This window comes from Onychostruthus taczanowskii, unplaced genomic scaffold (assembly GCF_017590055.1).
Source record: "Onychostruthus taczanowskii isolate IOZ18803 unplaced genomic scaffold, ASM1759005v1 scaffold20, whole genome shotgun sequence".
In the NCBI taxonomy this organism is placed as follows: Eukaryota; Metazoa; Chordata; class Aves; order Passeriformes; family Passeridae; genus Onychostruthus; species Onychostruthus taczanowskii.
The window spans coordinates 7794155-7938333 of NW_024499240.1; the positions used below are offsets into that span (position 1 = coordinate 7794155).

The 144179-nt window shown below is 39.3% G+C and overlaps 1 protein-coding gene across 2 annotated transcripts; it reads left to right on the forward strand.

The window, feature by feature from the left end:
* Positions 1-25306: 25306 nt before the first annotated feature.
* On the forward strand, positions 25307-80337 carry UBE2E3 (ubiquitin conjugating enzyme E2 E3). Of its 2 annotated transcripts, XM_041403448.1 has the most exons (6): positions 25307-25467; positions 26737-26939; positions 29099-29149; positions 74853-74985; positions 76676-76823; positions 77813-80337. In XM_041403448.1, the coding sequence occupies exons 2-6, from the start codon at positions 26746-26748 to the stop codon at positions 77908-77910; spliced, it is 624 nt and encodes a 207-aa protein (XP_041259382.1). In that variant the 5' UTR covers positions 25307-25467; positions 26737-26745; the 3' UTR covers positions 77911-80337. The 2 variants fall into 2 exon arrangements, with proteins under 2 accessions (XP_041259382.1, XP_041259383.1); XM_041403449.1 differs by lacking the exons at positions 25307-25467; positions 26737-26939; positions 29099-29149 and adding an exon at positions 50161-50243.
* Positions 80338-144179: the final 63842 nt, after the last annotated feature.

Genomic DNA, 144179 nt, shown 5'->3' on the forward strand with positions numbered 1-144179 from the left:
CAAGACAGATGCAAATATTATGAACAAAGTAGCAGCTAACCTTCAGGTTTTGGATTAACATGTGCTGTGATTCAAGAAAGTCCATGAAAGCCCATCAGCCACAGTCTCTACTACTTTCCTTTCTCCAGGTCCACATAGCAAAGAACAATTTAATACTCAGGCTAAGAAGCTTAAGTATTGGCTTTTACACAATTTTACTGCTTTTCTGTCACCAGGGCTACAGCTATGACTATTGCTACTACTGGTAAAGAAATAAAAGTTCAGCTTTTGCTGAGTGCTTTGAAGTATTTAGGCAGACAATGTAAGTAAACATTAAAAAAAAATCAGTTTCTCCCAGGGAATATAACATAAAAATCTAACACAATTCAAGGTTACCATTTTATAAACAGATTACATATTTGTTCGATATGACAGAAGAATGGCGTGGTAAAGCAGAAAGTCGGAAGTGACTACTATAAGACATTTTTGTTCAGTTGAAGAGCAATTTGTGATTGGAATGTAATCAATACTGGAAGAGAATTATTTTTATTTACCCCAAAGAGAAGAAAAAAAAAGTAAGTTCTGGTAAGAAACCTGTAAAATTAATTTTCTTTACTGATGGTATTTAATGCTTTTTGTAACTAAATTCAAAGCACTCGAGAGTTCACCAGCACTATCATATTCATTTTATAGACACTGAAATTGAGACACATGATCATAACAAGTAGGCTACAAAAAATATGTATCCAAGAAATTGCCAACACCAAAGAACAGATTGTGGAACCAGCAGGCAAATGGATATAAAGAAGAGAGGACGTGCACATACAAGCCATACTAAGCACCCACACGGTTGCTATTTGTCTATTATCCTCCACACATAATGATCTCTCTTAAAGCAAAAAAGGTAGCCATACAATCTCTATCTGCTTCTATTTATTGCACATAATTGTTTTCCTTTATTTGATAAAAAATATTTAAATTATTGTCAGATTGTCTGCATTGTCAGATTATGTTTCTCTGGCCTATTTTATCAAACACATTGGCTGAATGTATTTCAGGTGACAATTTTGCCTGGTTGGATTTAATGTGACTGTCAAATATATAGGCCATTTCACCAGTGTCTCCATAAGTAACGAACCCTGTTCCAAAGTCCCAAATAGCTGACAAGTGCACAAAAGGTATATTTTCAGTTCAGCAAACTTGCTATCATCACTTCTGGGTTTTGTTTATTATGCAAAACCAATGGTATTCAGTATTTCTGTACAATTGATAATTGCTAATTATGGAAGGAAACATTATCTGATTGTCAACCATGGAGTCAAATGAATTGAAAATATTCCATCAAGCGTTTAACAAAAGTGTAGGAAAAAGGCAGACTAAAAATAACAATGAATGTGTTATTTGTGTTGAAAGATCATTGGCAGAAGTAAATCACACAAAATTCAGATCCTTATTGCTTAATCATCTCACATTTCATGAACCACAGCTGCCAATTGTCTTGTGCAATGTGAGTTGCTTTTCCTAATGAAAAAAAAATCGTAGGCTAAAAATCAGTTTCACTAAGATGCAGTGTTAGAATGCAAATATTAATTTCTGAATTAATTCATGACAGAGGGCTTGGCCAACCTGAGCTAATCACACCCCTGGGGTCCACTAATCCTCTAAAGCTGATTATCTCATGATTGTCACACCCACTGGGAGTTGCCTTTGTCATTAGCAAATTCAAACTGTAGTTAAAAAAAAAAAAAACAACTTGTTTTGATGCTAAGGTTGGATAGTGAATAGCAGCTCCAGCTCTAATCCTTTGGCTGGCTGACAAGAGGAAATGTACTCTAGTATGTGTCGTTGCTCCCTCAGAATTACTAGGATTGAGGAAGAAAAAACAGCTACCAAGTCAGGAGGCAAGATTATATACTGATAAAACAGGTTTGTTCCTCTGAACTTAAAGCGGATACCATTAATAAATACATGCTATTATCTCTTTTTTCCCATTCATTATTTTCTGAGTTTGTTTTGAAGGCAAATTAGCATGAAGATGAAGCTATTTGTGCAACAAAAATCATGAATATGGTTGTACAACACATGACCCATGATGTCCTCAACAAAACCCATATTCTATCAAGACTGTACAAGCTGCAGGTAGAACAGACAAATTCACAGGATACATTTGAAACAACCGGTAGTGAACAGGTGACATTTGTCTCCAGCAGGTACTTCTTAATTCTATTTACTAGATTACATCAGTAGAGAACTAAAGCCAAAGATTAAATCACACTGCTGGGGCATTTACCCATCCACAGCCCCATTGTGAAGAAGTTTCTCCATGTGTGATAATTTTAGTTGTGTCCTGTGAAACTCATGTCGTACAAACACTGTAAAATTTGAATCTGTGTCAAGCTGCAAAACTGTGCAGGGAATCTGGCACTGAGGGTATGATTTCAATTATTCATCACAGTTGTTCAATTTGCATTGTTTTTGTGCCTGCATTTCCAAGCTGCTGGAATTTGCTTGATACATTAGCTGTCTAACCACTGTATTTAAGTGCAGGATAGTGGCTTTCCACTCCCTAATCCAAACACTACTTGTGTCTCATTTGAACTGTTTACATTTCTCATAACGACTCCGTATTTGTGGGATTAATTTTTCCTCACTGTTTGTTTTGAATAAAAAGTGAATAATTGTATGTGGGCAGAGGTGTGCCTTCACTGGCAGGTATGGGATACGCTAGAATGTAAAATCTATTAATTTTTGCAGCTGGTATATGAGAACACTCCTGGTACTGTTTTGAAATTCTTAGAAATGCTAATATGACATATTTATTTTGAATCTATACATACATTTAAGGTTTCACTCAGCTGTAGTGTTCAAATTATACTGCAATATGGAGTGAGTCTTGCTTAGTGGGATTCACACTTATCTCCTGAAGTTTGCATAGGAGATTTGAGACTCCTTCTGCATGAAAGCTTGGAAGGTGCAATAAAATATGTATTTTGTGAAAACAGGTAACATGGTGTGGAAGGTGCATAGCATGGCTCATGATGTTCCAGCAATATAAAGAAGTGCAAGATCCGCTGTAGAAGTGTAATTGTGTGCACTTTGCAACTAATTTTGCATAAAACCTGAAACTTAGGCTACTAAATTTGTGTTCTTTCTTGAATGAGCTATTTTTCCCAGGCAAGATAAAATCCATTCTGCCTCACACACTGATGTTCTCTGTCTGTTGGTACTGCATGCACGCTGCTGCTCATGTGAACATTTGTACTTCCCTCAGGTGTGCTGCAGGGCCTGTACTCAACAGTCCACATTGGATATGCATGCTGAGAAATCCAAGCTGCACAACGAGAAATTTGCACTGAATTTCCTGTGAAGGCACCACTTATCTCTCCCACAAGGTACTCACAACATATACGTACTATGAAATTTTCATTGTAAATAGGACATCAAATTTTACCAAAACAAAGGTAGCACTATAGTAAAATTGTGCTAAATACACAAAGACACAGACAATAAGGTCTTGAAGGTACTAGAGAATTTTACCAAAACTCTACCTACAGTGGTGGTAAGATTTTTTTCCTCAAATCTTCCTGATTCTGCATGAAATAGGAAATGTTGTCTCACATAAAATATTTTAGGCATATTTTTGTTATGAGCTTTTAATGGACTTGACAATCATAATGAAAGTTTTATGATTGAGTTTATTCAGGAAAACTATAATTTCAAAACCAGTGCTGCCAATCTCCCCAAGTCTTTATATACCTGCTATTTTCATGCAGCCCAGCTCTTTCTTGCAAACACACACGGAGTTCTTTAAACTTGAAGTGAATTACTCATGTTAAAATTGAAAAGGAAGAACTGAAAATTCAAGGCTTTATGCACATGGTCCAAATAAAAAACCAGCCACCACTGGCCACAGAAAACTTATTTTTTTAAATTGTTTTACAGTGACAAAAAAGCTTCTATGCTGGAAATGATGGAGAAATACTAAATACTAAATTCTCTGAATTAAAAGTCTTATCTCTCAATCAAGTTACCCATCTATTCAAAATAGTTATTTCAAGAGGCTGCTTTGCCATGGATTTTACAGGGTGAGCTAAAAAGACCTGAAAAAAAATTGAAATCTCTAGGATCATGTAAGAAACGGGTATCAGAGTGTATGCATAAGAATTTAAAATTATGCATATTTTTCCTTACAAAGCATTTTGATGGGTTTGTTTTTTTTAAAAGCTACATAACTGAAGCAAACTATTTATTGTATCTTAATACACTGTGAAATTCTCACAGGAAATGAGGACATCTAAATTAGTGTCATATGACAGTGAAAACAATTGAGCTGTAAGAATTGAATTTACAATTGTATTGGTGAGCCCAAGTCTTTCCCTGTACTTGCCAGTGATTTAATTCTTCAGCTTTTATTGTAAAAATTTTTTTTTCTGTTTACTTTAGAATATAAATCTTCAAACTGTTTTGATAATTAAAACTTGTAAATCTCTTAGAAATTTTTCAAAATATTTTGATGCAAGCTTATTCTAGAGAGTGTAAAATGTGTGTGTGCAAGCACACGTGCTTGTGTGTGAACACACTTTCCTCAATGTGTCACCAACAAAATGAATGTCTTTTGAAGTATGACCAAGCTTTTTACAATGTAACTGTGGAGCAGGAAAGAGAAATGAGATTTTAAAAAAACTCTCTCACTTCTTTTGAAAGCTGTGTATAAACCAACAATTTAGCATGGAGGGAGGAAAGAATTTTGATAGATAGGACAGGTTTGGGCAAAACACTTTTTTCTAAAAGATTTTTTTTTAAACCTTTCTCAACATCATTGCAGCACTGAGTCACCTGTTTTGTATCCAAGACAGCATCTGATCTGAAACACATCTAACAGTTCATGGGTGAGCATGAGGAGATGGATACAATGTTCAGCCATGACCTGTCGCATTTCTTCAAAACATGCCTCATCTAGAAAAGTCTTGTGATGACATTGAAACGTCAACACTGTAGCAGACTGCATGAGTCAAATGGAAATCAGGTGGTAAAAACATATTTTAAAGCTGTGAATACACTATTTTTATTTACTTATATTTATTATGGCAAAACAGGCCTAGCCAGAAATCAGGCTCACTCTGTGTAAGAAACACATTTTCTTGGCTCCAAAGGAGAGGGAGAGCTTGATAGCTTACACTGCATATTCTATAGACAGTTATGTGGACCCTATTGGCTTCTATAATATTTTGAAAATGCATTCACAATAATATTCTATTTCCATGCTAGTAATGTCAGTGGGAGTCCTGGTAGTATGCTATTTAGGCACACTGAGAAAATAATAGGATTTACAATAGCTGGCAATTTGTTTTCTACTGCCACAATGTCTGCTTTTGTTACAGTCCTTGTAGCTCTTAGAAATTTCTTTCTGGCTATTCTCTTCATCTTTTCCACGGAAACATTTCTTCAATGTGAATCGTTTCAGTATGAATTGGAGTGGTTTTTCTGCCATGAGTTTTTATTACTAGAACTAATACAAATAGCACAAATGTTTTTTCTAGAAATAGTCATTCACTTTTTTAATGTCTGTGGGGCTGATGGATGGTATCACCAGCAGTACTAGCATGCTATTTCAGAAGGCAGAGAATATTGCCAAATCCTGGTAGCATACTTGTTGGTTGTCCTTTTGTCCTTCCAATTATTGGAGGGAGCTGAGCCTACAGGTCTTCCTTTGAGGATTTTTCTTTTTTTCATATGTGATAAATTAAGAAGGGAGGTGAAGGAAGAAATAGTATTTGTTTGCCACATCTTAAATAGAGAACTGTAGTCCTAAACTTCTTTTTCAAAGTCCAGTCCAATCCCATAGCAAACTGACTGTTGCTCTGGTCACCTGCCACACAAGGATAATAGAAATTAACTTTTAATTGCTTACCATTTTCTTCAGGTTCATCAGAGCTGTCTTTCTCCATAAACACCCAACAGAACTCAATCCAACACTAAGATCCACAGATCTAGCTAGTCTTAAACCCAGACATACCCAACCCCAGCTACTGACCAAAAGATACTTGGAGCCAATGCCTGAATCCTAAAGGAGTGTTTAATTCTGTGGCCTCATCACTGACTCAGCAGCCAATTTTTCTAAGGGCAGGGATGAGTCCAGAAGAACCTCAGGAACTGATTGTAAGGCTAGACTCAGGGCCAGCCTGGTCAGATGGCATTTGGGAGGCTCCTTGCCGAGCCAGCACCATGGGACACAGCCTTTGGTCCCAAGGCCAGGCTCCAGACAAGGGGCCCAGTGGCACAGTCTCACAAGTGCCCACTGTGCACTGGGGAAAATGCATTCAAATATTCAAGAAGATAGAAACACATTTAGTAAAAGATGATTATTAGAAGTTAATTTGCTGCATTTTTTTCTGCCAAATTACCAATTAATGTAGCTGGAAAGAAATATTTTACAGATGTATAATCAAGCCCTGAAAGGAGAGCTTCAATTCAAGCCTCTAACTATTAATGTATTAAATTATCATCATGTATCTTCAGCTGATTATATCAAGCACTCTTCTAGAATTTGAGGAAGTAGTAATAAATTAAATGATAAATTACTATTGATTATTTTTTAACTTATTATCCTCTAGAATTTGATATGAATATTGCCAGCCGATGCTGAGATATACTGAACATAGGCAATGGTTTCAAACAGATACTTCTGCATAATAATTGTGTATTAGGGCTGCATTTTTCTCTATGCTCCATTGCTAGGTCATGATGATTTATGACAATCCTTTTTAGGCATGAACTTATGCCTATGTACACAACAGCAAGTTCTCTTCAGATGGAGGAAGAGAGCTAACTACAAGGTTTTAGTTTAATTTTGTTTATCCAAAACTGCTACCAACACTAGGTTTTATTTAATGCAGAAAATTACTAAGATAGCTAATAGGTTCTATGATACCTAAAAAGTCATATTTGTATTACTACAGTAATTCTAATAAATATATAACTTCTTATTAATTTTTGGCATTAAAAATGCAATCATTTTACCGTACATAAGGGTGTTTTATTGGTCATTACAAAACTTAATTTCCTTTCAGATAGCTCCCTGAAGTTTTGTCTCTCAATTACAGAAATACTTCTTAATGCATTTTTAAAGAGTCACAGGTCAAACTATCTAAAAAGACCATTTGAAAACTGACTTTTGAAAGTGGCCAGTACATGATTCTGTTTTCCGTAGCAAATTCAGCCTGGAAATGTAATCACAAATTTAGGTTTCACAGCTTGGTGGAAAAATACCTTTGCATCCTTGTTGTCCTAGGCTGTCCATATAATCAGCTTTTAATAGGGAGACAGAAGCAAATGCAGAATGTTATTCTGTCTTGAGAATGTCCATATAAAACAGAGATGAAGTAGTAAAGAGAAATACACTTTTCATATGTATGCCTAGATGAATATTTGTATCTTAAATTTTAGTAAATATTCAGAAACTCCATATACAAAGACTAGACAAAAAGGTGGAATTTAATGCACTGCAGTGTTGCTTATGTCAGTAAGAAAGGCCTGGTTTTTAGCTATAACCCTAAGAATTTCACAGAGAAAAAGTCCCATGGAAATATTAAAATTTCACAAAAGTAAGGCAAAAATAGTATTGAATATAATTAGTAACCTTTGGGTTTTAAAAAAGAAACATCTGAAATTTACTTAATTTCACTAAGAAAGCAGCATAATAAAATCTTCATGAAAAAAATGAAAGTACCCAAGGCAGCAGAATACAACTCTGAAAAAATTTTATCTGAATTATTATAATTATCCAGGAATGCTTAATTTGTCAAAAGCTCTTAAGGTAAATCTGAAGAGTAAGCATGAAAAACCACCAGAAGTCCTTTCTTGGTCCCCCTGTCAGCCCTTGGTTACAAAGATACATCACCTTAATGATCTCAATCATCATTGATCAACCTTAATCAGCACCTATAATGATTATTTTGAATTTTAGGTTGGAAGCCATGAATTTAAAATCAAGTACATACCAGCACTGCTTTTTTCTTGCAATGTGTGATTATCACCTTCAGAAGCCACATGAAAATGCTCTGGCCAGAAAGAGAAAAAATAAAGCTAAATTACAATTTCTTTAAAAAGGCTTGAGAAAAGCAGAGGAGTGATTCTAGTAAAAAATTTAAAGTATGGCAATTTTTAAGAAGTCTGATGAGTCAGAAGAACATTCCTGAAAAGGTGTCCTATTCTACAGAAGAGATTTAAATATCTTCTGGTTAATGTGTAAAATCTTGCAAGGCAAAATTGAAAACATTCATCTTATTCAGTATTGATTAACTTTTAAAATAATAAGTGGATTCAATGACTATCATCAACACTATAATCTGATGCCCTGTTTTCAGTACAGAAAGAGAAAAATTTATTTCCCTATACCAAAGAGCTTTATGAATTTGGGTAAATCAGTGAGTCATGACATCAACAGTTTCACTAAGTATGAAACAGTGGAAGAAATTAAAATCTTGAAAAAGTACCTGGCTCACAAAATATTATAATCTAATGTCCACAACAATAAAAATCAAGATTGCAATAGTTCCTGTGAATAAAAGCCTTGTGGATTATGAAGTTAACTCTTTCTAAGGGCTTGGGACAGGCTGTTTTTCTGGTCCCAGTGGCCTTATTTCCTTCCTGAAGGAAATTACGTCAAAGCAGTCATAGACATTCAAAAGGTTTTTGCAAAGAGCATGAAAAATGTATTAACTGCTCAAGCATTGTGACATCTTATCTGCTGTTACTCATTATTATGTTGAGGAACAGGAATAGGAAGTGCTACAATTACAACCCCCAGCCCCCAAGAGATCCTTCACCCAAAGTTAGTGGAATATTGTTGTGTTCTATGGTTTGTTTCTGTTCAGTCCAAGGGGCTTGTATAGCAAGCACACTGGGAGGGATAAGAATCAGAAAGAGGATAAAAAGAGCACACAGCATAGAGGACCAATCTGCAGTTGACATTCTAACAAGGGGGTGACAGCCAGGCACCATTTGAAGCAACAAAACTGTTCAGGAGACATTGTGCACAGCAGAAGAGCTGTGTATGTAGTGGATCCATGCAAATAAGAACTGAAGGTTGAACCAGAGTTTTCCATTATCTATGAAACTTAGATAACCATTTCCTTTAAACAATTAGATAAAATCAGGATGCTCCATCCTGGCTTGAAACAACTCAAAACAACCGGGATAATGTCTTCAGATCTGTTAGCTTGTTTCCAACACTGGCACTAAAAAATATTTAACAAATTTTTAGAGAGTTTTAAAGGCTTATTTAGGTAGTTTTCTATTAATAAGACTGTATTACAACATTGCTATAGCAACCTAAAAGTTATAGTTGAAAGAAATTTTTTAAGCCTTTCTACCCAGGTACTTCTAATTTTCAAAGCTTTTTGAAAATCCTTTAAATTGTTCATTGGTTTCATTTAAATATTTCAAGTCTGTTGTTAATAGAAAACACTTCAGAAAAGTTTTTTTGAGATGATTGTCACGCTTGACAAATCAGTGTGTATGAATATCACACCTTGCTTTAAAAGGTGTGTTCAGAAGGTGAGGCAGTATTCAAAGAAATGGGTATAAAGGCAGATATTGAAATGATAAGAAGGGCTCTAAGTTTATACAAAAACTAAGTCAGTAAATTAAAAATTATTACATCCTTAAGCAGAGAGATTAACATAGTACAGAGGGCAGTATTAAATTACTAAAGTAGGCAGCATACACAGCAATACAAAACACTATGTAAGCACAGGGTTATTTTGGGAAACAATTTCTCCACAATTTCTACAAACACTTATGCTGACACAGGGGCTGATTTACTGGGGCAGAATGCAGCAGAGATGAGAAGAAAGCCCACAAGCCTGTCAGTGAGAAGTTTTCCCTTCAACAAGTAGTTTTCACTCAAAAGTAACAATAGTTTTCACCTACAGTCCTGTAAGCAGGGCCAAGAGATTATCTCTGTGGCATGCCTTGGCTACCAGGTGAAACAGCTGCGTCTTGTCTGAAGCCACACCTGTGTGGAGATTTTTTCTCCTCCTCCTTCATGAAAGGATCCATAGGCAAGGTGGAATAATCTAGAACGCTCATTATTTTTCTTATCTGCAAGTGTAGCCTTGAGGACAAATTGGACATTCTCACAGCTGACATTTTCCTTTCTGGCTAAAAGAGAAAAATCTAATTTTCTCATGGATGTCAAATGTTTTATTTTTTTCAATCTTTGAGCCAATGTTGAATTGTGCTCTTCTGGCCATAGGGAGATAATCATGACTGGAATCACAGGAGTATATCTCCCTACTTCAGAGCAGAATTAACCTATTTCTGATAGATGTTTTCATCTAGCACCTTCTCAGAATCCCTCAACGACTTCACAATCTCACAGACAACCTGCTTTATTATTGCATTGCACTTAGGAAGGTGTGGTAATCTTAGGGCTAGGAAGTTTTTCCTGATGTCAAACATAAATCTCTCTTCCTGCAATTATGCTGAATTTATGTCTTGAAGATAAACTACTGTGTTCAGCAGGAGATGATGTGTGGATGATGATGTGGTGACTTGTGAAAAGACATCATCGCTCCTCAATGTGCTACTCTTACAAGACAGGTGGTTTATATCTTCACTAGAGATCATTCAGTTGAAAAGACAAATTCATCTGAAGGGAATAGTTCAGATTCCAAAGAAATATAATTTGCTACTACTGATTTCTTTTTCAGTTATACACAGGATATATTATACAGTATTGTATACAGTACAATACAAATATACAATCTCATAGAGGATTTTGTAGGGAATGTTTTCTGTTTACGTAGAATAAAAATTAGGTCTTCAAGGAAAAAATGCAAATTTTTCTTTACACATTTAAAAACTTTTTTCCATATGTACTGAACAGCCTACAGAAAAATTCTCTTATAAGCAGATACATACTAAAGACCAGAGTGTTCTCAAACATCTGAAAAATTTTCAGGGCATAAGTTCCTTGATTTCTTCAGAATACACCTAGAAAAAATACTCCATTCATAGCATTTGTTGACAGAAAATGATGATTTCCTATTTTAGGTAAATTAAGAATTTTACATTTACTTTCCATTTTACATTTACAAGGTTAAAGGTTTCTAAACACAGCTGTTTCTGGCATAATCAGAGAAGAAATACATATGGAAGAGACACCAACTAACATATTCTGTTTCTTGCTGCTAAGTGTGTAGTTTATGAAAACATCTGACTTCTTTTCTTCAGGAAAAGATGACCACATTTAATTAGTTAAATGCTTTCCGCACAGCTTGTACTTGCTGGATTTTATACCTCTGGATATTGATTTATACCTCTGGCAAACAATGAATGAGAAATGTAGAGAAGAATATACAAGCTAGCAGTGCTCATCTGTGGACTGGAAAATACTTCAAACTTAGGGGACTGAAGAGGACTCAAACTTAAGTAAGCTTTTACATCCGAAACAGTGAGTTCAATTTGCACATCAGTTCTCAAAGAAAACAGTAACGTAGGTTTGGCTGGGATAGAGAGGATGTGATCAAAGACATCAATGTGTGATGAATGTAGACTGTAGCAATGACAATCTCATTTTTAATAAGGGTACTAAAGCTGCTGTTGTTGAAGGTCTAAATTCAGTCATTGTCTCAGCAGCCCAAAGGGATGCATTCACATGCAACACTGTGAATATAGTTAAGAAAAATAAAGGAGCCATTACATCCCAGAATCACAGCTACATTTCTGCATTGAGGCAATTTGGCAATTGAGTGACACCAAAAGCTGACAAAGCAGGAGTGGCAATTGACACATACTGACACAGAGAACCATTGGCAGTACAACTGCTCTTGGCAGGGAACGTGTATCCAGATCCAGACCTGCTGCAGTGTCATTGCAACTCCACGGAAATCAAACATTTAAACTGTGCAAATTGGGTCTGAGTTAAATCTTTCAGGTTTTATACCAATTTTAAATGAGCCTCCTCAATTTTTTTTTTTCCCCAGGACAACAATAATAGTCTAAGTGCTACCAACAGCATGGAAAGATCACAGTAACAGCAACTTTGGGATTCTCCATGGTGCTGCTCAAGGAAGTGCTGAATTCATAAAATCGTAAAATGGTTTGGGTTGGAAGGACCTTAAAGTTCATCTAGGTCCAACCCCACTTAGGGGTCCATTAGACCAGACAGCTCAGGGCCCCCTCCAACCTGGCCTTGAAGACTTTCTGGAATGGGGCATACACAGCTTCTTTGGGAAGGATGTTCCAGTGCCTCACCACCCTCATAGTGAAAAATTTCTTCCTCATATCTAATCTAAATCTCCCCTCTATCAGTCTGAAGCCATTTACCCCATCTCCTGTCCCTTTATGGCCCTGTACAAAGTGCCACCCCAGCTTTCTTGTAGGCTCCTTTAGGTACTAGAGGTGTCCTAGGGCCTCCTTGGAGCCTGCTCTTCTCCAGGGTGAACAACCCAAACTCTCTCAGCTTGTCTTTAAAGGAGCTCCAGCCACCAAATCACCAACTGGTGACTCAACTGGTATCATCTATACATGTTTTTCCTAGCTAAAATGACAATTCCTAGGGATTCAGCTTTCACAGTAATCTACAAGGAGCTCCCAAGAAGCAGGAATATATTATGGGTTAATTTTCCACATGTAATATTTTACACAGCTTTTTACCTAGAGAAAGAATCTTCAAAGGAAAAGCAAACTAATGACTGAAGATGTTGGCTGACAAGGGTAGGTCTGTAAAAACAAACTGGTTTTAATTGAAACCATTTTTATTAACCACTTAGGTAACACTGACTCAAAATACAATACACGGTTGTCCCCCTCTTATGATCTAGTCATGCCTATTTTCCTGCAAACCTGTCCATGAAATTCTATGGTGTTCAAGAATTTCAGTCAGAGGCCAGAGAGCAATTAAAATTAATAACTAGTCACTTTCTGTGAAGAAGGTTATATAGAAATATGCTTGCTGTCAAAAGTGATAATTTATCATTTACATGACACCTAGGGAACACAAGTATGCTGAAGCATGAAAACACTGCACTGGAGTTAAAACAGTTTTTTTTTTTTCTTCCTTTTCTTCACTCCTTCAACTAAGATATATGATGTTGCTACTGAAAACCTATTCATATTTGGAACCAGATGGGTCTGAGACACATTTAATGTATTCTATCTGAGGAAACAAATAACTAAATAAGAAAAGTCATTTATTTGCCAAACCCATGCAGCTATGGTATAACTTAAACCAAGGCAGAATGTTATGAAATAAGAATTGCGACATTCCACACAGGTGTAAATGAATAATTACACAGAGAACACTGAGTGTACAACAGACTGCACAGGATGCAAAAAAATGTTCCCATTTTTACTCAGATTAATATTCAACTGTCACTAAGTCCACCTAAGTAAAATGTCTATCTTTTCTATATCCTTGGTTTTAGTTTAGAGTGTGTGTGTGTGTATGAAAATTTCTCACATGTACTCACTGCTCCTGCATATATAAATAAAACAAAATAGGATGACTTACACAGGTGCAGCAAGAGTCCTCCAGGAATATTTCTGAAAAATTATCTTTATGAAAACCCAGCTTTTTTTTTTTAACATGTTTTCTGGTGTTTTCCAGTAGCTATTCCTGGCCAGGAGTGATTCCCTGCCATTTTTGTAGGACCTGGGCTTGTTCACTGCAAGACAAGTCCTTTCTACTGCAGACCACAGTGATTTCTCATCATTATGCATTGCACAGCTACTTTACTGTAATTCATGTATTTTCAAGTGATTTAGGTATTTTCTGCTTTGATTTTAATTGGTATATTACTTATTTTTTCTCACTATTTCTTACAACGTTTCATACTTGTAAGTTCTATATTCCTGGGAAACACCTGTATTTCATAGTACCAAGTTAAGACTGAAACATTCCTAGAATGTGTTAAGGAATCTTAAACTTACTACTGTCAAAAGGCACTGCAACTGAAAGCATGTGTTTTCTTTAATCTTCTGAAAACATATGTAACACACAGAAATGTTTAAAAACTCTGAGAACATTTTTATAACTATAACCATTACTTACTATTCCAATACAATATAGTCATCAAAAACCCCAAAGATGATAAAATGATGCCTTATCCAAAATATTTATTATCTAAACAATACAATAGATTAAGAAACTAGCCCCCAGCAATTCTGTAAATATGGCTGACTGGTTTTGATACTCAATAATATTAATGATATACCATAAGTTCACTTTTTATTGGACACCAAAGAATATCCACAGGAGAAAAAAAATTCAAGGCTGCATCTGTGGAAAAACCCAAAATCAAACTTTTTATGAAGAGTCCACGGAGGAGAGAAACATAGACTAACACTATAATCTCTGTAATACCTAATACATTGAGTCCTTCAGTTCTCTGCAGGGATTTTCTGCTGTCTAGGAAAAATAAGATCAAACTGCATTCTTGCTTTTCAGATGAATACAAAATAAATTCCTTTTTTCTGTGTGGCACTTAAAGATGCTTTAAATCCTTTACTCCACTTCCATATTTTGCCAAAGGCTTAAAATGCATTTGTACAGTATAATCACAGACATTTTGTTTCCTCAAGAAACCAGTCCTAAAACCAGATGACAGAGGAGCTAACAAGGAGCAGTAGGTTTATTATGGTGAGAGGTGACAAGGCTGGACAAGCAGGCACTTAAATGGAAAGAGTTGGAATGACAGGTCAAATGAGGCAGTGAGGTGGGTGGCCAACCTGACACATGAGAACTTAAGAATATGAAAGCAAACAAACACAAAGAGAAAGTAAGAAAGATGAAAAAAATCAGAGAAGAAAAAAAGAAATAAATATATAATGGATGAGAATATGAAGATTAAAAACTAGCTTTTTGGGGAGTTGATTGACACTACTTAACAACTAGACCCTCTGGAGGATACAATCTCAAATTATTTGCAAGAACATTCATTCATCTTCATGTAAATTATGTGAGGAAAAAGAGGAGGACATCTCAGAGGAGATTTTATCCACTCAGTCCTTCCACTTCTCTGAGGAAACAGCATCTGCTCAGCACTTCCAAGACAAGGAAGTGAAAACTAGCTTTATATAACAGCTGCAGATGTAGACTGCCAGGAAGTCAAAGTAGTTCATGCTTCTTCAAGATGAGAGTCTAAAAATCCACAGCTCCTGTGATCCACTGGAAGCTTGTTGGGGGCTGTAACAAACAGTTTGAAAAACTCTCCTGTGGAGAATAGCAATTGTGGGAGCACAGAGGAATGATGCAAGCAATGGAACATACAAAAAGAAAAGATCTTTATATTTCATGTGACGTAAGAGATGGCAGTTATCAGAGGCTCTGGATGTCATTGATGTTCTCCAAGATGGAGCAGAGAGGGCAAAAAGAAAGAATGTTGCATACTGAAACTGCAAGAATGAGAAGCTGTTCAGAATAGGTATTTGAACAATGTTGGAAAATAATCTCCAATTAAAGAAGCCTCATGCTCCAGGATTGCCTTGGGAAAGAGGTCATGGTGAGAGAAGTTATGGAGCTCTGTGACAGCTGATGAGTAACTAATAATCAGTAAATGTAAATAGTCACTGGCACTATAACTAGTTTGGAAATGTTATAAAAGTGTGAATAATTGTAAAGATCACAATTAACATGATCTGACGATGAAAAGGTCTTGGGTTTATTTAGTAATTTATTGTGAGTTTAATGTTAATTTAAAACCTAAAAATGCAACTGAATTATTTTAATCCGTTCTTGACATTGGTTTGATGAGGGCCAGAACATTTCATCAGCTCTTGCAGTCTCCTTGCTATTAAGAGCATTGTGGTGGGTAGTGCTGAACACGACGTAAAAGCAAAGCTCTCCAAAACTGCCCATGCCCACCATGCTCTTCACAACCACGTCACTGGTGCAAGTCCCACCCTACGTAACTGTGGAAAGGCAGACATCAAGAGAGGAGCACAAGGGCTGCAGCTGTATTTGCATCACCTCCCCTACAGAGTTGAGATCTCTCTGTTTCCCCATTGCACCTTTTCCAGAAAAAATTACCTCCCCTATAACAACAACTATTGAACAGTTCTCTCTTTTGGTGGTAGGAAAAATACATTATATGGAGGGAAGAGGTAAGGTTGGTGTCTCATTTTCAGCTCTTGAAAAGAAATGAACTCTTTCCTTCAAAAGAAAATGTAAATTCTATTTCCAGAAAATAGTCCCACAGGGAGCCTGGGCAGTCAAGTCTGAAGCTTGATTGTGCTTCATGGAAATGGGGAGGGAGGGTATTAGTAGTGTTCCCCTGCCTTAAAATTAGATGTGTTTCACAACAACCCTTTCTTCTCCTAATTTTAAAACTTATTATTTTCCAACAAACTTTAAAATTTTAAATTCTGTACCTGTTTTTAAAATTACTTTGTCTGGATTAGATAGCCATGCAAAAGACAGCCCAGAAGACACAGGTTATTCTGTATTTCCAACCGGTGGTCTCAATAAGCTTTAACAATATGCACTGATTAATGGTTCCAAGGACCCTGAAACATAAATAGGAACTATTCTCATTTTACAGATGAGGGAACTCAGACACAGAACAGCTCTGTGACTCTGAGGTCAGAGTGCAGCAATGCTATCTATCTCATCTATCAATCTCTGCTGCCCTTCCCACAGTATATGATCTTCTCTCACAAATTAATAACCAATATTACAACAGGCCACAATTCTAAATTTGCTCTTTCCTTCCCCCAGACAGGGTTTACCTGACTTATTTCCTCTTCTCACTCTCCATTCTGACCTTTTCTGCTTTCCTCTTTTCTTCATTGATGCTTTAAGGTGAGTACATTGTGGGGCTAGCAGAGCTAAAGGAACATGTTATACTTTACCCTAAAGGCTTTGAATGTTGTGATCATTCCTCTCTGTTTCTGCAAGGGCCTCAGAAGTCTTCTGTTGTGATGAGACTTACCCTTGAGTTTAGGAGAAATGCTGTTCACAGTGTAAAGTAGATGGCAGGAGAGAACATTGTCTGAAAATAAGCTGTTCCAGGTAGTGACTAGAAAACATAGCTTTTAAATTGAATAATGATATTCTGAAACTGACCCAAATTCTGTGGAGGGCCAGCCTACAGAGGGAAGTAAAACTCTTAGATTCCAGGCAGCAGGGTAACTATTAGTGAGCAGGTACACCCAAAGAGAGAATAGAAATCTCCCCTTTCTAATGCTTGGCAGAAAAGAGCTATTTATTTTTCAGTTGGAAGCTCTGTTGTATGAGGAAATGTTTCTAACTTGAGAACACTTCTGAACAAAATACAAGTTTGTTTCTTCAGGTATGATCCTGGCAATCTCTCAGCTCCTTTGCCAGGTGCTGAACAATTCTGTAGCAAAGACGGACAGGCATCACCTCAAATCAGAAGCAAGCAGTTTGTACATTTCTAGAGAGTGCCTTTTCCCAGAAATCTACCCACTTCTTTGAAATATATTAAGACCTGTGACTGCTGCATATTACTGCCCACCAAAGAAGGTCGACCTATTCTGCTCAGTATGCTCAGGTCTCCCTACAGTACACTCCTTCCCCTTTCACTGCAAGTTCTCCCACTCATTTCTCATTTTTGTTTTTTTACAGGGGGCAGAACCAGAGATTATCACTTGCCAGCCCCGAGCCTCAGGCACAAAAGCACTTCCTATTCTGCTGGATATTACTTGTATGAATTGTGCCTTTGAATAGTTCAGAAAGACCCCATCAATAGCATAGTAACTGCTAAGAAACAGTTCAAAGAAAAGAAGTTGTGTTGCACTTTTAAAACTCTTTATCCATTTACATGTTTACTTGTTGTGTCAAATTCTGTGAAAGATAAATTTGTGACTGTAAAACTGACTTCACTGCTTCTTTGGTACAAGAAACCAATGAAAAATAATATATAATTAAAAAGAGTTTTGTTTGTTTCAGGATTTCTTCATTGAAAGAGATATCAAACAAGTGTTTCAGCCAGGGCTATATTAGCACCATAATACTTCAATGTGAAGATTGAGAAAGATAAGCAAATAGAAAAACATCTATTTTTTCTGGAGACTTAAAATGCACAGTGAAAAATTATTAAATGTATATGCTGATACTTCTGATTAACTGAACCATTTTGGTTCTATATCTCCTTCATCCTTGATTTGATACTGAGACAATAAAATTCCAAAGCACCAGATAACTATATACTGGATATTAGGAGATATCATATGTAAGGCATTATGGGAGTTACTAGCTTTTCTCAAAACAACATGGCCATCTGTTTATATGTTGGCATTTAAACACTTAACTTTAACCTGTGTTCCAGTTCAACACTAAATTAGATTAATTTGATTGACCAAGATGTTCTCTCTTAAAATTGCCACCAGCAGGATTAATACAGTCTACTAGGAAGAACATTACTATTTAAAATCATGATCAGCCTGACAGCAAAGGCCAGAAGTTCATTCTCACACATGGCTGAAAGAGAGACAAAAATAAGCAGACCTCAGGAATAATGATCTCCATTTAGCTAATTAATTAAAACAACGTAAGGTAACTTAGGAATAAGAACACCCCTGAGAGATTTTTTTGGTGGCTTTCATGATCATGGATACAGTACAAAGTAAAGTCATCTTTTGATGTTAGATGAGTGGAAGCAGCTTCACTGGCATATTTTTTTCTGTTGTTTTGAAGTTAGCACCATGTTCTTATTTGTTCAGCCATAGCACAGTCCTCTCTATTTTTATTTAACCCAAAAGCACTCATAAAACCACAGTATGTTAATATTCACGTTAAATATTAGTGAAAACATACCAAATGGTAGTAAACGAAAACTGTTAGAAATTCCAGTATGAACAGGCAATACTACAGGTAGCCTGATTCAAGCAGACCTGGCATGAATTAAGTTTGCATTTCCTACACTTTCTCACCAGTGTTGCACAGAACACAGGAGCATCATTTCAGCTCTACTCCAGTTTGAAACATTAAAATACTTTAAATTTAGGCTTTAACTGACACTTTTATTGTGCTAATTATATTTTAAACTTCCACCTCAAGTTCCTGCCCCACTGTGCCATCTTCATGAATAGCATATTCTGTGATACACAAGTGCAGTCATACAAGTCTCCTACCTGAAGAGATGGAGTAGGTTAATTTACATATTTATTAAACATTGTAAGTAAAAGCACAAACTTTAGTGCCACACTGCATTGTGAAGGAGGACTCCAGAAGCAGTGGGGATTACTGCACTGGAAAATACACAGCAGTTAGTCTGCTGACATACATGTGAATAAAGGTAGGGAAATGCCACAATAGCTATTTAAGACAAAAAGAATTTGAGAAATACCTTCATTCAGCAGTGCAGCTGTGCTCCAGAGGGGCACAGAGAACATCCTTGGTCTCTCATTCTCTGCCAGGAGCACAGGAGAAACAGCACAGTGGCTGGCCAGGAAGGATGCTCATCTATCAGCTGCCACCCAGCCACATGAGCAGTAGTGAAGGACTCCAGAGAGTGCCTGGTTCAGTTCTCACTCGGAAAGAGGGTGCTGCTGCAAATTATAAAACAGAAATTCTCACTACAAAAAGGAATAAAAGCTCAAAGAAGAGTTTGTTGTTGAAACCATGGGACAAGGCTAAAATCAGACTGGTCTCACACCTGCTAATCACAACTTCTTTCCTGTGCAAAGTTTTCTGGCTGGTGATACTAAATGAGCTACTTGAAGACAGTCAGATCTTGACATCACACAGAGGGGGTGATAAAAATGACTGTAACATTAAAGCAGCTCAATATTCTAAGTTTGCACCACTTCACCACTCAAATATTTCAGAGAAACAGTTCAACATGCTGAATGACAAACAGAAGGCCTTCACTTGCTCTCAGGATCCAATCCTTTCTTGCTCTTGAGTTTTGCCAGTATATTTCCAGGGCCTGAGTTTCCATTTTAAATGGCTTTAGCTGCAATTATTTGAGACCTCACCACTTAGGCTCTCCACTTGTATGCAACTGCTCCAGCAGCAGATCAAACATGTGAGAACACTTTAGCTGAGGCTGCGCTTCCCTCTCAGCCCTCCCCACCACCATGGGTGGAGATCTGTTCTCCTGCTGCAACTGGAAACACTGGACACAAGTCCCCACTATAGGAACAAGTCCCACTGACCAGGACACAGAAGAAACTGCTGGGAGTTGCAGCACCCTCTGCTATTGCAGACACTGCCCAGCATGCTTGAGTAAGGGCTGGGGAAGACCAGCCCTGCCCAGTTATTTGCAGGGGTGATTTATCATGATAGGGCCCTGACTTGACTTTCCTGTTCCTTTGTGGGAGATCAGGACTCCTGTACATGAAGGGAGTGCACAAATGCAGATCATTTTTGTTCCTAGTCAAAAAGCAAGATGCCACAAAGCTACTTCACAGGAATCTTTGGTAATCCTGATCTTCATAAGCTAAAAAAGGTATTGCTTTTCTTTACTGCAAAACAGCATCAGTCAAGCCAGTATTTACACAGTGCAGACATGATAATGGGAAATATGTAGAGGCCTTACCCTATAATTAGGGTGCTTTCAGAAGTGCCCCTGGCTTTCCAGGCAGGCAAATGTAAAGCACTGTGACTCATCACTAGAAGGTGTGATGGCTCTCAGGAAATCTGTATGATTTTCTTTAAATACTGATAGGACCCTTCCTGGATGGGATGTCAGAATCTGAAGAGCCTGATGGGGACTAAGTGCCAAAATGCTGATAAGCCAGATAAAGCTATTTGTGCAATTGTCACCAGCCCTAAAGGCTATGAAGGAAAACTTTTACACACCTAACCCCAGGGAAATAAATAGGTTAGTCAGACTGAGGCAGTAAGGAGCTGTCCAGGATCCTTTTTCTTAATAACACACTCAGGATGGGCCAATTTAGTCAGGTACTTTTTAATTATTACTTTTCTATAAAAACATCCATCAGCTTATGAATAATGTCTGCCTCATGTGTACGTTTCTTTCTGACCTCAACTTGGTCAGGTGAATTTGACTTTATAATTATCTTGCCTTCCCTTGGCTGGCATGAATAAGGATATCAGCTCGATTACTACCAGCCTATTCACTTGCTGCTTTCACTCAAACTTTGGTCTTTTGGAGCCAGAGCTTTTATGAAGCCAAAGGTTTCCAATCTAAGCAGTCTGTAGACAGCGCTAAGACATATGCTTGTGTGTAGACTTACACATAATTCAGTCTGAGATAGTTTAGGGGTGGAGTGTCTCTATTTGTAACAGGGAAATGTAAATTTTACTAGGCCTAGTCGAATTACTTTGGTCCAGTAGCCAAGAACAATTCCACCTTAATTTTCTCTAATTTTTCTTGTTTTTCCTAAAGCTTTCCAAGTAAAATGAAAACTATAGCAATTAAAAGCTGGTGAATACAAGCTGCTTTCAACAAAAAATAAAGTATGGATTTTTTTAAAGCACTGATACTCATTTGACATGCACAGCACTGAATTCATATGAATGACTACAGGAACTCCAAAGGAGCCACTGTTTTTTTTCCTTGCATCAATAATCCACACACAAGGAAAGAATTTACAAAGCAGAACACAAGAACTGCATGTGAACACTGTAATACAAACATATCCACATAACTTTGTGCTTTGAAAACATGCATTTATCTGTTACGTTTTTAAGCACCTAATGCTAATCTGCCCATTAAAAACCAGTAGCCAACTGGCCATTTAGTCTTCCAGTGTGTAAAATACAACTGTCAAATACAACGTATGCTGAACAGTAGGGCTTATGGTCTACTTCTTAGGATTACGATGAAGATTAATTAATAGATGTAGTGCTTTAGTGCATGCTAAGTATTTTTCTGTGGATTTAGATACAGCAGCATTCAATGTTATAAAGAATCCTAGCTAAACAGCTAACTCCTGTGTTAAAAAAATGTCAGCAAAATTCTCCTCCTGATTCTATTCAAGCATGTAAGGCTTCAGAGAAGAAAAGATATTCTGAAAAGTCCTGTAAGAAGCCCAAGTTCCAGGCCTCATGACTGGCTGCATTACAGCAGTCTCGAGATTATTGCTGAGCTACAGCAGCCTCCAAAAAGTCATTCTTCAAACAAGAACAATTGAAGCACAGCAGTGTTCTGGCTCTTGCCTTCATCTCTTCCACCCAGCCCCCTTCCCATCCTTCCTCCCCCATATTCCCATGCCAAACTTTGTAAGGTGGCAACACAAAACCAACAGATGGACTAAATACCAGCTGACAAAGGCACCAGGACGTGGCTTTCTAATGGCTGGTTCCTGTCCACTGCCACGTTGACTTTATTTCTCAAAAAACTTACCTCTGCTGTTCTTGTAAATTCTTGAGAACACAGATGGAGGAGAGACATTGTTCTTTAGGGGCTTATTTTTCCTTTATAAACCCCAAAGAATCCACAGCATCACAATGTCAAATCAATAATCAAAAGTTATGGTGAAGGCACAACAGGATGAGCCGCAGCTACTGTGGGCTTCCTGTACTCCCTTCTGTAAGTCACTACATCCCTTCTTGGCCCAAGATTTTTGCATCATCTGCTTTCCTACAACTCTCTGTTAAAACTATTAATTATCTTGGGGCAAGACACACTGAATATTTGAAAAAGAGCTACATTACAAGGAGCACTAGTTGCTACTGTGACATTACCTACAAACAAAACCAAAATCTAAATTTTACCCCACCTGCTTTAAAAAAAAATAAAAATTGTTCATTTCCTGGTTCTGCAGCTTGTCCCTATCTATCTGTAGCACTGTAGTAGGAGTCCAACAGGAGCTTTAACACAACCTGGAATGGGAATACACTTAGGACAGAAAGATGCATTTCTAGGTGATGAATTTACTGTCAGGAAACTATGACTTTGTAATAAAAAAGATTAAGTGCACAACTGTAAACATTAAGTAGAATTTTCAGTTGAGTTCTTAATCATAAAAAATGTATGCTGGCCTTATTTTACCACCTGTATGCCCTTAAAATGATCAGGGCCAGGAGATCAAAATGTTTTTTATCTAGTTTTGGTCCCATTGTTTGCTATCTAAGAACTTCATGTCAGATGCAGGAGACTCAACTGTGAATTCCTATACCTAAAAAATATATTCAGACGTCTGTGCAGTCCAAGGCAGCTGTTCAACCTCTGTTGAACAGAAACTTCATATCCGTGCTCTGCCAGAACAGGGAGGAAGACAGACCCAAAAAGACACTGGGCTTCTGAAAAAAACATCTACTAATCTACCACCTTTGCAAACAGGGCTTCTAAAAAAATAACCCAAAGAACACGAAAGCAACAAAACACAAACAAGAAAGGCAACTGATTGGGAAAAAATGTAGGCCTGAACCTGAGTGCCCTGGATTTCCTTGGGAAGGCTCTGCAATGCCAGCTGCGCTTCCACAATTTGAGCTGACAGAGAAATAAACTGACAGAGAAAACACATTCATTATTCTGCACATCAGTTAAAATTACACTGAAGTCAGATTACGAGGCATATAAAAAGTCACAGAGATGTAGATTTGTAACAATGGCTACTAAAATTGTCATTTTTCCCTCTCCTTCAAACTGTACCTTTCAGTGCAGCCTTCTTTCTGTGGATGACAACACAGAAAGAAAGAACCTTTTCTTTCTGTGAATAACAAACACACCCAAGGAACATACAACCTCATAAGAACAAAGTGTCATCCTTTGAGACCTGATGTCAAATGAATAAATATTCAATGAAATAAATATCTGTTATGTCCACACATTGCTGTAGTAAATTCATTTCAATATAGTAAAAAATGCTGGGAAAAAATAAAATCTAGAATAGTTTTTCTGTTAGTTTTCATTAAATGGGCTTTCTTAATTTTCACTTTGTATCCTGAAAGCCACAAAAGCCACAGATGTAGTAGCTGATGTGGTGTACAACTCCTGTTCAATCTACTTACTTTCATTCTCTAGATGTACATTCTTCTGCTACTTTTTTGGGATGACTGAAAATTTTCACCTGAAATAATTTTCACCTGACTTTCAAAATTCCAGCAAGTTTTGTCTTGAGCATCATCAACAGAATGGGAGGAGGGGAGGGGGAAAGGCTCTCAGTGCTGACTGATGTATTTTTGATATTGCTGTGTTTTCCTTTTACTAATTATGCCCAGATTGCTCATCATGCCAGATACTGTTTATGCTAGGAATTTTCTACAGCATACCTCAGGGGCAAATTGCCTGTAGTGGTGAGCTGGGAATTCTCTATAGCCTACTTTAACAAACAAACCTCCAGTATTCCTCCACATCACATCATTCAACTTTCCTGCCAAATCTTCAGCATACTTTTCAACTGAGTTTACTTCAACTAACTCCAGTGAAGGATATTCCTTGACACACCAATTGTTCATTCCCTCTAGAGCACGGTATATGCTCTCTGAGCCCTTGATCTTGCACAAGCTAAGAAAACACAGTAGTTTTAAGTCATTAGGCTGTTGATGATGAAAGCTATCCAGGCAAAAACCCTTGTGCTGGACAGCAACTGTTAGTCTTGAGATTTCATGTAAATTTCACAAACATTTATAGTAATTGTTAATTTCTTCTCTGCAGAAGCCAGTTAATTCACCACCTCAACCTCATCTACTTTTCACAGATAGATAAGATCTTTTATAAAGAAACTGGATTTTAATGTCAGCATGATCAGGCTCTAAGATTGGAGTATCTACATTCTCTAAATTGGTGGATTGCTTTGGGCAGACAGCGTGAGAAGCTGTTCTAGTGCACACCACCACCGTGCATTTGGAACGGGCCAGAAAACAAACTACATCTCCATACCATACCACCTTTCTGTGACACCACATTGCGATCAATTGTCCCCTTTCCTCTCAAAACATTTGTTATTTGGCTACTCGCTGAACAACCAGCTCTGGTTTTGATGCTGAACACTTCTGTTTGGAGTGGTGAGGCTGCAAGGGTGGCCGGTGTTTTTCCAGTTCCCATGTGTGACAAAGTGCCAAGGGCAGGCGTTTGTGGTGGCGGGTAAGGAGCCACCAAGGGCCCCGCACCCGTGTGTCCCTGCCCTGACACGAGCCGCAAGCACGGGCCGAGGCGTGTGAGGTGTGAGGCTGGCGGGGCCGAGGGCTCTGCAGACCGCACGGCCCCCCGGCATCGCCGTTGCCGGGCACCGGCCCGGCGAGTCCCGCGGGGGCCCGGAGGCTGGAGCCCCTCGGGAGCCGGGCTCAGCTACGGCTGCGGGTGCCGCCCGGCCGGGCCGAACGGCCATCGAGGGCCGATCCCCCCCGCCATGCCCGGGCCGCCGCTTTGTCCTTGCCCGGCCCGGAGCACGCGCGCCCCCGGCCGCGGCGGGAGCGCGCCTGCGCGCACCCCGGCGGCCCGCAGGCCCGGCTCTCAATGTTCCACACTGCCCGGCCACAGAGCCGCCGCCGCCGCCGTAGAGCCCCCCGGCCGCCTCCGTCCCCTCCTCGGGCGCCGCGGGCCCGGCCCGGCCCCCCGCCATCCCGCCCCTCCGACCCAGCAGCGGGACAGGACGCCGGCGAAGGTAAGGGAGCGGCGGGCGAGGCGGCCGCCGCGGCGGCTGGGCGAGCGCGGTGGGGGGAGGCGGGGAGGAGGCGGGGGGGCTGGTAGAGGAGCTTTGTTCTTGTTTTCGGCGCTCGCTGCCTGGCGGCGGCCGGGGACGCGGGGCCGGCCCGAGTTCACGCCTCACTTGGTGCACACGCACGGTGCGGAGCGGGGCCGGGCGAGCCGCCGCCGCCGCCCGCCGAGCCGAGGCGAGCCGAGGCGGGCTGGCGCTCCCCACAAAGCGCGGCCGGGCGGCCGCCTGGATCCAGCCCTGCCGCAGCTCCCGCCGCTCCTCCTCGGGCCCCCCCGGCCGCCGGGGCAGCCCCCTCCTTCTTCCCCCCCGGCTTTTCCCGATCGGCGGAAAAATGTCGGTCTGCCTGGCGGAGCTGCGCGGGGAGCGGCGGCGGGGAGAGCTGTGCAGAAGGTGCAGTTTGAATTATGCTTCTTCCCCCTCCGGCAGCTCTGTGGTGGCCAAATGCAGTTCTCGCTGCTGGCCATGTAAATAACCGGGGCTGCTGCTACCCCAGTGGCTTTAAATGCGTCGCGGGGCTTTTCCCCTTACTAAAGAAAGCCCTACCACCAATAAAAAACCAAACCTCGTTCCCCCCCGTGCCAGCCCTTTAAATGCTTAGAGCAAGTGTACATTTCCATCTGAAATTAACCCAAGTGTTACTGGCAGTGTATTTTCTCGGAGAGAGGGGAAGTGGGGGGTCTGGCGTTTGGACCCAATAAAATGGTCTGCTCCAGTGTAAATATTTACAGGTTATTAGTGACTTTTTAAAAAACATTTTCAGTGTGGTCTGTTATTTACAGTGTATCATAAGTTATTAATGTTCATTGCCTAAGTACCCTGCTAAATCTGTCTCATGTCTTAGAACAAAGTCGACAATTGGCATATTGTTTAAAGTATGAAAAAAATGTGAGTGGGTTTAAAAATTGGAAATATATGTATTGTCAGAAGTGTAAATATTGCCTTGTAGCTGTCAAACTCCAGTCCTCGGGTATGAGACGAGGAAGTATATTTTGATTAATTTCTCACTGAAACTGACTTGTCACCTATTCAAAGTTTTCTGGAACTTGGGGAACGCCAAGAGAGAGTCCTGCCTGTGGTATGAACTCTCCCTCTTTTCTTCCCCAAAAAAGTTCCACATGATGTCCAGTGGTAGGCAGAGGTCAGTGGAACTTGGGGAATGACAAGAGAGAGTCCTTCCTTGTGTATTAACTCTGCCTCTTTTCTTTCCCCAAAAAGTTCCCCACGATGTCCAGTGATAGGCAGAGGTCAGACGATGAAAGTCCAAGTACCAGCAGTGGTAGTTCAGATGCCGATCAGAGGGATCCGCCTGCACCTGAACCTGAAGAGCAAGAAGAACGAAAACCCTCTGCCACCCAGCAGAAGAAGAACACCAAATTATCCAGCAAAACTACTGCTAAGCTATCTACTAGTGCAAAAAGGTAAAGGAGGGAGTGAAACATCCTGCAGTATTTTTGCGCAGTATTTGGAGTCACAGTACTCTCACTGCACTTGTTGGGGCAGAGGCATTCTTCTTGTAAAGCTGCGTGGAAGGGAGTGGACTATCAACTTTGGTAGTTGACAGGAGCCTGCTCAGCAGTGTTTTAATTAATCCAAGGCTTGTTGGGGTAACAGTTACACAGAATGGTCCTATGTCTCTTGAAGAGCTGGTACAGAACTTGGTAACTTACAGGCTGACTTGGAGGGGGACCCTAGGTACGTTTTGTATTTGCAAAAATGTGTAAGAGAGCTTTGGCGCTTTTTTCCTGAGTTAGGTTTCCATGCCTGATTGGTATAGGGTGGAGTCCTCCTGGAGTATTTTGTTATGGCCAGTAGACTGATGACAGGCAATGCTGCCTAATTAAAGAAGTCATAAAACCCCAGTGACTTCTCTGGGTCTTATGAGAGCTTTTCACGATGATGCACAGGAGAGCCTTACGCACCTTGAAGGAATGGGTTCATTCTGCCATTCTCCTGGGAGAAACTTAGGTGAATTTTCTCCCTTAGGATCTGTGGATTTAAACCGTGACGTTCTACAGGTAGCCTCTACCTTTAAATGTGAGCATCTTCAGAAACCTTCTTTAGTTATATTGATTCCATTGGTTTCATTTGCATATAAGTTTATTGGCAATCTGGCTCTCAAGATGTATGCTCTGGTAATTTTCTCAAAGATCAGCTGTGTGAAATACTGAAACTTTAAATTCTTTAATTCCAGCTGTCTTTAGAGATGAAACATAACTTTCCAGTCCTTTCCCTGGAGTTGCTTTGCTTTGAAAACATTTACAAGTATCCTGTAGCAAGAAAAGTTGTAAAATAGCTGTAGCAGCTTCAAATTTTGCTTATTCAGCGTGACTGTTGTAGTTCTGACTTTTATGAACACTTCAGTAATTTTGTATTGGATTTAAACTTAGTAAAATCTTTTTGAAATATGTTAAAATTGTTGCAGGGAGTGGCTGCATGGCTTTGATGACTTTTGAATGTGATAAAGAAACTATTTGAAATAGGACTGACTAAAGAGAAAAAAGTTTTGCAAATACTGTGTAGCACTTGTAATTTGCTGTTACTTGTCTTTATTTGAAAAGCTTAAGATACAGGTTTTTGACACAGAGTTTTCCCATATTGTCTTCATTTAATTGTTGCAAGTCTAATTTCGTGCATCTCAGATAGTTCAGTAGGCTGGCTGAGCTTGTTGGTATTAATGCAAGGACATCCAGAGCAGTTTCTGTTAGCTCACCTTTTAACACCTGCTATTTGCATGAAATTCACAGTATTGCTCTTATGGGTCCTTTTGTGAAGAGAGGTCTTGATCTTTTTAAGAGGAGTTAACCATGTGTATTTTGAAATTGCACCTCTTACGTACCTGAATAAACTTAAATTGACAGGAAGTTTTCAGTACTCATTGTTCAGGTCTTAACTCATTGTGAATGTTTGTAATAGAGTAAAGTTATGCACAGATTATTTCAAGTTATTGTATCAATTTTTATCACGTAAATACAGCTACTGTATAAGGTTGCAGGAGGAAAGGCAGCAGAAGGTGTGGAGAGAAGCAAAGTTGATCCAGAGGGATTATTCCAGTAACAGAGACAGTCTTGCAGATCTGCAAATCCACTTTTTAAACACACTGCAAAGTAATAGGTAAAATATTGTGAAAAGAGTGTGTCTGCTGCCAGCATGGTTCATTTGAGCCTCAGTCACAGGTCCTGTAGCTCTGGTTTAAAGTCATTGTCAAATCTGCCTGTGCAGGCTCCCCCCCCACCCCCGCCTCATTTGCATATTAGCTTGAAAAGAAAATCTCCCTGGTAAAAAGTGCTCGGATGTGAAAAAGAGTTACTTTTCTGAATAGTTGTGGGAAATTTCTACCCAGCTCAGCTGTAAGTGTTCTGTTTACATACAGCGTGGAGCAGGAAAAAAGCTGCAAAGTTTCTCAGCTGTGGGATTTGGGTTATGCCTCTGAGAACAAAGAGGAAGCAGCCATGTTAGCATTACTGAAGGCAAAGCCAATCTTGCATTTAACTGCATGGTGGTAGAGGGCAGTGTAATTCCCTGATTTATTCTATAGACTATCTCAAATGCTTTGTGTCTGTTCTCATTTCACCAACAGAATCCAGAAGGAGCTAGCTGAAATAACCCTTGATCCTCCTCCTAACTGCAGGTATGTAATGGCTTCTTAAATTGTGGTCGGTGGTAGGAAATTAATGTGCTCAGGTTAACAAAAGGCAAACTTAGTGTTTACGACGGGTGACTGTTAGACAGAAATTGCATACAGAGGATTGAACAAGCACAAAAAACGTCTGAAACTGAAGTTTGATATTTTGTTTGCATGTTGGAGGTGTAGTCATTAGTGATTGATGTACACAGTGAAATCTGTTCCGTTTGTTGTTCATAGCTGGTCACTGCCTTTGTGAAACATTAATTATATGAATGTCAAAATATGCTGAAGCTTTCAACTTAATGTCTGCATGTAGTTTGTACTGGGTTTTTGAGTGCTGCGTTTCTAGAGTGATCTTTTCATTCTGAAGTAATCTGTATGTGATTTTTATATGCTTTCTCGTAGTATGTTGTTTAACAGATAAACTGAAGTATTGCCTCTAAATTTATGTGTCTGTTGGTCAAAGTTGTAGTCTCTTGATAAAGAATATTTTTAAGGAAGTTCCCAACTTGGGACACACTTCTGTTTGGTTTTAGGAAATGAAATTTTAAGCATGGAAGGCTGAGTGATTTAGTTTTAAAGTGGTGGTTTGGAATTGAAGCACTTGACCTGTAGGAAACTTAGATAGTAGCACAGTTAGCTGATTTCTTTAAATCTTTTGCATGTTTTACTTTTGTTTAAAGGATGCATAAAAATCCTCATTAGCTGTGATCATCCAGTGTTCAGATTTGCAGTAAAGCTAGCTTTAAATAATGTTGCTTTCATTTGAAGCATCTCAGTAAGATTTCTGACTGGAAGGTATCTTAATAACTCGTGTAACAGTGAGCCATGTACATGTTTTTTAAAAAATGCTGGAAATGCTTTCTGATTCTGTGCTGGAATTGTTTGGCTTTTGAATAGTTGGTGGGTGTTTTGTGAATTGGATAAAATATGAGCTGTTCCTCTGTCTCACTAATCCATGAGCACAGAGGCTAAACCAGAGCACTGTTTTATTGAATTTGTGGTGAAGACGTTTTGTCCTGAGGACTGTGCTGTAGATTGCCTGTGGCAGTCTGATGTATTTGCATGTAGGGTCAGTGGCTCTGTTTGATTAGGGTTTGGGGTTTGTGATGTTTTTTTGGTTTTTTGTTGTTGTTGTTTTGTTGGGTTTTTTTGTGGGGAGAAGCATTTGGTTTGGTTTTAAATAACTGCTTTAGATAACTTTAAATAAATTACTGGGATCTAGTTCTGTGTTGGTCCTGCACTTGATATTTGGACCATCAAAGGGGCATGGCAGAAGAGAAAGTATTTAAATGAAAAAGAACCCTGACGCTTTGCTTACAGTTGCCAAAAAGATAATAGTAGCGGTTTCGGGTACAGCAAGTTACAGCTTTTAGAAAGAGAAGTTTTCACACTCTGCAGCACTGTCTGATACTTGGCTCCCTGGCAATGCCTGTTCCTCTCATATGAGCACAAGAGTATTGCAGAGCATTTTGCTTGTGCACTGGTACTGCCAGATGCCCAGGAATTATGTTGAGAATGATGAAAACCCCCCAATGTGTCTAAAATTGTTCAAGTTTCTTTCCTACAGAGAGTGGGATAAAAATGGGAATTTTTTTGCCATTGAGGAAGTCAATGCTTCTGTTCCCATAGGTATTTTTAAGAGGAATTTAGTGGATTTACTCAGTAAAAACTTTATGATGTGTGCATTTTTACCTTTTGCAAAACAAAACAAAAAAAAATCTACAAGAGAAACAAGCTTCTGTAACAGGTGATCTGGGTTTTCATGATAAACAGTTTGAACAGAGTTTCAGTGCCCAAAGTATTTACTGTTCCATTGAAACTGACTTGTTAGAAGGAGCCTTTCTGGTACCAAGAAGTAAATGCAGCTGTGAGTTATGTGCAAAAACAGCTGGCACTTTTACTTTCGTATAGGGTGTAGTAGCACAGATTAGGCTACAGCCAGATACAGCAGGCTGATGAGACCTCTGCACTGCTCATCATGCAACAAGCAGCAGGATGCTACTTATTGCATTTATTGTGAAAGAAAAAGAATTAATAAAAAAAAAAACCAAGCAAAACATTCAAAAGCCTGTATAATTTGGGCATATTCACATGTGCTTTAGAAATAAAAGCCTGGTGTCTAAGTTCTCCCAAAACCAGTTTTTCATGCACAGTTGTTTCTCTTCCAGTTCTAGAGCACAATCTTATTTGCAGTCCACATATTGCAAACTTCACAAGAATATAACTGGCAGCTAATGCTTTTGCATGCTGATAGTCCTTCTGCTTACTCAGTTACATAAGTAATGAAAAATTACAATTTTTAAAATGCAGTAATGGCACCTAGAAAATGTTAAATGTTACTTTAACAGGACACAGTACAAATACTAAAGTACAAATATGTTGAGCTCTCTCATATCATGTTAAACACTGATATCTGCTGCCACTTCTCACCTGCCAGTGCAACTGCCCAGAGTCACCCGGTGGGAGTGACCCGAGGCTGATTTAGCTACTTTAAAATGACACCGACTGGCTGCACTGTGATTCTCATGCAAAAGAGGTGTAGATTTCCCCAGCAGTTGTTTTTCCTGCAGTCACATCTATTGCTGTAACATCTGCTTTATAAAAATGCCAGAGCCCCAAGAAAGCCCCGTTCCTGGGTATGGTGAGCAGGCCTGGGCTGCACACTGACTTCTATTTTAGGCACTGGGATAGCAGAATGACAGGCACGGCAAAACTGACTAAACAGTAGTTTTTTGCTTGCCTGTCTCAACAGTAAGGATTGATTTCTGATTCTGTTAATTGGACAATGAACTGTTGAAAAAATCATGTTATCATGTATCATGCTGTCACATTTGTGAGCAGTTAATACGAGCTGCATCTCGGGGGTACCAACTATAAAACTTAATATCTACATGCTGATAGCTTTACTCCTTAACATGCAGTAGTACTAAATTCCTGTGATTTTCAAGAAAGATAAAGCATCAAAAGCAATAAAATTAAGTTCAGTCTTAGGCCACTAAAGATGTTGGAGAAAAATTAAATGCTGCTTTCCACTCATGTTTTCTCCTGTTCTACAGAAAAGCCTGAAACAAGTAATTTACTGTCCAACATACACCATAGCACTAGGACAGGTAAACTGAGGACAGGTATCTGATTCCATTTTTTCTTGCTTTTGCCATCTTAACTCAAAGCTGTGCTACTTGATGCAGTGTGCTGTATTTAATTTCTTTTGTGCTTTTAATAGCATAAAGCAAAGCTAAAAAGATCTTGGCCCTATTGCTCCTAGGCAGCTCAGTTTCAAACCATGGCCAAGCACTTAGATATACTTCAAGGTGTGGAAGAGTGCCAAACCCCACTGTTACAGACTCTCAGGTAAATGCTGCAAAGATTTTGCACGTAGTGCATGGTAAATCTGGGCTGCAGAGATGCTCTTAAATAAGTTTGACATATCTGGAATAACTATTTTCAGCTCATAGCATAAAACTGTTTAGATCAGAGGTCACTGCTCTGCAGTTAAGATTTTGTTTGAGGCTGCTGTTGAGCCCTGCAGCTCAGGTGGAGCAGGGCACTGCTGTCTCCAGCTCTCATTGTATTTCCTGGATTTTAGGGCTGGCACAAGTGGGGCTGTTCCCAGGGGTGCTGTGATTTATAGCAGCTTCCTTCAGCTGTTCCTGGCTGCCCTGCTGATCTACAATAACAAAAATGTGTATTCCCAGTTTTCTTTGTCACTCTTCCTCATTTCCATTCCTAAATTAAATATTGTTCTTCTTTGTGGAAAAGTTTTTGAAGTTCTATTTAATAACACTCATGTCAGCTTAGTTTATAGTTTACAGCCCATTTACAACAAATCCACTTTAGTGTAAACTTTGCAGGAAATGAATGCAAACACCAAATTCAGTGTATCCACTCAGAGCTTAATTCATGTGGTTTAAAAAGTGGTGAGTTGAAATAGTGCATCTTTCCCAGGCAAGCAGGAGAATGTAAGTCTTTTATATCCTGTCTGTAAATTGGCTTTAATCTCTTCTCTTTACTAAAGTAAAAATCAGATATTTGAAAGCAGATGGTTAAAAAGAAAAAAGTAAAGTGGAAAGGCCAGGCAAAACACATGCCTTGGAGCACTGGTCAGAGAAGCAACTTGCTTTCTTTGTAGCTGCTGGGAAATGGGACTTACTGCTAAGGGAGAGCAACTGCTTGGATCACCCCAAAGGCTCCCTGCTCTGTCTCATCCTCTAGCCAGTGAGTGCCTGACCTTATAGGTCTGTTGGAAATATTTTCCTTAATAGGGATTACAATATTGATTCTTATTTATTTTTCAGGCCTTGTATGCTAATGCATACTGATGTGATTTCTTGAGCAGTACTACAAAAGGTGGCAGTTGATGATTTTGCTGTTTGTAGCCTCTCCTAGACTTGCAAATACGTTGATGGTTTATGAGTAGTTAATTTTGAAATTATGTATTTTAAAATAACACTCCCAAAGTATGTGGACTAAGAACAAACGAAAGGAAGATGTGTAAGGGGTTTGTTTTAATACAGGATTTTTCTGCTTCCTAAAAACTGCATTTGTCCCTTTCATTACTGCCACATCTTGGGCTAATTCCACCCTGCAGAGTGTTGCCAACGCCAGGGTCTGGAGTCTGACACAAAGAAGAATGCCTGCAAAACCCTGGCAGGCAAACGCTATTACTGCTTTGGTTATGGACCCATGAATCCAGATGTGTGTAACTGTCGGACTGTGCTTGTTATTCCATCAGTGTGGGAGCACTGCAGTATGTGTTTAAAGCAATATTGTGAAGATATTCCTCAGACTAGCAATTTAAGCTCTTTCAGTTGAGCTGTCTGAAACAACGAGGAGCAATGAAAAATTGTGCTGGTGGTGCAGGCTCGTCCACGTGCGGAGGTAGCGCTGGATTTGAGCTAATGCAGCTTCGTGTTTGTGAGGAAGGTGCTGCAGCTAAGCTTGTAGAAGCATTCCTTTTGTTAACATACTCTGTCTGCAGTAAGGTTATAGGCAAATGTTTACTCTGCAAACAGTTGTGCCTGTTGAAGATGTTACTGCACAGCTGTGGTTTGCTCCAGTTCTGCCACCGAGGTGACTACTTCAGTCAGAAAGTGAAGCAGATTCATGTGATTACACTGTAATGCTCCCCAGGGAGGGGAAAAAAAAAAGAAAAAATCATCCAAGTTTGCTTAAATGGTTTAAATAGGTGATTCATATGAACTCTGCTGGGTTTTTCCTCTCTCCTCTCAGAGTAGGCATTGTTCACACAAAGCTTTTTGCCACACACACCAGGATATGAATAAGCCAATCCATTCCTTTGTCTCTCGAATATAGTAAGTTTCCATCTTCCCTTTGTCAAAATCAGGCATTCTGTTGCTTTTATGAAATCAGGAGGAGAAAGAATATATTGCATGCAGTCAAATAGCAGGCCTTTATACAGTAGCACAAGTGTGTGCCCCTCTTCACATGTACATTTTGTTCTTCCACTCAAGCTGTTGACTTTTCAGATCAGTGTAAGTCCCGCAGTTTTGTGTTTATTCTGTTAACGTCTTGTTGGGCAAATGTCTTCATAGTATTAAATACTAAATCCCAGTAAAAAAAAAAAAAAACCTGTCAATTTTTCTGGTTTCCACCTTTGCAGTGAAAACCCAGTTGTGAGCACTAAATGGCTCCCTATAGAAGAGCAGTTGATTAAGGTTTGTAAGAGATAGTTGTGTTTAAGAGTATGATCCCAAATGCTTGTACTAAAGCTGAACGAGCAAAATTTAAAAAAATTACCCGAACTCTACTTGATAATGTATCTTGTGACACATTATGCTTTTTATTGTCTCTCCCTGCCCAGCACTGTCACCACTGAGTGCAATAATTGCATTCTACATGAAAAGAAAGCTGAAGTTTGCAGAATGGTTTCGAGAATACAACCCACAAGATTATTTCTAACACTTCCTTCCCCATACAGAAGTTTACAGTTAAAAAATACAGTGAAGAGGGTTCATGGCTCTTCTAAAAACATATTTGAAGCAACTCTCAAATAAATATTGAAATTCTACTTTTTAGTATTGCCCATATCTGATTTATCTAGAATTATTTCTCCTGAGCATTTTCTTCCCTTCTCCTTCTTCCTTCCTTTTTTCTAGCCAGAAGACTATAGTCAGAGTAGGAAGGAATGGTGTAATTTAGCATAGCAATCAGAAGTCTGGTATTTTTGTATTCCTGTCCAGCTGGAGAAGCAGTCTTTATGTTACAGTGTGGCTTTTACCTTATTTGCTGGTAGTGAGTGAAACTGCTTAAGGAAGAGGGATGATGCAAATTTAGAAAGGCATTTCAGTAAAATATTTAAGTGTTAAGTAGAGCCAGACTGCACTGTTATTTAATATACTTTCATTTAAAAAATGCACTAGTGAAAGACTGTGTAACTCCTGAATGTTTTGAATTGTGAGAATATTTAAATTACTTTTTTTCAGTTGAGACTAGATGACAGATCCACTAACTCAAAATGCCTCAAGTTTTGGGGGTTTTTTCCCCCTTTTTAGTATTAACCTCCTGCAAGCTATAAACCAAGGTTTTTTATCAGACCCCACACAGTGAATTTTTCATGCAAGTATTCTCAGTGGCATAATTAAGAGAGGGTTATGCAACACAAATCAACATATCTACTCACGGGAGTAAGTTTTCATGCCTGCAGATTTGCAGGTTTGACACTTGTGTGAGCAGTGTCCATAGTACTGCCCTACCTGCTCTGAAATCTTTGTTAGTCCAAAGATTATATAGATACTTTGCTAGTTTTTAATAGCACTACTATCAAAATGAAAAGAAAAATAAAATGAATGTTTGTCTATCTACTATAAAGTTGCAGAAATACTTCAAACACTTTTTCATTCAGCTACTGGTGTTAAAGAACTGATACTCATTATGTCTTGAGTTTTATCTGGCAACAATAGAAAAGCCTGACCAGTTTTTTAAACAATTCTTTAGGTATTGTGCAAAAATTTGTGAAAAATGCCAAGTAATGGGTCTTAGAGTTAAGAACAAATCTGCTTTTTGGATTTGTATAGCTGTACAAAGGCCCTTCAGGCTCTGTGATAAAACTGACTAAAATATGCCGTGTATATGTATAGTTCTTTCTTTTTACACTCAAACTGCGCATTGCTCACCCCTGCCAGCCTGTCATACTTCGTTTGTGATCAATAGTATGTGTGGCAAGGTCCTAGCACTGAATGCTTCCCCCTCACACTGACTTGTCTCTGTGTATCAGTTTCTTTCCTATTATAGACTTGGGAGACCTACTTCAAATTCAATTTAACAAAGTGCAAGTACAAGAGAATCAACTAAACAGCATCAAACCCTTCATGTAAAATTACCTAATTCCTATAAAACTGATGTGTGGAGGTTTCCTGGAGCTGGTGTAACTTGGGTTTGCATAGATGGGGGAACATTTTGAGATAGGTAATACACCTAGGAGATAGATAACGAAAAATACCTTGAGCATATTTTCTGAATTCAGGGCTGAGTAGGCAGAGGCAGGAATATCCAGCTGCCATCTCAGACAGGGGCATGTGTACCATTGAGCTATCTAGGAGCTGTGCTGTTCCTTTACATTGATGCCTTACTTTGAGCCAGTAACCGCTGGTGATAAATGAGTCCTAGCCTGCTTGCATTAATTTGGATTAATTTTCCCTCTGCAGAGAGTGCACTATACTATTACCTACTTCAGAACTGTGGCTGGAGCAGCTGTTAATTTTATAGCATTTAGTGTAAAACAGACCGGCCAGACCTTTTAGAAACTCAGATACTCAGAAGTTTACTTGACAGTGATCAAACTACCATTGTAAGCATCACTTTCAGAAACAAAGGAGGTGTAAGATTTTTTGGTTAAACACCAAAGTGACCTGTAGTTAGCAGTGAGTCACTTTCTGTAGAAGAATCTGTAGAGGACCATCTCACAGTCCCTAGTAATTGATGTTTTCCTTACTGATGAGTATACTGGCCTAGGGCTTATAAATACTGCTTTTGGAGTTAACAGTGGGGATGAAAGGGTTGCAGCACATTGGAGAACAGGACTGGAATGCTAAGTGATGGGGGCAAATGTAGGAAGTGACCTTTAAAATATTGTGTAATTTAATAATGAGAATTGCAATGTACAGCGCTTTAGTAGGCATAATCAGCTGCGCAAATCTGTGGGGAAAAAAGGATCAGTTCTTCATAATAGGTGTAGCCTCTTTGAGGATCATGTGCTTTGAAGGAAGAAGGAGAGAAAGGAAGAGATCTTCAGATATAGAAGAAAGTTGCTGCAAAGGAAATAAGGCAACTGTTGCTAGTCCAGGGTTGGTAGTTATGCAAAGCAACTTCAATTGCCGTAATGAAGACCTAATAATATCAATGTAGGAGTACCTGGACATAAAGACAGCATGCAAAAGGTGGTGGGTCTGCATTGCCAGAAGTTTTTAACAACAAAGGACTGACAGGAGCAGCTTAGATACAGTTGTTTCTACTTCAAGCAGGAAACAGACTAAGACCTCTTAAAGACCAGTTTGACTAAACTAGCATTTATAATGGATTTAAATTATAATGCTAAAGGAAAGCTTGTGGGGAAGTGATTTTCGCTTCATTTAAAAACTGTAATTTAGTCAGGGTTTTGTGGTATAATCATCCTGGAAGATATACAGGTGCTATGATTCCAAGCAGCAGCAACAATTATTTAAAAAGTCAGTTCAAGTGCACAGATTTTGTGCTGTTGTCAGTCCAAAAAATCAAATGTTCTGTGATTTTTCTGCTGTTTTATTATTTCCCTCTGTCTCTCCGCCCCCCCCCCCCCCCCCCCCCACCAATTTTGGCTTTGTTTTCATTGTTACCTAATCCTACTTTAATTGCACAGAGTTGTCACCTTCTACTAGCTAGAAATAAACTAGGCGCATGTCCTCAGTTCTCCAGAAGTGTGTCACCTTTGTGAGAAGCAAATAGTGCAGTAGATCTGCAGTAGATCTTGATTGTTGATACTTCATAAGCCCTGTGCTGGGGTGCTCTGTGTTTGTTCCACAGGCACATGAGTACCTCTAACATGAGCTAAACTAAAGAAAAGGGCATTTTTGTCCTTACAGAGGCAGTTTGCAGTAGCTATGCAAGCACTAATGCATCTTGGCCAGCACGCCAAACGGATCAAGCACATCAGAAAGCAGTTGTGTAGTGCTGTCTGTGACCATGGATCCTGTCTCGAGGCACCCTCTGGAATCAGAGCTCAGGCGATTGTAGTGAAAATGTAAGCAGCCTGGCAGGTTTCCAGCTGATGAGTTAATGCTGCTATAAACTTGAGTAGTTCCTCTCTGAGGCATGCAGAAGGGTGCAGGAGCTGGGAAGGTAGCCAGCAAAGTCAGAGAACACAAGGCAAAGCTAAAGGCCAGCCTCAGGGATTCACAACGAATTGTCTTGGAGGTGAGTTCCTCCCTTGCCAGAAACCCTTCCTGTAGCTTCAGTGGCAGGGTTGGAAATCAGTAAGAAAATTAAGACTCTCATTCATTGCAAAGTCAGCCTGCCTTTTGGGAGCTTGTTTAACATAGCTTGAGCAAAGATAGCTGTGCCCAGCACTCAGGCCTGGGCACAGGTACTACTGACTGGCTTAGCAGTACAGGTGCTGCAGAAAGCCAAGGCTTCCCAATCAGTGCTGGCTCAGTTTGTTGAGCTTGAAGCTGCAGTGAGGTGGTTTAGGTTTGAACTCAGGTTATCACTTCATTCTGAAGCCTAGACATGGAAGTCACCAAAATGTGATAGAGTGAATCAGTAGAGTATCAACTGATCAGATCTCATTGGACAAATGAAACATGGGTGCTCTCCTTTCTGTAAGGGATGGTGTAAGGGCGGCACAAAGCTGTTTTTGTTTGCAGTTTCAGTAAAGCATTTATGCTGTAAATGCTTTGAGCAGAGTAGATTTTAGAGGGTGTGGAAAGTGTTTCAATAGATCAGTAGCTATGCAATAGGAAAGAAAGCTGATGTTGGTTCTTGCTGTGAAGGCTGCTCTTGTGGCAGATTGGGCAGGTTCCTCTCCAAATAAACCTTTTCTGGCTAAGGACCTGTCTTCTGTATCCCCACTGCCTGGGGTTTGCTAATACTTTAGCTGGTGTTCGTCCTTCTCCCTGGTATCCTCACATCAAAGGCTTCATCCAGGCTGGAGGATCTGAGGGACGAGTGAGTGGTGCAGGGATGGTTCACTGACACAGAGCTCTGTGTTGTTGTGCATCAGTGCCTGTCCTAACTTGTTCATAGATACCTAGGGCATATCTGTATTTACTTCATTAATATCAGTGGCAAATGCTCTAGTTGGACATTACAGATTTAGTAACATCTCCCTCTGCACCCTGAGGGCCCAAAGAACCAACATCCTTATGCAAATATCTGGTTTTCTGTTCAGAGCTTTGGACTTAGAAGGAAAATAATGAGTTTTGGTTTGATTTTTATAAAGCTAATGCAAAGAGAGGTCTTAAGAGACTAAAATCAACTTGCACTGAATACTTTAAATCTATACTCACATGGAAGCAAATCTAAGTGATCTAAGTTGCACAGCACAACCTACTGCACATTAAGCATTACTCAAGTGATATATATCCTTATGCAAAAGGTAGAAATACTATAGAACCTAAAATTCTACAAGCATGATTAAATATTAATCTGAGAGGGTGGTCTTCACATGATAAACTATTTGAAACACAGTCCGTGGCTAAAAAGTGTTTCTTGTCTGGAGTAGAAATTTTGTATGATACCCGTACCTAGCTCCACCTTCCCCTTCTTCCACAGAGTCTTGGATAGCTGGAGTAGTATGAAGAATTGCAGTAGCAACCTGGCTGCTGTGTATTTTGAGTGTGATTTGGTTCTTCCTTTTTTTTTTTTTTTTATAAGGCAGAATTCCAGGTGGTGTACTTAGTTATACCAGAGCAAACACACCACAACTTTTTTTTTTTTTTTTTTTAAAGAAACAAGCTTCTGAAGTGAAAGGGACATCATCAAAACAAAGCAGTGATTTGTTTGATAATACAGAGTAGCAGACCTTAAACAGATCCATATGTGGAGAAGTCAGTTACTTTCAAGGTTCTCTGAAAACAAATGCAGTGAAAGCATTTTACTTTCAAGTGTTTTGTTTGGTTTATTTTTCATGGTAATACTGCAGACTAGCTCTATTTAAAGTCTTGGTTTTCTGTTAAACCTGCTTGGGATTTTTTGTTTTAGGAATAGAAGAAGCAAAGTAATTTCTTATCAGTTACAAGGCAAGCTAACAGTAGCAGCTCTCGATACTAAAACAGCAGTTGTAGGCTGAGCACCGTGTGGTTCCCCCAGATGTAAAGGGCATCCTGGCAAAATTCCTGTTCAGTGACCAGTGTGCCTTCCTGGAAGTTAGAGAAGGTGGGGTCGGGGATGGAGAAAATGGAGACGGATGTGAGCTGTACTACTCTGAGAAATTACTTTTCATCCTTCTGGATGCTGTTTATGCTGTTTGCACTGCCTCTGAATTTCTCTGCAGGCTGTGCTTGATATTTTTGCTGTAGATGGCTACTGCCTACTTTTCATTCAGACAGGACTGTAAGGGAGATTTTGATAACTCTGGGGTTTTTTTCTGACAAATGCAAGTTGATGTGCTTAATTTTTCTTGACTCCCAGATTCTGACCTTGGAAAAATAAATATAAATAAAATCTCTTATCTGGATTGTCAGACTCAGCTGTGCTTGTACTCTCTTTTTGTTTTGAAACATGGGAGTAAGGAGACAGGAATGACTGTGAACACACCTCTCCCCACACCTGAGATAAGCTGGATACCTCCCTGCTAAAATCATCCATCCAGGCTGGGCAGCTTTCCAGTAAAGATGACATGTGCCCAGCAGTGTGATAGCAGCTGGTTTCAGGAGGTGGGAACATAAGAGTGCTGTTTGAAAAAAATGCACCAATAGAAATGTCATTTGGATTTTCTGCTGCTTGAAAGTGTGAAGAACAGGTAATTATGAGAGACTGTATTGTCCAAGGTCCTAGTCCAAATCCATTTATGCCCAGAAGAGTTCCACATTGGTTAACTTTGAAAGAGCCATTGGCTTTTGAAGCCTGAATGAAAAAAAAAAAGGCTACTTTAAATTGTGCAGTGAGCAGTCCATGCAGTGCGCTGAATGTTATTTCTGAAAGAATTCTGTTGATCTTTTTCTAAAGTTGGTTGCTGATCACAGACCAAGGGGTCAGTTCTGGTTAGCTTTGCAGTAGATGCCATAAGCAATGAGTGCTTGACGAGTGTCTGGGAGATGCTGTGCTGCATCTGCTTGTGCTTTCCATATGCAACTCTCTGGTCTCTTCAAAGTCATCTGGCAGAGTGCAAAGCGCCGTGAGTCATCCTGGCACTGCTGGAGTGTGTAACTACAGTCTCTTAGCTAGGTGCAAGCCAGAGCCTGGCTTTTATCCAGTTTGGATGCAGGGCAGGACACAGGAACACCCCATTGCGCTGTTCTGTCTTAGGTGGGTGGATAAACTGCAGTATGAAATTGCACCAGCTGTATGTGTTCCTAAGAAGCTGGAACCTCTATTAGGAGTGAGTATGTCCCTGGGGCACCCCAGCTCTGCTCCAGAGCCAGCAGTGCAGCACAGAGCCAGCTCTTTTCCTGCTGAGGAGCAGTGCTGGGCCCAGTGTGCTGGTGGTGCAGCCGTGTTGTGCTTGTAGTGTGGCTCCAGTTCCTGTGCTAACAGGCACTGCACCTCTCAGTCTGTCAGTAGTTTCTCTGAGTTTTTTTTTTGGCCTCTAAAGTTTTAATGGTGGAGTCTGGATCACCACTGGAATAGAAATATGGGGAAAAAGGTTTTCCTAAGGGAAGATTGAAAGACAGAAGCTTTACTATAAAACCTTTCTATTCTCATTTTTGGAAGCTGCAGTAAGTTGTTCCTGATATTATTAATTCTTCTGGCAGGTAGATTTAATTTCTGTGTTAGTCGTCATGCTGCTGTATGAATTATAGATTTAATTATGGTCCAGGTGCTCAGAGTTTTGTCATTCTTCTATATGTTAAATATAAAGAAAAATAAGTCTGAGTAATTTTTTGGCTTACTGAATAAATGTAAACACTTGGAAACTGTGCCAAAGTATAAATAAATAGAGGATTTACTTCACAGAGAATGTTATTATCTACTCCATGGTATTCTGCTTTATGGGGAGGATTAGTGCTTTGCAATATACTGGGACACACCTTTTTTACAGCTACTACTCTCTGCAGCGGAAGATTAAAAAGTCTTCCTGTAATTCCTTGTATTTCCAAATTTTCTTTTGCAATTATAGCTCATTACAAGGGGCCAAGGGCTGATGTGAGTTAACATAGCCGTAACGAGAAACACTCTCTGATTTCCTGGTAGGTGTAAATAAACTACCTACTTGTAGTATTCCTCTTCTTCTGAGTTACTCAGCCTTTTCTGCCTGACACAGTTTTGTCAGTCCTTGACTCACAGGCCTTGAAGGTTCTCACACCGCACAGCTACTTAAGTGTGTTTGTTTCTTGTCCTAAACCAGTTTTCCATCCTATTTTCTCCTAACCTATAAGAAAAATTAATTTTTTTGTTGCAATTTAATTTGATTAAACTCTTTCCATAACTGTCTGTTCACAATCAGGCTGGATACAAGATCTATGAAAACCCCCTTTTTTTACTGAGATTTCATAAGATATTTGGGCAAGGGGCAAGTATATGAAGTATGTTAAATAACTGGGACTTACTTCTCTTCATTCCTCTTTTGTGTCTAAATTTTAATTACTGCCTTTCTGCTTTGTGGCCCTGAGGCAGAGGAAGCCCATCTTTCTCACCTTTTCCAGGAAACCATGTGTGTGTTTAAATGCTTTTCCGAAGGGAATGTGAATTGGCCTTGTTTTGGCAGCTACAAAACATCACTTGACATAGCCTGTGGGATTATATGCCTGTGTGTCTGCTGCAGTACTGGGGACAAAAAAAATTTAAGCCTATATTTCTTTAATATATTTCTCTATTAGAATATGCCATTTATGAATGCAATAGTATGAAATTTTCAGATGAGGGTCAACTAATTTATTCTTGCAATTGTCCCCTTATACTTCTTATAATTTGTGGGTCAGAAAAATGCATGTCATGATTTCATTTTTCTTTCGTGCGCTGCAGCTACCCTCAAGAGTCTGCTTGTTCTTAGACACGAATAACATATTTGATGCATCTCCTGAGGAAGCAGCCAAAAGTGCATGTTCTGACCTCATCTTTAAGCCTTTCCATTTCCTTTACTCACACTTAATGAAGTTACTATCACAGCCATTAAAGATAATTGTGTAAAAGTAGATTATGTAATTATTGTAGTTGTACTGGTTTAGTATAAAGTCAAGTATTGATTCTGGTTCTTTATTTTGGCCCAGTATGGCAATGCCAGTTTGCTCTGATTGTTGGATTTGGAAGTCTGTGTTGGTTATTTGAGGTGGCTAGGGAGTTTTTTCTGAGGAAATCTCAATGGTTTAGAGCACTTTGATACTTTTGTTTGAGAAAAGAAAATAATTTACATTGAAGAGACCCTGTTTTAATGTCTCAAAAGTTTTTCCTCTGTTTCTTTGATGCTTAGTACAGGGGATCATTTACAAAAATTTTGCCAGTATCCCTCAGGTCAGTTGTGGTTCACTGGTATTGATGCCATGGAGAGCTGTGCAGTTGTCTTCTAGATATCACTGGTGTGAATGGATCTGCAAGTGGGTTCTTACTCTTTTTGTAAGCTCTCTTGATGCACTGCACCTTTTGACTGGGGAAGCTACACATGCAATTTCTTTATTTGAATACACCTGTAATGTGGTTTAGACTAAGATCTGGAAGTAAACTCCTCATAGGGATTTTCCTGTAACACAGCCTAAATTTAGCCTTCTTTTATATGAGCATAATTTTAGATCTTGAAGAACCTATATTTTGTGGGAGGTTAGTGACTGAATGGGCTGGGGGCTGACCGAGTATAGGCTTTCAAGACCTTTTTTCAAGAAGGAAATGCAATTGATGTCAGCATGTTAATTCAATGGAGTACATTTATAGCAAGCTTTGTATAGCTGTTGGGTGTTAACGTAAAACCATTTCTACCTTTCTTTTCTTCATTTGCTACCTTTGTTTGTTTGCTGTGTCCTTAAGTTATTTAATAAAACATGCAGTGAAACACTAGAAAAGCTCCTGGACTTTGTCTTCCAAACACCTATTGTTTCTGAAGGCCACTGTGGGCTTGACTGCTGTATTTCTGTGTCTGTGGTAAATCAGTGCATGAGACAAGGTTGGCTTGGCACCGCTGAATTGTCATCAGCCCACTCTTGTTATTACTCATAAACTGTGCTTGGCTGTAAGCACACTATAGATGCTCCCTGTTTAGTGCTCAGGAACTCTTTCCTTGGAAATTGTGTGCCTTTTTAATGTGTCATGGCTCAATTATCACATTCATTTTGGCTGCCAAAATAGCCATATATATTGTCTAGCAAGTGACAGCCTGGGCCTTTATCTCTTTCTGGCTGTTTGCCAGCTGTTTAATTGCAGCCCTGTGTTTGCTGTGTGTCACATCTTATGGTGGTCTATTATACCCAGCTAAAACAATATTTTGAAAATGTTTCAAATGTAAACTAATTCTGTGAGACTTTACATCCTGTTATTTACATGATCTGCTAGGAATGTAATGTAGGTCATTTTTCCCCCTACAAATATGAACATTTGTACCTCCGATCATCTTACGAATTTCCAGGGCAGAGAAAAGACAAGATGGGGATGCAGAAATGCTATCTCGTCCCCTTGAGAGATGTAATTAAAGCTGTACACTTGTCATGCAATTTTTCATTTGTAGTTTCCAAGACATTTTTAAAGCCAAATATTCTCTTTGTTCTGCCTTTAGAAAAGAGCAAACATACAGAAACTGAGCTGAGATCTCAAAAGGAATAGCAAAGCCTGTGAGCCATATTTCTGCCCATATGGATACTTTGGGTGAAGATGATGTTGGGGTTTGCATGAATTGTGTCTCACAGAGGCGGAGAATGGTGCAGATGCTGTTTGCACGCAGCACATTTGGTTTGGCAGCCCCCTGCTTTCCATCGGGAAACACCTAAGGCAGGACTGGCTCCGTGTCCTGCCATGCCACTCCACCTCACCCGGGGATGGAGCTACTCAGTGTGAAACCAGGATATTGGAGGGCTAAGCACTCCACAGCACTTAGGTGTGCAGGAAATCCTTGGGCTAAGTAGGAGTCCAGTTTTAGCTACCTCTCTTTGTACAGATATTAGTACCTTGCTCCTTTTTTGCCTGAAGAGCTGTTACCTTGAGAGTTTCAGCTTCTGGATGGATTCCTATGTGGTGCAACATGCTTTAGCCTTAAGAGCAATGAAGGTGCATTAGCTAACAATCTTGGCTATGTAGATTTTTTTGGCAGAAGCTTTGCGTTTCTGCTGCTTTAAGAGGAAATCAGGATTTGTTCTATTGCTTGTTTAATGGGAAGAATAACTGTTTAACAAGAAAGACGTGATAACAGTCTTGGTAAATAGTTTTGCAGTTCAGAGGAAGACAGAACAGAAGAGTACTTAAGAAAGATCCCATTTTTGTAGAAAACACTAGATTTATAATTAAGTGGTAAGTATTAACCTTAAAAAAAGGGAGAAAGAACAAGTTATCTGGTAGGCAGGATTAGATCTACAGGATTTTTTTTTCTTCTTAATTGGAGGGGAAAGGATCCCATCTAGCTAAAGCCATATAGCGTACTGGAAGAGGCTTTATTTTAAAATAGGCTGTTTTTAAAGGAAATCAAATTATTAAAAGTGCTTTTAAACCTTGTGAAAAATCAAATATTGTGTGAGGATAATGTACTCAAGCATGTGCATGTATGTTTTTTCTAGTTTATCTGCTAGAAAAATTGTGGTAAATAACCCCCTTTTAACAAATCTTTCTGAGAAGCTGACCTGTTACAAAGTGAGCATTCAAAGGCATTTAGGAGAGAGTTGTACATATATGGGGCAGCTGGAGTGAGAATGGTTGTGGCAGTTCTGCTGTGCTGTCACTGCATGTCTCCTCAGGAAATGCATCAATACAGTCACTAGTATAATTTGTTTTTTTTTTAGCAAGATCTGCATAATTCCAGTATTTTACAATGTGACCAGTCAATCCAGTGTCAGAAAATGCCACTTTGCTTGAGTTTCTGCTTGACAAAACTCCTCATTGTTCCATTAAGCTTTTGTGTAAGTGCTGTGTTTGATATGTTTTGCATGTGAGTTCCATATGTATCCCAAATCACTTTACTTTCTGGTGAGTCTGAAGACATCGTCAGCTAAGTTTTGTAGTATACAGATGAAGTGGGTGCTGAAAGGCAGCCTGCAGAAACCCTTCCTCTCTTCATGCTGCCTGGTTCAATAAAGCAGGTGTCCCTGTGGCCATTGACACAGAGGTGTAGATTTTTCCTTGATTTGTTAAGAAGTTTTGTTTCTGAAGAGAAGTGCCAGCACTCAGTGAATAGATATCCTCTCATTGAAAAACACGTGTTAGATGTGGTCATTGCAAACTAACGGTGGCTTTGGGGAAGTGAAGTTTCTCTACTATTTGAGGTCTTCAAATATCCCTGGGAGTTAGATACTAGGAAGTTAAATCCCAGCAAGGCTTGTACAAAGCCCAGCTGGTAAAGCAATGATACCAATTACTCGTCATGGCTGAACATTCACTATCTATTCGACAACAGATATGAAGGACATGATCAGGACAGGTCACAGGAATGCATAACCCATACACCACTACAGGCTGATCAAGCCTGAATGTTGAAATAATGAAATATTAATTAAATGTAGGAAACTGGTGGGAAGCAGGGTGAGAGCAAATACCCATGCTGCATTTGCTGCGGAACTGTTGAAAGATGCAGTGTGGTGCAGCCAGAGTGCAGAACTGTCACAGACCAATGGTTCAGACTGAGTGTGAACCAGCTGCAGTCCGGCTTCAGGGTTTTGCTTGGCTTTTCATGTCCCTAAGCTTGCTGAGCTTCCTGTTCCAAGTCCTGTTTCACATGCTGCCTTCGTTCACCATTGCTGACTTTTTGCATCCTCTTCCTCTCTCATCTCCACAGCTGTGATTTCAGTAATTGGGACTAAACACTGGCCTTTCTTCAGTGGAATATTTCTTGTATAATCATAGCTACTTTCTTTGGGGATTTTTAAAAAAGCAAATGGAAAAAAAAAACCAAACAAAAGAACAAAAAAATTATAATCCTTGGCAGGAATATGCAGCATGTTCAGGGTTAAAGCAGACCAAGAAAAGGAACACTTCCCTTTCTTGTCAAATTAGCTTTGGTTTCTAAGATCCATCATGCTGGAATGCAGCCCTGAAATGCCAATTTTCTTGTAAGGAGGAAGCAGAGCCAATTGACTTAAACTTTTAGTTGCATCTGCTGGCAATTTCCACCAGAAGCTAATTACAGCTCACAGCTATCACCAGCAGATGACTGACTGGTTCCACCTGACAAAAAAAGAAAGTTTAAACCCACACAGGGGTTTCTTTTTCCTTAAAAGTGTAAGGGATAGCATTTTTCAAGCACATATTTTACACATACAAACAGAAATCTTCAAAATTTAGGTAAATTATTTTGTCATACAAATAATATCTCTAGGTCTTTCCAAATCTGGAGGTCATTTACTGGGCTTTCCACTGTATCCCGATATCATATCAACACTACATGTTGTGTGCATTTTTAAATTGTGATGTGATTAACCCAACTCACTTTCTCTGTTGTCAGTTCTGGAAATTACTTCAGGATAACTAAAATAGCTCAGACCTTTTTGCTATGTTAATGCTGCAGGTTTGAAAATGCTTATGGGTACTGAAATATTTGCACCTCTTGATACTGTGGTTCCACAAAAACGAATTTTGCAAGAGTGAACCTTTTCAAGAGTGATTCTTTTCAACAAAGAATGGAGCATGACTTTTTTCGGCTAGCATCACTAGATGGCGTTGCCTAGTAGTCTAACAGCTGAGAGTCTGAAAATAGGTGAAATTAATGTAAATCTGTAGAGTAATTTAAACATTTAAATCTTTCACTGTGTATGTCTTCAGTATATTTTTTCCTTTTCAATCATGCTTCTAATTGTTGAAGAGAGGGTGTTGTGCTGAAGTGTTACTTCTGCCTGTTGCAGCTCTTAAACAAGTAGGAGTGTGCTGTAGTTTCTGCTGGTTCTGCTTTTCCTTGGCTCGCTTGAACACTCCTTGAAGTCATGTGCTGAGGGACTGTGGCTCAGCCAGAGCTTGTGCTGCTGTTTCATGCACAGTTCTCTCTGTACACAATTAATGTGCGTACCTCTTTAATGGTATGCTGAAATATTAGCAGAAGGACTGCTTGGAGGATGCCAGAGCAGACAAGCAACAAAAATTCTGCCAGTCTTACTTTATAGGAAGCTCCTGGTACGACATGAGTTTCTGAAATAGGATGTCCACTGTTATTACAGACAACATGAAAAAAACCCATAAGTGTTGTTTGGGGCTTTTATTCTGTTGTTTATTTTGTGGTTTAGACACTATGCCACATTTTTTTCTTCCTGGCTGGTTTCCTCTGTTTAGTCAGTGGTCAGTCATGCTGTGGCAGCAGCACTAACATGACACTGCTGTGCCTGCACGTGGGGCATGACCATGCCTGCACACTGTTCTCTGGTGTGCTTTTTCCCAGGCAAGGCTGGAGGAAACCTGCCTTTCATATGAGTAGTGTATTTAGCTGAAAGCAAAAAGATGTCAGGTAGGTGGATTTATTCAGGGAGGATGGTAAGGAGAAATGATGAGCCAAGCAGCTTTTGTTCAGGGCTTTCAGTTCAGCTCCATCACCTGCCTCTTTTAAACTGTAAGTGAGAATTTGGCATAACCTATTCCCTTTTCTTAGTTCACTAGCACTTTTAATTTAAAAGATCTCCTGCTTGACATTATAGTTATTCTTAAATTTTTTTCTTAACCCATTGCAGATGTCTTTATCAGTCTACTAAAAATTAAAGAATTATTGTTGACAGGAATTGCTGTAGCTCACTTCTTTATTTTCTTAGTTTAAATAATATTTCTAGACAATGTCAATCAGTTTACCTGTAATTATACGTTTAGATGTAGGGAGTGTGCACACCTCTGGTTGTTTTAACACTTGTATTTACAAAACAGTATTTTTAAAGCCTCATAAGTCCCTTATGAGCTTATTTTTCATCGCTTTATACCAGGTAATTGATAATAAAGGTACAGAATTTGGTACAAGAGAGCACTGGTGGGAAAGGTATATATTTGAACAACCCAGCCAGTAACTGAAGCACATGCTTGTCTCCCATTGAAGGCACTGAGTTTTGAGCATCTGCAGAAACACTTTCCTGATCTGGGTCTGAGGGAGGGGAGTCAGTTAAGCAGGGCCAAACACAGAAAGAGGAGGGGAAATCAGGTGATTACAAGTGGGAAATAGCTATTGTGTTCATTATTTTACAGGGAAAAGCTCTACCTGTAGCTGTGCAATACACTGCTAAAATTTGTACCAGACCTCAAAACCTCATCTTCAAATACGTCTGAGCCCCCAGTGCCTCCACAGGGGGTGTAGCCAGTGCCAGGTCTGTGCGTTTGGAAAGCCTAGACTTTGGTGCCTGAGCAGCGAAAGGAAAGAGAAAGCAGGGGAGCTAGAGCCTGCCTGATGTCCCCTCTCTTTGCCAGCTTTCTTTTTGCAGTTTCAGAAATACACCATTCAGAGGGATAATGTTTCTGCCACACCTCCATCCCACTGTGCTGTCTGCAAGCAGGGAGAGGCAGAAATGTGGAGCCAGTAGTTTTGAGGAACTGCTCAGAGCATTGCTGTTTGGAAGGACTCTTGTTTCATGAGCATAAAATCAAAGTACACATTCAGTGCCAGTCTTTTCATCTAAATTTTACATGAGGGCTGAATGCTCATTTAATCCTGTTTATTTGGGGGCATTCAGCACATAATACTAAATGTGCTTGATTTTTTTTTTATTTGCAGGTCACCTTTTAATGGAGCTGTAAAAGTAAGTGTAAACTGCACCTTCTTTTGTCATCAGTAAGTGCTGAAGGGTGTAATGCTCAGGGCAGGAGTGGCTCTGGGCTCACATGTGGGAGAAGGATGGGCAAACCCTAGCACTACCCAGTAAGTAAGAGGGTTGAAAGGCATCATGGGCTCTTGTTCATTTGCACTGTCTGTTTGTACAGGCCTCCTCAACACAACAAATACTTCCTTTGGTTTCTTACTTGGGATGCTTCTCAGAGGCCCTGTTGTGCTAATCCTAACAAAGACATGTCCAGAAGGACGGTTTCTGCACTGAAGAGTTTATCTGCAATAGCTAATGGTTCTCCTGCTTGGTTTGAAAAGAGATCTGGATAGTTTATCTTGATGTCCTCCAGGTCAGACATAATTAGGAAACAGAGCACAGGGAGGTAGCACAAACCCCTTTCAGAGTGTCTTACAGAGGAACTTTGTCCTTGGCAGAGGTCAGTTAAGTACACTTTCCACACGATGGATGCAGGCAATTCTTGTGTTCCCTACCTGCAGTGAAGAGAGTATGATCTGGATGCACTTTGCATATATGCCAGAAATGCAGGTGTAGGCCAGATGAAGCACTCATAGGTCTCAAACTCCGTTTTCCCCTCCTGATTTGCAGCTGTTGAATTCATTAGCAGTACACATAAATGGGAAATGAACCCGGGGGCTCAAATTCACAGTACGCTGTGTATGCTTTGGGCTGTAATCTGGATGAGTGGTGGAATGAAATATCAGATCAGGAGTCAGTTTCTTTCTGAGCTGCCCTCTTCTGTCACAGGAAAAGGTTATAACCCTGCTGCTGCACATCCTCCTCATTCACTCCCTTCCTTGGCAGCTCCTGTGTTTGAATAGAAAATTTCTGTGGTGATGGGAGGAGATGAGACTTAGGATGTCTCACCCCAGAAGATCATCAGTCCCTTTCAGGCACCAGGCAGGAATGGGCATTGTCTGGAGATGGCTGCCCAGCTGCCACAGTTCTGTGTCTTTCTGCCAGGCCTGGGTGCTGAGTGCTGTTCCTCTAGCAGTTGTGTGATCGCTGAAATCAGAATTAAGTTCTTATTTCTCAAAGAAACTCTGTGTGTTTATTTTAAATCACAATTTTTTTGGAAGAAGACCTAACTGTTTAACCATGGCATTTCCAGGAAGGTGGGAAAAATGCCAAGTGGAAGCAAATGTAGTTTTTACTGGTTGTGAGCAGCAGACTTCAAGATCTATGTTACACGTGGCTGCCATCACCGCAGAAGTTGTCATCCTCTGCACAGGGCTGAGCTACACAGTACTGGTTGTGTAAAGTCAGCATTGTAGGAAATCATATAAAACAGATCTGATGGCTTAACTGAGTGCCAGACATGGGAACTTCTCTGTTGGCTTTTAATCAGTTGCAGTCATGAAAAAAACCACTTTGGCTTGTCCTCAGCACCTGAAACACACCTTTATGATTGTCAGTGTTTTCATCCCAGCTGTCTTTTCAGATCCAAACAGTTTGGATGACTTTTGTTGGGTCTGTTCTGTGAACACGGAAGAAAGTCATGTTAAGTGCCAGAAGCTGGGAGCTGAGAAGGGCCTCAGCCCTTGTGCAGGCAGGGCTGTGTGGAGGGTCACTGTGGTATCAGCGAGCTCTTGCACGGAGTCATGTGCATATTTGAAAAGTATAGACCAGACTTGCAGGCAGTGGGCATCTACCAGGGGGTCTGTCTTGACTTCCTGCCAGCTCTGGGAGCTGCTCTCCCTATGAATGGGGGTGTGGCTGGCAGCACTGGGAGCAGGGCTGAGGCAGTGCTGCAGTGAGCTCCCCTTCCTGTGCTGCTGGCAGGAAGGCAAGGAGCACGAGGCACAGGTGAGCTGCCAGGCCTGACACAGAGTGCCAAAAGGCAGATCTCCACAGAGGCATGAATACTGTAAGGGAACACCAGCTGGCCTAACTTCATCTTGAAGGTTGCCCTTCGGTACAGAACTGTCACTGGATCCTGCGAGGAGCAGAGTCTACACAGCAAAGGCAGGATGGCCAGTGCCCCTGGGAGGGACTCCGTCCACACTCTGCACTTGTGTGGAGAAGACAACAGGAGCATCCTGGAGCAGGAGTCTGGCAGAATGTTTTCTGAGAAAGAGCTCTTCCCTTGCCTTGTATCTTCCAGTACTCCAGGAAAACATCAATACTCAAGTAAATTTTTTTTTTTTCCTTTCTTTTTTAATTAAAAAAAACCCCATTACTTAAAACAGAAGGTTCAACTGGAGCTTGTCAGGAGGAAACACTTGAGTCTCATGCAGGTTGATGCAGGACATTTTGTATGCAGAACAGTGTAATGACACTTGCATAAGATGCTCTGCCTGTTTCCCAGCTCGGACCCACTGTGTTGTGGCTTTATTTTTTTCAAACACTGTGTGAATCAACTCAAGAGCAGGAGGTTGAAGCAGCAAAACAGCTGCTATCCTCCTCTCCTTGGAGACAGGGAAGTATCAGCATGCCACCAGACCTGCTTATATTACATGGGCAAAACATGCTCAGTTCCCTTCTGTGAGTTTTTCATCTAAGGGTTAGAGCACAGGCTGAAAGAAGAGGGACTTTGAAGGGCAAGGCCCTCTGCCTAATTATGCATTAGGCCCCTTACAGTAAACAAATAAAGAGGCTGTCTCCTAAGTGGTCTAACTCCTATTGTACAAACGCACAAAGGAATTAATGGTGCTCAGTTCCTGCTTTCCCTTGATGTTCACGGAGCTCCCAAGCACCGTCTCTGCGTGGAAGCCTTCTCTGTGACCAGGGAGACACTCATCCTGTTAGATGTGTGTCTGAGACAAGGAGGAGGAGGATCATTGTTTCTAGGCAAAGTACTTTTGGCAGTTTGACCTGTGAGAGCCAGGAACAAGCTTGGGTGCCTGGCAGCCCATTCTGAACATGTGATTTGGCAATTGTGAGGTAGTAGGAGGGAGAGCGCCCAACAAAAGTGTGGAGAAGCACACCTAAAAGTTCAGTTTGTCCAGCCGTGTCCTCTATGTCCGTCGGTAGCTGAGGGCCTAGCACTTCTTTCCACGTGCTGGCCATGGTGCAAGGAGCAGCAGTCTGCTGCAGAGGGGAAGAGTAGATTGGCAGTCTTCTCCCTGTTTGGCCCTTGGTAAGATGTATTCCCTCAGGAGACAGCTGGGAGAAATGCTCCCCTAGCAGAAGGCTTGACAGCAATTTTAATGGCTGATCAGGACCAAAGGAACCTGCTTTTGCTTCCAGCACTGTGTGTTGAAAGGCAGCTCTCTTCTCCAACAGTCTCATCCTCTTCATGTTCTCTCTGGCAGCTTCCACCGTGGTAACTCGCCTTGAAACACATCTCGTGATCCTGCTTTAGACCAGAGAGTGGTAAAAGGCTGCTATGGGTGGCATGGCTCTGCTTTGCAGTTACTGGCCATGTGTGAGAATGGTGCCTGTTTCAGCTCTTTCCTGACCCATTCTCCAGATAACTTGCTTTTCTGCATAATCCCAGGGTTTCTTGACTCTCCCTTATAACACCTGGCTTTTAGTTGGAGGCTTCAGGATTATTTTGTTTTTTTACAACTTTTCAAATTGTCCAGAGGTCCTGCTGGAATTCTTGGTTGGCTTCCAAGTCTGGCATAAAAATGAGCTGAAATATCCTCCCACTGTCTTATTTTTGTTGCTGGACAGGTAAATTGTTGCTTGCTTGAGCTCATACTTCCCTGCAGAGACCCTGGGGATGCAGGAAAAGGGCTCAGCAAGGACCTCTGTGTAGGTGGAACAGGGGACAGAAGTGTCCTCCTGGCTGCTAACAGTGACAAATGTTGTGGGGAGAAGCACTGTCTGTATTTGTTTGCGTTAGGAGGACAAGGAGACATTTACAGAGAGAGGAAGGAAAGCACAGTTTAAGTGTATTTAATATTCATTTAAGTTTAAAAAACCCATAAATGTTTATAATCAAAGAGATAATTCAAATTTACTGAAGTATACCTCCAACAAGGAAATATTGCAAGCTAAGGACTTTGTGATTGCTTTGTTGATGGAGGATGGACTTGGCTGAGGTTATTACAGTATTGACTTGAAGAGGATGGATTCGCTAGCAGGGTGGGTGATATTGTCTGGCCTCAGCCAAGGAAAAAAATGAGGGAAGTTAAGAAACTAGTGCCAGCTTGTGGCATTGGCTGAGTAATCTCAAACAGCCATAAATATACTGTAGCTTTAAAGTTATAATATATGGTAAGGAAAAGGAAGATTTCATTCAGTAGACAGGATAGTGGCAGTCAAGAGAATTAGTTTACATTTTTATTAGGCATTCTCATTAGGGCAATGGGAGAGCAGGATTTATTTGCTTCCTGACTCATAAGGCTTATTGGGGATGTTTCAGTACTGAGATCCTTAAGCATCTCAAACTAATGAAAAGATCATTTCAGGGCTCTTGAACTGCTTTATAGCTTGTGATAACAGAAAAGATGTGTTTATTTCTGGAAAGATTGTTTAACTGGTAAAGAAATGCTCTTAAGCACTGGCAGAGCAATATGTCAGCAGTTGTCGCATGCATATATAACACCATAGCTGAATATGGATCTAATCTGTTTACCAAGTAAATAATAAGATTGTGGGGTTTGCCCTTGCTCAGAACAACAGTGAATTAACCTGAAGAGATTTTGTTTCTTATACCAAGAGATTGTATCTTATATTAAGAGACTTTGTATCTTATATGGAGAGAGTGTAGAGGTTCTTACAGATTTTTCTGTTATACAATCTGAAGAAATTATAAATAGATTTTTATCTAAAGCACTGGAGGTCTGATTAATTTTTAGTTTTGTTGCCTCTTTTTACATTGTTTATGAATTCATTGACTAAACGAATTCATTAGTTCTACATTATCAGTATTAATAATTTATTTGTTAGTTGTTAAATGTTAATTATTGTTATTTTATTAGATATATGCTAAAGTATACTTTATACCTTAAATAAAAGCGTGAATTGATATCTTTTAATGAATTTTGAACCAAGCAAATTAATTCTTACTAGTATTTCTTTGTGTCCAAAGTATAATACATTTTATTTATTTAAAGTAACTATACTGTCATCAGTGACATTAGTTGAGCCTCAGACAAGACTGAGAACAGAATTTGGTCAAAAGGACTGAATATACTTGTTCATTTTAATAATTCTCTGCATAGCCTATGCCAGCAAAATATTTCCATACCAACTAAATATACCAACCATTATATACCCTGCATTCATCCTGTGAAATGCTGCAGATTAAAATAGCTCTGCTGAAAGCTTTTCAACCTCCTCCATTAAACTTGGGAGGAGTATCTACCCAGAAACCTCTAAACAGGAAAATGTCCTCAGTTTTGGATCTTCATTGGCCTTTATTGCCTCCCTCTCTCCTGCCCTGTTGCATGTTTCTTGGATTTGCCACTAAAAGCCATTAACAGCTCAAGAGCTAAACCTGCTCATCACATTGACATAGGTAGTGAGTAGTCCAGCTTCAGGCTGAGAAATCAGCTCCTCTACCTAGATCCCCTGGTTCTCTGAGGCTAATCAAGGTCTCTGATAAATCTTCAGAAAAGGGGACAATAGGATCTCCTCCTGTGGTGTGTTCTGCATGAAATGTTTCTAAAATTGTTCCAGACAACATAAACTCTTACCTCTCTAGGAACAGAAGGTAATACTGTGTATTTTCTGATCTGATTTATCATTTTAAGGCTCTATTTAGTTGACCTCCTGCTGCTGGCATTTGTTACGTTTCCCAGATAGTAAAACTGACTTTTTACTTTTGACTGAGCCTGTCTGACTTTTCATAACCACTGGGAACAGGGTCCTCTCTGCTCCACTCCTTTCCACAAGTTCCCACTGATGCTCTGCTGACAGCTCCTCAGCACTCATGCGACTTCTCCCCACAAGTCTGGACCTGAACTCACAGCTTTTGTTTCATATTTGGACATGCCTTTTATGCTGCACTTCTAAGTAAGCATCAAGATTGCATCCAGCTGTTCCAGACTATTTAAATTTTTCTGAAAGTGTGTTTGTCCTGGAACAGCCCCACTGAAAGGAACAGAGGAGTGGGACATGCTGAGCATCTCTTCGGCAGCTCTGAACAAATCCTGCCTGATAACATGTTTCTGTTTGTTGTTCAACAGTGGAGTGAGTTTATTGAAATCTCAATGATCATAATTAGGCTTCAAAAGTTAACGTTGTGTCAGCACACAAAAAATATGTTGAATGTTGCCTTGAAGTCGAATTTCAGACTGGGTGTCGCTAGTTCCTGTGTGCCTGGTGCATCTGTCAGGGCAATGACATCTTTAACCTCTTCTTCAGCAGGTGCTCCCATCTAAGACTAGTAACAGCTCTTGTATAGGGCATCTTGTCCGTCATTTTGGTGCAGAACATACAGAGGCAGGGCCTCGGGTGCTGAGGGAACAGTACTGACCCCTTTCCAGACTTTACTTTCTTTAAAGTCCTGTGTGACTGTGTTCATTTGATGAACAGCGGCTTGGAATGCAGTGGGTCAACTGATAGAGTCCAGTTTACTTTATCAAATACCAAATTAATCTCTACCTCAGCAGAGTTTGTTTTTGGTGTTTCTGTGATTAAAAAAAAAAAAAAAAAAAACAAAACAAAAAACCAGCCAAGCGCATAGAATTTGTAGGTTTAGTTTTTTGTACGTTGGGTCTTTCTGGCTTATTGTTGTTACAATACCCATGGGATCTGCTGAAGTCTGGAGATGGCATTTGACCTGGAAAATGCCTCTCAGCTACAGCATAGGGCACAGCCCAGAGGCCAATAAACACTGTACAGATAGCTTTAACTTCTCAGCATCACTTGTCTTATGCTGGGCAGGGAAACGGATTGATGCAGCACTCAGCTGGCTTGTTTCCAGACTTCATTCATGGAGTCACCGTGAACTCCTGCTCCTGCCTCCCTCAGCACTGGTGTGTCATATATTCCCAGAGCAGAGTGTGGCACTGAGGTGAGTTGTGGGAAAAGGAACTTTAATATTTTTCCATATTATTTCTGTGCACCACACACCAGTGGAGTTTTCCTGCTTCTCTTTCCTCCTTACTCTGGTTGCTTGTTTCTGGAGAGGCTGCTGGAGCCTGATCATTCTTGAAGGATCCGATCATAATTCAGTAGCTGTGCAGAAATCCCTGAGAATGTTTCTGTAGGTTTTAACTGTGTTGTGTGTTCTTTTGCCAATGTGTCTTCTGTGGGTGTGTCTGAGCTGCTAGACTGGGATATCCAGCCTCAAGCACGTGAAGAACTTTCTTTGTCTTTCAGGGAGAGCTGGTTTAGTTCAGATGTGCTGCTGTTGGGATCATTTTTTGTCTTCTTCAGTAATGCAGCTATGTTTTGAATCTAAGTCTAAGTAAAAGTGAAGTATTTGAGAAAACTAAATCAAAAGAAATCAAATGTTTCTGTTATGTGTTTAAAAAAAAGTCTGTTTACAGTTTTGTTTATTGGGATAGAGGGTGGATAAGATAATGTCTTTACAGATGAAAAACATTCTCACAGATGGGGGTCTGCAGAGTAAATTATTCAATCCTTTGTCTTTTTGTGAATATTTGAGTATTGCCATGTATCATCTCCAGCCCTGATTTAGATACAAGTTGTAGAAAAGTAACATCAGTGTGGTGTAGCTGAAACAAAGCAGGAGGCAGGGAAGCAGCCCTGTGCTGGGCAAGCATTGTGGTCAGGGAACTGAGAGCAAACAGGGAAACTCTCAGCGTATTTGGCTGAGAACTGACTGTGGAGAAATCAGAGGATTTTTTTATGTCTTACCATTTTTCGGCTTTCATACAAAAAATGAGGATTTGGAGTACTAAGTCAGAAAGAATGCAGCTGCTGCTGCTTGGACAACTTTGCAAATACCCAAGTGTAAAACAATTGCAAATCTGAATGTGTACATGTATTTTTATGGCAAACAGGCTGATTGCAGTATCTCTAAAATTGTACATACTACTGTCCTGTACTGTACAGTTGCTTTAAATTTGTTTGTTTTTCAAATTGAAGATGCTGGTTTTGCCTGTTTTCATGTGCATTTAATACATCCTGTTATATTTTATTTTTTGTGCATTTGCCTCATTCTTCTGTTATGACACTGGCATTAGTTTGATATCTTTCCTAGCAAAAAAGCCCTGCTATTCTCCAAGACTTTTTCTTCCTTATCAATGTTAATGGTTATATAACATGTAGTTCCTTTTAGCAGTTACCCTCATAATTCTCTCAAGGGATGTTAGTGGTGAACTTAGCTTGCTGTGTGAGCCATAACTGTTCTCTGGTATTTTGGTATTTTGACTGGCAGGAAGCTGGGTATAGGCAGTTTGCTGTGTAGGTTATAGGTACAAAATATTTGTCTTACTAATAGGTGGTGTCTCTGAAATTGTGAAACATTATATAAGACAGAGTGTACAGTCAGGTAGTTAAAGGGAATGTCAGGAACTTATAGGAGAGTTTAGACTTAAAGTTGTCATGTGTAACTTTGAATTTAGCATTACCTAGTTTATGAATATTTAATCATCTCCTCTAATATTTCCTTGTCATTTTCCTTTTCCTTTTTTATTCCTTGCTATTGAAATATTTCTAGATTTAAAAGAAAGACTTTTGAGGAAAAATAAATGTTGACAGGAGGAATATAAGCACTGTTAACAGATCAAAGTATTTCAGGTTACTGCAGCAGATTTTCATTGATACAGTTTTGAGATTAAGATGCAAACAGCTAGAGGCTGTTTAGACTCATCCTCTTTAGACTTAATTTATAGTAAAAACATTATTATTTTTGTATTACGCAACAGATGTACACCAGCTAAGAAGTATTTTGCCAGTGTGGGGAGGGAAGGGTTGAAAGTGGAAGAATGGCAAGGAGGATGTTAGATTCCATCAAGTGACCTTGCAGCTGGGAATGCCAAGGCCTGGAGAGTAACAGTGTGGGAAACCATATATTATGCCTACTGCTGTTTATCCTTTGTCTGTTTGAGAAGAGGAATTTCTGTGTAGAGATAACACAGGTGTTTACAGAAACTTGGAGGCCCTCTCCCAGACATGCTTGAGCTCCCTGTCTTGGGAGAGAGATCAAAACAGAGATCATAAAAAGCAGAGAGGAAAATCACAGCATGGTGTTAACCCATGCGTGCGTGGCCCTTTGATAAATGGGTGCAAACAGCAGCCCTGATGCTCTGCCTGGGATTGGGCTGAGCCTGATGGTGCCTGCACCCTCATTTTGGGTGTCTGCCACCCAGTGTGGTTTCGGGATCCTCTAGCCAGCAAGGTAACAAAATAAATTTATTCTTGGTATTTCAGCTGTCTTTTTTTGGTTGTCCACAATCAGCTGTGTGCATTGATTCACACAACTATGTAAAAAGATGGTCATTTGACTAGAAATTCAGGAAGAAAAAATGCTCTAGTTCTTAGTAGTTGCTGTTAGTTGTATGGCATGCTCAGAAGTAAAGTTTTGTCAATAAAACTCCTCCAGTTTGAATATGAGTCTAAGGTGAGTAATTCAGCCAGTTGGAATCAGTGATGGTGAATGACACTTTGGTATTGCTGTGTGTCTGATATGTATTTTCAACGGATAGGAAGCATGTAACTATGTCATTTATAATTAATGTTTCTTCCTTGAATCTGAGGGATTGTCTAGGAAAAGGAATTTTGTCTTCATGGGATGAGGATTGCCTTCATTGTAAGAAGAGTGACAGTTAGAAGGATTACTAGGGGCTTATTCAAGGAAAGGGCAGAAGATCTTTTTGGAAGAGATAGGAGGCATTCAGCTGAGCCAGATGGAGGAAGAGAGGTAGAGAAAATGTGTGTGCATTCTGGGAGAACCGCAGTCAGTCTCTGCTGGCTGAGTTTTTAGTGACAACATACTTTTTTCTTGCATTCCTGAAGGGAGGTTGAGAAGGCTGTGAATAGAGTGGGAAGGTGTAAAGAGCTTGAAAATTTGAACTATAAGGAGGCTGGAAACATACAGTCTGCAGAAATGGTACATTAGTTTTGTGGACCAAACTTGTCAAAATTAGTCAATCAACAAGTAGATAAAGCTGGAGGCAAGTCAGTGTTTAAAAGCTGGGATTTATTTTTCTGTTGGCTGCTTTCTATTGCCAGATAGACAGCTATGTTTAGATTATTTGTGCTTGGCATATCAAATGTACCATGTTGTTTAGATACAACCCTTAGCCATTCCTGCTTCACCTTTTTCCTTGACTATGATCTGCTGCTTGGAGCTGTGCCCAGAGACCATTCAGAACCTAAAATACAGCCTGTGCCTGTTTTTTAGGCAGCACTTTATTGGAAGTGCCAGCAAAATTGCCTCCTGGCTCTTATTTGGGTTTGAGGGTGGAGCCTGACTCAGAGCATTAGGGATTTTGAAAGCTGGGGTATTTGGAAGGTGGGTCCTTGCTGCCCCATTCCTGCTGTGTGGGGAGGGTCTCCAAGAGACATCCCAATGGGACTCTCTCCAGAGCCTGGCAGGCTGACCCTTTTCAGTGTTCCACAAAGTTCTCCCCACATCACACTGCAGGTCTGGTCAGGATCTGTAGCTCCAATATAATTGAGCTGAGTGGATTAGTTTATGACTGTGTAGGCAGTTGATTTTTAAGTGACTAATGTAATTCTTGTTCGTAGGAAGGCTTCGCATAACCACGAAGTTGATCCAAGAAGCACAGAAATGCCAATCTGCAGAGTATATATAAAGGTTTCAAAAGGGAAAGAACACAAAGAAGCATCATCAAAAATATATCACCATGACATGTTCCACTTCATACTGCTAATTACTGTCTTTATACCTTGGGTGGTTTAGCGCCTTGTATAAGGAATGGATTGCTGCATCTTCCATGGCTCAGATGAGTCTCTGGTTGTTGAGGTCATGCCAGGTGCTGGAGGTCTCTCCAGGGCAGATCTTGAAAGGAAGGTGCAAGTTCTGAAGTGTTTGAGAGGCATGTGAAAGTGTTATAGATTGACTGCTTCAGAGCATGCTAGGTGATCTATCTTTTCAAAAAGCCACACTCGTAAAATTGCTGTTATAATGACTGAAATTCATTAACATTTAAAAAAAAGAAGACTCATGAAAGTGTTTAAGGCATTCAGGATAGCTTGGGGAGCCAAGTGCCCTAAAGGAAAATGGTGTAAATCTTTTCTTTGTTTTTAAATATGCAAAAACTTAGGATGGGCTCCTGAGAGCTGCCAAGGATTGCCAAGATTGACAAGGAAAGCTTATGGAAAAAGTCAGAAATGACTGATAGATCAGTTCAGCATTGACTGTCAGCAGGAGAATAGTACCACATTTTGCAGTACTTCTCTTCCTAGAATATATTCTAAACAGTTTACTTGTAGTCTGATTGAAAAAAAAAAAAACAGTGTTGCTGCTTTAGCATTACACTTTTGACTCCCATGTGGAAGCCCCTGCGGGCCTTGAGTTGATCACAGCCTTGTAGCTCAGGAGCAGCACTGTCTTGAATGGATGGGGCTTCTTACTTCCTTTCTCCAAAGGCACAGAGGATGTAACTTGTAGAAAGGACCAGTTTTGCTGTTTGGGCCATGCCAGCAACAGGGGGATTATGTCATTCTGTGCCTGCTAAAAGGCAGCTTCATGTCATCACAATCTTCGGGACCAGTTTTGCTGTTTGGGCCATGGTCATTCTGTGCCTGCTAAAAGGCAGCTTCATGTCATCACAATCTTCCTGGATAGTCATCCACATGTGAACACAGCTAATTATATGTTTGCCACTTCCTTTTAGCCACAGATTTTATTTTTTTTTTAGTGAATATTAGTGTTTGCTTGAAAAAGCAGCTCAAATTGCAGTTGTGATTTTACTTAAGTTAGTATTTTGGAGGAGGGAGGCAAGATGATACTTGTAAGAGATGACCTTCAGCCTTCAAGGAGTACCGAGTGTTGTAGGCTTATTACCTAAAATTCATGCATCTAAATACATTTAAAAGTGAGTGCTGATTAAGGTTACTTATTTTTATAGTATGTAATTGACAATATCCACAGGGTAGAATTTGTACAAAATAAAAGTGAAGGTATTGCTTCCAATTTTAGTCATGACAGTCTTTCTGTAGGTGGCATTCAACAGTCTTGGTGTTTTGCCCAAGGTGAAAACTCTTTTGTCCAAAGAAGTTTAAATAAAGCAATGCTGATGTTAAACAGGACATTGACACTTTACAGCTACCAAAAATCTGTATGTCACCCATTCCTCTTGGCTCTGGGCAGAGGATACATTTCCTACTACATCCCTTTCCATAGAACAGTGAGAGCATGGTCAGACATTTGCTTTGCAATCAACTGCACATACAGATATGCTGCCAGCTGCTTTCTGTGGTGTTTCAAAGCCTTCCCAATTCTGCCAGCTGGAGGATTCATGTGAATGGGGTCTATATTGGGGTCTATATTCCCACTTTGTACAGAATCCATCCAGTTACTTGGTAAGTATCCCTGTGAAATAGGTTGTATCAAACTGACAATCTCCTGTGTCAGCAGTACTGCAGGAACAGAAATACTCAACCAACTCTTCATCTTTTTCACTGTATCCCCCAAGAGGAGACACTTTAAAATAATTTCCGTCCTTCTCAGTTGTAGACTTGAATACTTAGTGCTCTACATTGCCACTAGCATTATTTGGAATAAAATGTTGTGGACAAAGCTGTTGCATCTAAGTAGATTGTCTGACTTGGTCCTTGGTTCTCTTTTCATCCCCCTATAAGATTTTATTTTGGGTTATCCTCAATAAGTGCAGCACTTGAGTGGCCATATGCTTGGTAAAACACAGATAATTTACAACTGTTGTTTGTATTAATTTTTGTAGTTCTGAAGTTATTTTAAAAACACAGCCTAGAGGACTTCTTCCAGGATTAATATGTTTTCACATAAATCTGGAAATGCCCGTATGTCTGCTTAGATCTCTGGAAAAGTGCATTTAGTTCATTAGTTTCATGCTGAAGTGTTAACATTTTAGGTTGTTTTATTGGGAGAGAACAAAGAACTCCTGCCTTGTTGAAAAGTTGTTACACAAAATAAGGATGAAGAGGTTCCAAAAGAGCTAATGCTAAGCATTGGAAACTGGATGAAGCTGTGCAGATTGGAAAGATTTCCAAGACATCTGGTAATTAGCTTCCAGTTCTTACGGAGTCCTGCCCTGTGAAAGCTGCTGCTGCTTGGTGAAGGGAGAGCAGGGGTGAGATGAAGCCTAACTCTGAAAAGCTGGATCTTTGCGTTCACAAATTATCAGCGGCCTATTGAAAGCTTTATGACTACCCCTTTGGAAAACTAACTCCAAAAAAAAAAAAAAAAAAAAAAAAAAAAAGTCCAGTATTTCTCCCATTGCAGGATTGTCTTCTGTTCTGGCATTTGCTTGGCGCAATGGGGAAAGGGAACCAGCTATCAAAGAGTTCTCTCATGGCTTTCCCTGCCTGAGCCAATGTGCCAGTCTGCCCCACACCAGCTTGCTGTGCTCCCCAGTGGCTGCACCGCAGCTGGGAGTTGCTGGAGCATGACTGACTGGTTACTCCCCTGCCCAGCCCAAAATGCCAGAGAGGCTTGGCACTGCTGTCGGAGCTGGCGCCTGGCAACCTTCTCCAGGGAAGTAAGGTAGCACGCTCAGGTGCAACGGACCTGGAGCTAGGCCAGAGCTTGATCCTTTTGTTATTATCATCATTATTGTTGTTTTTATTATTACTACTACTATTGTTATTTTCCAGCACTGTTGTGGGGGTTTTTTTTTGTTGTTTTTGCTTTGTTTTGTTTTGTTTCATTAAGGAAAATTTAAGCAAGAAAGAAAACTTGCCATTTGAGTTAGTTTTGTAAGTTGTCTCTTGGGAGCACTTCTCTACACCTGGTTAAAGGATAAAGGGTGTTTGTGGGGTTTCTGAAGATCAGATGCATAAACCTTCAAGCAGTGAATGGGAATTGCTGAGACCTAGTGCTTTGGTTACTTGTCAGAGACTTGGGAGACTACTTCTGTACCCTGTTCTGCCCCTTACCTGTACAGGTACTTTCATCAAGTCATTGCCCTGTCATGTTTATTATTCTTTGTGTAAAACAGAATATTGATCTTGTCTTAGCTATCTGCAGTAAAAGGGTTAAAAACAAAATTACATATTTACTACTTCTTTTTTTTTTTTTTTTTACAAATATTTTACCATCTAAGCATCAGCAGGCAGTCCCAGCACACTCACTACTAGTAAAAATGTTTATATTTTCAGCTCTGAGTCCATTAAGTGCAATGAGCAGACAGCCTGTCTTAAGCTAATTTTATAGCAGTGCACTACTTAAAAATTAGGCATTTGCAGCAGAGAAAGAGTTTTATTGAGATTTGTTATCAGAAAGAAAATTACTTTTCCTAGACTGCAAATGTAAGCCAATGTGTGGTTAATGATGTTCACTAAATTAAACTAACTGAAAATATGAAGGAAGTAGAGTTACGTATGAATATATAATATTAGGACATGTTGGAAGAGATTATACTTAATTTGTATATAACCTGATGAATTTTGCTGCAGGAGACATTATCTCCACTGATAAATCATGCTTATAGCTTCAAATAAAAACCATACACAGTGTGAGCCTTTTTTTCTTAAGATCACAGCCGTTCCATATCTGTGTTGTAGCAGTATCTAATTCCTGAATGTGGTGCAACTGGTGCAGCTGCCTGAGCTATTGGAAAGAAGGATTTAGCACCCAGTGTCTGTGCTGTCCATGTGCTTTTGATTTGCCCAAGGTCTGAGCTTCTGTATCTGCTGCAGGCAGTAAAATGACACTTCCCAGCAGCTGCCTAGAGTCTGGGCTGTGAGAGAAAATGACTTTTCTTACAATGGAGTTCCAGCATATCTTGGTCCAGAGGTACCAGTGGTCCAAGCTCAACAGCAGAATTCCATGTGGGTCGCAAATTCCCTAGTTTGTCCTAAGCAGTGGCAGCTCCCTTAGAGAGGGGTGCAAAGCCCTGCTCCCAGGGGTACACTCTCTGCTCCTTACACTACAGCTGTATCCACAGAAAACATATGCTTTGAATATTAAATTATTATTGGTAGAGAAAGCAATAGTTGGGCTGGATCTGGCTTTTCAATAAACAGATTTTACTAGATGAGACTTGTTTCACTCAGATGTTTATTGACCTTTCTTTCCCCTGAAATTATTATTATCTTCACATTTTCCTTTAGTGTAGTACACTTTTTTGGAGTAAAAGATATTCATATCAGACATTGATTTATGTGTATTTGTATGCATGACGCTTTCTCTATTCCTTTGAATTGCTCTGCTTTTGGAACTAAAGTAGGTATTCCCAGAGTGTTTTAATGCTTTTTTATCCACAAATTACATTTTTTATATTCTCTGTACCAAGTGTTGCTTCATCTGTCTCCAGTTCTGCATTACACAAAGCAGATTCTTATCCCCAGTTGATTTGTTTTGAAACTCTCCAAGCACTCATATTTAACTAGTGAAGTGGACATTGTTGGGCTAATGTTTCAGAACCCAAATGGAGCATGCCCTGTCCTGGTACAGGGCAGGTAATGCCCATAATGTTGGGTCAGTCTACAGCTGCCATACTAAATGAACGTATGAGCCCTGACTTTATCCCTGCTGTAGCTCTGGAGCTGCACATGCAGAATATAATTCCAGCATGTGTTAAGCCAGCTTGGGTTGAGCTGCTGCAGCCCCCACTTTTGCCCTCCTCCCCACTGCAGCATTCTTGTGCTGGTGCTGGCATCCAAGCCAGTCTGCAGCCAGCTGCTGCCTCCAGGAGTCTTGGCAGCAGTCGCTGGTTACTTCTCAACTTGCTCAGCACCACAAAGCAATTAATATCAAATAATAAATGAGATATGTAAAAATTGCCAGCAATGATAAACTTGTCCCCCACACGGAATGTGAAGCTTGTCATCATTTTGCTCTAAGCAGGGTTTAAAGCTCATAGTCAGAGTTGTGGTGTTCATTTCAGTGAAAAAAGAAAAAAAAAAGTGAGAAGCTTATTTAATCAACCCTCAATGTAGGAAATTTTGTTGGCCGGTGTGGAGACATAACTAAAGACAAACCTTCTGAACATTGAACTGTTGTGCTGAACAAGTTTTTTAGTTTTGCCTAATCAGATTCATGCCCCTTCAAAACAGGTAACTATTTTCAATTCAGCTAGTCCACATGGTGACCCCAAGCATGTCTGGAAAGGAGCTGGACTGGAGAAGGTGTCCATATTGTATGCAAGGTGGAGAAAGTCTTGGTGTATGAACTGCGAAAGAACAATCCTTTTTTGAGAAATACAGCCTTTTTCTAGTTACAGAGATTTGCATCAGACTTTTATGGCTTCAAAGTAGGTATCTGACACAGGGAACTGTGGCACAGCATTTTCTGGTTTGTTATGCTGTACAGTCTGATGTGGAAATGGATAGAGGCAAGAGGAAGAAAATACTTAAAGGTAATAATAGAATTACATTTGGAAAAAGCCTATGCTAGAGGGTTAGGAAGGCTGGACCAAGAACTGACTTAGATGCTGAAAATACAGGCTTATTTTAAATGAAAATATTCAGTGCTCACTACAGGTTAACTTTTAGGGTGTTAGAATGAAACAGCTCTTAATACAGAACTGATATACATGTATTAGAAGTCATAAATCCCCAAGCAGGTTCTTCTTATTCAGAGTGTTAATGTGTGGTAATGATGGCAAGGTTATCTGACTGGCTGATCTTGTTTTTACTTCTGCATGGGCAAGCTGAAACTTCTTTGCTGAAGTTGAAAGCTGATTTTTTAGAGGAGGGGGAAATGCTTGTAGCTCGGTTGTTGTGAAGTGATAGAGAAACCCAGTCCTGGACATCCTGGAGGTAGAGGAGGAGGTTCCACTGTGGGAGCACCAGGCATGTTGGGTGTTCACCTTCTTGACAGGTGGATACACACACATTTCAGTGAAGGTGACTTCTCAGCAATTCTCTCTTTCTTGGTCCTTCATGAAGTTCCTGAATAAATCATGTTCTATAAATTGCACTTTATCCTTTTATGATATTAGAATCAAATTTTTCCACAACATTAACGCGGTTCACAAGTTTAATCACAGAGTCTGCCTTTGGGCTTGAATTATTGGGTGGTGGTGATTCTCTAATTCACCTATGTGCTTTCTGTCTTGAAAAATACTGTTTTTAGATGTTCCTTTCAATTTTTGGAAGAAGGTACCTTCCTTAAAAAATAAAACATAATCTGCAGAGAGGTAGAAGATTTTTTTAATACATTGGTCGCATTTTTAATACATTTGAAAATGCCTACCAGTTAGGTATTTGGTGTAGCTTGATAGCTGGGGTTTTCATTTGAATAGCTTAACTTGCAGGTTTAGTCTGTTGCAATTGCCCACTTCTTGTTCTTAGGCATGAGTATTTACAAGTTTACGACATTTTTAAAGCCAGTTGTATTTTTAATTAGGTCTTTTAGTGAAATTGTTTTAGCTTCTTTCCTCCTCCATCTGAAGGGTGTGCATAAGGGATCTTGGGAACAATAGGTTTTTCTCTTTGTTGATATTAAAAGTGTTATTGAAAATATTGGGAGGAAATCCTAAACTGGATTTCTCAGTGTCACTTAGCTTTGTGACGTGAAGATTTTGCAGTGAAGGGTGGAGGTGGCTGATGCCTGAAACACGTGGATGACCCAGAACAACTGAATTACTTACTTATGATGTAATCTCCTGAGGGTAAGGTGGTGGTCTGGGATTTGGGACTTGTATGTTGCAGTCATATTCCACAGCACACATCTTCTGGATGTATTTGACACCTTAAACTAGGTACCATGTGATCTCAGGTACCATGTGATTCTTTCAGTGTGAATTGCTAGAATCAGAATGGAGGCTAAACACACTGAAAAACAAAATGTGTGTGTATCCCAAATGAGTTTTGTTTGTGCTAGAGAGTTGAGAAGAATCCTTTCTCACAGAAGAAAAGCAAAATTTTCCATGTTTGCTAAACCCAGGTTCATCAGTAAATTGACTGGAAGAAAAATGGGAACTGTGTACCTGCTAGATAAATTTCTTCAACGAAAGAAATTCTTCAATGATTTAGCCCTAGTACAAATTGAGTTTTATATCAACAGCAAGAAAATAGTGTTTTGACACTAGCACTACAGGTCTTTCAACACTGATGAAAGGGATCTGGTCTTTTATTTTATGCTAAATTAAAGCTTTGTTATTATGAACACATGGTGGAGTAGCAGGAAATGTTTCCCTTTACTGACTGTCCTGCTCTCTGTTTTATTAGGTAGTATGGATAATTTCTCCAGTGTAGGCATATGGGAGGGATTTCTGTGCATGTTTCAAGTTAGTTCCTGCTGAACATTTATTTTAAATTTCTTCATGCCTATGAGATTTTTGTGTTCAGAAACAACTCACATTTGGTAAACTTTTTTGTGTATTGCCTGGATTCAACTCCTCTGTCAGGAGCATAGACACAGAAAATCTGATGTGTTTCATTTCATGGTTTAAGTTAAGTATTTCTGTTGTAATTTAGCAAATTGCGTTCTGGTATTTAGTTACTTTTTCAAAAGAAAAATTACAGGAATTCTGCCTCCGTAATTGGCTTGGGTTGTTCTGGAAGATGGAAGGAGCCTGCACAGACTTCTAACTGCAGCAAGAAAGATCCTAGGAACTAGCAGGAGAAAAGTAATCTAAAGCTATTGTAGCAATGAACCAATTTAATGGGGCTTTAGGCAGTGGAAAAACTGTCAGCTTTCCAAAATACATTTCTGGGATTTTCTACATATTACAGCTTTGATGGAATTAGCAAATGATTTTTTACTTAACTTCCTTTGGTAACAACAGTGTAGATTCTTCTAGTAATGGCAAGTTTAGCACTGGAGGTTCTAGTGGTGTAAAACACATCTTTCCCTTCAGGGTGATTAATAGCAGATCTGCACTGGCTCAGGTCCTCTGGTGGTACAGTGTGACCTGAACCAAACACAACCACATGGTTACATTTCTAAGCCAGAGCAAGCAAGTAAAGTTCATGCTGGCTCTGGCTGCACGAGGGCAAATGGCACCTGATTAAGCATGAAGCTAATAATCCATGAATGGTTTTTGAACGTGTATGGTTTGGCCAAGTTAGTTTAGGATGGATCAGCACTTTGCTTGGAGTAGCCATGCTGTTTTTGAGGAGCTCTCAAGTTGCACTTGCTTTGCATTGAGCCATGTCCTTGGGCACAAGTTCTGCACTGCTTTACAACCAGCTGAATTATCAGGGGATCCATGAGGTAAAAACAGGTTGGGTTTGGGTTTTTTTAATGCTAATTTCTAGATTTCAATCATAAGGACATTATAGACTTTAGGGAAGTAACACAAGGAAAGATTTGTACACTGAACTAGATCCTTATATCCTCAATTCCACAGAGCCTCTGTAGGTCTGCTAGAAGCAGTAAATAACCTTTTCCAGCAAACAGATGTAGGAGGTAGTTCAGTGGCAGGTAAAATAAAAACAGTTGTAGCTATATAAAGAACACAATAGACTGAAACTTTTTCTTTGTAAAAAATTGCACTAACATATAAACCTTAGTAATAGTGAGCACCTTATCAAAATGTGTTTTCTGCACAGTTTTGATACATTGCTATAGACAGCCCTCATGTGTCCAACCACAGAAAAATGCTGTAATCCTAAAATTAGTGCTGTACTTGTAGCTCCTGCCAGTGAAACCAGAATGCTTTCTGTGTCTATAGGATACAGTACCCAGATTCTTTAAGTAGAGGTGCTTAGGCACTGGTACTGATAATATGAATGCTGAGAATAAGCACTCCAGAGAGCCTTGTAAACAAGGCATTGAAAAATAAAGAAAATGGACATTGTTATCCATGCTTGTCACAGGTCATAGAACTGAAAGTCACCCACAAACATAACCTTCTAATTAATGTTCATTTCCTTTATTGCACTCTGCACCCAAACTACAAGAGTGCCTCCACACTTGAAAAAGAGAATTAAGAAAAAAAAAGGATAATGGACAAATTTTCTTCAAAGTGTTGAAAATATGAAAGCAAGAAAATATTTTGAGCATTTTCTATTCCCATGCTTAACATTAAAACATAACTACTGGTAAGTGATTTATGCTCTCTCCAGGCCTCACTGAGCAAGCTTGCACGAGACAAAGATCCTTTGGTTGCTTGTGAGATGATTTTTTTGTTCTTTAATTACCAGCAGCATGACAGTGTATATCTGTAGATAGATAAAAAGGTGGTGTGCTGCTAGGTAGGGTTGTCTAGCTTTGTTTTTACTCACTTTCTCACTGCATGGAGGGGCAAGGAGGATTTTCTCAAGTGCTGAGCTTAGCAGCTTGAGTTGGGAGTCGGGCTCCCCATGCTGTTGGTGAAAGGTAGGTGTCACCAGAGAGATGGAACACATTGGTGTTAGGGAGCATTTAGATATTCCGGGTCTTCTCTCTATCCTGATTGTCTGGGTAGCCTGAGGGGCAAACATTAGATATCCTGCATGGTAAATATGAATCTCCACTTCTGTGATAAGTTGAAGTTACCTGAGCCTGGGGCATTTTTCTTTCACTGGAAATGAGTTCACCGAGCTCAGAAGCTGAGATGGTGAAGCAGGCAGACTCCCTACAGATGGGGTCTGCATATTTACCTGAATGGTATATACTGATGGGATCTGTCACAGCCCCTTTAGTATCTCATGGTGTCACACTGAACTAGATAATTCAACAGCTTCAGCTGAGACAGTGGTGTCCGAAACAGAGACTTTTGTGCTGGTAACATCCTGAGTGCCTTTCTTTCAGCAGGATTTGTAAAAGTCAATTTCCAAAGCTGTGTTGAAGATTTTGCAGAACTTCACTATACTGTAGCATTATGAAGTGGATTTTTCAAGCACAAGGTTGTGGAACATGCTTGAGGGCATTTTTCTTTCTTTACTTAGTGCTTTCAGTTGAAATAAGAAAAATCAAAAGAGATGTCTTATCCCTGTCTTAAAGCACTGTCTTCACTTACACTGCTGTAAAAATTACACAGTGACAGAGTTGTGGCTGAGCAGTCTGTGAAGAACTTCCAAGAGTTTTACTTCGGCTGAATCTCATTTTGAAATAAATGTTGGGAAGGATGGAGGAAGGTCTTTCCTCACATCGTTCTCACCCTAGGTGCCCCATTTGGTTTGTTAGCTGCTGCCTTTGTAATGATGAGTAGAGACCTTTTCCAGCCTTTACAGTTCTGTGATTCTGCCTGTTTGGGTATCACAGCTGAGGGTGGAGCCTTTGAGAGGAGAATGTGAGAAAATATACCACCACTTAAACCTGTGCCATGTAGGCACCCCCGGTGGTTTTTTTGAGATGTAGAGCAGCAGTACCTTTAATTCTATGATATCAATGACATTTCTCATAAGGCTTTTAGAGTCTGACAGACTCCACTGTTGGAAGCTTCCTAAAAGGGACACCCACCCCTCAGTTGTATGTTGTTGCAGACCCATATTCTATATCATAATAAAGCATAACACAGAGTTAACATCAAATTTAGCCAAATTACATTTTCTTTCATCCTTTTTCTTCTCCATTAGCACAGTTTCAGTACTATGAAGTTACGTTCTGTTGCCAGATTTAGAGCCTTGTGTTTTAGAGGAGGGCTGTTGACAGCAGCGCATTTAGTGAGTGCAGAAAGCAAAATGCTAGCAGCATCACTGTAGATAGGAAATTTCTTGTCCTAGTTTCTTGTCCTGCATTTAGTTCCATGCGGGCACTTTCAGTGCATTTTGATTTAATAAACTGTAACAAAAGCTGAACTTGGATTTCTGTAACCACTGCATTGGGAGTCTAACAGGCTTTTTGCTGTTGTGAATGCTGCTGCATCCACATGAATGCTCTTAGCACTGTTCTGGAAAAGCTGTCCTTCGTCTTCGTGAAACTTGAGAGCCAGGGTTCAGCAGAGTTAGGTTTGACAGACCTGCTGTGAACCCCTGGGCCCCTCAAGTTTAACCTCATGTCTTTTCAAATTTACCATCTGAAGTTACACTTGTAAATTAACTCTGTTCCGTGGACTAGCTTGGCTACAGCATGGTCATGAATCCTTTGTCTTATCTGAATCAGGTATATATCCCTCAGTGAAGTGGCATAATGAGTATTTGCTTAGGAAGCAGATGCAGCCAGTTAACTCTAATTTATTTTTTAAAAGCAATCCATCTTTAATGTATGAAGTAAACCTCCCTAATTTTGCAAATAATGTTTTGTCATTTCAATTAAATTGCTTTATTATTTTGTCTGAGACTTTTTAGCCCATATTGTAAAAAAATTAATCAAGTGGATTTTTTATTGAGAATTAAGTATTGGTGCCTTTACTGAATTTGTGATGTTCTGAAGCTAATTTAGGAGGACAGCAGGCTGTTAGCAATGGGCTGCACTTGTATGCTCTGTAGCCAAAACACTGAAGTTGTCATTGAGACCTGCCGCTCCATCAAGATTTTGTGTTTTGTGGCTACCAGCTCATGGATGCCCTAGCTCTGACTTGGTAATTGATTACCAGATAGTTTGACCCTGGACTGGTGCTGCACTTAATCGTGACTGATTCACTGGGCTGAAACATGTCGCTGATTTGATACATCCATTTCATTAATTTGACTGAAATCCGTCCAGCCGTTGGAGGTGCGTGAAAGAAAGCTACCTGACGTGCCGGGCAAGAGCGCTAACCTCTGCATTAAACTATAAAGCAGTCATTAGGACTTCTTATACTGAAATTGATTTGATCCACAGAAATTTGGTTTTCAAGCACAATACTAATTAGCTGTAAGCTTGGTGAATGTCAAGAATTAATTGAAACATTTCAGTGGCCTGTGTGGGTTTTAAATGTTGTCGTTATTGCCCCAATATTTTCAGTTCTTACACTAATTGGTTTTTAGGGAGCGTGAATAAAATTATCTTCTGGAGTGACTGATGGCACAAATGGTTCATTGCATTACCAAAAATGGACCTGTTTGCTTCTAGATTTCCTTTTTTTTTCCTTAAAATGTATCTAGTATTTTCCTTCCACTTTTATGTATGCATTACAAATAGAAAGTAAGATTTTAGACCCAAACTTTATTTTTGACAGTACGTGTAGGTTTTTTTCCCTCTAGCTGTGCTCTGGAGGCCAGCATTCTATTGTTACCTAATTTAATTTTGGCAACAGGAGAATAGCTACAGCTTCATAAAATAATTTTTTGTTTTTAATTAAATAGGATGTCATCCAAATTCTATGATTATTTTGTCCTGTTTATGCAAGAACTGCAACATTTGGTACATGAAATGTCTACAAGATAAAGAGCATCTTGGAAAATTATGAATTGAAAGTGAATTCTTAATCAAAATTAGCATTTTTTTCTCAAATATGATCTTCATGTAAAAATAGCTAAATTTTGGCAGGAGGACAATTGCAGATCCATAGTGCAGACTGCTCATATTCCGCGTCTTGGATGAGTGTCTCCATGTTTCACTACATAGTAAGGATGGATGTCCAACATGTTGTGTTACAGACTGCAAACATGTATGACAAATATGTGAGGTGACATGACACAGGAAGAGCCTTCTGTTTGTAGGGAGTTTCCTCTGTGTGTTGAGCAGTTCCAGAAACCACAAGTTCCCAGGCTCCAGTGTGGTGCCATGCCCTGTCACTCACTTCATGTGCAGTTCATGTGTGACAGTCCTCAGGGCCTGTTCCTGGGCACCACAGAGGGAGAAGGTTGGGGCTGCTTTAGCATGTCTGGGAAATGGAGGTGGTGTCTGGGAAACTGCCTGGGTGGGGAAAACTGAAAGGATCTTTTACAGTGCTGTGTTATTGGCTTATCTGCATGGATGTGATCGAGCCACTGTGTCTGCATGAGTTCAGTGCTGTTGCTCTCCATAACAGTCAGCTCAGTAAGTCTGGCTCTCAGCAGGGTGGGTTCAGGACCCTTTGTGGAAGGTTAGGTTAATTTTTATCCAGGCTTGCTAAAGATCTGATTTTTTTGGTGATTGTTCCTTTGGGGGGCAAGGGGGAGGGGTTTATTGTTTGGTTAGGGGTTTTTCTGAGGAGGTTAGATGATTACTGTGTGATAATAGCATTAGTGACATCTCAGAAGTTGAGAAAATGCTGGGTTCATTATCCATTCTTTCAAACCTTTACTTTAATAATTAATTATACAGTAACCCTTCCCCTAGTGAGAAATGCATTCTTAAAATAAAATATTTTTGGCTCGTTGTCTCATTGCTGATTGCCCAGAGGCATAACACAAATATATCCTGAAGAAACAGTTATTTGGAATGACTGCTGCAAGAAGCCCAGTTCCACGTTACTTGATTCTCTCACCCTTCCCCAGTTTTGCTGCCCAAGGGTATAACATTTCACTCTAGCCTATGAAACAAGTAGCAATAAATGTGTATCAATATACTTGGAAGCCACGTTTTTTATGAAGGTGTGATCTGTTAAATGCTTAGAGAAGATGAATGTGGTCAAGATGTAAAACTCCTTTTGTGTACGAATGTGGTGGCATGGAAAGGGTGTGTGGAAACTCAGAGCAATGACATACTCAAGAAAATAGATCTGGGGATATGTTTTGGACAGTGAAAAACCAGTAGTGAGTGCATGGTCATTCTATTTCATTGCTCTCTCTCCAAAGGGACAGCAGAGTACCCAGCTTTTGTCCAGTTTAAAACACCTAGCTGACTGAAATCAGCTGGAAATTGGGCAGGTGTTAAAAATAATCAAATGGTTTTTATTCAATAAAATGAATGCTGAAGGAAATCTATAAAATGCCTCTCTCAAAGGTACATCTGACACTTTCTTTCCCTCTCCTCTTTTTTCTTTACACAGTGCCGGTCCTAAAGGAGATAACATTTACGAATGGAGATCTACTATACTTGGACCTCCAGGTTCTGTATATGAAGGAGGCGTTTTCTTCCTGGATATCACATTTTCATCTGACTATCCATTCAAGCCACCAAAGGTAAGGGTAAGGATTTGTATCGTGCTGATCATTTTTTCATGAGAGAAGAATACAGCTTGCAGCCAAGTGACTGCACATCGCTTTCTGAATATCAGATTTGTTTATGGTGTCTTGAAAACTACAAGGTCCAAAATCTTGGCTTGCAGTCTCAGAAAAATCCCGTCTAATTTACTTCTTGATTACCACTGTCAGTACTGATTTCCAAACTTCACCAAGTGATAAATGAGGTGATAATTCTGATCAACAGGTAAGATTGAAGAAATTTTAGTTCTAGTAGAAGAAAACACAAGACCGTCTTATGTTCGCTTCTTGTCATTGTAGCTACTAAAATATGTGTATAATAGTCTTTCCTGTTATGAGCCTGGTTCTATATTAAATATTATCAGTATTTTTTTAAAAAATCAGAAAAAGCTAAAGTAAGTTCACGTAGAAAACTGGAACATTATATTGTGACTTAAAATTGGGTAAATTAGTGTGATGAATTTCCATTATTTTAAAATGTCTATTTACTACTGCTAAAATCAGCAGTCTTGTTTGATAATGTTTCTGAGCAAAAGCTCTTTTTATTAAATTAAACAAATCTTAAATTAAAATGTCAATTCCTTGCTCAGAAATAGTTTGGACACCTAATAAATTGTAATTTACTAATGGATATGAAAGAATTTAAAGGTCATTCCCTTTTCCCCTCCCTTACTGTCAAATTACAACTCTTCACCAAGTCACCAGAAAAGACACTGCAAAACTGTCACGACTGAATACATTTTATCACACAACATTCTACGACTTACACCTTGGGGGCCATAATTATGTTACTATAAATTGAATACCTTTTTTCATCCCTAGAATGATTGCAACATAAAGAATATACGCTCTGTATTAATATGTTCTGAATTAAGAATGTTATACTGAAGTGGTGCACAGTTTTAGACAAATTCCTCATTCAAATATTTTAGATTTTTTTAGAGCATGATAGTTTTTAAATTTTCAGGATATATTGTGGATTCCACTTCCGCCAGTCAGTATGAAAAAGAAAAAAATCCATATGTTCTTGTGCTTTGTATAATTAAAGCAGTTACATATTTCTCACTTCTTATTTGTGCAGTATGTTCAAATGCTCTATCCATATTAGTCTGATATAATTTAAGGATGAATTTAGTTAGTGTAATAGCATTGTTTTGGCTGTATATTATATTCTGCCTAATGAAGGTAAGTTAATTAATTCCATTGTTAATTTAAAATTTTAATTTTCATGGTCTGTATTTAGGCTTTTGAAAGAAAGAAAAAGATCAGCTAATACTGCACATGCAGACAAATTCTGTTTACTTCTTCACCTTCAGAAACTACAGTAAAGTTACATTTGTGATTAGAATGTTCCTGACATGTGGTATGTTCATTAAATACCTACCATACTATAAAGTAGGTCCTTATTTTTGTGGGTACCGTACAGAGAGCCTGTGTGAAAGCAGTTTATGCCCCTAATCTCATCATGGTAGGTTTCTTAAAGGCAGCCCAGGCTACAGAAAATAGTCACTCTTCTGTTAAACAATTGTGATTTGGAAACCAAGCAGAGAGGAGCTGCATCTGCAGAAGCCCTGCAGAGCTGGGAATCCCACAGGCTGCTCAGAACCAAGGGACACCATCCCTGGGCAGCACTGAATGACTCTCTCTGTCTCTTATGCTGTGATTTCAGGTTACTTTCCGCACCAGAATTTATCACTGCAACATCAACAGTCAGGGAGTCATCTGTCTGGATATCCTGAAAGACAACTGGAGCCCTGCTTTGACTATTTCAAAGGTTCTGCTGTCTATTTGTTCACTTCTGACAGACTGCAACCCAGGTAAGGAGTTGATAGTTCACTGAGAGACTCTCAGTCATTTGACTTAGTTGCCATGGAATGTAATTTGTATATTTGATTGCATCCAGATTAAATAAAATTTAATATATTTTTTTAATTTGCGATGAAGCGCTCCATATTGGATGTGGTCCTACTTTTAATGATGCTTTTCACTCCTGTGACACAAACAAAGTAAATAGTACTAAGTCGTTTTTTTTCCAAGATATGATGGAGAAAATAAGCTGATGTCATTGAAGGTCTGTATTGAAGGAGGTCCGGCAAATGAGTGTTCCATCCAGGAAAGGAGCTACATTCTCCTGACTTATAAATCCTGCATGTCGGAAGAGACTGCAGGAAGTCTCTTAAGACAGCAGTTGAAAGGCTTAATCTTGCAAATCTGAGGGGGGTGATGTTCAGAGAGAACTCTCCCTCTTTCAAAGACACTTCCTTGATCCTGTGAGGGGAGGAGCAGCAACTGTGTGACCGGTGTCGTTAGGCAATGGATGCTAATTGCCTGCGGTCAGGGCAGGAACTGAGCAGTAGTGCTAAGGGACCGTTCATTTACAGAAAGTGGTCACAGTTAGGGAGAAATAGTACAAAGCCTCTTAGGCACAAAGGCTTGATGGCTCCTGAAGGGCTCCCCTCGGTGTGTCCTGCAGCCCTAATGCTCTAACTCACTCTAGTCATGTGCACCTCCCTGACAGGAGGGTGCCAGGCAGCACTGCTGAATATGTCATGCAGGCAAAGGGCTGAAAGCAGAGCACCTGCCTGAGGCAAGATTCATTCATATGCAGATAACCACAACAGATTTTTCCTGTTTTCTTTTTCTGTTTGTTGTGCTTTGTTCATGTGTGCTTTCTTGGAAATCTCTTATAAGAGCTCCACTATATTTCTGGTCTAAACTATATTTTGGAATGGAAGCTGTGTTTTAAACTATGCTTTTACTTGGGTTTTTTTTTGGATTGTGATGCATTTTCTCCTGCCTTTTGCAGCTGACCCTCTGGTTGGAAGCATAGCCACTCAATACCTGACCAACAGAGCAGAACATGACAGGATAGCCAGACAGTGGACCAAGAGATATGCAACATAAATGACAAACTACTTGTGCAGTGTGAAGGTGCAGAAGGCAACTTTGCAGTGTGCAACAAATCTTTATAGCCTTTACAATACGGACTTCTGTGTATATGTTATACTGATTCTACTCTGCTTTTATCCTTTTGAAGACTGGGATACTGCCCCCCAAAAAGGTAAATGCTATCAAGAGTAGAAGTTTGTAGCTGTAGATTAGTTATGTTTAAAATGCCTACTTGCAAGTCTTGCTTCTTTGGGATATCAAAATGTATTTTGTGATGTACTAAGGATACTGTTCCTGAAGTCAACCAAATATTATAGTGCATTTTAGCCTAATTCATTATCTGTATGAAGTTATTAAAGGTAGCTGTAGATTACTAGGAATTATGTCATTTGTATTAAACCCAGATCTATTTCCAATATGTGGTACATGCTGTTGTGAAAACTGTTTTAACTTTTACCTATGTCAGTTTGTAATGAAAGGATTTCCTTTTTCCCTTTGTAGCTCAGAGAGCACCCAGTGTATCATCTCAAACACAATAAACATGTTCCCCAAGGAGTAGTTTCTTTGTTTTCCTATTTTAAATTAATATTTTAATAAATTTAGTTATAGTAACAAGGCAAGGCCAATGTATCACAGATCCCTGTGGATAATTTTTAAATTAATATACATAAGCAAAGACTTGCTATTAAATGTATAATGCACACCTGTGGATTAAGTTTTCCCTGGCTTGTTTTTAACAGAACAAGTGAAATTTCTAAAATTCTCTGAAATTTAATACTTTTCAGCTCTTTCTCAAGTTGAAATGATCACATTTCATATGCTTTCTCCAGAAGTTAATGTAGCTGGTTGCTTCAGGGCCAGTCCTGCTCTCGGAACAGGCTGCCTCAGTCTTGCTACAAAGGTTTTTTGCAGGAGGGTGACCAAATTAGAGATAGTCTGGTGCTTTTTTTTCTGAGTAAAGCAAGTTGGACTTGCTGACCTAGAGAACTGAGTTATCCATTGAAAAAGGTCTTCCAAAGCATGATTGAACACTGTATCATCTACCCAGAAAAGAGAGGAGTACAATGAATTTAATCAGATTTATATGACATAAAAACAGTTGTGGGGGATATAACCTTTCTTAGTGAAAATGAAATCTGTAAAAGTGTTTTAGACTACCTTTTCCCCCCTTCACTTCCTGCCTTGGAAATTTTGTAACATCTGTAAGGACAAAAATACAGCTTTATAGTACAGTTTAAAAGGTAGAGTCACTAATAGTTTTATAATTTAAGCTTTTATAGTTTGCCAGTCACAGTATTGATTATAAAAAAAAAAAAAAAAAAGACACTTGATTCCTTTAAATGATTTTTAAAATTACACTTAATTTTAAATTTTGCAGTCTCCCTTACTACCTGGTGTTTTTGGAGATAACGTAGCACTTGCATCAATAAGATGCTCTGCTCATTTAATATATGAAAGCTGAATGTTAACTATAAATATTAAATCAGTACAAAAAATACTAAAGATTTAGATCAAAAATTAACCATTACTATACAGGTCCCTGGTTTTTGTATCACATAACCTTTGACCATGAGTTGTCCACCCTACTTTAAATATTTCTACAGATGCCTGAAGGTGGCTTGAAGAACTGTGTATCCCAAATATCTCAACCTAGAAGCCAATCTCTCTTGGTAGCTACAAGATAGCTTTAGAGTTCAGGTTAAAAAGTGCAAAAGGGAATGAGAAACGGGATCTGGCAGGTGAATATGCCTAAGTCAGGTAACAGACTAATGCCAGGAGATGAAGTGCTGGAAATCACTGCTGAAGGTGACCAGAATTTCTTGTCATGTCATTGGATGTGTGAGAAATAGCACAGATTGGCAAAGAAACAAGGGGCTATCACATCTGGGCTGCACGTCTGACGTCTGCTCCCTGCTGACCATTAGTGCACTCGTGGGCCACAGGGTGCTCCTACACCACTCCAGTGACCTTCCAGTGGAGAGCAAACTATGGATTTCATGCACTAACTGTGTTGCCTACAGAATTTACAGATATTTATATCATGAAATATTCTGCTATAAAAATACAGGTTTTAATTCTAATTTTAATGTATTTTGGGTTTGTATCGTACCTACAACTTCAGATACCTAGGTGTACAAATGGGATGCCTTGTTAGTGTTGCCCCATCTTGCCTTCCTTGCAATTGGATCCTTTACACTGAATTCCCATCCTCTTTTTTTTCTTTTATTTTTTTTGTTGGTTTGTCATGATTCTGTTATTTTTTAATGTAGATTTTTTTTTTGTGTGTAAATTTTATATTTACTGAAGTAAAGGTTGTTTTGTGTAAACATTTAAACTTTAAAAGAAAAAGAAAAGAAGCTAATTTTGTTTCTCAAGTTCTCTCTGCTAAACCATGCAGTAGAAAGAAATTTGTATTGTTAAATAAATCAATTAGTTGTTAAATGAGAATGTGTGTCTGTTTTCATGGGGAGGGAAGAAACCCCTGATGGAAATATATCCAAAGCACTGGTTGTGAACAGCGTCTGGTGTTTCAAACTATTTCCTTCCTGGCTGTGCTGGGGTGAATACTGTATGCTACCAAAACATGGCACTGATCCTCTTTTATAGTTTTAAGAAGATAGAACAGAAAATTATCACCAATCACTGCGCTCTGTATTTGGGAAACAGTGAACTGAAATGACATTTTTGTGTGAAGCTGAAGATACTGTGCATGCCCTCTTCTTCTCCATCTTGGATGGGCTTTTCTTTTTCTGCTGTCTTTGAGATTTGAATGGGGAATGCATGCATCTGGCTGGGAATTCTGGGCAACTGATGACCTGGCATAAAGAGATCTGGTGTGGAAACCAGCAGTCCCAGTCTGTGACACACATGAGGAAGAGAGAAGGGTGAACACCTCTTCAGCTGAGCTGGTGGCTACATTCAGAGCAAATGAGAAGGGATGGGTAAATGTAAGTGTTTAAAAAATAAAAATACTGCATACAATGGAGAGGATAATAAATATCAGCCTTGTTGTTTCTGCACTAGCATGTTCTTGGTATCTCAGTGATGAGTGGTGTGCCTGACGTAGAGACAGTCTCACTGATCAGTTCTGAGTAGTGATCATTCCAAGTCTATAGCCAGGGAGTCACAGAAAGCAAGACCTCAGGGCAGCCCAAGCCATGGGCCAGGCTTGTGCAGCCTTGTAAGGAAAGCAACTGCACTAGGTCTGGTTCATGCTCTGCTCCCTCCCTACCCTTTGGGGGAAAAGGAAACTCTTTCAGGCTTTATGGTACACCAGTTCCTGCTCTGTACCGGCTTATTTTTGGCCATTGGTATTGCTGAAAATGAGACCAAGCTTCTTCCTTTTTTCACCTTCGTGTGTGAGAACCAGATTTGTGGCCTCTCAGAGGTGTTGTCTCATGCCTGCACCATGACAGGAAAGCTGCAGGGCTGAAGGGCTTTGCAGAGGCTGGGTGCAGTTCTGAGCCACAGGGCAGCCCTGGCTGCACAGCTTCCCCCGGGCCCTGCCTGAGTCCCCTCAGTGCTGGAGGGAAGAAAGCTGCAGAGCACAGCAGCTTCTACAAAGAGCTCATGGTCTTCTGCCCCTGGGGTTTTGTCTGCGTGAGCAGAAGCAGCAAAGGAAGGACTCCTGCCTCCAAGCTGAAGAGTGAATTCCACCATGCCTGCATTTTCTTCAGCAAAAATCATCAATGTATATTTATGTGGCTTGTGCAGGAATCCTGGACTAAAGCAGTTGCAAAGGACAGTGACAGTAGTGTGACTGAAGTGTAATTTGACTCAGCCATAAACCAGCATTGTATTTTGGCAGCCTGTGCTATAGCCAGGGAAACAGATGCATTTGAGAACTTGGCACTGCTTTATACACAGCATCCCTTCAACTTCTCCTTGGTGGCACCACTTGTGTTTGTGTTGCATGGTAACTTCCAAGGCTGAATCCCCACTCCCTTTCCTTCACTAACCACTCCTGACTGAAGGTGGCTGCAGACAGGTTCCAGTGCAACCGGAGGGATTAGGTAACAGAGCACTGCTTCCAAAGGGAGAAGCAGGGCACGGCTGCCTGACCTTGCAGTGACAGTTGGACACATTCAAGTGTTCAGCTTAGCTGAGAGACCAGATCATGCACTTGGAAAACAGTGGCTGGAACATTTGCAGCACACTGGGGCTTTTGTTTTTCTTATCCTTAAAAAGGGAAGCCTGGTTCAGCTTGTCTCTTCCCATCTCTCTGCATGCATGCATGTCTCTGGAGGGCAGCTATGACTTCCTCTGTTGCTGGGTAGAAGAGATGGTATCCAACATACTAGCAACAATTTGGGGATCCTTAAAAATAAAAACTGTCAGGATAGATAGAAGAGGCACGCACAGTATGAAATATATTTATATATATCTTCTCCCTTCATGGGGACCACAGGCTCTGCATTTAGAGGGATCTAATGTGGTGGGACCACATGCATGAATATAAAAGCATAGAGTCATCTCGTTGCTATCACTCTTCCACAGCTGAGGTGTGGATGGCCCTATCTATTTATATTGTGTTTCCAAGTATTGGGAAGGCTCTTTTAACTTTGTGGTCCAAGGTAAATACCTCATTTAACCATCCTAAATTATTACCATAACATCCTTTGACAGTTAATGCTACAGGTATGTACTGGCTGTGTGGAAAAAGCACTTGGTTAGGTAATTATTTCACACAACCTGCTATGTGAGTGCTTCATTTTATGTCTTCCAGTTTTATACTGTGAAAAATAAGGAATAACTGCATCTTTTCTCCTGGATCCCATTGATGATTTTATATGTCATCATTATTATTAGCTCCTAGTAACCTCTTTTTTCCAGGCTGGAAAGTCCTCATTTATTTAATCTGTGCTTATATGGAAGGTGCTCTGAAGATCCTGGTCACCCTTGTCTGTACAATTTGTAGTTCTGCTCTAGCTAATTTAAAGGAATGAGAGCTCCACACTGCATGCAAAATATGAACTCAGAGTTCACCTGGAACAATGTTTTCTGGTTTGATCTGTTTGCCTACTAGTTTAGAATGCTTTATTGCTTAGCTAATGCCTTCATTAAACTGCCCAGAGAGGCTGGGATCACTTTTCTGAGCAATAGCTAATTTAACCTTTTATGTAGATCTAACAGATATCTTTCCCAATATCTACTGCTTTATATTTATCAACACCAAATTAATATGTGATCTTATCTCCCTCTTCTCAGAAACATGAAATCCTTCATGACTCTTGGCAGTAAATTTTAGCTTAGTCTGCTTTGCATATTGACTCTGTGTGTGTGCTGCATGCACCAGGGGTGGGAGGTAACAGCCAAAGTAATAGCAAAGTGCAGTGGACAGGTCTGACTGCCAAGAAGTGATGGGTCCCTGAGGACAAATTATCATCTGGCTTCTGAATGGCACAAATTAAAGCAGCTGCCAACCGTTTTCATCAGTCTGGGCTTTGTCTCCCTCTACAGAACAAATGTCAGGTCATTATTTAAAGAGGATCTCAGCGTGGGTAAATTTCCAGAGTGCTGAATGAGCTGTCATCCTGGAGATTAGTTTCCTGGATATCATATAGGTAGACAGGATGAATCACAAATCTTGTGGGAGACCATTCCTGTTAACACAGCCATTGAATGTATGTCTGAAGGATACTGTTGGGCTGGAAATCTGCAGCCTAGCATGCATTCACAGTGCCAGGCAGTGATAGTGGGGCTGCAAATGTGGAAGTGATAAATGGGAGGGGAATGAAGCTACTGTTGAAGTACAGCGGAGTGTGGTGGTATTTCTTACACTCAGGAAGGCAGCTTTGTGCAAGTGCAGAAGTCTAGAGTGTGTTTATGTATTCCAGTGTTTAAAATGTGTGTACTTTTGTGAAAACTTGCACCAAATTGAGACTCTTGACTACATGCTAAATAAAGGTTACAAGTACTTACAGTTCCTAATTTATAGGCAGTGGACTTTAAGTGACAGACAATTTTTAAATTGTAGTCAGTTTCTGAGGAGAAGTATTAAAACACTCTATGCTATTCTGCTCCTACCTAGGTTTTCCTGTTAACTGGGAAGGAAATGTACTGCCATTTCACTGGAATCATCAGTTATCACAGAAAAGTGACATTTTTCTTCTATTCACTATTACATGTTGCTGTTTTAAAACAGCTTTTTTTTTCATCAGTATGGATTTGATGAAGAACTAAAAACATTAAGGTATCAATTAAGATCCATTCATTGTTTCAGTGGATATTTTACTACAAAAATGATGTGAATTAACGTTCTTAAATGAAAAACATTAGTGTCTCGACCCAACCATATAGAAAAACTAAAGTTAGGACAAAACAAGTCCAGTGCTGGCCTTGTTTAGTCCAGCAAATTTCCTACCTTTCCATGTGGGGGGGGAAAAAAAAAAAAAAAAAAAAATGTAAATACGGAGCCAGGGAAACCGTGAAAACCCGTGAGAAGTTTTCCCGGAGTCGCCTTTCCCAGACGCAGCTGTAGGGGCGGGTGGCACGCCGCGCGGTGGCGCTGCCGCACCGGCTACGGCCGCGCCGGGGCCCGCCGCAGCCTGGCGCTGTCCCAGCCCCGCAGGCCCGGCCTGTGCCGAGCTGCGCGCCGGGCTCCCCTCGCCCTGCAGAGCGGCGGGAGAGGCTGCGAGCCCGCACCGGCACCCTGGGTACAGGAGGGCGAGACCCCGCGGCCCGGGGCTTTCCCTGCCCGTGGGGATGGAGGCCTGCGGGAGGGATTGCTGCCTGTTCTGCTCAACAACCACCGCGCGTTGCGCTCTTAAGGACAGACGACTGGCTTTAAAATGTAGCTTTACCCCAAAATTGTTAAAGATTAGAAGCTGCAATAGATTAAGTGAAGTAGCTCTTCCTAGTCCCATACTCCATCTCTCTCAAGTTCATTAAGCTGCTTAGCTCCACAAAGTTAAATAGCACTTACGTAAATCCAGCAGCCTAGGGGAACGGGAGGCGTTGGTGCACTGGCCGGTGTCACCTTGCTCATTCTCTCGCAATTCTTCTCTGTCTTCTCAGACAGACGGACCATATATTTAGAATAGTGGTGCTGCTGCACTTAGATGCCACTGCTTCCAAAGAACAGGCTGTCAAAGAAAATAAACATGCAAGTTCAGAAGATATATTTTCAACTATCTTTCAAAGTTAAATCTTTGCAGATGGATAGATTTAGTCCAGATGGAGTAAAATATCATATTCAATTTCTATTTTGTTTAGGAAATTAAATATTAGACTCCTAGCATCAGTAAGTTATTTTCCCTCTTTTTATAGGCCACGTTCATTCATATGTCCCACTCTAAAACCAGGCCTTGCTGGCCACTGGTTTTCTCTCAGTAACAAAGGATTCTGATGGTGCTGCTTCCTTTCCTCCTTTGCAGTCTGTTCTGCTGCTTGGGCTCAGAGTTCATCCAAACCTGTGGCATTTGTAAGGGGACTACTGCTCTGTAGGCCAGCAAGGCCTTTCCAAGATTTTGACATGTATGTGGCCACTTGAAGGGTAACCTCAGCTAAACATTGCAAATGAGGTAAAGCTCACAGAGGTGACTTGTGTCTCTCTCAGCTTTCAGCCCCAGTGATACCCTTGCCTACTCAGCCATAGTGCCTGATGCTGTTCCTGTTTACCCCTCCGGCAGCAGTTCCCCAGTGTAACAAATGGAGTTGTGCTGGTCTGGCACTCTCTGTTTAAAAATGACGTATGGTTAAGTATTTTAAATTTACCAAATTACTAATGATTTTCAAAGACTTTAATTGAGTGATTATAGCAGCCATTGATTTTGCAGGCTTCAACCTACACTATAATTCAGACACTCTGCAAAGGAAGTCATGCACAATCAGATTTAGCCATCATTCACAGTGAGGCCTGTGCAATTACCATTGCAAACATCAGGTATTGTGTTTGCTTTATTAACTTATATTAGGAACCTGTAGTGAAGCTGTGAAATAGCAATTGTCTTAAGATATTTCCTGTGGTAGGGTTTTTATTAAAGACATTTACATAGCCATAAACTGCAGAGGAGGATGTTTGATGCAAATTGTTGAGATTTATGTTTGAATGTATTGTACTGTCTGCAAATGTGCTGGAAATCCTATAAAAGTACTGCTACATCCACAGACTACATTGGGAGAAACCAGTACTGCCTGGCTGTGGCCTTTTTAAGCATTTAGCAATTTTGCTAGTCAGCAGTAGTGCTTTGAAAGCTGGTTAAAAATGATCAGGTTTTTGCAATCAGGCCAGGATTCAGTTTGGAAGTTGGACACAGGGCAGTACTGCGAGAGGTCTCATGACACTATACTTGACCCTAGGCACTGCATGGCCTATCTGCCCCATCCCTTCTTGCTCACTCCCTTGGGGTATTGGGCCTTCTACCTGCTGTTAAGTCTGGCTAGACTTTGGGAACCTTTAAATTTCTAGTTAAAGGAGGAGCTACAAAGAAAGGATGAACGTTTCACAACCTAACTCAGTTTTTTGTATAATGGCAGTCATTCAGAGCTAAGGAACATTTGCCACACAGTAACATAAAAACACTCACAAAATAATGTCCCAGCATATGTCACAGCTGAGATAGCCATGGCACACAGAGCATCACCATACAATTTCAGAAGGCTTTAAGCATTTGCCCAAAAAAGTATCACCATACCGCATCAGAAGGCTTCACGCATCTGCCCATACAGAGTACTACCACACCACCTCAGAAGGCTGCAAGTACCTGCTCTTTCTTAGTCTTCAGCACAACCTTTTATACCATCATTAATGCATGGCACCTGTGTGCCCTCTGTTCCCTTTGGTGGTTGGTCAGTGCACCTGGGCACTCCATGGCTCATTACCTTCAATAGCAGTCACCTGTCCTACACAGGTGCAGCCCATTGGGGATGAGACTCAGCCTCAGCCCCGCTCCCAATTACCACAAACTGTTTACCTACAAAATGAGAATCAAATGAAAAAGTTATTTGAGAGTAATTTGACAAGCTATTCCTTGGCATTAAAGCCCCAGCTCTTCAGAGGGAGTGGATGAAGTCCTGGTAGTGTCCAGCAATGCACACATTTGTGAAACATAAAGCCCTGGAGACAGGAAAGTTTAAAATTCCACAAGCTTACTAACTGCTCTCACCTGCCAGGACTGACTTTTACTGTGAGGATCTGACTGTCTCTTGGAATCTAAGGCTAATAATTTTTTTCATTGCAGTCAACTGATGGGACTGAATTTGCTCTTTTCACGTCTTTTCCCCCTGTTATTTTCACCCTTAAATTTACAGTAGCTTCTGCTTTTGTTGTCATACAATTGACTCTGTCCTTCCCAGCCATTTTTAGTGATGCATTATGAAAGAGGCTTTGGGAGCTGCTTCTGCTGGTTTAAGACTAACAAATTTACTGTAGTAAGTGCCAAGCAGGCTGCGAGCACCAGATGAGTACACCTTCCTTGTGGCATATGCACCAGTACAAAAGATTTTTCTCCCAAGACCATTCTTCCAAGCCTCACTAATATTTTCTTTACCATCCACTTTAAGCGTTTTGAAAGAAGAGTTAATTTCCTTCAATTTGTTATTATGAAATACTAATGTGAGGGTAGCGCTTCAGTCTTAAATTAATATAAGGTTAACACGGCGGCTGAGTGATGGGGAAGCAGAAGTGGCTCTGGCTGGCATGCAGAAGGTCCCTGGAGGCCATCACACTGGCAAGAATTATTGCCTGAAGGGCAATTACATTGGCAAGCATCAGCTGGAGCACAGTGCACCCTACTTTCTCACCTCATCATGCCAATTCATGCCGCCAGCTTTGTTCTGACACCCATCCTCTATCACAGGAGCAGGTGGCAAGGAGCCAGCTATGCTCAGCATGGGAGTCTGTGCTCCTCAGAGAGCCCATAACTGAGGGCCAGCTCAGCCTCCACTGTGGCTACAAAAATCCAACACAATGCAAAGGGCAGAAATAAAGCCCAACTGAATAAAACCCAAAAGTTTGGACTAGTCTGTGTAACTTTTCTGTGAACAAGAGGAACAAGGCAGTGGGAGCAAAGAAAATAAAACACATTCTGGAGCTAGACCTGACTGGTGGCAAATTGACAGATGGACAGCTCTACTCATCCTCCTCCCAGGGAAAGGGGTGGTCATTCGACTGTGAGACAAAAGACATGGACAGGATGGTGCAGACTTCCCCTCCTGGCTTCCATCCTGCCATCTTCTGAGCCCACTGGGCTTTTATTGCTCTCATCCCTCTAGGGTTAGGGGTGGGAGGCAGACAAAGCCTGGCTCTGGGTTGGAGAGCTATAGAATGGAGGCCACCAAGGGAGAGGCCGTGCTACCCAAATACTGGTCTCTGCTTGAGCTTATCCTCTGGTCCCTAGCAAGGTGTCTCAGGCTCAGCCTGAGATGGGTTAGGGATAAAGGACTAGGGTTAGGGATAAATCTGATTCTGAAACTGTTGGATTATTGTACATTTTGTTTAATAAATTAAGAAATTATGGGAAAACTGGAAGTCTAAGATTGAGTGGCCACAGAAAGTACCTGAAAATGAAAAAGAGAAGCACCACAGCTCTACTTGTTGCAGACAAAATGTTATTTTTGCAGAGCTATCCTGTAATAGTGCCCAAAATATGCTGTCATTTTTTCTAAGGAAAGCAGGACATTTTTTGAAAAATAAAATAAATAAAAAATCAATACCACAGTTTAGTCATCATCCTTGAATGTTTACTCACCCCTTACTGGCACTTTGCTTGCCCTATACATCGTTTTTAAATGCCCTCAGCATTAAGAAATGAATGCTCTTTTTCTGGTGGAACTCAATCTTAGCTGAAAATATGGAGGAAAAAAAGTGGTAAGAAGGAAAAAAATAAGTATTTTATTTTACACATATGTGTAGTGAATAGCCCAGATGTCTTCCATGAAAGATTTGAACATCACCATCTAAATTTTTCTCTTGGCCCTATACCAGCTGCACCAACCCAACAGATACTGTGCACTGCTGCAGATGTGGGGGATTTGAGCCTACACTAAATGAAAAAACAATCATTCAACATATATCAGGCATCACATTGTTAGGCCAATAGGAAGCCCTGCCAGCCCCTCTCTTCTCCACCCATTCAGTGGCTACTATCATGCACTGAGGACTAAAGACTGTGCCCACTGAGAGCTGCAATTTCCAGCCCTCTAGCAGCTGACAAATGATTGACAGGCCAACCCAACTCATTAAACCAGGAAACAAGGAACATAGGGAAAACAAGGTTGTGGTTTTATGCAGCTGCTTTACATTACATCAGCTCAGTGTGGGGTCAGATATGTGCTAGAGCTCATGCACAGGCATGGGTGAGACTGCGTAGCTGTGAGCAGGGGCAGAGACACAGAGACGGGGTGGGAAGATGTCTGCCCTTCTCAGCAAAATGAGCTGCCTTCTTCCTGCAGAGTGCTTAACTGCTTTCTTAAATATAAATCAGTCCTAAACTGGGGCCTGTAAGCTTTTTAAGATGGGGACTCTGTCTTCAGATTTGAAGGTGCTCTGCTCCTGTCAAACAACTGCGGTTCTTCCTTTCCTTTCGCATTGCTTTCTAGTGATATCCAGTTGCGTTCAATTACAAATAACCTTGGAAATCTGGCACAGGTAGATCTTCCTGATTAATTATCAGGAATGTCATATTAAACATTACATTATCTCCACTCCTTTAACAGATAAGTCCATTATCTCCTGTCGGTGTCTGGTCAATTTTCCTCTCTACTGAATGCTTCCGTTTCATGATGGAGAGGCACATGCTAGAGCAGGCATTTCTAAGGCCTTATTTATTACCTGTCTGTGGTGCTTTAGCTCTCTCATTTAGACTTCATGACTTATAAATGGACTCAAGTTACATAGTGAAATAAGTTGTCTCTCTCTTCAAATACAGATCCTGTTTTATTTTATTATTTCTTATTCATGATATTTATTTGTTCTTTTTCAGACAGAGTGATGTCAGCAGGGTTTACTAATAGCTACAGAAATGTGCGTTTTTCTTTCCAGTCTTTAGTAGAATTATACACAGCTGCATCTTTTTCTCTAGGCTGTGAGTTGCATATTTTTTCACAGCATTACCTTTTTTTTGATACCTGTAGCCTAGAAAAAAAACTAGCAGCATGGTCTCCATATCTATTTTAACTTCATAAATATCTCTATTACCTAAAAGTGGATTTGAATGTGTACCTGCAGCACATGTAGAGGCATGATTTCTCACTCTTTTTTACTGCAGGTTGGAAAGTATATTCAGTGTCCATTCCCCTCACTCATCACTGCTAGGTACTGGATAGTGAGTTCCAATGGACAGCAATCAGTAATACACACTGCAGCTACCCTTGGTTCACATTTCGCTCTTTTTCTTTCTTATTTGTCCGGGGACAACAGTGCCAGGCACTCCAGCCCCCAGCACACAGTGTCAGCTACTGTAGTGTCATACACAGAGATGCTCAGCATGAGGATATGAGGAAGGTTTCCTCTGAATGCATAATTACAAACTAGTTAGGCTTCTCACACAGAAGTCATGCTCAGGACCTGTGTGTTCACTTTGGGAAGAATAGTGCTGAAGGAGCTGAGGAGGTGGGAAGGGAAGCATGCAGAAATTAGCAGCCGTTATGGACTGTGCAAATAGAAGTTGGTGCGGTTTCAGATTCTGGGAGGACTTGAAGATTAAGTCATTTGGATAAGAAACATCAAATAATAAAGTAGCTCCTGGGCCCTTGCCTAGAATTTCAAGTGCAGTCTTTCCCAATGTTTATATTAATATGTTTGCGTTTTTTTCTCAATTCTGAATAATCTAGCTCAAAATGACCAAATTTTATGTGAGGTCCCGTTCCAGCCTATTTTTTCAGATGCATTTACACCAGCTAATTGGGGGAATGATCTGGTCAGTTTGGGCTTTTGAACTCAAACCTCCATGCTCCTGAGCATGTCATCTACTCCAGAGTTGATTCATTGCTAATTAGCACATATCACAGGGACATAACCTTTGGAAAATACTGCTGATGCACAATGCATTTCAACAGAGTATCCAGCACTGAGATGTGATTTGTTGGGAACACTGTTATAAATATTCTTTTGCACAAGAGAAGCATGGCTAAGAAGAAAACCTTATCTAATCCTGTTTTATGCCACATGCCAGATTAAATGTATCAATTGCTATCATAGAGGATCCAGATGTAAACCTGATGTCAGCTTTAAATGATATTCTAATTTTTTAAAAATATAAACCCTGTGGCTGAAATGTTTTTTATGGTTTCTCTTTCCCATGTTGGATTAACACATCAACAGCTGTGAAAGAATGTTTCCAACCAGACTACAGAATCTTATTATTGAAATACTGTCCATACATAATGTCCAACAAAAGAGAATTTTAAGTCTTGAACTCTCTGCCTCTGCATCAAACTTGTTTTTCTTCAATGAGGAAAAAAAGAACTTTTGCTCAGAAAGATAAAGCAGGGAACACTTCATAGTGCAGGGATGGTTAGAAACAAAGGTTTTGCAAATTTTATGAACAATGCAAAAGTAGACCCATAAACCCCATAGCTCTACAAAAATTTTCAGTAAATACATATGTACACTGTGTAGGGCGTTTCCCTTTACCACTGTTTTGTTCTCATACACACCTATGTGAAACTAGAATCACTTCCCCCAAGCTGTTCTGCTTTAGACATTTTCATTTTTCTGTGCATGAATTTCTGATTTCCTCTCTTTACATTTTGTATTTATCTATTTCTTTAGTCCCATTTATAGAGTCCTCCTTTCAGTCCTCCTTCAATTGCACTGGAGATTTATACACCCTGCTATTTCAGTGGGGAAAAGAAATATCCTTCTCTTATTCTATTCTATTAATGTTGAATTCATAGGTACAGTTTGGAGTAGGATGCTTTTCTTTGTTCTTTTTAGCCACAAGGGAAAATATAATTTAAACCAGGAAGAAGTGGCAGGCCCTGATCTGCTGTGCATTTGAGGGAACATTAAACTTTGCTAAGGAAAAGAACCCTCCTCATCTCTACCAAATCAAACGTGCAAGAGTTTTCTTCCCTTATAGGCTTTCCATGTTCATCCCATCCCACACCTTCACTCATCAGATGAGGGCTTGTGCTGCAGTCATAGCCTCTGATCTGTTCCCTACTTGGTAGAGCAGAGCCCCAGCAAGCTGCTTCAGGACATCTGAGCTCCCCCAGTGCATGAAGTCCCCTGGGGAAATCCACCAGCACACCTCATACTTCCATTGAGCATTTACCAACTTGCTGCTGCCTACAAGGCAGTTAATTAGCAGTCTCTTACCCACTTGGTGCTCTTTTGTAGGATCACCTTTTCATGGTGCAGCTCCCATTTTCAACATAAGCTATTTCAGCTTTTGGGTACAGCTGTTTGGGAAGGGTGCATTTTTTAAAAAACTATATGTATTAATAAAATCTGGGACAGTTACATTCTGGGCCCTAGACTAAACAAATACTCTAGTTATAAGAAAATCTTCTAGCTCATCTTTGCTGTGTTTGGCTGTCTGAACAAATGTTACTCCAAAGGAGTGAAAATGCTCTCACATTTCCCACCAGATTCAGGATTTCAGTATCTCCAACTATGCCACTGATGGCAAATCTCAAAGTATTCTGTTCTCACCAGAAGAACCCTTTACAGATAAGGACTTCTGCCATTCAGTGACCTGCTTCCCTGACTTCTCTCATTGCATGATGGCAGCCCTGAGGCTACCATGGCTGTTTGTACCTGTGTGAAAGTCCTGTCCTAACTTAGAGGAAAAAGGATGCAGCATTCAAAGAGAAACTACTGAGCATAACATCTGTGAAAATGAGGCCGTTTTTGACTCTGCATATGCAATATGTCACCATTCCTCTTCATTTTAATAAGCAGAGTATTTCTTACCTACCAAATATTTGGGGCTGAGTCACAGTGGCAATTATGACAGACATTAGTATACTGACAAGAGATTCCATGTACCAACACAGCTAGTGTGCAAATACAGAATTTGGGGGAAAAAAAGAACATCTTAAAGCCAGAAGTTGCTGACTTTTGAATTGCCTATTTGGACTATATTGAAAAATAAGCACAGAAATACCCCTCCCAAAGATCTGTCTGGAGATTTGTTTCTGGATAACACAATCCAGAAGATTGTGTAGATCTCCAAGTCCTGTTCTCTTGCCATCCCTGTTTAAAGCTCATCCTGCAGAGAGAAAATTGTAACTCCACTTTGTGATGTGTAGGGTCTCCTTCTGACTGTCCTCACCCACTCACACAGCTTCACTGTCCCTCAGCCTTTTTAAAAACAGAAAGAGGAAAAAGGCCTCTCTCAACTTATCCCCTTCCCTTCCCTGGCAGAGCTCAGTGAGACACAGACAGCTGCCCCAGACCCCTCTCATGGCAGCAGCACGCTGCTGTGCAGGGCTGCCCTCACACCTCAGGCACTGGGCAACACACAAAGCACCCAGGCCAGGGGCAAGATGGAAGTGCCAAAGCCAGGCTGGGTTAGGCTCTGGGTACCCACAAAGTGTTCAGCCCTCTGGGAGGCTGCCAGTGCCCAAGGTGGTGCAGGGCTGCTCTCATGCTGCCTTTGTCCTGGCAGCAAACCCACTACTTTGTGTGCTGGTGGGGCTGCTTGAGCAGTTTCATCTTAGAAACCAGGGAATCAAAACTAATCCTGCTGCTTCATGGTTTTATATTACTTGCCTGCATTTGCATGTTTTCCTATGTGTACCTCCCTATAAGCAGAGAGAGCGTGACTTTCTTTTAAAGTTGGTTTGTTGTAGATAATAATTTTTAGTAGATGATAATTTGAATAGACTCATAGATATTCAGAACAGTAGGGGCTGAAGAGGTCTCCAGAGCTGGTCCAATCCTACCACTGGCTCAATCTGGGTCAGCCAGAGGCAGTTGAATGCCCACCCAGCTGGGCTTCGAGTATTTCCAGAGATGGGAATGCCTCAACTTCTCTGGGTAACCTGTTCCCGTGTTTGACCATCCTCACTAGGTGAAGACTTTCTCTTATGCTTAAGGGGAATTTCATGTGTTCACGTATTTCAAACAGTGTTCCTGAAACATGTTGCTTTCAGTTGTCAGCAGAGTGTCAGGTGGAAAGGGACACACACTCTGAAAAGCACAACTGTGATTCACTCAGTGATACTGAGTGAAATATAAAAGCTTTACTACTAAGAGCTTTCCAAATTGAATGTTGTACATTCATTCAAAAGTTCTTTGTGTACATAGGTCAAGAGGAGGTTATTTTCTTTGCTCTTTCTTCTATCCTTTGTACAATTCCCAATGCTCCCAGCAGCTCAAAATGATCTTCAGGTTAGACACAGGTTCTGCTGTTATCAGGCCATTACCTTGTCATTCTGTCACAGTGACAGCTGAATAACTTCAACATGCCTGGTACAGTGCTATAAATATGAAGATATTTTAAAACATTCCACGAGTTCGCCACTTGGATGCCATTCTGTTTCTTTTTTCCACTACAGATTTCATAATAATTTGAGAAAAAATACACATTATTTCCCTGAACCAAACTGGCAGAAATTACCTGGTCTACCATAAAATACAAGTACAGGTCTCAGCTAATTCAAAAGTCCCTGATTTTCCTTTTAGATTCATATTACACCACTTTATCTCTTTCCTGATCATCACAAAGAGCCCTGGAGATGGATCAGACCCACTAATTCCACCAGAGAGGTTGTGCCACGGCTGTGTCCATCCACAGCTGTCCTAACGCACAGAGTCAAGAGCATCTGATTATTTTGTTTCACCAGGCAGGATAATAAAGCTTTCCTGAGCAGCCGTGTTTACAGCAAGTGAACTATGTGAAATCTCTCCCCTCAACTGCTATTACACAGCTTGCAACCTTTCGTTCAGGAGATTAAGTTTGCATCTCTTCAAATTATCTCTTTGTAATTGGAAAACTTTCGTTTTGACAGAGACAATGTGGCAGCCTCCCTGCGAGCCTCGCTACAAGCCAGTGCTGAGTGCCATCTGGAGAGCTGATGCCGAAGTCAAGCAACAACATCCTGTCATATTTTATCTGGAACTTTGGAACAGAACAACTAATAACATCTTAAGCTTCATTTGTCTGGCTCTCTCATGCTCTTGGCAGAGGTCATAAGCAATGGTGGCTTTGCTGATTTGCTGCATCAAAACTAATTAGGTTACAGTGCTCACTGACAGAGCCTCTCATAATGGCATAAAAACCTCGGGCTTTAACTTTACCCATTATGTCAAGGTAAAGTTTCACACTCATAAAACTTGCACCTGTATCATCTTCTCAGTCATAATTTTAACATCCATTAACAGTGTTTATTCAGCTTGACAGACTCCTATATTTCACTTATTGACTCCTATATTTCACTTTTCCCTTCCCTCTTTAAAAATGCTGCTGGTGAGAAGTGGGGCTCATGGCATGAAGGTGTGTGCCTGACGTTGCAGATGCAGAATTCCCAGCACAGCCTCTTTGCATTTTATATTCTTTACAGCAGCAAGAATACCCCAGTCTGACTAGATGGGGTTTGTATGTCAGTGCACTGAGAATGACTCTTGCTTCCTCTGAAGAAAGCCTGGTAAGATGACCTTTTTACCGAGCTTATAGGAAATCTATTCTTTTACCAGATGCTTTCAGTTTGTCTTATTGAATGAGTCAGTTCCAAAAATCTGAGTAAAATTAAGATAACCGTTGCACAAGGTTAAAGTTAGGGCAATGCTCAGGGTAAAAGTCAGGGCACATCTTAACGGCTCTTAGTTCAAGACAGAAACCAGCAGGAAAGAAGATTTCTGTCTGCGCTGAGGGAAAAGAGAGAAGTAAGGTTTAACAGTTTCCTTCTTAAAATGTTGTAAAACATGTCAGCAGGGGGCTGTGGCAGTAAGAGGAATTGTGCTTTCTCACAGCAGGGAAGTGGCACTTCACTAGACTGGCTACATTGATTATCAAGATGGGGCCGTCTTAAAGAGCAAGCACAGCACTTAAATGTATTATAATGTGGAAAAATCATTATTAAAAAAGCACTGTGTATTTGCTCTAACACTTTCCACCTGCTACTGCTTGCAGAGGCTACAGTAGTGGGAAGAGCCCATACAACTCTCTTTTTCACTTGTCTGACAATAATATCAGCTGAATACTAGGGAGAGCTGACAGATTTGCACAGCCTGGATTTTGCTGGACATTAATGCCAGATCCTCTGTACTTGAGAAAGACATTAGAAGTGTGCAAGAATGAGGGTTAAATAAGGATTTATTTATATATTTTTCTGTTCAAAGTGATTACCATGCTGTTACTTAATATTTGTGCACTTCCTATTATTTATTCATTTATTTACTTATTCTTTATGCCTTATTTTTCTTCATGTGGGAGCACCACAGAACCCTTGAACTTCTAGTACTCCTAATTTTCTTTTAATTGAGAAAAAGGTTCTGAATTACATTAAATTGATAATTGCAGTTCAGAGCATTTCAGATAGCACTGCACCTTTAGACCTGTCTGATTTGTCTTAACAGAGAATGCTCTGGGTCTATGAAATCTTCATACTCTTTCTGTCCTATTTATATTAAAAAAGAAGTATGGAACATTTTTGAGCAACACACATTCCAATGTGATAAAATGGAACATATGAGGTTCACCCCCAGAAGCATTTCCAGTTGGGCGCTGTGTCTTTCTGAACGTGGATGTACATCAATGGTTGTGACCAACCGTGTGAATGAGTGCTATATGATAATGAACAGATGCAAAGAAGTCAAACGTGGAATACTGTGTACATATTAGGATACCTGATTAGCTGAAGAGACAGGATATTTAACAAGGAAAAATCAGTACATGATTAATGATGTGGATGGACTGCTTTCAGACAGGAGACTAATGCAAGCAAAATGTGTGGGTTGACAATGCAGCATATAAGGAGATTGTAGCCATCTGAGTGAAGAGATATTTGTACACATAAACACACTCATTGCTTTACCACCTTTATCTCATATGCCTTGTGATAACAAAGTTAAATGTATGCATAAATATGTGCAGGACTACAGCCACATAATGGAGAGAAAGTAGTCAGCATGACATACACAACTTCAATTAAGAAGTAGGAATTAAAGGAATGAAAATTAAGACTGAAAATCAAGAGACCTCTTGTCATGGAAATGTCAGGTTGTGAACTGTTTTCTATGGTTGATTATTAAAGTTTCATTGTTTGGCTTTTAAAACCAAAACAAAGCGACCAATTTCTTGATAAAAGCAAAACAGCCACCAACGCACCCTAAATGGGTCAGGCATTCATCAGTTGCAAACTCTACATCCATGTGTGTGTCTCCAGACTGATATTTTGCACAATCAGAATAAAAGCAATACATTATGATATGTGCTTGGTAGGATCTACAGGTACAGATCATTTAGTCCTTTGGGAATATACAAAGTGTTATGTTGCCACAGGACAGTACAGCAGCTGGCACTTGTGAATAGGGAACTTAGCATGAACTGGTAATACTCCCTGTCTCTAGTGTGAAGTTTTTTATTTACTATTATTTGATTTAGGAAACTTGAATTTCCAAGACTGCTCTCTTGGGACAGAAAAAATGAGCTGAGAGACTGCACTGTGGACTAATAAATATGGCCTTATTTGCATACATGCAGTAATGTCACTGAGGACTTGGAGGAAGAAAAAAACCCAAGTGGCTGTTTTATATTTACGTTGTGGATTTTTTAAAATTGAGTTTTAAACCAGAATGATATAACATGAACCAAAATATATTCAGCTTAAATTTCAAAAATATGCTTTGAGAAGAAAGGCGTACTACATTTCCTTTTTTTCTTAAACCGCTCAGCTGAAATACGAGTTTTAAATCTGCTTACCTCAGGGAAAAGGGTGTTGTCTAAATTTTCTTACCACATTAGAGGAGTTGGTTGTGACAACATATTAACAGAGGCTGAGTGAGACTACTGCCCATTACTCAAGCCTGCTTCCAGTGCAGGAGTGCTGTGAAGACCATGTGTTACAGCTGCTTTGTCCTATGAGGTAACTTAAAGAGGGACATAATCCAGCCATAAATTCACAACATGAATTCCCTGCCGTAGAGTAGCACTGCTGGATATAAATGTGCCACAGTCAATCTGTGCAAAGGCATAAAAGCATGTTGGAAAAGAGGGACCAGGACTGAGGCACAGTGGGATCGCGCCTCATCTCTGCTGCTGTGTGGGCACCAGGGTTTTCCCTCTGCCTGTGTGCCCTGGACCACACCACAGCACATCTCACCCAGAGCTGCTCTCTGCTCTCCAGCGGGCACAAATGGCCATGTGAAAGAATGGCCCTATGAAAGACTAAAGGTCTGGAAACTGAGAGGCTCCTGCTCCAACTGTCTTTTCCCTTGAGTTCTCATGTTATGCAGGAACAATTCTTCAATGTAGTGCATGCTAATGGTGTGTGCCAAAACTTGCCTCTTTCAGTAATGGCATTGTATCTCCCAGGTGCTGCAAATCTGTAGAAAAGCTGAGTTCTTCAGATCATTGTCCTTCATGGTGGCAGGATTCAGTTCTAGCATACATCTTCAAATTAAAAACCCCCAAACATTAAGAAGCTGACAGCGGTTACAATTTTGACACCACTAATCAAATCCAGAGAGTAGTTGCTGTCACTGACAGAAAGGCACAGGGCAATAAAAATGGAACTGAGAAATGGAGATGTGACTTAGACCTCAGCCTTTGGGAATGGAGATCATCAGGTTCTCTGCATGACAGCTGCAATCACCTTCTGTTTCTTATTTTGCTGAGTTGTTTTTCTGCAGTTGGAGATGGGTGCTGAAAAGACATTGCCAGTATCCAGCCTTTCTGCCAAAAGTGGAACTGTCACCAGCATTGTGCAAACTTGATTTGGCCTCTGAGCATGCTAAATCATGTTTGTTCTACATTGATAACATTCAGTTTATTTAACTGCCAGTCTGTCTAGATTGCATTCTGTTGAGGGATATCTCTGTGTGTGAGTGTGATAGGAAATCAGTCAACAATCCAGGGTTCAGTGCTGGAGAAAGAGAGGCCCTTGTTCCCCCAGAATTCATGATGTGCTCAGACAGCCTAGATTAATATTGGAGTTTCATGCCTCTTATAGCACGTCGTTGTGACTGCAGTGAGTTTTCTGAACCCACTCCCCTGGCACCACTACAAAATGAAAAACATTATAACCTAGAGAACATACTAATAATCTCCTTAAATAAAACATATTTTGATCTCAAATGTGTTACTTCTATAGTCTGTTAACCTGGCTTAGCATCTTGTAGGCTGTCTTCAGTTTGGTATTTTCCCATGCTCAGCAAGAACAAGTTTTTTTCAGCTAGTATGTTAGTATGTTTCAGAGATATGTTCTGTTAAATAAAGGACCATGCTCCCACACCCTGGTAAGGAGAAGGCAGTTCAGATTGCTAACAGTGCCAGAAATGTAGAGATATATCTGCTGCATATCTTCTAGATCTGAAATAAGCATCATCTAAGCCAGCCCAATGCTATTGCTGGGAGGGAATGTGATGTCTTCATCTGTTTTTATGTTCCAAACACAGAGTGCTGAAGCCTGTAAGACTTTTTCCACTAAGTAAGATCCTGAGGATGCAGTAGGAGACCCAGCCATTTTGTGAAGGGAGGTTTTATTTAGTTCCTTACATTTCCAATAAAGACCCAATTGTTTCAAACCCTCCATCTTTGGAGGAGATTTCCTCTTTACTTCTGTAGATCAGCTGCCAGCAAGCTCCTAGGCCTGTGAAGAGGCAGAGTTCAGAAAGTCTGTTCACAATATGGAAAGTCACTGGCAAGGCAGCGAGGATTCATTTGAGAGAGCACAGCCTCCTCTCTGCCCATAGAATCAACTGTCACTCTTATCAGGGGCAAGCATTAGTTCCTATAATTTTGCAGTGCAATGTGCATTTTCAAAGACCTTGTTTTGAGAAACTGGAGGGTAAACGAAAGATCTTTTTGTCTCTGCCTTCTGATTTAGAAAGTAACTTGCACCCTTTTTGAACCTCTGGTTGCTTTTAGCTGCTCTCCATCTCTGTAAATAGTTGACAAGGTCTAGAAACAAAGGCCATTGTGAATGTTGCTCTTCTTCCTGCCTGCATGAGAGAAGGCAGGAGAGAGAGGAAGCTCTGAAGTCGTCATGGTTTCTCCTTTAATTTTTTATTGCATTGAAGAAGATTCAGAAGACTAAACAAATAAATCTGTCTTAGGGGAACACATAGGTAAGTCCATACTAGACACACTAAATGCTCTTTATGTTGATAAATGAAGTTGCAGTCTGCTGCTAAAGCTTTATCTGCAATTGCCTTCATTCCCCTGTGTGTCCCTCTAACACAAGAGCTGACAAAAATATGCTAGAAAGACACATATTTTGCCTTCAAAAGGCAAGTGTAAATGTCGCCATAGCAACATAGAAAAGCAGAATGCTACTTTTTAAAAGTGGTAGTGGGGAGATGAGGAAGAGATAAATGGAGGGAGAATTAGGGGTTTACAAAACACACAAAAAGAGACAGTTCTAGTATGACTAAATGAACAGAAACTTGCCATGAGACACCTGAAGATACTTGCAAGAAAGTTTGTCTGAAAGACAAAAAACTCCAGTGAACTAGGTAATATATCTAAAAAAAAAGTGAGAATTGTTTCATCTCCTGTGCCTTATATGACAGAAAATCTGATTAACCAGGAGTCAGACAGACCTTGGGCTTACCCAGGTCTATTACTGGAAAAAGAAACTGCTAACTAACAGGATCTTTCATTTTTATAAACAGCTGGGGACATCCCACTCCGCTGTCAAGATTTGAAAGTTTCCACTGAAACTCCTAAACATTAAATATTGTAAATAAATCCAGGAGAGCAGATGCTAGCATATCTATCTCACACTAGACTCTTTGGTTGAGAAATTTTTTCTTCTACTTGTGTCTTCTCTGGTGATGTAAAAGATGTCCTATTATGCTGTCTCAAGGATAGGTTTTCAGTGGTTTTATCAGTGAACTGAATAAAAACGGTGTCAGTAAGAAAAAGAAAAATTGAGAAGGAGCCATTAAAGAAACATACTTGTAACTGTGTTAAAAATACTCCAAAACAATTTTGTTCTCATCTCATAAGAAAAAGCTGTGCTTATTTCCGAACCGCTGTTGAAGGTATTTTACTTAAAATGTTTTGTGTACATCTGTTTGTGTAGGTGGTGAATCTGGCTGCTGCAGACTTGAGAAGCTGCTGTCAACAAACTCAAGGAGACAAGAAAAAGCCCAGGGCCCTTTGGTGATTGGCAGACTCAGTCACTTAAATGCTGAGCCCAAAGCTGAAGCCTGAGTAGAGTCTGTTTCACAGACTGTGAATGCCATCAAAAACTTTTTTCATTTTAGCTTGTTGTTTAAAAGTATCAGCCATCTGAGGACAATTCATTTCCAGGATTTTATATAACATGTAAAGTACTGTAAGGGGATATTTTTAATGTATTTGCAGTTTGCTCTAGTATCATAGAGCAGGGAGAATGTCTTAGCTTGGTTTTTTCCATTCCTGTAGCCTGTACTGTAGATATAGATAATACCATTCAAGAGGGAACAGAAGGTTGCGTTTTCATTTGGAGTTGACAAGTGGCACATTATTTCCCAATTTATGAATGTGAAAAGCTATACAGAAATAGAACAATTTCTGGCTGCCATATTTACAAAACTAAAATGTTATTGCTAAACGCCTTAAAAAAAAAGTGAAAGAAATATCTATATAAAGAAATTTTTCAGGCAGCCATTGCTTCTGCCTGTATTTCTGTCCTTCTGGTCGATTTCTGCAGGTCATCTGAATGACCCAGAATAATCTTTCTAGACCTTTCTCTTCTTGTCCTCTACAAAGGTTTGTCTCCCTCTGAATAACAGATGCCCATAAATGTAGGGAAAGGAATTTGCTAGCAGCCACAATACTGCAGATATTTTGGCTGGAACAACTCACCATTTCTTCCCTCACTCTGCAGCTATTGGCTTATGGTAAGGATGGCTGGAAATCACAAAACTAAGATCGAAACAAAACTAAAACAATGAAAGTTAAGCACAAAAAGTCACATCACAGTCTTCTTAGTCCCTTTCATAAACATGCTGATGGTTGTAGCACTACACACTGGGTAAGAAGTCAGGAGCTCTGTTCACCTAGCAGCAAAGAACTGTTATCCTGTTCCCTTTAAAGTCAAGAATTTACTGATCCATCCTATTTTCCTTATTTAAACAAACTGATTTTTCACCAGCAGCAAAATAGCTTGAGGCAATTAATTTTTACTTAATTATTTTCTAGTGTGGAAAGATGCCAATTTGCAAACCTGTCCTGTATCCTAATCACAAAATAGGCATTAATATCACATCCACTTGCTGTGTTTTTAACCACAGAACCCTTCAGAGTGCCTTATTTGCCATGTTCAGTGGTACTGGATGTCAACAAGCTGTGGTTTTCTGGGGAACAAGCAGACTTAGCAACAGGCACTGCAGCTTTAAGCCATTTTTTAGAGAAGAACACAGCCCTGGAAAGTCTTTTTCATGTAAGTCACCCTATCCCAACAATGTTGCTCGGTTCCCAAGTCAATCATAAATTATTTCCTGTATGCATAAATAAGCTGTAACCAGTATTCCCTTTCTCATCAGGACATTCCCCATCCTGAAATGTAGCTGTAGTTGTTTCCAGTGGGAAACCTTGCTCACACGCTTTCCGGCCCCTTTGGGTAAGTGCAGATCTGGAGCACCCGGGGGGCGTGGTGCCTTGCTCAGGAAAGTCAGTCATGATGCCTCACAGCCTCAGGGGACGCTTTCTGACTACTTTCACAGGTAGAAAACACAAAAAATAAACTGAAGAGAAGTGAAAAACAAAACAATCCTCTGCTGCTTCCTCTGCTCTAGCCTCAAATTGTGCCACTTGACTTCCATTTTAATATTGGGAAGGCTGTGGATGCATTTTTTTACTATGAACTATTTATTTCCCCAGACTTTATAGTATGGAACTTGCAATCACAAATTTCAACTGGGGTTTGTAAAGTGTGGGGGCATACATTATTTTAGGAGATCTTTATGACAAAGAAAGGGTTTCTGGATTCCATTCTGGAAATGGAGTCACAGGAGTCTAAGGATGTTTTTGGAAATGTCACCTTGGTTTCACAATATATAACTATGTGCTGAGGAGTGTCTGTGGCAAGTAGGTAAACACAGAAAACAAACTGTACATGAACATAGCTGTATGCATTTTGTTTAAGGCTTTGGAAATATGACCATGTCAAGAGAATGTGTCTCTTCAGGAAGTTCAAAAATGTCTTTAAAATTACTAAGAAAATGGATCTTTGAACCAAAATTGTGAGGCTGAAGCAGAAAAAGGAAAGTAAGATTGTATTCTACAGCCCCCTACGGAGGGGGATATTCCCAGGCAATGTAAAGCAAATTAACAAACACTTTAATGCTGCTCATTACTTTGTGGCACATGAGTGCTCTGGCCACTCCTGCAGACTGTGCTGTCATGTACTCCCATACTCCTCATTACCACATGCTCCCACGGTCCACCTGGAGTACCAGCACAGCACAGGGCAACGAAAAACCATTGGGAGCCTGGTACAAAGCAGAGAGACAGAGCACTGAAAGAACCAGAGCAGTGTTTGCAGCAGCTCCTGCAGCATTCAGACAGCGTCACGGGGCAGAATGAGTGCGAGAAAATCCACTCCTGCCCCATTAGCTACATGAATCTTAATTGCTTTCTCTTGTAGAGATACCAAATATCTTTGTAAGCAGCATGTTCAGACTGTTACATGCAAATGTACATGTGATACCTTTATGAAATATGCAAATATGAAGTGCTGGGCTATGATCTGATCTGCGTGTGTATTTGAAAGCCTTCCTCATGCTTTGGTTCGTGTACTGAAAATTTCTGACAGTTTGTTTAGGGTAAACAGAGCCAATCTGTCAGCATGATTCATTACCAGCACATCTGATAAGTATGACTTAACTTGCAGTAGCCTTGTATGTTTTTAAAGCACTTGCCTGCTTTGCAGTGAGCAAATTACCACAAGGCAAAGCAAACACAAAAGGAGATAACAAAAGGAATGACGGATTCGATCACATTACAGAGGAAGTGAGATGATGAAGAGATTGCTTTACCGAGCTCAGACACCTGGAAAGTAGAGTGTGTCTCAGCTGCTCAGAAGTAGTGTGATGCAGAAGCCTCATGCTGTGCACAGGCATGGCAACAAGAGGCTGTCATCACATACTGTCCCACACTCCCTTTCATATGTATTTCCCTGATTAAGTTTCTGTTGTGACAGCTTTTGAACAGTAACACCTTTCCCTTCTTTGCCTCTGAATTTTCTCCCTTGAAAGGTGCAAATTATGGTTTTACTGTGGCCTGCTAGAGGTGCAAATAAGCACAACACAGCCAAATTGGGACAATCTTGAAGTAGTAAAATATCAGGGCTGAATTCTGGTGAAAGCTAATATGTATGTATTGATACACTGGGGCTAAATGGTGGGAAATATGTGTGTGAACTTCTTCATGTAGTGTGAAGTTCTGTATTTGCACAGCTTGAGGTAGTGGTAAAAACAATGACAAGGGAGACACTAGCAATGTAAGGATGGTTAAATCCTGGGAGCAAAGCAACTTTTGGATGCAGTTGCTAAGAGAAAGTTATATTTGTATCCTTTCTTCACTCGGCTAGGGCCAAGTGTGCCTGGCAGAGTAAAAGGTGTATCTCTCATTACTTGCTTCTGAACTTATTTTGACTTCTCATTCTTAGTATTACAGAAATTCTGTGCTTGACTCAAGCAGCCACTCAAGTACCACTTGTACCTGCTGTTGTACAGAACAGAAACCACTTCCTTGACCACAACTTATCACTAGCTGTTGTCACAAGCACACATGAAGCTCTCATTATTGTATTGCAATTTCTTGGTGCTGAGTGCAGAAAAAGTGAAACAGAACCACATTTGCTTCTGTATTTTCTTTTCTTTCTATTCATGGAAATAGGTTAAAAGATATTTATTAGTTTGTATGGCTTTGTTTCTATATCTTCATATTATCAAAACTAAATCAATAATGGCTAGAATTCAATAAGAACACGTGTTTTCTGGTCTGCACTGTATGTCCTATTTTCACTTGCATGAAGACAGAAAAAATCACCCTTCAGGGTAAAACTCTTGATGTTTAACTGCAAGTAAGAGGAAACCTTTTTTTGACTGAAAGGAACACCACTTTCAATTCCACACCAAGAACAGCAAAATTCTCTTCTGCTACAGAATTAAAAAGGCCTATTTCACCCATAACTTGAAAAAGTAGAGACTTTTTCTAGTGTGCCTGCTGGCAGAGATGAAGAGAGCGTGGTTGTGAAGGGAACTTAATCAGCCAATTAATGTTTTACAGATCATTGAAATGTGTATTTTACTTTGATTTTTTTAAAAGTTTATCATCTTATTAGAATACCTGAAAGAAATGTTTAAACTGTATGAAAACAGGCAAAACTGCAGGATGTGAACCCTTCTTTGGGTTTGGTTAACCTCATGTTTGTATGCTTGAACGCAGATATGCTCCCACTTTCTTTTTTTGGTTGGTCTAACAAAAGATACCCGCTCTGCCTGCCAACAATCCCTGCTTCTCCTAAATTAACAACTGTCCTGGCTGCTCCCACTACCACTTCAGGAGTTTTATAACAGAGCTATAAAGTTCTTTCTGTGGCATCAGGGTGCCTTTCATTTTCACACCAAGTGGGAAGCCCACAGGGCTTCAGCTGAGCTAGTTGTATGCAGGAGATTGCTAAGCTTCCAGTGTAACAACTCCAGAGAGGCTTTGCAAATAAAAACTGCTTGAAGCTTAGCAATATAAAGATGTGAGTGAAGGAAGAAAAATCCATGGTGTATTTTAAGAGTTCCTTCCCATTTTTAGTGTATACATGGTATAGAAGATATATTGGGTGCTCTTTCAAAACAAGGATATGTTTTTGCCACTTAACAGTCACGAATATAATTCAGCCATAATATATTGCTCTTTACTTCCGTCATTTAATTCAGCCATTTGAAACAGTTCTGCATATTCCTATCAGTATCCAGTCATCTCAGTGAAATATGTGCTGTTGTGGTTAACTGTATTTTTTAGATATTTCTAAGATTCTTTTTCTTTTACAAAATGCTGAATGGAAAGACAAACATCATTCTTGTTTGAATTCAAGTTTTAAAATCTAAACAGTATAAAGGAAATTAAATTAAAAGTTAGCATTTTAACACTATATATTCAATGGTATCAATTTAACATTATTTTAGCAGTAGTGAAGTATGAAAGAATAACTCCCTCTGCAGAAACATGCATTTATACTTGTGTGAGGCAGCCAAATGAACAATTTGCAGTTGAAAGCCTCAAACATCACAAATCTTTTGAATTAACAAAGTATTAGTTCTGACTGATTGTTTTTCTTTTCCCCTGCTTAATAAAGTTCAGCTCATCGCTTCATAGAGATTAGATACAACTGAGGCAAAATAGTTGGTGGTTTGCTCAGGATGCATTTCTGTGAGCAGAGAAGACCCAGCTGGCATGATTTTATAGACTAAAGTGCAAATTCTGCTGGGTCCCCTGCCTTGGAAACTTATTGCATTTTTCTCTCTTGTTAATTTTAAGTCTGTCTTGAGTAAGCTACTTCTGCAGCCTGACACTGCCACCAGGTTACAGAGCACCATGAGACATAATACATTTTGACACATGCAGGTGTAATGTGATGCACGTCACAAGAAATAAAACAAGCAGGGGCATATAAATTTTCTCCTCCTCAGTGCACTTGTAATATCCACAGGTGGTTGAATTCTTCCTCGTCTATGCCCCGATTCTCGCTAAAGTACTAGAGAAGCTGAGGGCAGCCCTGAGCAATGGCAGAATGTAGGACATCCTGGGTGACTGCTGTGCTTTCACACTGTCCCACATGTTTAACTGGGTGCCACCCAGCTGTTTGCATTGTGTCAGACTGAAGTTCCATCAGGTGAGTTTTCCTCCTTTGTGCTTGGCAGAGAAGTCACAGGCCATTTTCCAGCTAATTTTCAGCTCCCCTCTGTAGACAGCTGTGGCTGCAGTAAGGCCAAGAGGGCACTGTCACAGCCAGCAGGTGACAGACAAGGTGCTGCTGGCCCTGTTGGATGCACTAAACCTTTGGGCACACCTGTGGCTCTGCTGGAGGTGTCCTGAGGGGTGCTGGGGTGCAGGGGGGAGCCATGGGCCTGGCGCCATTCAGTTGCTCTCCAGTCTACTCTGCCTGAAGCAATAAAGATGTAGTCTCAGCACTGTGTGTCACTTCCTGTGGCAAAAGCAGTAGGAGTGTGCTCAGATTTGCTTCCTTGAGGTATCAAGTATTCAAGCTGAGAGCCAGAGGTGGGAACTGTAGTACACTGTAGTATTCTTCTCTTTAGTACAAAACTTGAGGCAAAAATATGACTTTCTCAGCATTTGAAACTGGTTACTGACTTCACAGGTGTTAGCAATGTAAAACAAATTATCCTGTAAAGGGTGAATTTGCTATATTTGTTTCTTATTGAACACACTAATATCTGGAGGGTAAGAAGGGAACCTTTCTTTATATTTGCAGGTGGATAGTGTAGCTACCAGCATGACCAGTAGCCAAATGGTTTACTGTCTTCCTTTTTCTATTTGGGCACTGAGATACAAAGTTGAATTTATCAGCAAGTGAGGCTGACAACATTTGGCTTTATTCAGATAGCTGTAGTGGGGAAGCAGTTCCTGCCACAATGCCTCCTCTCATCCTCTCCAGTAATCTCAGCAATCCCGACATAACTAGATAGCTAGTTTTTCTAACTGCTTCCCTCAAATAGGTTTAGATATTTTTATCAAAAATATAAATCACTTGATCTTGTTGCTCTTTGTACATTTGGCAAAAAAAAAGTTCACTTATATACATGTGTAAGTGTAAGCAACCACTGTGCCTGTGTTCCTGAACAAAGGGCATTGTCCTGAAGTTAAGGGAGCCTCACTCCTTCCCTCAGATTTTATCAGCTCCACCACATCTATTTGAGTTGCAGGGAAGAGATGTGATGGTCCTCTCTTGAGAGCTCAGATAACCAAGGCTCTGGCTCACCTCTCCTGATGGTTGGTGGTGCCCAGCTTATCCACACACGTCAGCTCGTCTGTCTGGGCTCAGTGAGACTGTTAAACAGCCACTTCTGAATTGCTCAGTGTTGGCAGGTTTTCACACACACGTTTGTATGTACTTGTGAAATAAGCTCTAGCATGGTTAGGATAAACTTTAGTCTCTAGTCTGCTGTTGATTTGAGCTAGGTAAACAGTTTTACTCTACATGATTAAACATTTCAAAGACATTGCATGTGAAGGAAGAAAAAAATCATAGAAACATTAGGGTTGGAAAAGACCTCTAATATCATTGAGTCCAGCCATTTTATTACACATTTTGAAGATAACTTTTGTAAGAAATGCAAACCAGCCAAACAATTTGACTGAAGAAAGAGAGTTAGCTAACAGAAATGCTATAATCAGTATGAAAGCCAAATGTAGAATCAGTAGACACTGAAAAACTTTCCCATCCTTATATAAAATTTTGGAAACAAATTTTGGAAATACACAGGATAAGATCAATTCCCGTAGAAAGAATTTTCTTTTCCCACAGGAAGTAACACCAGCCTGCAAATCACTTCTCTGCTCTCAGAGATGTTTCCCATATGGATCTGAAGACATTTTCATTTCCATATGTCCAGAGATAATTTCTCAGCCTCTCATCCTGCAGTAATCCAGGATATCAGATATAATACAGACAAATGTTAGATGGGATGTTTGTACATTTCTGTCTTGTGACATTCAAGGGAGCTTTTATCTAAACATTAAAATGTATTCCTTTGCTCCCAAAGCAGTTCCATTTAGTTTAGCATACCAACTTCTTTCTGGTTTGAAATCTTTTCTATGTTACTCAAGGAACCATTTCAAGCCTCACAAACGAAATTTTTTTAAATATGTACCTTCAAAAGTGGATGAACCTCCAGAATTTTGATGGGAAATTAATTATCTTAAATAATCTTAGAACATTCTTCGACACAAATAAGTTTTGAGTGATGAAAAATGAACACAAATGCTACAAATTTCAGTCATATGGAAGATAACCTTCATAAGATGTTAAAAGAAATCAATGCCTGTCAAATTTTAAATTAAGCACCCAATTCACTGTGCTTGATCTACAGAGCTAATATACATTGACAAATAATTTTGAACAAACCTAAAAATATGGTAATGAAAGAAACATAAACTTGAAAAGATGTGCAGGTCCAGTTCATAAAGTTTAAAAATACTTTTTTTTTTTTTCCTAAAAGAGGTGCTGAGTGGATATCAGAATTTTTAACTGGTAACAGATTTGAGCTATTCCTGGGAGTCTGTTTCAGGAAAGAGTTTTATATTTTGATGGACAATGTCACATCTGTTGAGATAAAACAATAAAAATCTTACACATCCAGCTCTAGAAGTTTGTCCAATAGAAACCACAAAGATGGGATGGAGGTCGAGCATTCCTAGGATATGGGCCTTCCTCATAATCTGAGATCTCTTGATAGACATATGAAAGCATGAGTTATCAGAGGATAGTGGGGGAAAGTGACATTTAAACAAATGGAGATGAATGATTGTTTTGATCTCAGTTTCCCATAGGCAGCTGTAGAAATCTATTGGCCAGCATATGGTGGAAAAAGATGAATTTGAATTTTTAGCATCTAAAATTAAAGCAAACTCAAAGACAAGAATCAACATTATATACATTCAAAGTTATAAGTGGTCTTCCATTCTGAAATCTGGAGCAAACTCCTACTTTCACCAGAGCTCTTCTCAAGAATCTAAGAATCATCCTCCTCTTGTAAGATATTCATAGCCATAAAGAAATCACCACAAAACCTAATAATTAAATGGAAATTAAAACCAAAGCATAATAAAATTCTACACTAATGAAGGAGTGACCTTATCACCAGTCTGTGTTCTCTTAGAAGGAATCAAAGCATGACCAAATATTTCCTGGAACCTTTGCATGCCTCTATATGTTGTTTAGTAGTTTGAGAGGAATCTGTCATGCCCAGTGCCTTTTATTTAGCTAGTATTTGAGAAAATGAGAGAAGCTACTCCAAAACCAATTTCAATTTTCATTCACTGATCCATTTACTCATTTATTTTCTGCTCCTGAACAACATTAAGAGATACTTTTAACAACATAAGTTTTTTAAAAAGGGGATGCTGCAAGTGTACTCACACGAGTGCAGATTCCTCGCCAAGCACAGAAGTCTCAGGGGCAAAAATGGCAAAGATTTCTCCTGTATATAGATGCACCTCGTTTCTCCACAGGTTCTGAGGCAGTTCTGCTGGTGGCCCTGAAGCTGCCATTGTTCCTCCTGTCTGATTGAGCTAGAGATGATTGTTGGGGCTCAATTAGTTTCCTAGTTAAAATTGCTGTTAGTGTATCCTAGGTTCACTAAAACTTAAACACTTTGGAAAAGAAGATATGGTTCAATTTGCCTTCAAGATATCTATCTTGTTCAAAGAAATTAATGCACTAAAGGCTCTAGGTGTATTCTTAGCAGGATTTCAGGAGCTGGCCCACAGAAGCCACAGGTGGTACAGACACATTTTGCACCCAGAAGGGATCACATCAACAAGGAAAATTAAGCCAGGTTCATGTTCAAATTCTGTGTGATTCCCTTTGGGTCAGATATGTGATACATTATATGCCCTGTCCAAACTGTGCTGTGCAGAAGAGTTAGTGTGCTTGGGGCTCACCCATAGTGAGTACTAGTGGTATCCCTGCAATTCCAGGGTCTCAGTCTTCATCAAGGGTGTGGTAAAGGCTAAAGGAAAGGAGCAGTTCAGCTTTAGAAAAGACAGCTGGACTTTTCAAAAACCTCAGGAAATGTTTGCTTGAGTTTTCTTTATTAGGCTTTGAGTTGCAACACCAGAGTTGCTTCTCAAAAGGAAACTCAACACATTCATTATGCCATTGTACACTGTGCTGATAAATATGCAGAAAAATACTATCTGTTTAATCTGTGTGGGCATTCAAGTCTTCTGTAACACTTGTGAGAAATACTGAATAATAATTTGCGGTGCAGGAAAATAAAGTAATTCTCACAGCAGCTGTTCCAATCTTCATAGTAAAAGCAGGGGAGTTTGTGCAGATGCTCCAGTCATAGGAGCCATAGAGGCAGATGTATCAGAGGAAATACCAGTACGTGGTTTTGCATATTTACTTCTCACTTAATCACAGCTACAGTAGCATCAGTTTTCTGTCCATCACCCTTTTCTTCTCCACTGTTTCCTGTAGTGCATCAACACCACCCAGCTTCTCCCTTTCATTAGCTGACAACACTGTACAGAAAAATAGCAGCATTTAAATACATCCACATCTTTCCAAAAAGTGAATTTTGCTAATGAATCTTTATGCCCATTAATAGGACATCAGCAGTTCCTCTAGCTTCTACCACTGGGTTCATATCTCAGCTAAAGAAATATGTTGCATATACTTGTAGTTTTTTGCCACAGCAGGCAGGACAGAAGCAGGTTGCTCTTGCTCTTGCTGCAAGAGAAAAGAAAAAAAAAATCTCCTCAAAAGTGCATAGGTGGCATTTGTTTCACATTTTATAGGCCTGGACAGAGGTGTCGGTATCAAGAACCTCCAAAGGGTGATGTGAGTTGGTTTGGAAATGTGCATATGAATGACTATTAATTTCTTCAACATAGGAAGTTAATAAGTGTATTATTATCTTCCTGTGTGCAGACAGGGGGCAACTAAAAAATCAGCAAAATACCATTCCCTAGTGGAGCAAGACTCAATCAATTCTTCTCTTTTTATCTACAGTAAATGATAACTCAAGAAAATTATCTATTGTCAGGTAAATCCTGCTCTTATGCTGATCCAGCTTCTCATGATTTCCCATTTGAAAGCATCTCACAAAAATATATTTCAAGAGAAGATATTTGAGGATGGTGATCTAAGTTAACTCAAATCTCCAGGAGAGGGAGGAATTGTTAAACAAGATGTGTATGCTGGAATTCAAAACAAGAGGACAGTAGGAGAGTAGGAAGTGGGGTAGGAAGAGCAGAACAAGAAAGATCAGGAGGAGGGAGGACAGCTGATCCTTGCCAGTGGATAGAAATAATTGCCATGCTCTCCTCTTGGTCCAAGTTCCCATTGCACTCCTGTGATGACTTCTCCCACACTGAGTCTCACTCACACATTTTGTAAATAGAAAGAGCATTTAACACACTTAGGGGAAAACGTTATCAGAAAAACATATTCTGAAATTGGTTTGCTTATTCACTAGATTGAATTAAAGGATTATTGAAAGTGAAATGCAGCATAGAATATAGGCCTTGGAAAACCATTAACTGTGAAGTAGTCACAGAGAAAATAATGTCATTGTCCTTGATCCCACTGCTGGCTCTTACTCTTTTCACTTGGGAGATCTCCAGATCTCCCAGACAGGGAAGCATTAATGCAGCAGAGGTTGATGGGTTGGAAAGCACTCTTTCCATGTGTGTCTCCACTGGATAAACTTGCCCAATACCACTATTTCTTCAGAAGAATGCTTAAACTTCTATTTCCTGTGTTGAAATTAGCTCTCAAAAAAAATTGCTCATAATAGCTATTTCTTAGATATTTTTTAATACATTATTGTACTGCTTGGCACGAAATATAGGGGAAAGAGCACAGGCCACACCTAACTCACACCATTACATGAAATGACTTCCAGAAATCAGGGCTTCCTGTAGAAAGATTAAGAAGCATGCCAGTTTTTCAACTGTTTGGATCCATATGTTTTTTCTGTGGTGTGTTGGCTAGTCAATGATAGAAGAATCAAAAAATTAGTTATCTTTGGAAGATGGTCCATTAAAAAGGGGTTTTAGTTAATAAAAAAAAAAGATTGTGCTTTTCTTGTATTCTTTTAAAATAGTTTCTTAAATAAGAATGCTGTAATTATGTAAGTTAACAAAATAAAATATAGTGGAATAAAATGCCTTAAAGGCTCGTAGCTAAAATCTAAAGTCATAGACTGTATCTATTTTTATTTCAGAAATGACTAACAGCTCAATTCATGTCTTTACCAGCTGTAGCTGTGCAGCTGAATGGCGAAAAAAACCAGATGTTCACAATATGAAAACTTCCTCTCATAGTTCATGAACTCACAAATGTGTATAGTAGGAAAGTTGTCTGTTTCTATCACAAATGGGAAGCATAACCATCAAATACAGCTTGAGATCCAGGCCAGAATATTTTTACAGCAGAACTGTTCTAGGGGCACTTCCCAGGACACAGGCAAATCCCAAGATATAGGATAATATATTTTCATTGACATTGAAGCTGGTATGACTTTCAATTACAAAAATGTGTGTGTAAATGCCAGTTTCGCATAAACAAATCATTAAAATATCTGTGAAAGGGTTTTTAAAAACAGTTGGATTCTTTGCTATTATGGTTCAGGAGCAAAAAAAGGAATTGTAATTAAAATAACTGCCCTTCCAAATGTTTACATACACTGCCTTTTGGATCCTTGGTCACTCGTGTGTAATAGTGACCTGAGAATTCATGAAAGTGGGCTGCTAACAATATCTAAATAATATCAGCTCAGACGATTACTCTTCCTACACATGCTGCTTACTCTTCTAATTTGAAAGTAAAATAACCAAAATACACAGATTATCTCTGTTCTCATGTACTTGCACAGAAACTTTTCCAACAATAACATTTTACTGATTCCATCACAGCGAAATCAGGGACTTTCCTGGGCAGGAGCTGTGGATCTCCTGCCCCAGCTGCCCTTGGCCAGACAGTTTCTTCTGTGTTTCTTCCAGCACCATCAAAATAAGACGCTGTCATCACAGGGTTGCCACAGGTGAACCATAGCTTCTGATGGGGTGGAGATGTTTCCCAGGGCCTGCACCCTCTTCACAGCAGGCTAATCTCTGTTCTCCTGCCAGACTCTCCAGACAAGCCTGTGTGAGGTGTTTCATGCTACAGATATTGGATCCTAATAAAATATCCTACACTTGAGTTACCCCTTTCCACTTTAGGTGGGTATGGACCTGCTTTTCTGTTTCCTTGAACACATTTACCTCAGTGCCAATTCTGGGTCACTTCTTTCTTCAGTTCCCCTGGTTTCCATGTTATTACAGGCCAATTGAATATTTTCCCCAAATATGAAACTTATAATGCTTTACTTAAATGTTTCCCCACACTATGAGGGTCTGATTTTATTTTCAGCTTCCAACTTGTAACTTTCCTGCCCTGAAGACTTTGCTGCAGGCTACAATCACATGATTGTGACCAAAGAATGTAGAGAGAGCTAAGCTCCCACTGGACCTGAAAGGTGGTTCAAATTCTTTCCATACTTCTGTGAGTTTAGTTTTTTGGGAAAGTTCTCACACTGCAATAAGTCATCTATACCTCTATAGACTGGATACATTTCCATCCCTCCAAATGAGTTAGATTAAAAATGGAATTCACACTGTGTCACCTGGTATGACAGATTTACATTACTAAGAAACTAGAATAAATTTAAAAATAAATGCACAAAACAACAAAGCAGCTTTCAACCCAAACTAACATCTGCTATGGTTTTATCTTATTAAAGGAAAATGAGAAATCCAGGTTTTAAACATGTTTTGCACATGCACAAAGCACTGCCTTTAGATGTACTTGGTTTGGAACAACAGAATTCTGGTCCGTTATTGCCTATCTGACCTGATTTGTCTATTGTATACTTAATATTTGTGTCCAAAATTTTTCTAATCAGGTAATTCTTAGTTTATCATGCAGAAAATATAGCCTTAAAAGGACAGTAATTACATCATTATCATCCACAGTAGGCTATAAAAGAGCTTTACAAAGTGAATAGGCAGTGTTTCAACCTAAGTATCTATGGAAGTTCCTTTATTTACAGAGAAAAATACCCAAAAGTTTTAATGTTTATTTGCTCTCTGGCAGCCTAAAGAAAATTTAAGTGGGTGTCAGTTTAAAAAAACCACAGGAGACAAGACATTGGTTTCCCTACACAGATGTCCCTTAATCCCAGAAGTTTTTCTGTGGGAACTGGAGAAACAGGGTCTTGCTCTCCACCCACATTATATTAGTAGTTTCAGAATAAGAATTTTTCAAAATAAAGAAACAAATGCCTAAACCAAACCAAAACTCCAACAAAAGCCTAGTGAAGCACACAATGAAACCTTCCAAGTTAGGAGGCATGGACCTGTGTTCATTTATAATATCATTCCCTGTCTAACCTCAAAATGAATGCCCCTTCATCTCCTTCCTAAATTGAACTTCCAAAGCTGAAGCTTTAATGCAGAGGAGAAAAACCTTTGGAAATTTCTGGTTGGAGAGAGTAATACTTGACTTGACTTCATCAAGAGCTATTTGAGTTTACCTTATTTGTACATTGCACACAGAGTAAAAACCCTTATACTGACTGATCTAGGTTTTATGCATTATAAAGCAGGTGATACCACTTGATTTCTGTTAAATAAATATTCTCCTTAAAAGTTTTTCTTATTTCTTAGAAATTTATTACATTGTCATTCAAATTTTAATGTTTGTGAGGTTTGTCTGTTTATTTTAAAAGATATTTTTAACATAAATCTTTTACTATTTGTGGCTAGTACTGAAATTTTCAGAAGAATATGTGAGTAAATGATCATATTGTGAGTTGAGGTACACTCGTCTACATGCACAAGTATTTACAATTTCACATCTGAGGAAAACAAAAAAAAAGAAACATTTATTCAAAGAAAACTAAAATAGAGCATTTGCTTTACTGTTTGAATTAAAAATTAAAAATATCTTTTAAAAGAGTCAATTTAAAATAATATTTATGGAGTATGAGAGCATAATAGCAGAAGCAAAAAAGCTAGCAAGTTGGAAAATGTTAAAAGGGACAGAAACAAGAATAATCTCTCTTGCCAGATTACTCAAAGTAGGCAGGAAAACTTAGTAAAAAATTTTCAGGAAAGGCAGAGCTTAACAAATGATTCTGCACCAACATGGATGTAACAAGATTTGCTCAGACATTTGATGTACTTTTCCTATTGAGAGGTATTTGTTTAGACTTGTCTAATAAAACCACCTGAGATTTATTGATACAGTGTAGTGTTAACTTTTCATTTGGGACTAAAGCAGGAGGGTTTTCTGCAGTCATTTCAGGGAGCTGCAGCCATCCTGCCCAGTACTAAATATTCACATCAATGAACTGGAAAAATTACAGTAAGTAAAATTTGCAGATGACAATAGGCAGAGGGTGAATCCCAGCAAAGTCAGGCTGGGAAAGTTGAAGCAAAGTGTATTCAGATAGAGTTAAATGCAAAATATGTCTAGAGACTAGGAATGCAAACCCCAGCCCAGAATAATAAACTAAATCTTGGAGAGCAGTGACACTCAAGAAGAACATATATTTTTAAAAAGGTTTTGAATTGGAGAGGAAATGAATTCAGTTTGTTCACTGCAAAGAGGTGACTTGAATACCATGCACAAATGTCTGCCACATGAAAGGAATAAATGCATATTGCAGATTCTTTAACCTTGTGGAAAATCCATAAGAAGAACAACTGCCTGGAAGCTGAAGCCAGGGAAATTTAAATGAAGCACGCTAGAGCAACCTTAGATGAACATTAGATGTTATTAAATGAACAACTAGAATGAGCTGATTTTAAAGGTCACGTACTTATGGTCACACTTTTCCTTCAAATAAAGAACTGATGATCTGCAGTAGGATAGACTCTAATTAAATTCAAGACAGACATTAGTAATTGTCAGAACACTGGGTTAACAGGTGTTTAGCAGGCCATGAAACAACAGTATCTGGTGGTCCTTTCTGCTTTAAACTCCATGAATACATGCACAAAGTTGAACACAGTGGCTTGCTTTTTAAAGTCCACTTTCCAGTAATTTTTATCTGCTTTGTCTTGAAGTATTTTTCACAGCGATACAGTAGTATGCAGATACTACCTGAACATATAATTAACCTGTAGGTGCCAAAAAAATTCTTGTATGTTTCAAGATCCAGACATCATTAAAAGATCTTTAAAGAAGGAATGGTACCAGAAATGTAATGTGTAATCATTAATTCTGGATTTCTCTGGTTTGTCACACTTATAGAAACACCTCTGGAAGGTAAGGAACTCTCATGGACCGATTCTAGACTCATGTTGCAGCCCTCATCCACATTTATATATTACTTCTGAAAGGAAAAAAAAGTATTTGTGAATTGGAATAAAATATTTGCTGCATTCAACATTTCAGATGCTGCAATACATGTTCTTACAAAATGGCATGGCTTATGTTTCCTTGTGGGTGGTAGAAATGGGACAAGGGAGGTGCTACAGCCTCTTCCCAGCACCAGAAAAATATCTGCTTCCTTCCCTCTGGGTAACGGACTCCTGGTGGCAACTTCACCTGTTCTCACTTTGTCTGAAATAACCACGAGCATTCACAGGCTTCCCTTTTACATGAGTTTTGAATTCCTGATCAGGGGGTCAGTGTTCTTTGCTAATCTGTTCTGTCTGCATTTCTGTACAGGTTGACTCACACTTTCCTATTTGAAATCAGTGTTCTGCCATGACCATCTGCTCCATTACTTTTTTCTGCTTCAAAAATATGAGAGAGACAAAATAACTCAAAATATAATGTTAAATGGAAAAAGAGAGATTACCCTGAGATTATTCTGTAAGACTCAGCATGACATAATAAAGTAGAAATTTAGGGCCACTATGATTTATTATATCCAACCAACCATTCTCAGGACAATGCCTTAACATACCTGTTAACTGGCAATAGAATATGAGCTGACGTATCATTTGATAGCAATTGATTCAAACATATTTTAAAATGCAGCTTACTGCCTTGCTATATTAACCTGTCTATGCTTTGTCTGTACTGGGGCTTTGTCTGCTCTGAGGCTTTCTGTTGCTCAGCTGCACATCAATGCTAACACGTTCAGCAGCATCCTTGTGTTAAAGGCAAGTCTCAGGGGGCTGGGCCTGTCAGGGGTCATCGATTTCCTCAGGGCCAGGATCTCACTCAGTGTTAACAAGAGCTTCACATCTGGCATTATTGTTGAACATGGTTGCTGATGTGCAGGTTTCCTTGTCTCAATTCTTGACAGACTGGGGCAGGCTCTGATGCCAGCAGCCAGGATTTTCACAGGAAGTTCTCAGTACTAAACACCGCTTGAGTGAAGAACAAATCTGGCTATGGAGTTGGGATGCATGTGCAATTTGTGAAACAAAAATTGAATTTAATGGGTTGCCTTTCCTTGTCACTTCAAAATTAGAATAACAAGTTAATAAATAAAATAGGTCATAGTGTCATTCATAAGCCACATATATATGTATGTCAGAATTTACCTGCATGATTCTCAGGTAACTTGAATTCAGTTCTATTACTCCCAAAGTTATTTGCAAAACTAAACTGTTTTAACAAAACAGTTTCGTTGTTGACAAAAGGAAATAGAAGATCTTTTGCTATATTTTAACTTATTCCTTACATCTGATTCTGTTCTTCACTGAGATATCTTGCACATTGTTTTTTAGCTCAATTAGTGAAATTCTGTACTTATTGAGAATTGTACTTTCATTTCAGTGGCTGTTTAGATATGCTGACATGAAAAAAACAATGGAGAATAGGATAGTTCTGGCTCCCAGTGAAGCAAAAAATCTCAGTAGAATCTGTCTCCAATCCTTTCCTTTGAAGAGAATGTTTTGGGCTGTCCTTCACCAGAAAGAATGACAGACTTCTTGGGTTAGGATACTGTGTGTGCAGCTATAATGGATGGATGGGTTATCTCTCGGCTCATGATTTCATAAATCAATATATGCATATATATTTATGTATGCATGCACATGTATATGTGTATCTAATGATATGCAAGTCTACACTTACTGTTATAAAAATAATGGGTGGTCAGCCTCACAATTGTACCAAAAGCTCCTGCTACAAAATCTCAGTCTTAATAATTTTCTCTGTTTTAGAGAAATTGTTGAGACATGTCTGTATTTTTTTAGCTTTTCTGTTGTTTTCTGTAACTATGCAAACTTAACATCACATGCAGGATAGAACAGTCAGGGTTCTGAGCTCAGCAGTTGAGCTCTATTGGTTTCACACTGCATTCACATGAAGTCCTCTTCCTACAACTGACATTCATTTTATTCATCCTACACACCCTCTAAAAAAAGATTTGTTCTCTTCATGAACACTGGGAAAATTGTCACTAGGGAATTCCTAATCATGTAACAGAATCAGATATCCAAATTATAAAAAAGGAAAGCATTTGAGGACGGCCATATCGCTGATTTCCAGGAGGCCAGACAAGTATTTCTGTTCAGGATGGAAAAAGATCAAAATGGCATTTATATGACTGATGTTAAACCTTCTATCTTGTAGCCTTGTAAATGAATTGCTGCCTCACAGGCAGTTCATGTCATGAAAATATTTTACATTCAACTGGACGAATTGCACGTTTAACTTCAAAGTTACAACCTGCCTGAGGTATTAATTTGTCAGGTCCACACGGGAACTGTAGAAATGTCAGAAGAATTGGCTCAGGATAGAGCTGTCATGCCCCACAAATTTTTCCATCTTGTCTATAGTCTCTACTGCAAATATTGAATCAAAATTTCCCATAATTCAGGTAAACCCATATACCTGAAAATCACTGAAGTATGTTTAGCTTGCTTGAGCAAGACTTCTGGGTAGTATTACAAAATGAGGAGCTATTACACTGTACTACTGCCAGCTTGCTCTATTGCTTTTAAATTGGTTTTGTATGCACAAATAGCTACAGAGCAAGGGCATGTTCCTCAAACAGATAGTTATTTAATCTCTTTTAAATTAAAAAAAAAGGCTGGGAAGTTGGTTTTATTTTTGAATCACTGTGGTAATGAATGCTTGCAAAGAGATAAAGGCTCCGGTAATACAAGCATAAGTAATGCCCAAGTGATTTAATTCACTGACTTTACAATGTTCCTGCTGGTTACAGAACCATTTGGCATTAGCATCATCATTGCTGTTAGGGACTGCTGAGAAGTGCAATAAAACACCTTACATTTTATGCCAGTTTCAGACATTTGTGATTCAAAATCTGTGAAAAGGATTTCCCCATTTTCCGCCTCTTTTTTTAAAATACCAACGATCAGATGATGTGTGGGGCAGGTTAAACAAAGCAACCTGAGGTAAACCTGATGGATACCTGGCATCTGGGGGCAATCTGCTGGTAATTTCTGGATCCACCCTTCATGAGCTTAAGGTAGCATTGTCTTTATTTGGCAAGAACTATTTCACAAAGACAAAGCCTTTACAAACAAAACCCATTGACTCAAGTAAAGGATGGGTGATCTTTTGATCACAAGAGAAACTAGATTTTGTTTACCATATTTTGCTACTGAAATAATATTCCTGATCAAAATGCATGCAGAGAACGGATATGAAAAAAAAAAAAAGTGAAGTAGTGGTTTAGTCTCAATATTTACTTAAAAGTTTTCTTCTTGGAATTTGGTGGCTTATCACTTCAAATATGTCTTTACCTTAAAAATTATGATGGCATAGGAGCTGCAGCTAACTTTAAATCGTATATAGTCTCTTAAAGGTTTGATTAAGTTTATTATGTTTGTTTATAGCACCACTGCTTCAAATAATTTAATTTGATAAATCTTTGCATTTTACAATTTATGTTTAACATTTAAGAAGATGAAACCTTTTTTCTAAAAACTTTCCCAACCTAAATTGAAAAGGGAAGAAGATGTATTAGTCATTCAAATCTCGTATTTCTGATTATTGCTACACAGTTTCTTCATAACAACTTGATATTATGTGTGAGATAATTCTGAAATATTTGTGGGCTAAATAGCTCTGAAAACATACATTAAATAGGAACCTGGTGCTATCACCATTATTGCAGTAAAATATTCTTGTTAAATGTTTCCAATAAATCAGTCAATGAGGCGTTTATTTAATTTCTATGATCTAATGTCTTCTGCTACTTTTAATTAAAAATGTACCTAATCATGTAAACATTACTACAAGCAAAACATTTTCCACTTATGAGCTTTTAAGTGTCAGCAAACACATCTGCAACTTTGCTTTATAGATGATAGGAGTGTCCAAATTTGCCAAGAACAAAATTATAGACAGCAAATTTCAGGAGAAGGATAGGGTCTTGTGTTTACTTGAAGCAGTCTGTAGAGATGATAGTAGTATATTGAAGTTTTCTTTTAACCACCAGCTGTAGGTCATTAATTTAGCAGGGTAACTGCTTTCAGAGAATGCCAGATACTCTGGGATTCCAAGTTATCTGTTTTCTATATTTTTGGCATTTTCTATAAAAAGTGCATAACAAAACCTGCTGTACAGGATAGCATTTAATGACTATACCTGCAGAGAATTGAGGAGCTATTACTCAGTCCTGAGAGACTTTTACTGGGGACAAGAAGTCAGAAGACAATGCTGACTTCCCGCAAGGTTGACTAGCCACTGAAGCTCTGTTCAGGACGTAGGCATACTGAAATGTGTTAATCTGGAAGTGTGCTTCAGTGGGACATTGAAAACCCAAACTGGTTTTTGCCAGAACTGCTGTGCATCGGAGCCCCAGCTCCCTGCTGTTTCCTGGAGCCAGGGCAGCAGCTGGGCATGTCTTGGGGCTGGCTCAAGCTGGGTCTGAAACAAGATGTAGAATCCACACCAAGAAATTCGCTGGGGTACAGAGATACCTCAGCTAGCAGGAGAACTGGGCTGTAGAGGTGGATGAAATGGTGACCTGGAGAAGTCAACGTGGAACTGCATTTATTTCTCTGTGTTGTAGTCTTTGAGGTATTAAAAAAGTTGTATTTGCTGCTAAAAGCAAAACTGGATCTTTGTTGGATGCTGCCCTTAACCTGGCTGCTGGTCCCACTGGGGCCAGTGAGGACCTTGCCATAGTTTCTTTTTCTTTGCTATGTGGATGAGCTCTGTGAAGTTGAGAGGGGAAACAGAGACTGCCTGTTGTCAGGAATCAGCAGCACAGTTAGATCAAAGTGATCATCTGGCTGGGCTTTGCCTGGAAGGACCACCCCACCATAAAAGAAGGCACAGATCAATCACACTCAGCATCTGTATTTGAGAGGAAGTGCCTGAATTAAGCTTTGCATTTCTTTAAGGCTTCTGTACAACTAATAGATGAGAGAGACATGTCTGGAGTGTAATTAAGCTTTTTCAGTAAATTAGCCAGTTCAGATCTAAGCAACTCTAATGTTTAGCCAAATTGCATTCATGTAGGTCGTGAAGAAGTCAGGATTAAAAAATACATGTAAAATAAGGTTCCTAAATATCTTTTCAACATTTTTTCCTTTTCTTTTTACAAATTCTCATTTAAGTAATTGTTACATGTGATGTCCTTTATCGCCAAGGATAACAGCTTTGATACCACTGAAAATTTGCCAGAAGACTCAGTTAAGGTCCATTAATAATTTGAGAAATATTTTTAATGGACTATTCAACAGATGATTATCGCTGTATTCATTGTCACTCTCCTGAACAGAAGACCTTATCAACATTAGGTCTTCTTAGCTAACGTGCATTTTGTAAAGCTTCCTTGAAACTTGCTGAATTCTTGGTCCTCAAATTAGGGGGGTGTGGTAAGAATAACAATTGATTACACCTAGCAGAAATAACAGAATTTTCATTTAGATATTGTTTAGATTGCATTGTGACTGACTGCACAACAGTGTCTTCTGTGCAAATGATGCTTAATATTTAACTAGAAACTGTTAAGAAATTTCAAATTTGGGTTGTAAAACTCGGTGTTTTGGGAGCAACTTCTACAATACTGTTTGAGAGCCTACAATTTTATTCCTGCATTAATAATGCATCAGCACTCTTTTCAAGTGAAAAAATAGAGCTTTGTTCAAAGTACTGATAGGCAGCACAGTATGGGGAATGTTGTCAGACTTAAGGCACGCAACATTATCAAACACAGTAAACCCATGTTGTTACTGCTCTGCACAGGAATGTCACAATGGGAACCTCTGTTTAGAGAAAGGCGTCTTAAGGGCATCAAAAACCAACTTCAAAGTGAAGCTGCATTTAATTTAAGGGCTTGTTTGGTTTTCTAGAACAGCTCTTAATCTGTTTCTATGGGATACTCTTCTGATATACTGCAAAATGTTTTCTGCCTACACTTAGTTTATTTGTGTTCAGTATAAGGATTGCAGTGAAAAGACAAGAAAGTATTGGGTTCTGCAGGGAAAGAGTGAAACAAATTAATGGGTTCATATAGATAGTTGGAGAATGACATCCCTTTTTCAATGTACAATTTCTGCTCCTCTGCAGTTCCTGAGGAGTGATCTTTTGACTGGGTGATGACAGTTCTGGTCCTCATGCCTGTCTGTAACAGGAGCCATCAAGGTGCTCTGGGCAAATAATCCCTATTGTGCCATGGAGGGAAGTCAACAGCTCAGCCCCCACCTGGCACTGATTTGTGATTTAGATGATGGCTTCTGCTTTTGGGTCCATGTTTGAGCTGTGGACCTCCCTGCTGGCATCTTCTTTGGCTTTCACATCTCTCTAGTTCAAATGCACTGGCTTCAAAATTAACATCATTTGCCCTAGACACATGGGGATACACTTCAGTGTATCCCCATGAGCTGCATGAGCATATGCAAGCAATTTTAATATTTTTATAGTATTGTTTGGGTATTTTTCCCTGGGGTACAATGCTTACTGTCATATACCAGAATGCAGCCTTACATCCAGTGTGATAAGTTTTCAGTGAAAGTTCAGAAACCGTGGACATACTATTTGCTGAAATGAAGTTTCTTTTCAGCAGGGAGTTAAAGAAGGCTGTGAACTATCTACTCTGAAATGACCCTGTAGAGTGACAGTTTTATGTCATAACAAAACTCTTTTACTAGAGGAACATGAACTTTACTCCAAATCTACAGACCAAGTATCACATTTTCATTGTGCATGGGGGTTACTGAGGGAACAGGGGACCTAAGGAAACAAAACTCTCATTAAGTTCCTTCTATTGTTGACCTATTGAAAAATTAAATGATGATGCTAAATCTAATCTGCTTCAACAAGAAGAAATCATAAATACAGACAGCACTGCACTCCTTATGAATTTAATAATAAGTACTATAGTATTTATAAGTCTACATTGTATAAATATATGCTCAACTGCTGACTATTAATTATATTTGCAACTATATTTAGCTATCAGCTTTGTAGAAATAAAAGACAACTTTGTATGAACAGGAAAACCAACATCATAGGGGTGTTTTTTGTCACTCTACAAGTGCTTTCCTGGAAGTTAGCTTACGAGCATCTGACTATATGTATTCTTAATTAGTAATTGTGCTTTCAGCTGATAATATATGGATTTTATAGAAAATTTACTTGAGTAAATGGCCATATTTAGCAGTCTTATCCTCTCAAATTCTTTTTCAAGCCATGGGAATTATTTCTTGCTGTGTTAAGGCAGCAAGGTTTTCTCTTAATTCTTATCATTCCATTAAGTAATCCTGCTGAGCAAATAGCTGTTTTTATAATAGTGTAGATTTTCTGCTGCTCCATTGGAGTGAAAATAAAGTTGATAATTGACCAATATGTTATAGCATTTATCCAGCATCTTGAGGTAATCCAACCCCTGTTCAGGTGGTTTGTTTTTTGCCTATGAATACAAAAAAAAGAAAAAAAAAGGAAAAAAAAAGTGACCATATCAGCAAGAAATTCTTGTTAAACAGGACTTACTAGTAAGTTACTAGTCAGCACAACTGTTCTCCAAAGGAGAGTTTCATTCTTACTCTCAGTGTTTTGTTTTGTTGCATATTTCTCTACTTTTAAAAATTTCTTTTATATATTCTAACATTGCTGATCACACAATGATTTTTAGGCAAGGTCTTCAAAGGAATCAGATAAATGCATATACTCAAATCACATTGGTTTTTACAATATATGAGCGAGGCTTTTCCTCACTGGAATTTTCATGCTTCTCATTAAATCAGAAAAAAATGCTGACTACTTGGAGTAAGAGGTAGCCAGAATGAACCTGGTTTTTTTCACCTCAATATCCAGACACTACAGAAGAAAGAGGAGGAAAAACAGTGGAATAGACACTATGGTCTTCCACTGCAGAGTCACTGAAGTGCAGAATGAAATTCTCTGCCAGCATTCCTCACTGAAGACTAAGCTCTGTAAGAGATCCTGCTACCACAGGGGCTGTTTCCCTATATAATTTCAGCTGCTAAGAAGGATTAACTTTTTTAATGACAGCATTTGCACCAGCTTTTCAATACAAGGCCATGGATATCAATCCCTTTTCTGAATTCATTCAGATAGTGCCCTACAAAAAGGAGAAGACTGTCCTTTGATTCAGAATTTCCTTTGTGATGGGCCCTTTAGGAATTCAAAGATGATCAGTATGGTGCACTTTAGAGGACAAGCAAAAGTTAAAACAAAAAGCAAGGCCTTGGGATTATTTAAATCCTCATTAACTTTAATAAAGGCTTTGGGTTTAGATGTCTGATGTATAAAGTTTTGAATTTATATCTTAAGGGACAAGAGAGGAAGACAGAAAAGCAGAACTGTAAGATTTCAACATTAATAAATGGACAACATTTCAAAACAAGGTTAAAAAATGTTAATTTCAGAACAAAACACAGACAAATGTCAGAAATTCAAGGGGTATTGCTTTCACATTGCATAGACAGAAGATAAAGAAGTTTTTCTTCAGAGTCCAAGTTAATGGCTATTTTCTTAAAGTATCCAACATTTCAGTTTTTCACATCACAGTGAAAACAGATTGAGCTTACCTAGCTGCTGTTTTTAAGACAGAAATAGAGGCTGAAAATATGTTTTATGTTTTCACCTCCAACGAGTTATTTGGGCTTGTTTTATTCTTGCTTTATCTCTGTTTTGATCAGAGGACATTTCCTGTTTGGACCAGCATAAAGGACTGACAAACACTTTGTGAGCTGAAATCCTCTGATTATTGATGGAAAACTTTTATTAGTTTTTCATAGATCAATATTAAAGTAATGAATTTATGTTCAGGAATAAGTAAAAATAACTCTGAGAAAAAGAAGTATGTGTTATGATAATCATGAGAGAAATTTAGGTGTTTCTTTCAAACATCTTGGCTCAGGTCTTTACTCAATGATCAAGGTAGCTCCCTTAGATAAGACTGTGTTGGGATGTAAAGTTCCTTTTCATGTTTTAATCATGTGCTATTCTTACATACCTTTTCTTTCTTTCTTTTTTTTTTTTTTTCAAGTGCTTCAGTTTAGTCACTATTTATAGTTACCACATTCAGATATGGGAAGAAACTGAAGCTACATCCTTTTGCTACTCTACAAGAACTTCAAGGCCTTTCTCAAAACAGAATGTAGCTTATATTTTTCCAGTTAACATTTTCTTTATTTAACATGAGACTTCCTGTTACTAAAGAGTGGCTTGCATAAGGAAACACCAAAGTAAATGTTCAGCTCATTAGGAGTTCCGTTTCTAGAGCTAAGTTGATTTTGCTGAAGTTTACCATCCCTTGGGAGATTACTGAGTAATCCATAAGAAATGAAAAATAACAGAATACATAAAATAAACAGAAAGCTGCATATGGAAATAAACAGAAGAATTTTTATATTCCTCTCCATTTGTCAGCCTTGCTATGTTATTCTAACACAACAAATAGCTAGGATGTGGGTTGTGTTTTCAACCTCTTTGCTTCTATCCCTCAGCAGTGCACATTGTGGGACACACCACTATAGCCATGAATGTGTGTTAGCAGTTGGTAATGTAAATAGCATGAACACAGATAACATGTAAATCTAGTTTCTCAAGGAAAAATTGAACTTGGAAATCTGGCCCAGACACTGGTGATGTCTCTGGCCTTTCAGAGAGTTTTTCAATTTCACTGGTGTTGGGTTGGTTGCTGCTCTCTCTCCCTACCAAAAAGTGTGGTGGAATCTTTCTGACCACCATATGTGGGAATTGTATATTTTCTTTATAATTACTGAATGCAGTGAAAAACTTCGGTGGAGGCCTATGCAAAGCAAAACCTCAGTGCTTGGGTTTGGTGGATGCAGTCTTATTTACCTTTCAACATTACAGGAAAAATGTTGTGAATGACACTGGAGACTGCAGGGGCTGTGAAGGCCAGCAGCAGCAGCAGGGGCTCAGCCAAACCGCCCAGTCATGCAGCCCCATATGCCTGAGCCCTGGCACTGCCCTCAAGTACAAATTAAAAATCTACAAGTGATTTCACCTGGCTCACATTGTTTGTGGCTGGAAAATCAAGCTCCAAACTTCTGTTACAATCCTATGCACAATGTAAAACTCAGGGAGACTAAATCAATACACTTGATAAAATCAGAAGTTGTCATCATGTGGATTGTGGAAAGAAAAGGTTTCATAGAGGTTCTCGCAGACCAGAGTGATTTAGCAACAGACCAGATTTCCCAAAGTAGCAGAGTGAAAGCAGGCCCTAAGCAGCGGCCTCAAGTGACTCCAGTACCTGCAGTCAAGCCAATGCCACAACCACTTTAGGCTGAGCAGTTCCTGCTGATAGCTACGAGGTTGCAGGGAATTAAGAGGAAACACTCAAAATCAGGCACAGGTTTTCTTTTCTCCTTCCAGAACAAGTCAGCTGATCCAGAGATAGGTTTGGGTTCCAAAGGTGACCCAAAAGTGAGTCACCATCAATTTCTAAAATTTGAAAATCCTGATACAGTGCAATCTTCCCAGGTTGTAACAGAAACCTTGTCCAGTGCTTTTCTTTCTGCAACTCAGTTGACATTTCCATTCAGAAATATTTGCATTAGTCAAGGAATCTGAGTTCAACTAATGTTTTTTAACATGTCAAACTCAGAGACAGGCTGCAGATTTGTGAACTCTTTGTTCCAAGAGAGCCAAAACTGCGGGGGGGGGGGGGGGGGGGGGGGGGAAGCTTCTTGTAAATGTTCTGTTGAAAAGTTAATATTTAAACCTTTTTTAAATTCATTTGTTTTCAGTATAAAATGTTTACACAACTTGTAGGAAATCCATTTTTGGGACATAACTGTCTCTTCCTATAGTTCTTTTATCTTATTTTTTCCTCTTCCCAAGAAACCAATAAAACACAAGAATGCCTATAAAAATAGCTGTTAGAATCAGTAGAATCATTTATTTACATATATAAGATGTTTCATGCAAGGATTTCTTTTTTCTAGAACATGCTGTGTGGCATGCAGTATCATGTCTTCTTCCTCTCAATGGAAGAAAGATGTCTGATCTAATTCAGAAAGATCATCAGTTAATTTTTAAGAGTGGCATTATTTTCACATAGACAGCATTGAAACCATATGGTCTTTCCTTTTTCTTGTCTTGTGCTTTCATCTAACAGATATTTATGTTTGAAAGTACTGGAAAGCATTTAGCTTCTGAATCTATCCCTACCTTCTGGCACTCTGCTTAATTTCCAATTTTTTCATCAATGAAATCAGTGTTGCAGCATGAAAGTATTTTTGTCTTTCTCATATCTACCTTCCAAGGTAAGTGTTCAGTACTAATGATAAAACAGAGCAAGCTGAGGACTTGCTGAAAAGAGGCAGATTTGTCACAAAGTTTTTAAGCCCTTTTAAGTGAACCAATATATTGGAAAAACTTTCAAAAGCACACATGATTTTTTAGGAATTATGCAGAAAAGTAGCTACAAGTGTATGTTGGATGGTAAAATAGGGGGGTTTTTTTCTGTTTTTCGTTTTTTTTTCCCTGGAATCATTACAAACTTGAAGCAATTGAAGATATCTTTTCTGAATAAGCAGATGATGGAGTCTATCTGACTCAGCAGGGTACTTCAGTATGTGCCCATACCTCAGTACAGCTCATCTGAAGAAAGAGGCCTACATTGGTCTTGTTTACTTGCAAATCTGGTCTGTAATCAGTGTTTGCTGAGTCTGGAATGTGACTGATGGCCCAGCCTGTCTTCTCTGAGCCAGCAGCTCCTTGTGTGATATGTCCCAGGGGACGCGATGATTTGCGCTTTGTGCCATAGGTGGATGAGGTAGATCCCTGTGCCCAAAGAGAAGTTAATCTCAGCTCCACACGCTGTTTGCCAGTGTGCAGGTTAAAAGGAGTTCAAGTTGTGGGCAGTGAATGAGCACATTCAGGAAAGTCTGAGTTGAATGATGATCTCCTTTGTGCAGATGAATGCTTGTCTGTACATTCTCCCATCTGCCTCTCATAATCATGGGCATGCATCCTTAGGGACCCAAGAAGGGGCTATAATGCAAGAATAAGTTTGTCTGCGCCTTCTTACATTGTTTATTACATTTGCCTTGTCAAAATGCACACAATAATCCTCAGTGGTGCTCTACAGGATTAAGTTCCATCCCTACCATTTATTTCCTTGCCTTCAGCAGCTTTAATTTCCCTAAATATATGAACATGGGTTACAGACACTGTTGTGGATGTCAATTGCTATATTTTGGCCTTAAATCCAGCAAATTCAATATGCAATGGTGCATCCCAGATCAAAAGAGGCAGTGGGCCACCCAGCAGCAAGGGGGAGAATTTGCAGGGGAAGTGAGACACATAAGACAAACAAACAAATAAAACCTGGCAAGGCAATTATTCAGTGACTGAGCTGAGTGCTCCGTGCAATGAGCGACTCTGGCTAAATAAAAAGTCACAGAGAAGGAACAGCATGTGTGGAGACAGTTATTTATGATTATTTCTTGTTTTAAAGGGGTTCAGAAAGTTGCATTTGCGCACCCTCTCTCTGCACAGATCTGGCATGACCTTTTAAGGTGTTTACCGATCACAAGTCACATACTATGTTTCTATTTACATTTTAAATTGTAGATGATTTTCCTGACGCCAGGCAAAGCTATTTTTCCTGTGACAGACAGCAACATTCATCCAGAGGAAGCTCAGTTCAGACACAGTGTTCTCGTTAATGCCACCACCATGCCGTGTACCTGGCATTTATGGTTGAATTCAATGATCTTAAGGGTCTTTTCCAACCTAAATGATTCTGAGATTCCATGATAGGCCATGCCAATAGATTTTGAGCAGCTCCCTGGGACTGGTATTGTGACATGGGATCATTGCACTAGAGCTGCCACTTCTTTGGGATGGCACTCCAGAGTTAGCCTATCTAGTGTTGAAACTTTTTTTTTTTGCAAATGCAAAATTTGGGTATTTAAATAAAGTGAAGAGGTTAAAAATTATTTCTCATATTAGGAAGTATTATGTGTTGATCCCCAGAGAAAGAGATCAAACAATTAAGCTCTAGAGAAATATTTTTTTTCCAAAGACCTGGCTTCAAAGGAAATAAACATATTGATGATAGAATAAAAAAGTTAATTAGACTAAACTACAAGATATAGATATAGATAATGCTAATAAAAAAGAAAAGTTGGAAGTAAACCTTAGCTGCACTGAAGAAGTTAACCACGAAGACCAGGAGGTGTTTATATTTACAAGCAGAAAGCTCAGCATAGGCCTGAGGTGAACCACCTCATGAACTACCTGTCTTTACAGAGATTAGATCTGAGATGTGACAGCCTTATGTGTTAATTCTGAGATTACCTCAATCACTGAGGCCTTCTTTCCTCTGGTCAGTTTTAACTCCATGGGTAAAAATTACCTGAGCATATGGCTATTTCATGATTCTTTTTTCTTCAAAATCTCTTTCTTGAGCAACTGAGGATAAAACCTCTCACATTTTCATGTAAAGATCCAGAAAATGCTATTTTTTCCTCTTGAGCTGTCTTCATATATAGTACATTGCTATTGGAGTTAGAAGCAGTGTTTTGTTTGCACAGCAACCTGCACATAGGGGTATTGGATGGCTTCTTGTTTTGTCACAAGTGAAACAGTGACTGTTCCTTCTCCTCCAGTCTGCTGCAAGGCAGGACCTGAGCATGGTTGTCCCAATGTGCATCCTGCATGGCTGTCAAGGGACAGCTCGTGGTGGAGAACTCTCCCATCCCACTGCTCCTCCCCTCTACTGCTCTCAGCGCTGCTCAGGGCCAATGCTCTGTCAGGTGCCAAGGGAACAAATCTAACAGAAAAGAGGGGGATAAAGGCCACATGGCAGGCAGAGCAGGAAAGGGCTCTGGTTCATCAAGAGCATGCACAGTGATGACAGAGTATGGGTGTAGATTGTATAAATACTGCCCTTCTCTATATTTCTTTCATGTCTGACTCCTGTCAGGTGATTTGAAGTGCCTAAATCTTGATTCTACTGAGAAACATAACAGAGACTCCATGAAGATGGGACTGTGAAGGTTCAAAAGGTCCCTTTCTGGAGCTTGCTCAGAGGGCTGCTGGAGAACCAAATGGCCTGAAACTGGCTGAGTGATGTCAGTTAAAGATGCTACCTTGCAATACAGAGCCAAAACATTTCCACAGTAAGGAGAAAAATAAATAAATTGCTAACAATTTGGGAAGCTTTTTGAAACTCTTTCCATATAAAGCTGTTTTGCAATCTGTCATCAATCTGCAGTAACCCAGTGAAGAAAAACAGAGCTGTGGTATCAGTTTGAATAGCAGGTCCAGTTGCAAAAAGCTGCTAAAAACATACAAAGCCAAATTTGGAAGATCTCAGTTTCATATTCCTGGAAAAGGATACATTGGCAGAAACATGAGCAGAATTTTTAATTTATACAAAGAGACTTGTCTAAAACATGTTTATATTCCATATTTGACCAGTCTTTGGAGCTTGAATTATCGTATCTTTTTTGCCTGAGCAGGAAGATTTGCTTTCACAGTACGAGAACTTTTATTCTGCCGCTGGAATGGTTAAATTTAGGAGTATTTCGATCAATCCTCCTCTAAAACTACAAAAAAAATCACAAAGTAAATACTGAGAAACTCTCATTACTAGTGATTAAAAACCTCCAAAACATTTAAAAGCCCGTTTTCGAGCCTGTTGTTATGGTCACTTTCCAAAGATTACCTTAAAAGACACTTTGTACAGTCATTTCATGTAGCTGTTGTCAGTTTAGTTTTGTCCTCTCAAATTGTTTTCTCTTTTTTATGAACAGGTTTATTTCTGTTTCCAGGATCCACAGATAGATTCCTCTTTCTGCCTACAGGACATTCCTCTCCCCATGCTTTTTTGGTGTTAATTGTTTCCTTTTTTGGGGGGAGGGGAGGGGAGTTAGGTTGGTCTCAGGGGGTTTTGGGTGTTTTTGGGAGCCCACAAAAACAGGGTCCCAAAGGAAAAAATCTTTTTGTCACATGGAATAAATTATGAGAAATAAAATGGATTTTCTAGCCAGCTCAAATCATTTCAGTGGCAAAAGAGAATCAGGATTTCGCTACCTTTTATCTTTTTCCCAGAAATTCCTTAATCTGCTGTGTAGCACCTTTGAACTACTTATAGTTAACAACTCAGCACAGTCACAAATGCACTGATCAGCACAGATGAAGGTATTTGAGACTAGGGATTCCTTCATTTCTCAGAGGTTTGTCTCAACAAAGCTTCAGAATAAGAAGTAAAAATGCTCACAAAACAGGGGAGACTCAAAACGTTTGCCATTTGCACAAGAACTAAGTATGTTGCTAAGAAAATAAAGGCAGAATATTTTTATTCTGGATGCGGAGTAAAATGAGCCATATCACAGGAAACTTTCATAGAGTCAGGTGCAGTGGTAATACATCATGTAGAAGATGTGGTGTTCCCATTAACACATTGAGCTTCACACACAGTTAGTGCTGGTAGATGTTAAATCTTAAACATCAACATCTGGAGAACCATAAGGATAACCAAAAGAGCAATACAACTAGGGTTTGGATATTTTGTTCAGACAGACAGTATGTGTGTTTTCTTTCATTTAGTCATTTTAAAGTATCATCACAATGACAGAAAAATGTTTCTATAAAGAATGAGAAAAAACAGATCTCTGATTACTCTTTGTTCTTTGAAACTGGACAAGAGATTCTCTTGTTAGACTTTTATGCAGGTTGTATTTCAGATTCAAAATGGAAAGCTCCATCTCCTGTCCAACTTATAATTAAAAGATTAAATTAATATTTTATCGTCAAAGAAGTTTCAATATGTTTTAACAATATTTTTGGTCAGATAGCTTTGAGAGTTCTCTGGCAGACTTCAAACCAATTAATGTTTAAAGAATGTTCTCACAAGACAGCATTGGTCAATGTTTCTTGTTTACATATGATAACATAAAGATGAGGAGTTGGACAAGTTTTGTGTTGAGCTATTTCTATGGATACCTAAAATTGTAACAAAAATTATAATAGTCAAAAATTTGGCAGGAATAAAAATTCTCATGCTTGAGAGAATTGTGCTGCAGAACAACTGTAATGGGGAAAATGTTTTTGGCCAGCTGCAAATTTGGGCTGTAAGTTTTCCAGTTCATTTTCCTAAAGCAAATGCTATTGTAATATTGAAGGTAATATTATTTTGTTTAATTATTCATATTCATTATTATTGTAACATTTTGTAAGAACTAGAAATAATAATTATAAGGAGACAGAAGCTGGAGTGCAAGACTCTTTAATATTCAGAGTGGCATTACCAGCTCTGGCTCTTTGTAAATGGAAACCAGCGGAAGTGAAGAAGCATAATTCACATGTATTGGATTTCTTCCCAGTTCCTAATTTTTCATTTCTGTTTAAATGTGGGAACTGCTCTCAATCCAGTTCCCATGGCGTTTAAACAACTGACTTAAATACAGATATATTTGTTACTACATATTAAGAAGAACATGCATACATAGAAAAAGATGACCCACAGGAGATGAAAAACGCTGTGCCTTCTTGAGATCAGAATATAAATCTCGGAGAGTTCAAGCTTGTCTACCTGCAAGTGCTCTCCACATACTGAATCCCTGGGAGGATAACACTGGACACTACTGTAGCTTTATCCAAACACTGAGAAACTCCATACCTAAACTTGAAGAATAAGTAAAACTAATGAGCTGAGGCTATCCTTCTGTAAGAGTGCCAGAGGACAGAGAAATGACAAGAGTGCACATTTTGCCCTTCCATATTTGCTATGGTTTAAGCCTGTAGAATATTTCTGTTACCCAGTGATGATTTTCTGGAGACAGAAACAGGAGGAATACTTTGTAATGGTCACATTGCATCTTCAGTGCTGTTCTCAAAGTTATGCTTACATCCCTCCTTGGTTTTATTTGGTTGGAAGCACAGTGGTAACAGTGCTTTCAGCATCACAAAGCTTTAACTGGCTGATATATACTAAGGCACAAATCTTCCTGCCATCACACACAGCTGTGAATTGCCATGCTAGAATTAGCAAAATAAAGATAAAGCTAATATACTAATAATATTCAAATACCACATAAGAAACTATTCAAATCTTCTCAAAAGAAACATTTAAAACATAAAACTTCTCCTTGATCAGTTGTGAGGAAATCAGAAACTTTTTTTGGTATTTCTAAAATACTTTGAGAATTTCCTCTTTAATTGGCCAAAGAGCCAGGAAACAGTACTGTACAGCCAGTGAAGCAGATCAGGGTTAAGTGAGTACTCCAAACTTATGATCTTTGATGCATTTGCCACTGCATAGGTAAAACAATGTGAGGGATATGGCCTCAATCAAATAAATAGTAGGGACCCAATCAGCTTAAACTGATTGTGTTATATCTATATTTTAATTTTTTTTTTTTTAAGTAAGCAACAGCAAATGGAGATGAGAATCCCAAAATCACAACTTCAATCTGGAACTAGAGATGATGGAGTTAAAAGCAGTTTCTTCAGTGTACCTAAAATGGGGAGGCAGATCCTCTGAGCTGTGCTCTTCTTTACCAGAGGTATTTATCATGAGAATCTGAGAGCAAAGTGAACATACGATAACTAATGAGCTGCAAAATTCAGCATGCCAAGTAGAAGAAAGCAGAAAAGAAGCTGTGTGAAGATCAGGCTGCTTTTCTGGAACACTTCCTGCTGTCTCAGTTATCTCTTATTTTTACTGGTATATTAGTTCTGACTGCATGAGTCAAAGTGTCTGGCAGCTCTCATGCCGAGAGAATTATAAGAGACAGTATGGAAAAGAAAGAGATACTAATTCTGTTATTTTCCTATTTGTATCTTTTATTTTTAATACTAAAAGCAGCAGCAGAAGTACTACGAAATATTTTCTTCATACACAAAATTTTCAAAATAGCAGTGAAATACAGAGAGGCCTGAACATGGAGTCCTTACAGTGGCAAGGTCTCCTCTTCCACTCCATGAGATTTACCCTGCTCTGAAGGGATGGCTGAATGTGCCAGGAAAGCTCTTTAGAATGAAACTGTGGCCTTGAGCAATGAGCTCACTCCTTTGGAAAGCAACTGGTTTTTACAAAGCAGCACTGGGCAGAGTGAGAGACCTTGCTCTTGGGTTGACAGTAGACACTCTGTACTATAATGATATCTGTCGGTGGCAGTGGAGGAATACCTGGTTTTCCAAGCAATTTATTGTAATAGAAATAACCTGTTTCTTGTGACTACTCACCACCCTTCCATCTGCTAAACATTTGGAAAAGGCACTTTCCATCCAAATTGGATCAGATACTAACTGCACTGGCACAAATCAAATGCTAAAGCCAGCTATTCCTGCTAGGCAAAATTTGTCTCAGACAAAGCTTAAAATCTTCTTCTGTTGACGACATTTGACATGCTTTGTTTGTTCCAGCAAAATAGATTCCATGTAATAAAACAGGATTTTACAAAGACTAATTTTCTACTGTTCAAACCCCCCAGGTCTGATTTCTTGAAGCTAAGCAACTTGGGAAGCTGTGTGCACTTTCGGTGACATACCAATAGAAACATTAATGATAATAGCTTGAAGTGTTTACAGGATTACAAAAAATGCATTTTAGCCCTTAACAAATTTTACCATGCTTTCTACTGTCTCAGTATACTTTAGCCTCTGAGCATCACTTGCTGCAGTCCAGGCTTTATGGTAACTGACTAATTTTAAGTGCAGTTTTTGCAGAATGCTGATTGTGCCCACCCATTTCTCTACATCCCTTAGTAAAACAGTTTTTCTTTTAAATGCCAGTTTACATGAACAAACATCAGTTCATGAATTTGTGGGTCTCTGTCTATTTTACTTCCAAGCTTCTTAAGCTTCCCCTGATGAGATGCAAGACCCTGTCCTGGTTTGATGACACAGCAGAGCTGCTTTTTTTTTATTTTATTTCTGCACCAAATAATGAGATCTATCTGTAGGGTGCACATTCTGATATTCCTCAGGGTGAGAATCCCAGCTTTTAAAACTTTAGTTTAGACTTTTACTTACTTTTATAAAGACACAGCAATAGTTCTTGTGATTATGTTCTACAATGAATGAGTATTAGAGCCCCTCCTTTTGCTAAGGATGAATATTTGCCTCTTCTTTTTCACCCTTTTATTTTCTTGCTAAATATCTTCCTTTTTATTAAAACTTCATCAAAAATGTGATCCTGCTATGTACCACTCATATGTCTTTTAGTATTTCTTCAAGTATGGATCCAGATAAACTTTCATGGTTAAGTTGACACTGGGACTTAAAAAAAACAACTGTGTCTTTTATTTTGGGATAGAACTGATATATTTTTGCTCTTTCATTGACTTTTAATGCAAAATATAAGATTTGATTTATATATCTGATCTTCTTTATATCCCAGTAGGGATATATCTCACTGAAAATATCTATTTTCTAGTAATGACTAACATGTATAAATATTTATATAATTTCTTGTAGCTCAGCACCACTAGCTATCAAAATGCGCTGATTTTGTTGGTGTTTCTTTTTTGTTATTGTTGGGGGTTTTTTCTACACAGCTTCTTAGTGCTAGAGTAAAATGATGAAGTTTGGAATCAGCTTGGGAGTTTTCCTTGTTTTTATCAATACTTGGCACTGCAGGCTTTCTGTGGCAAGCAGTTTTCTTTTCACTCCACTCTTATTTCCTTCCTTGCTGTCTTAGAGCATATGTCTTTACCAGTGCCTTGTTCCAGAAGACTTCCTTAATATATCTGAAGGCACTGACCATGGAGAGAATGTGCTTTGCTACTAAACATTCACAAATGCAGAAAATGAAAGACTCATATTTTTAATTTTGCAGACTTGAAGGATTCATATTGATTTAGTGTAAAATTTTAAAATTCACTAACTTTTTACTTTTTGCCTACTGTTCTGTTGAACACAGAACTTTAGTCCTTTGGCAAAAGAAGTTCAGGATTCTTAAAATTAATTTAGATATTTGCTCATTTAACTTAACAGCATCTATTTATTCAACAGTACCATTTCAGAATTGTTTGAGCTGTGCTTTTTTTTCTTGAAAAAAATTATATTTGTATTTTTAATTATTCATTAGATCCTTGAATTTTACAAGGTGAATAAATTTTGGTTTATCTTCTTTAACTATATTTAAAAGATCCCATAGAACCCAAAATTACATGCAAAGATTCATGTATGTTAGTTTCAAGGGATTGCAAGAGGGTGGAGACATAAAACCAACTTTTCAATAGCTCAGAGATTGGAGCCAGAACTCTTGGTAGCTTATGTCACCCAGGAGGGAGCAGGGTAATAAGTATTTGTCCAGCAACATCAGGTCTTTGTTAAGAGTTGTGTGATAAGAAATGACACTAAGAAGGGCTCTTGGGTTCCGTTCAAAGCCCCGTCTAATAACCCACAGCTGTTTGAAGAGTGCTGGGGGTGGGAGGTGCTGGGAGATGTGCTGAGGGAGCTCAGAGGCCGTTTGACCTATGCCTCCTATGATTTCTTTGGGGAACTGCTCCGGTGCATTGTTAGCCACAGTGGTTTATTCCTGGTTTCTTTTTCGTTTTTGACTGTGTATTTTTTCTGTCCCTCACATGAAAGAAACTCTTCATGTGGAAAGAAAGAAGAGAGGTAGGTACATGGTTCCAGAATGACACAGATATACTGTGATAAAGATAAGCATTGTGAAATCCATTAGCTACACATCTCCTTATTTCTGTGGCTTATTAGAACAAATGTTTGACAGACTACTACACTTCTTAATTTATGAAGAATACAAAATGAGTGGAACAAGGCCATGGGTATTATTCTTATATCAAATTAAGTATTTAGCTGAAGCATATATGCCTGAAAATACTCAGTAAAAGTGAGCAGAATAAGGTTAAATATATTAAGAATATTTTTAGTTTAATGGAGGTGTAAAAATTTAGACTTGATTATTGCACCATAAAAAATGTGTTAGGAGGTATGCAGTAATTCTTCTATGTAATTTTTATGTAAGAATAAGACCATAGAAAATATTACTTACTGCAGAAGAAAAATATTAAGGACATGTGGCTAGATATCACAGTGGAAAATAAATGGTTATTTCATATCTCTGTACTGAATTAAATGTAAGAAGGAAAAGGCCTAGCTTCTAAGGTAGTCTCTTATTCCATTGCATAGTGTGATATGCTTGATATGGTAGTTAATTTCTTTGATCTGTTTGCACACTGGCATAAAAATTCATTGCTTTAAAGGGCCTAGAACTTCTTCTCAGCCTTCAGATGACAATCTTGTGACATAATATGGCCATAAGGTAATAACTTGGTTAGATAACTATTCTTGTGTATGTGATCTCTTTATTGTCAGTTCACCATTGTTTTAAATGGATTTAGCAAACTGTAGCAAAAAATGCTGTTACTTTTTTTTTTATATTAAGCTGTTAAACAGTTCATGGTGCAAGTTTTTATTTTAGTTTAAAATCTAGCCTGTATTGCAGTAGGTGCAATTTCTGCCAGACTAAGAGCTCACATTTAGACAGGTTCATGCACTTCACATCATAGATGCTAAAAGGCTGCCAGAGAGCACACTCCAGTGTGTTTCAGGGTTGCCTCAGAAGACATCATCCTAACAATCCATTCACAGTGTGGATCCACATTGCCAAAGGAAAAACCTCAGCCTAAAGAAATTTTTTCACATTTACTCTAAATCATCATCACAAAGAAACTTCTTTCAAACAGGAGATGAAATGTTTTTACCCCAAATTACCAATCTGAGTTGAACATAGCATTTTCCATATTCATTTTGATTGCTTTCAATAAAGGAAAGCAGAACACCAAAACCATCCAATCTTGAAACATCTTGCTGCAAAATTTTAAAGCAAAGTGTTTCTACAATCAAAACAGCTGTTATTGTAGAATTGAATTTCTATGTATAAATAGATCTCTCCTGTTAGCTTTTTGAAATGGATCAATATGAAACAAAGTATTCCATTTAGACATGAGGGAAGTATTTTTCTGTATATGAAATTGAATTTACAGGAATTCCAGCCTGTCTTAATAGTAATCTTTTTCCAATTCAGACAATCAAGAACATATTAAATTATTCATAGGGCTGTGATTCTAACTGTTTACAACTCTTTCTTGTGTTATTTGGAAGAAAGCTGTAAAAATCTAACTGCAGAGGAATACAATACAATAGCAGGAACAGTTATTAAAAGGAAAAGAAGGTTAGTGTGATGAAGGAAACAGACCAGAGAATGCACCATTGGCTGATACACCAGCCAGTGTTACTGGACAGCCTGAGAGAAACCACCTGGCTTATGGAAGAGCCCATTATCTAATTGTCTAACAGACAAAACACAAGAGATGAGTCATTTATAGAGGAGGAAAGATCAGACCAAGTCCCCCACTTTTTCATCTTGTGCTCTGTTCACAATGTGTAACCCCTCCATGTGCAGATCTCTATCCTGCAGTCCCAATACCAGGAGACTCTTGGCTATGATACAAGTTAGATTAGTGACCAATGTAAATTTGCTTTCAAGCTGATTGGACTTGCAGGTGAAACAGCTGCATGCAAGAAACAAAGGTGGCCCATGCAACAACTTTGAATGGCAAGCAGTTTGATGCAGGGCCGGCAGGAAGGGCATGTGGGACCCTTTGGGAACCTTTATGGCGAGCAACAGCACCTCCAGTCCCCGGGTGAGCAGTAGACAGGAAAGACATCATCAAAAGGTGAGGAGTAGCATTTCTTCTTTCCTTCTCCCAGTCCTGGTGAGTTCCCACAAACACATACATCCCAGGTGGTGAAAGAATAAAATACAGCAAAGATGTCAGCCTGACCGGTTGTTGCCACCATCCCCTGTCAGAGCAGGGTTTGCAATGGGCTTCCTGCCCATTTGGCATTTCTCTGACCCCAGCTACAGTCCGCTGTGATTCTCATCCTGAAATGCTCTTCCCCAGGGAAAAACAGAGACAGGGGCTACCCAACACGAGATCATTCTTCAAAAGAGTAGTGGAGCAGGGCCAGGACCTAGCTGCCTATATAATACTGACTAAAGTAGTGTCAGCATTTATACTTTCTTTCAGTTATGACATAAATAAATGTCCTTTCATAGCTTACCCATAATTTTTCCTTAGCTGGAAAAATTAAGAAGAAACAATAGCATGACATTTTCTAATCAGATATTTTTCCCAGTTTTCCAGAAGACAGTGTCCATCTGTTTTAGCATCTGCTCAGTGTAGTTTTAAATTCTCCTAAAACCAACAAGCAAGAGAAATGGCTTCACTGCCTTCAAAACACCCAGATCTAAGAACTTCTTGGAGTAAAAAAAGTTGCACATGTCATGGTTACAGCTGCAAAAAGTGTCTCTGACCCCTGCTCTCTGTCCATTTAAGTAGAATACACAACCTCCATTTATTTCAGCAGGTTTGAGAAAGTACTTGACTGAACACTGATTACAAATAGAAACTATTTTTTAAAGTGCAAAAATTTTCTCTGCTGTTAAAGGCACTGACCTTTTGCTGTCATTTCTACAGAGCCCTTACAGCAATAATGAGGGATCAAACTTTATCCTTGAAGTATCACTTATTACATGAAACATTTGGGTTTTTTAAGTAATAAAACAATGTACACAGGTTTTGTTTCCGCACATCTCATTCTCTAACCAGAGAACATGGGGAAAAATCTGAAAAGATCTGCCTAAAACAATCAAAAATTTAAATTTTCTTGTAATTTCTACTAAAACTTTCCTAGAGGGTGAGATTTGGACCACATTTTCACCTACGCACTTGCTCCTTTTGCAGATTCAGTGATCCAGGACACTTCACAAAAGTAATCTGGTATCTGAACTCACAAAAAAAAATCAAGCTGGAATGGACCATTGTAGGTAATTCAACAGTTTTACTTCAGTTATCAACTCACAGAATATGTTCATAAAAGAATTTTATCTTGGTGATTATAACCTGAGAGCATATTGGATATATGTCTGCCTGGAATGTCAACACTTCTGCTGAGAGTTGAGTTAAATTTATAAATTCACTTTTTTTCCCACACACAGTTTAGTCTGTGTTGTCAGATTGAATTTATACATAAGTTTTGATATGACAAAAAATAACGTCACGATTTTCAGTTCAGTCAAAAGACAAGTGGAAAAGAATGCACTGAAAAAAAATTTACTCTAGTTTTGGAAATTTTTTCACTTTTTTATACTGGCCAACTATGTACCGACTACTAGAAAGTTTTATAAGTATTTCATCCTATATTTCATAGTCTCCTTCCTACGTGTGCTGACCCTTCTTCTGCCTTGCACATTATTGTTTCCAAATGTGACCCTCCAGCTTGTGTTTCTGTTACTCTGTGTTGTCAGTCTGATATTACCTGCTTAAAAGAGGAAGAGTGATGCAGGCACAGATTTTCTGAGATCACCCAGTCTGAGATATTTTTAACATGAAGTAACCTAACTGCAAACTACCAAAAGAACTGGAGGATCCTTTCCCTTGGGAAGCCAGATGAGATTCCCCACAAAGCAGACAATAATATATCTACAAAAGTCTACTTAGGCTCAAAACATGTAGCAGACATATTTCTAATCAGAATGATCCCCACAGCCATGTTACCCAGGGACTTCAGACTAGAGGAATGAGATGCTCTTCCACTGGCCTTGTTAACACTGCCCCTTGCAATGAATGTCTGTTGCCCGTGTTGAGCATATAGCAGCAACAAATGCTTTAGTTTTGCTTCTGTTTTTACCACTGGGTGAAAACAAGGTCTGGAAGTAAGGAAAAATGTTCACCCACGTGTACTGACATCTGCATTAATTAGCAATGAAATCTGAATTATCCCACATATTTCTGTTCCTTCATTCCTTTATCCCACAGTCAGAGCTGTTGCTGGTTCTGATTAGCATTTGTACATTTCCAATGGAAATTGGTAGATTTTTAAAGAAAGGAGGTTGGAAATAACAGGAGATGACATTGACTAGTGACTGATACATGAATTGTGTTAACAACACAGCTATACTACAGACAAATATCAGCGTGGAGTGTAAAGCAGGGTGAGAAACATCATGATGCCTTAAGAAGTGATGAAACACAGTGAAATGAAATATAGAAGACACACATATCAAAACCAATATGTCTAAATGACTGACCTTATTTATACAAGGAATGACATTTACATGGCAAAAGCAATGAAATTTAAATTATTACCTTTAAATGGCAGTAATTAAAGAGTATGAGGCTACAGCAGTTTTCTGCAGAAATAAATAGGTATATGAGATCATGCATTAGTGATGGAAAAGGCTCCATTCAGCACATAATTCTCTGCAGATTTTCTTTATTTGAAAGGAGTGTTACAGCGTTATCATCAGAGTGACTAAAATTAAATGAATTAAAATGTCATCTGGAATTAAGTAAATCCTTTCATTATTATTCAGTCTATCAAAGGAATCCTTAGATAACAAGGGGGAAAACCCCACAATTTATCTGATAAAATCAGCATGATAAGTGATTTCAACTTGAAATGTTTATTGTTTTCAGTAAATTCCTTAAAATTAGTTGCATTAAGGCTTCCTACTTATTTACTTTTAGCCCAATGGACAGATTCATTGCATCAATAGGGTTATACTTGCTTTAGAAAGTGTAGAAGAACTGGTCTATAAATTTCGTGAGAAATGGTACTAACAAAACTAGAAATTTGAGTGTCAGTAGAGTTAAAGTTATATGAAATACTTATTTACTGTGATGTAATCAGTGAATATTGGTGGATATAGAAATGCATCCTTTCCTTTAAACATGTTTGTGACAATATAAATATGAATAAACACTCTGATAGGTCAAATTCTACATTCACGGGAGCGGTTATATTTATTTCCTTGTACCCTTCATTAGTTTTAATAGGAGCACTTTGAAAGCCATTACTGTGAGTTTCTGAAGCTGGCCAAGGGTTTGCATGTGAAGGGAACCTGGGGCAGTGATGTGCCTGCTCCCACACAACACTGCTGCTGTCCATGCAGGACACAGAGCTCTGCAAGCACAGTGACAATGAATTCCTTCAACTGGTGAACCAAGTCAAAGCTTCTCTTGTTAGGAAAAGCTCCAAAACTGCTTTTAAATTAAACCACTTTTGTCCAACATGTTTAATTTTGTAACAGGAAGGAAGGAAAAAAATGGTGAAAAATGTTTGAATTTTTCCTTAACACTCCGGCTACTAACAAGAATAAATCAGGGAACCTCCATTCAGGATACCAGTTTTGTTTATCCTGTTGCACTGTGTTCTGTTCTTTGTAGGATCTGGGAACTGATACTTCTGTATCCCAAATATACAATCCTATATATTCTGTATGAGTTGTTTAAAGAGCTCTTGTGTACAGGAGAAGTATTTGTCTAAGCCTAAGCATAGATGAAGTATAATGAACAATCTGTTAAATGTTAATGTAATTTATCCTTTCCTAATTTACAAACATGACATATTGCATGTATTTAGTGTTAATCTCTTTTAGACACTCATTTGTTCTGACCTATGTCCATAATATATTATGTACCTTGAGAAATTTATCTTGTCACTTTGAAACAAGATTACAATTAATATGACACACATGAGTTTAAATTACTACTCCAACTAGAGATGTGTGAGTAATGAATTAGCCACTGTCTTGAACTGTTGGCAGACAATTTAAATTGCCTGACTCTGATGCACGATCTGGAATCGCTAAATATGTACACGGTCTTAAGTCAACATGTTTTTTAGATCAGTGACTGAGCAGTAGTCTTTAAACACTTTTTTTCTTAGGGAAAATAGCTAAATAAAAGTTAGCTTGGGACTGGATAGTCAGATGTCTGACTGCAAACAATTCTTCCACAGATTTGTTTTGTCACACCACATTTGGTTTGCGATTGTAAGGTCAAGCCTAAAAAGTTAAGTGGTTGCTTATAGGAAGCAGGACTGTAATTGTGATATCATTAGAAATACTGAATTGTGGATAATACTTTATATTTGTACTTGTCACTTGTCTGGTTTTTGACAAGAGGAGGCAATTTTGATGGGCTTCCTGTGGTCCTTGTGTTTTTTATCCTGTTATCCAATTTTCTGCTGCACTGCTTTCCTTCTGTCACACTGACTGCTAGCCA

Coding starts and splice junctions, on each gene's coding strand:
- UBE2E3 (XM_041403448.1), top strand. CDS start 26,746: ATGTCCAGTGATAGGCAGAGGTCAGACGATGAAAGTCCAAGTACCAGC. Junction 26,940..29,098: donor CTATCTACTAGTGCAAAAAG/GTAAAGGAGGGA, acceptor TTTCACCAACAG/AATCCAGAAGGAGCTAGCTG. Junction 74,986..76,675: donor ATCCATTCAAGCCACCAAAG/GTAAGGGTAAGG, acceptor CTGTGATTTCAG/GTTACTTTCCGCACCAGAAT.